This window comes from Triticum urartu, chromosome 3A (genome assembly GCF_056163025.1).
Source record: "Triticum urartu cultivar PI428250 chromosome 3A, HENAU_Tu73, whole genome shotgun sequence".
In the NCBI taxonomy this organism is placed as follows: Eukaryota; Viridiplantae; Streptophyta; class Magnoliopsida; order Poales; family Poaceae; genus Triticum; species Triticum urartu.
Genome location: NC_141875.1, coordinates 395,791,213 through 395,935,391, shown reverse-complemented (window position 1 = coordinate 395,935,391; position 144,179 = coordinate 395,791,213). Strand labels below are relative to the sequence as shown.

At 44.7% G+C, this 144,179-nt stretch overlaps 2 protein-coding genes, 1 long non-coding RNA gene and 1 pseudogene across 7 annotated transcripts; 1 reads left to right on the top strand and 3 right to left on the bottom strand.

Annotated features, from left to right (window-relative positions):
* The first annotated feature begins 50,259 nt into the window (after positions 1–50,259).
* On the top strand, positions 50,260–52,985 carry LOC147979829 (uncharacterized). Its single transcript, XR_015619023.1, has 2 exons — positions 50,260–51,034; positions 52,672–52,985. It is a non-coding gene; the product is annotated as an uncharacterized LOC147979829 (long non-coding RNA).
* An 899-nt stretch (positions 52,986–53,884) lies between these two features.
* LOC125544114 (amino-acid permease BAT1 homolog) lies at positions 53,885–62,711 on the bottom strand. Of its 2 annotated transcripts, none has more exons than XM_087547193.1 (8): positions 62,385–62,711; positions 60,594–60,857; positions 55,768–55,786; positions 55,467–55,686; positions 55,116–55,297; positions 54,730–55,019; positions 54,507–54,636; positions 53,885–54,393 (listed from the first exon to the last, which is right to left on the bottom strand). In XM_087547193.1, the coding sequence occupies exons 1-8, from the start codon at positions 62,522–62,524 to the stop codon at positions 54,046–54,048; spliced, it is 1,593 nt and encodes a 530-aa protein (XP_087403319.1). In that variant the 5' UTR covers positions 62,525–62,711; the 3' UTR covers positions 53,885–54,045. The 2 variants fall into 2 exon arrangements, with proteins under 2 accessions (XP_087403319.1, XP_048563646.1); XM_048707689.2 differs by lacking the exons at positions 60,594–60,857; positions 62,385–62,711 and adding exons at positions 56,546–56,806; positions 56,892–57,277.
* Positions 62,712–99,494: 36,783 nt separating this feature from the next.
* Positions 99,495–109,521, bottom strand: LOC125544113 (replication protein A 70 kDa DNA-binding subunit D). Of its 3 annotated transcripts, none has more exons than XM_048707679.2 (18): positions 108,769–109,520; positions 108,430–108,530; positions 108,261–108,349; positions 108,054–108,133; positions 102,664–102,827; positions 102,290–102,566; positions 102,119–102,212; positions 101,895–102,031; positions 101,734–101,815; positions 101,521–101,647; positions 101,283–101,434; positions 100,913–101,201; positions 100,794–100,852; positions 100,611–100,700; positions 100,339–100,395; positions 100,094–100,143; positions 99,933–99,992; positions 99,495–99,834 (listed from the first exon to the last, which is right to left on the bottom strand). In XM_048707679.2, the coding sequence occupies exons 5-17, from the start codon at positions 102,814–102,816 to the stop codon at positions 99,952–99,954; spliced, it is 1,608 nt and encodes a 535-aa protein (XP_048563636.2). In that variant the 5' UTR covers positions 102,817–102,827; positions 108,054–108,133; positions 108,261–108,349; positions 108,430–108,530; positions 108,769–109,520; the 3' UTR covers positions 99,495–99,834; positions 99,933–99,951. The 3 variants fall into 3 exon arrangements, with proteins under 3 accessions (XP_048563636.2, XP_048563640.2, XP_087403317.1); XM_048707683.2 differs by having other exon boundaries at positions 100,794–100,843; positions 108,769–109,519; XM_087547191.1 differs by lacking the exons at positions 99,495–99,834; positions 99,933–99,992; positions 100,339–100,395 and having other exon boundaries at positions 100,094–100,338; positions 108,769–109,521.
* LOC147979828 (uncharacterized) lies at positions 104,601–107,602 on the bottom strand (annotated as a pseudogene). The gene is made up of 3 exons (XR_015619022.1): positions 107,418–107,602; positions 105,927–107,330; positions 104,601–105,844 (listed from the first exon to the last, which is right to left on the bottom strand). The product of XR_015619022.1 is annotated as an uncharacterized LOC147979828 (transcript).
* Positions 109,522–144,179: the final 34,658 nt, after the last annotated feature.

The window sequence follows — 144,179 nt, the reverse complement described above, 5'->3', positions numbered from 1 at the left end:
AGGCGCGCAGCCCTATGTGGGCAGCCCTTTCACCTTTCCACCAAGGCCCATGTTGGCCCATTTGGCTCCCGGGGGGTTCCGGCAACCCTCCCGGTATTCCGGTAAAATCCCGATTTCACCCGGAACACTTCCGATGTCCAAACATAGGCTTCCAATATATCAATCTTTATGTCTCAACCATTTCGAGACTCCTCGTCATGTCCGTGATCACATCCGGGACTCCGAACAACCTTCGGTACATCAAAATGCATAAACTCATAATAACTGTCATCGTAACGTTAAGCGTGCGGACCCTACGGTTCGAGAACAATGTAGACATGACCGAGACACGTCTCCGGTCAATAACCAATAGCGGGACCTGGATGCCCATATTGGCTCCTACATATTCTACGAAGATCTTTATCGGTCAGACCGCATAACAACATACGTTGTTCCCTTTGTCATCGGTATGTTACTTGCCCGAGATTCGATCGTCGGTATCCAATACCTAGTTCAATCTCGTTACCGGGAAGTCTCTTTACTCGTTCCGTAATACATCATCTCACAACTAACATATTAGTTGTAATGCTTGCAAGGCTTATGTGATGTGTATTACCGAGAGGGCCCAGAGATACCTCTCCGACGATCGGAGTGACAAATCCTAATCTCGAAATACGCCAACCCAACATCTACCTTTGGAGACACCTGTAATGCTCCTTTATAATCACCCAGTTACGTTGTGACGTTTGGTAGCACCCAAAGTGTTCCTCCGGCAAACGGGAGTTGCATAATCTCATAGTCATAGGAACATGTATAAGTCATGAAGAAAAGCAATAGCAACATACTAAACGATCAGGTGCTAAGCTAATGGAATGGGTCATGTCAATCAGATCATTCAACTAATGATGTGACCTTGTTAATCAAATAACAACTCATTGTTCATGGTTAGGAAACATAACCATCTTTGATTAACGAGCTAGTCAAGTAGAGGCATACTAGTGACACTTTGTTTGTCTATGTATTCACACATGTATTATGTTTCCGGTTAATACAATTCTAGCATGAATAATAAACATTTATCATGAAATAAGGAAATAAATAATATCTTTATTATTGCCTCTAGGGCATATTTCCTTCAAAAACACCATATGATTCGACTATATTAACAAAGACCACGATACATCAAGATCGTGACATCTCAAGAACACAAGAGAGAGAGAGAGGGATTAAACACATAGTTACTGGTACAAAACCTCAGCCCCGAGGGTGGACTACTCCCTCCTTATTGTGGTGGCCGCCAAGATGATGAAGATGGCCACCGGTGATGATTACCCCCTCCGGCATGGTGCCGGAACGGGGTCTAGATTGGTTTTCGGTGGCTACAGAGCCTTGCGGCGGCGGAACTTCTGATCTAGGTTAACCCCGAGGGTGTTCGGAATATTTGGGAATTTATAGGGTAAAGAGGGGGTGCGGGAGGCCACCGAGGTGGGCACAACCCACCTGGCCGTGCCTGGGCCCCCAGGCGCGCCCTGGTGGGTTGTGCCCCCTCGGGGCACCCCCCAGGTGCTTCTCTAGCCCATTGGTGGTCTTCTGGTCCATAAAAAATCCACAAAAAGTTTCGCAGTGTTTGGACTCCGTTTGATATTGATTTCCTGCGATGTAAAAAACATGCAAAAAACAGCAACTGGCACTTGGCACCGGGTCAATAGGTTAGTCCCAAAAAATGATATAAAGTTGCTATAAAATGATTGTAAAACATCCAAGAATGATAATAAAACAGCATGAATACTTCATAAATTATAGATACGTTGGAGACGTATCAGCATCCCCAAGCTTAATTCCTACTCGTCCTCGAGTAGGTAAATGATAAAAGAAATAATTTCTGAAGTGTGAATACCAGCAAAGTGCACAAGTTTGATCAAAGACAATTTCAATCACTTTCCCTAGCATCATAACAACAATTCTTTCTCATAAAATTTCTCATGTTAAAGTAGCAACCAATTCACATGTTAAGGTTCAAACAATGAACTCTCTTGAAACTCAACAACATATGTTCTTAGTCACCAAGCAATTGCAATTCAACTTATTCAATGGAGATTAAGTAAGAGCTCCACATACTCAACCATCTTATAGTCTTCTATGATTGCTAACACTCGCCGCATACACATGAGCAAAACGTTTCAACCAGATACATAGAAAGATAGGGGCTTATTTTTTTGCCTCCCAACGTATTCACCTCAAGGGTGATATCAACAATAATAACTCGTGCTACCCATATCCAACAAGATCTATGTGCCTAGATCTTTCCTCACCACATGATGCTTGCCAAAAGAGAAGAATAAAAAGGAATAGAGAGAAAAACTTTGACTCTTTGCATAAAAGTAAATGTTGAAACGTAAAAGATAGACCCTTCGCAGAGGGAAGCAGAGGTTGCCATGCGCTTATTTGTTTGTATGCTCAACCCCTTAGTGCAAAATAACATCATGTTATATTGCCCCTTATGATAACTACCTTTATTATGCAGTTTGCTGCTTTTATTCTTTGCCATCAGAAGTTCGTACAACGCTCAATTTTCTCTTGCACTAAACGATCTAACACTTTTAGAAGCAATTTTTATTGCCTTATTGTACCGATGAAAACTTACTTGAATGATCTTATTCAATCCTTAGGTAGGTATGGTGGACTCCTGAAAATAAGATTTGGGTTTAAAGGTTTTCGGATGCACAAGTAGTATCTCTACTTGGTGTGGAATTTTTGGCTAGCAAAGATGGGGGGCAAGAACCACATGTTGAAGGATCTATGACAATATAACTTCTATGTGAATATGAACAAACATAAACCATTACGTTGTCTTCCTTGTCCAACGTCAACAATTTTGGCATATAATATTTTGATGGGGGCTCACAATCACAAAAGATTCCAAGATAGTGTATTTGCATGTGAAAGTTCTCTTCCTTATACTAATTATTCGTGAATTGCTTGTATGACCAATATTGTGATTGTGAAGCCTTAAAAGATTTCACTTTTGAAACCCAATGTGAAGCTACCACCAGGCATGATATGATTTCAACTTCATGACATTCAATTTATTCAATAGTTTACTCATAGGATATAAGTGAAGCACAAGAGTAAATGACAAGCTACTCCGAAAAGATATAAATGATGATCATGAGCATAATATTTCTTTCTCTCGAATTAATTTAAGTGAAGCAAGAGATAATTTCTTCAAAAATATTAAACCACACCATGCTCAAAAAGATTTAAGTGAAGCACTAGAGCAATTCCATAGAAAAGAGCTTCGTTGACGGGATGTGAATGCCGCTTACCTGGCCTCCCTGGCAACTATTTGAGGACTCTATTTTATTTAAAAACTTTCAGATATAAGTATTTTATTAAAACAGCAAGCAAAAACAAAATAAAATTACATTCTAAGAATAGCACACATCATGTGAAGAAGCAAAAACTTAGGCTCAACCGATACTAACCGATAATTGTTGAAGAAGAAAGGTGAGATGCCTACCAGGCCATCCCCAAGCTTAGATGCTTGAGACTTCATGAAATATTATCTTGGGGTGCCTTGGGCATCCGCAAGCTTGAGCTTTTGTGTCTCCTTAATTCCTCTCATATCACGGTTTTCCTAAATCTCAAAAGCTTCATCCACACAAAACTCAATAAGAACTCATGAGATAAGTTAGTATAAATCAATGCAAAAACTTTATCATTCTCTACTTTAGTAAATCACTAAAATTATTATTCAACATTGCATACTAAATTCCTCTGCATATTTAATACTCCAATCCTCAAATAGAATCATTAAACATGCAGACATATGCAAACAATGCAAACATAGCAGCAATCTGCCAAAATAGTATAGTCTGTAAAGAATGCAATATTCATCATACTTCCCTAACCCAAAAAATTCTGAACAAATTACCACACTTTATAAATTTTATCAGATATTATTTTTCAAAAAGTTTCAGCATTTTATCACATTCTTACTTTTCTAGGGAATTTTTGCAACATCGATAAGCTTTCTGTTTTGAAACAGCAACTCATATACTTGCAAGATAAGCATGGCAAAGGCTATACTTGACATTTTTATTTTAAAGAAAGATTCCAAACATTATTATAAATAACAGCAAGAAAATCCAAAAAAATAAAATGATGCTCCAAGCAAAATACATATCATGTGATGAATGAAAACATAGCTCCAAGTGAGGTTACCAAAAATGTTGGAGACGAAAGAGGGGATGCCTTCCGAGGCATCCACAAGCTTAGTTTCTTGTATCTTACTTTAATATTACCTTGGGGTGCCTTGGGCATCCCCAAGCTTAAGGTCTTGTCATTTCTTATTCCCCTTATATCGACATCTCACCCAAAACTTGAAAACTTCAATCACACAAAACTTAACAGAACTTCGTGAGATAGGTTAGTATGATAAAGAGCAAACCATTTCACTTTGGTACTGTCAAAGACAACAATCATGATTTTTCTCACACAATTCCTACTGTGGCATATCATTTCCACAATTTATATTGAGCAATATAAGCCATAGAAACTAGAAAACAAGCAAACTATGCATTGAAAACACAATCTGTCAAAAACAGAATAGTCTGTAGTAATCTGTACTCCAACCATACTTCTGTTGCTCCACAAATTCTAAAAAATTAGGAAAACATGGGAAAATTTTCTATTAATCTTATGCAAAAAGAATCAGAATCTTATCACGCTTCTGTTAAAAACGAGAATTGTTTTCCTGAGCGCAAAAGTTTGTGTTTTTCAGCAAGATCAAATCAACTATCACCGTATGCCATCCCGAAGGTCTTACTTGGCACTTTATTGAAACAAAAGCAATAAAACATGATTACTACAGTATCCTAATCATGTGAACACACACAAATAGTACGTAAAAGTGTTGGGTTGTCTCCCAACAAGCACTTTTCTTTAATGGCTTTCAGCTAGGCATGATGATTTCAATGATGCTCACATAAAAAAAGAATTGAAACATAACAAGAGCATCATGAATCACGTGGAAAGCACATTTTAGTCTAACCCACTTCCTATGCATAGGGATTTTTTGAGCAATCAATTTATGGGAACAAGAATCAACTAGCATAGGAAGGCAAAACAAGTGCAACTTCAAAACTTTCAACATAAAGAGAGGAAACTTGATATTATTGAGATATGTAAAAGCATAAGTTCCTCTCCTCATAATAATTTTCAGTAGCATCATGAATGAATTCAACAAAATAACTATCACATAAAGCATTCTTTTCATGATCCACAAGCATAGAAATTTTATTACTCTCCACATAAGCAAATTTCTTCTCATCAATAGTAGTGGGAGCAAACTCAACAAAATAACTATCATGGGATTGAAAATTAAAATCATGATGACAAGTTTCATGGTTATCATTATTCAATATAGCATACATGTCATCACCATAATCATCATAGATAGCAACTTTGTTGTCATAATCAATTGCAGCCTCTTCAAAAATAGTGGATTCATCATTAAATAAAGTCATGACCTCTCCGAATCCACTTTCATCAATATAATCGTCATAAATAGGAGGTGTGAAATCATCATAATAAATTTTCTCATCAAAATTTGGGGGACTAAAAATATGATCTTCATCAAATATAGCATCCCCAAGCTTATGGCTTTGCATATCATTAGCATCATGGATATTCAAAGAATTCATACTAGTGATACGTCTCCAATGTATCTATAATTTATGAAGTATTAAAGTTGTTATTTTATCATTCTTGGATGTTTTACAATCATTTTATAGCAACTTTATATCATTTTTTGGGACTAACCTATTGACCCGGTGCTAGTTGCTGTTTTTGCTTGTTTTTTACATCGCAGAAAATCAATATCAAACGGAGTCCAAACACTGCGAAACTTTTTGGATATTTTTTATGGACCAGAATACCCAGGATGGGCCACAACAGCACCTGGAGGGTGCCCCGAGGGGGGCACAACCCACCAGGGCGCGCCTGGGGGCCCAGGTGCGCCCAGGTGGGTTGTGCCCACCTCAGTGGCCTCCTGCACCCCCTCTTTACTCTATAAATTCCCCAAAATTCCAGAAACCCTCGGGGTTAACCTAGATTAGTAGTTCCGCCGCTGCAAGGCTCTGTAGCCACCGTAAACCAATCTAGACCCCGTTCTGGCACTCTGACGGAGGGGGAAATCATCATCGGTGGCCATCTTCATCATCCCGACGGCCACCACGATGAGGGAGTAGTCCACCCTCGGGGCTGAGGGTTTGTACCAGTAGCTATATGTTTAATCTCTCTCTCTCTCTCATGTTCTTGAGATGTCACGATCTTGATGTATCACGGGCTTTGTTAATATAGTCGGATCATATGGTGTTTTCCCCTCTATCTTGTTGTGATGAATTGAGTTTTTCCCTTTGAGATTTCGTTGTTATCGGATTGAATACTTTTATGGATTTAAGAACACTTGATATATGTCTTGCAATTGAATACTCATGGTGAAAATGGGGTATCGTATTGATCCACTTGATACATGTTTTGGCACTCAACTCATGGATTCCCGAGGTGACATTGGGGTAATCTATGCATAGGGGTTGATGCACGTTCTTGTCTTTGTTTCTCCGATAGAAATCTTGGGGCACTCTTTGAAGTTCTTTGTGTTGGATTGAATATTATGAATCTGAATTTTCTTTGGTGTTATTTTAGTACGAACTCTTGGTTAGATCGATCGGAAAGAATAGCTTCATGTTATTTTAGTACAAACTCTAGGATAGATTGATCGGGAAGAATAGCTTTGAGGTGGTTTCGTTCCCTACAAACAATCCTGTCTTATGTTCTCCGCTAGGTAGGAACTTTGGAGTGATTCTTCATTGCACGTTGAGGGGTGGTTATATGATCCGATTATATTAGTATTGTTGAGAGGTTGCACTAGTGAAAGTGCAGACCCTAGGCCTCATTTTCAAGCATTGGAATATCAGTTTTGTGCCCGTTTACTATTTGCTACCTTGCTGTTTTTATTTATTCAGATTATAAAAATATACTTCTACCATCCATATTACACTTTTATCACCATCTCTTTGCCGAACTAGTGCACCTATACAATTTGCCATTGTATTGGGTGTGTTGGGGACACAAGAGATTTCTTGTATTTGGTTGCAGGGTCATTTGAGAGAGACCATCTTCATCCTACACCTCCCATGGATTGATAAACGTTAGGTCATCCACTTGAGGGAAAATTGCTACTGTCCTACAAAACTATGCGCTTGGAGGCCCAACACAATTCTACAAGAATAAAGTTGCGTAGTAGACATCAAGCTCTTTTTTGGCGCCGTTGACGGGGAGGTGAGTGCATGAAGGTATATCTTTAGATCTTGCAATTGAATCTTTTAGTTTCTTGTTTTATCACTAGTTTGGTTTATAAAAAGAAAACTACATAAAAAATGGAATTGAGGTTGCATCATATATATTATTGATCATCTTTCTAATATCTTTCTTGAAAATGTTGGTTCGGAAAATTGTGCTCAATTGTTAGAAGAAGAAGTCAATAAAATGTTTGTCACAAAATATTTGAATGATGAGCATGATTGCAATGTTGTTAGTATGAATTCTTTGTATCCAAAATGCTAATGATCATTGCACTAGTCATGAGAAAAATGTTTCTTATAAGCATGTCAATTTTTGTGGAGTGAATTGGGAGTGCATTTGCACACCAAAAAGGGAAGATAGATTTTGTAAGAAGCATAAATATTTAGAAACGAAAAAGTTGCAAGAGAGGCTAGATGATTGTGCTGAAAGACTTAATTTTTTCGCCATCCCTGTGAACTTTGCAATGAACGTGGTCATTTAAATCTCCAATGCAAATTGTTTCTTGATCAAATCGTGTCAAAAAATTGTGATAACTTGATTACCCTTGAGCGTCATAAAGATCTTAGTCTTCTTTTGGGGTATGAAGAACTGAAACGTATAACTAAGGGTATTCCAAAATTTAATCTTGAGAGATTTCTTGATTTTAATCTAGAGGAAATTTGTATGTTTTATGCGGTAAATTGCATTGAGAATCCTTATATTGCCAACTATCTAAAGTCAAGAAAACAAATAGAATATGAACAGAGTACTAATGAAAGGAAAAATATTTCCCAATACCCTCCTAGTGTTTATTATGATGAATCAGGTAACAAGGAGGAGGTTCCTATCCAACCAATATCATCAATAAGAAGCTTGAAAAGATTAATTAAACACATACATGATGTGGTGAAGAAGAAGAAAAGAAGAAAGAATAGAGGGGAAAAGGCATCTCTCCCATATAATGTTGCTCCTATTATTGTTGTGCCTCATGAAAATGAATCAAAAATAATTGTGGAAGATGATGCACTTGATAATGATTTTGTTATGCCTATTGCTTGTTGTGATGATTATGATTGGGAAGATAATGATACTTCTTATAATCTTGGAAATCTTTCTGGCACCAACTTGGGAAATTATGATGATAGCAATTGTTATACCGTTGGTGCTATTCAAAAGATTAATGATGAGAGTGATTATGCTTATGATATGCCAAGCCACAAGCTTGGGGATGATATGTTTGATGAGAATGACATGTTTGAGAATTTATTTGCTGCCATTAATGTTCATCCCAATCTTAGGGATGTTATGCTTAATGAAGATGATCTTTTTAGTCCCCTTACCTTGAATGATCAAATTTGCTATGATGATTGCATGCCTCCTACTTATGATGATTATTGTGATGATACTTATGTTATAAAAAGTAGTGATAATTATTGTCATAATTTTGAATATCCTTTTACTGAGCATTACTCTCTTAGTGTGGGAACAATTTTTAGTATTCAAGTTTCATATGATACTCCCACTATTGTGAATGAGAATAAAGTTGCTTATATGGAGAGTAATAAATTTTCTATGCTTTTGGATCATGAAAAGAATGCTTTATGTGATGGTTATATTGATGAATCCATTCATGATGCTACTGAAAATTATTATGAGAGAGGAACTTATGCTTCATGATGCTCTCTTTGTGTTTCAATTCTTGTCTTTTATGTGAGCATCATTGAAATCATCATGCCTAGCTAAAAGGCATTAAAGAAAAGCGCTTGTTGGGAGACAACCCAATACTTATACCTATTGTTTTTGTGTGTTCACATAATTAGGCAACTATAGTAATCATGTTTTATTGGTTTTGTTTCAATAATGTGCCAAGCAAAGCCTTTGGAATGGTCTATGGTGATAGTTGATTTGATCTTGCTGAAAAACAAAAACTTCTGCGCTCAGGAAAACAATTCTCATTTTTAACAAAAGTGTGATAAAATGCTCATTATTTTTGTAGAAGATTAATAGAAAAATTTCCAGGCTTTCTTAATTTTTCAGAATGTTTGGCATAGCAGAAGTATGGTTGTATAGATTACTATAGACTGTTCTGTTTTTGACAGATTATGTTTACATAGTTTGCTTGTTTTCTAGTTTCCATGGCTTATATTGCTCAATATAAATTGTGGAAATGATATGATATAGTAGGCATTGTGTGAGAACAATTATGAATCTTGTCTTTGGCAGTACCAAAGTGAAATGGTTTGCTCTTTATCATACTAACCTATCTCACAAAGTTCCGTTAAGTTTTGTGTGATTGAAGTTTTCAAGTTTTGGGTGAGATGTCGATATGAGGAGAATAAGGAGTGAAAAGACCCTAATCTTGGAGATTCCCAAGGCACCCCAAGGTAATATTCAAGGAAGATCCAACCAACTAAGCTTGGGGATGCCTTGGAAGGCATCCCCTCTTTCGTCTCCAACATTATCGGTAACCTCACTTGGTGCTATGTTTTCATTCATGACATGATATGTGTTTTGCTTGGAGCATCATTTTTTTTGGAATTTGATTTATGTTATTTATAATAATATTTTGCATCTTTATTTTCAATAAAAATATGAAGTATAGCCTTTGTCATGCTTATTTTGCAAGTCTACATGTTCCTGTTTGAAAATAGAAAGTTTACCGCTGTTGCAAAAATTCCCTAGAAAAGTCAGAATGTGATAAAATGTTGAAACTTCTTGCAAAATGGGATCTGATAAATTTTATATAGTGTGGCAAATTTCATAAATTTTGTAGTTAGGGAAGTATTGATACTCTTGCATTCTTTACCCACTGTACTGTTTTGGCAGATTGCTGTTATGTTTACATTGTTTGCATATGTTTGCTTGTTTAATGATTCTATTTGAGGATAGGAGTATTAAATATGCAGAGGAATTTAGTATGCAATGTTGAATAATAACTTTAGTGATTTTCTACAGTAGAGAATGATAAGGTTTTTGCATTGGTTTATACTAACTTATCTCACGAGTTCTTGTTGAGTTTTGTGTGAATGAAGCTTTTGAGATTCAGGAAAACCGTGATATGAGAAGAATTAAGGAGACACAAAAGCTCAAGCTTGGGGATGCCCAAGCATCGCAAAATAATATTTCAAATAAGTCTCAAGCATCTAAGCATGGGGATGCCCCCGTAGGCATCCCACCTTTCTTCTTCAACAATTATTAGTTAGTATCGGTTGAGCCAAAGTTTTTGCTTCTTCACATGATGTGTGATATTCTTGGAATGTAATTTTGTTTGTTTTGCTTGCTGTTTTAATAAAATACTTAGATCTTAAAGTTTTTTAAATAAAATAGAGTCCTCAAATAGTTTCCAGGGAGGCTAGGTAAGGGGCATTCACATCCCGTCAACGAAGCTCTTTTCTATGGAATTGCTCTAGTGCTTCACTTATATCTTTTTGAGCATGGTGTTCTTTAGTATTTTTTAAGAAATTCTCTCTTGCTTCACTTAGATTAATTTGAGAGAAATAAATATCATTCTCATGATCTTCACTTATATCTTTTTGGAGTAGCTTGTCATTTACTCTTGTGCTTCACTAATATCCTATGAGTAAATTGTTGAATGAATTGAATATCATGAAGTTGAAATTATATCATGCCTAGTGGTAGCTTCACATTGGGTTTAGAAAGTGAAATCTTTTGAAGCTTGACAATCACAATATTGGTCATACAAGCAATTTCATGAATAATCAGTATAAGGAAGAGAACTTTCACATGCAAATACAATATCATGGAAATCTTTTGTGATTGCGAGCCCCCATCAAAATGTTATATGACAAAATTGTTGAAGTTGGACAAGGAAGACAATGTAATGGTTTATGTTTGTTCATATTCGCATAGAAGTTATATTATCATAGATCCTTCAACATGTGGTGCTTGCCCCCCATCTTTGCTAGCCAAAAATTCCGCACCAAGTAGAGATACTACTTGTGCATCCTAAAAACCCTTAAACCCAAATCTTATCTTCAAGAGTCCACCATACCTACCTAAGGATTGAGAAATATCCTTCAAGTAAGTTGTCATCGGTGCAATAAGGCAATAAAAATTGCTTCTAAAAGTGTTAGATCATTTAGTGTAAGAGAAAAGTGAACGTTGTACGAACTTGTGATGGCAAAGAATAAAAGTGACAGACTGCATAATAAAGGTTGCTATCATAAGGGGCAATATAATGTGACGTTATTTTGCACTAAGGGGTCGAGCATACAAACAAATAAGCGCATGGCAACCTCTGCTTCCCTCTGCGAAGGGCCTATCTTTTAGTTTGATGTATTTACTTTTATGCAAAGAGTCAAAGTTCTTTTCTCTATTCCTTTTTATTTTTCTCTTTTGGCAAGCATCATGTGGTGAGGAAAGATCTAGGAACATATATCCAGTTGGATATGGGTAGCATGAGTTATCATTGTTGACATCACCCCTGAGGTGAATACGTTGGGAGGCGAAACAATAAGCCCCTATCTTTCTATGTGTCCGGTTGAAATGTTTTGCTCAGGTGTATGCGGTGAGTGTTACCAGTCATAGAAGACTATATGATGGTTGAGTATGTGGAGCTCTTACTTTAACTCTCTTGAATAAGTTGAATTACAATTTCTTGGTGACTAAGAACATAGGTTGTTGAGTTTCAAGAGAATTCATTATTTGAACCTTAACATGTGAATTGGTTGCTACTTTAACATGAGAAATTTTATGAGAAACAATTGCTGTTATGATGCTAGGAAAAGTGATTGAAATTGTCATTGGTCAAACTTGTGCACTTTGCTAGCATTCACACTTCATAAATCATTTCTTTTATCATTTACATACTCGAGGACGAGTAGGAATTAAGCTTGGGGATGCTGATACGTCTCCAACATATCTATAATTTATGAACTATTCATGCTGTTATTTTATCATTCTTGGATGTTTTACAATCATTTTATAGAAACTTTATATCATTTTTGGGACTAACATATTGACGCAGTACCCAGTGCGAGTTGTTGTTTTTTGCTTGTTTTTTACATCATAGAAAATCAATATCAAACGGAGTCCGTGAGACTTTTTGGAGATTTTTTATGGACCAGAACACCCAGAATGGGCCAGAGCAGCACCTGGGGGTTCCCCGAGGGGGGAACAACCCACCAGGGCGTGCCTGGGCGCCCAGGCACGCCCAGGTGGGTTGTGACCACCTCGGTGGCCTCCCGCACCCCCTCTTTACCCTATAAATTCCCGAAAATTCCAGAAACCCTCGGGGTTAACCTAGATCAGAAGTTTCGCCGCCGCAAGGCTCTGTAGCCACCGAAAACCAATCCAGACCCCGTTCCGGCACTCTGCCGGAGGGGGAAATCATCACCTATGGCCATCTTCATCATCCCGGTGGCCCTTCATCATCCCGGTGGCCACCCCGATGAGGAGGGAGTAGTCCACCCTCGGGGCTGAGGGTTTGTACCAGTAGCTATGTGTTTAATCTCTCTCTCTCTCGTGTTCTTGAGATGTCACGATCTTGATGTCCAACGGGCTTTGTTAATATAGTCAGATCATATGGTGTTTTCCCCTCTTTATCTTGTTGTGATGAATTGAATTTTCCCTTTGAGATTTCATTTTTATCGGATTGAATACTTTTATGGATTTAAGAACGCTTGATACATGTCTTGAAATTGAATACTCGTGGTGACAATGGGGTATCATATTGGTTCACTTGATATATGTTTTGGCACTCAACTCGCGGATTCCCGAGGTGACATTGGGGTAATCTATGCATAGGTGTTGATGCATGTTTCTATCTTTGTTTCTTCGGTAGAAACCTTGTGGAACTATTTGAAGTTCTTTGTGTTCGATTGAATATTATGAATCTAAATTTCCTTTGGTGTTATTTTAGTACGAACTCTTGGTTAGATCAATCGGAAAGAATAGCTTCGTGTTATTTTAGTACGAACTCTAGGATAGATTGATCAGAAAGAATAGCTTTGAGGTGGTTTCGTACCCTACGAACAATTCCTCTTATGTTCTCCGCTAGATAGGAACTTTGGAGTGATTCTTTGTTGCACGTTGAGGGGTGGTTATATGATCCGATTATATTAGCATTGTTGAGAGGTTGCACTAGTGAAAGTACGGACCCTAGGCCTCATTTTCAAGCATTGCCATACTGTTTTTGTGCCCGTTAACTATTTGCTACCTTGCTGTTTTTATTAATTCAGATTATAAAAATATATTTCCACCATCCATATTACACTTTTATCACCATCTCTTTGCTGAACTAGTGCACCTATACAATTTGCCATTGTATTGGGTGTGTTGGGAACACAAGAGATTTCTTGTATTTGGTTGTAGGGTCGTTTGAGAGAGACCATCTTCATCCTACACCTCCCACGGATTGAAAAACCTTAGGTCATCCACTTGAGGGAAAATTGCTACTGTCCTACAAAACTCTACGCTTGGAGGCCCAACACGAGTCTACGAGAATAAAGTTGCGTAGTAGACATCAACTAGCAATATTACAATCATGCCCATCATTCAAATATTCTGTGCCAAACATTTTATTGACCTCTTCTTCTAACAATTGAGCACAATTTGCTGAACCATCATTTTCAAGAAAGATATTATGAAGATGATAAATAATATGATGCAACCTCAATTCCATTTTTATGTAGTTTTCTTTTATAAACCAAACTAGTGATAAAACAAGAAACTAAAAGATTCAATTGCAAGATCTAAAGATATACCTTCATGCACTCACCTCCCCGACAACGGCGCCAGAAAAGAGCTTGATGTCTACTATGCAACTTTTATTCTTGTAGACACGTGTTGGGCCTCCAAGCACAGAGTTTTGTAGGACAGTAGCAATTTTCCATCAAGTGGATGACCTAAGATTTATCAATCCGTGAGAGGTGTAGGATGAAGATGGTCTCTCTCAAACGACCCTGCAACCAAATACAACAAATCTCTTGTGTCCCCAACACACCCAATACAATGGCAAATTGTATAGGTGCACTAGTTCGGGGAAGAGATGGTGATAAAAGTGTAATATGGATGGTAGAAATATATTTTTATAATCTGAATAAATAAAAACAACAGGGTAGCAAATAGTAAACGGGCACAAAAACAGTATTGCAATGCTTAAAATGAGGCCTAGGGTCTATAATTTCACTAGTGCAATCTCTCAACAGTGCTAATATAATTGGATCATTAACCGTCCCTCAACGTGCAACGAAGAATCACTCCGAAGTTCCTATCTAGCGGAGAACATATAAGACGGATTTGTTTGTAGGGTACGAAACCACCTCAAAGCTATTCTTTTCGATCAATCTATCCTAGAGTTCGTACTAAAATAACACGAAGCTATTCTTTCTGATTGATCTAACCAAGAGTTCATACTAAATTAACACCAAAGCAAATTCAGATTCATAATATTCAATCCAACACAAAGAACTTCAAAGAGTGCCCCAAGATTTCTACCGGAGAAACAAAGACAAGAACGTGCATCAACCCCTATGCATAGATTACCCCAATGTCACCTCAGGAATCCGCGAGTTGAGTGCCAAAACATATATCAAGTGAATCAATACGATACCCCATTGTCACCACGAGTATTCAATTGCAAGACATATATCAAGTGTTCTCAAATCCATAAAAGTATTCAATCCGATAACAACGAAATGTCAAAGGGAAAATCCAATTCATCACAACAAGATAGAGAGGGGAAAACACCATATGATCCGACTATATTAACAAAGCCCGTGATACATCAAGATCATGACATCTCAAGAACACGAGAGAGAGAGATTAAACACATAGCAACTGGTACAAACCCTTAGCCTCGAGGGTGGACTACTCCCTCCTCATCATGGTGGCCGCCGGGATGTTGAAGATGCCACCGGTGATGATTACCCTCTCCGGTAGGGTGCCGGAACGGGGTCTAGATTGGTTTTCGGTGACTACAGAGCCTTGCAGCGGCGGAACTTCTGATCTAGGTTAACCCCAAGGGTTTTCGGAATATTTGGGAATTTATAGGGTAAAGAGGGGGTGCGGGAGGCCACCGAGGTGGGCACAACCCACCTGGGCGCGCCTAGGCCCCCAGGCGCGCCCTGGTGGGTTGTGCCCCCCTCGAGGCACCCCCCAGGTGCTGCTTTGGCCCATTGGTGGTCTTCTAGTCCATAAAAATCCACAAAAAGTTTCGCGGTGTTTGGACTCCGTTTGATATTGACTTCCTGCGATGCAAAAACATGCAGAAAAACAGCAACTGACACTTGGCACTGGGTCAATAGGTTAGTCCCAAAAAATGAAATAAAAGTGATATAAAATAATTGTAAAACATCCAAGAATGATAATAAAACAGCATGAATACTTCATAAATTATAGATACATTGGAGACGTATCAGGCGGCCTTGCTGCTCGCACGTGTCCCGTCGAGCCTGCGAGGTGGACAGGATGCACGCGTCCTATCGAGCCTACGCAGCGGACTGCTCGCACACATCCTGTCGAGCCTGCACGACGGACTTCTCGCGCTCATCTCGTCTAATCAAACAGCTACACGCACGCCGTCGAGTATAGTTAAATTTTGGCGCAAAATACCAAGATGACCAATGAACGAGGACGGAGGTAGTATTATCCAATAAGAAAAGAGGGACGCATGGCCACACTTAAATGGTTCCAGGAACACACGGTTCATATAATACAACCGTTTGCGATATTAAGGTGTTAGATATTTGTTTCAAAAGGACTTCGTTGGCTATTAATGTGTGCGCCTTGTCTCAAACTGGATGATTTTTTTACCATGGCATATATGTGCCATGTCATGAAACCATGCCAAGTTCCATGTTTTTTGGGTGAGTTTTCGATTTACTGGGATTTAAAAACCTTGATTCTCAATGTTTCAGGACGACGAGAAGTTTGTAATTCATTCACATTCCTTCAATGAGACCTAAACATGCACCCAATGACACATGTACGATTTCCACCCTTTTTGCTTCACTGGAGCATGTGCTTGTAGTTCAAATTTGAATTATGGACTACATTAAATACCTATAAAACTCAATTAATATATAAAATGGCCAAACAAACCTTAAACAGTTTCAAATTTCAGCACGACACTCATGTTATTCTATGTCGCATGTAGAAAACAAAGTTCAAGGTGAGAAGAGGTAGCGATTATTGTTTCACCCACAAGAGGGGCATGTTTCCCTACCGGAACAATGAGGGTTGCGAGAAGCTTCGATTTGTAAGAGGCTTGTAATATAGCTTGGCCCAAATTGGACAATTATTTTACCACGGCATATATGTGCCATGTAGTGACACCATGCCAAGCTTCATGATTTCCTTGTGAGTTTTGGATTTACAGAGATTTAAAAAATGTTTGTGGCCAAGCCAGGACGTTGAGACGGTTGAATTCATTCACATTCCTTCCATGGGACCTAAACATGCACCCCAAGCACACATGTACATTTTTTCTAGCCATTTCGGTGCATTGGGGCATGTATTTGTAGTTCGGGTTTGAATTATGGACATTAAATGCCTAGAAAACTCAATTAATGAATAAAAAAGGTCAAACGAACCCTGAATAATTTCAAAGTTCAGCGCGAATCTCCCATTATTCCATGTTGCGTGTAGAAGAAAATACAAGGCTAGAAGAGGGAGTGATTACCATTTTGCACGTTTCCCCATGAGGGTTCTTGCGACAGGCTTCGATTTGTAAGGGGTTTGTAATAAAGCTTGGCCCAAATTGGACAATGTTTTTACCACGACATATATGTGCCATACCATGACACCGTGCCAACTTTCATGACTTTCTGGTGAGTTTTGGATTTATGGGGATTTAAAAACCGAGATTCCAAATGTTTGAGGACGAGCAAGGACGCCGGTACGGTTGTAATTCATTCCCATTCCTGGCATGGGATGTAAACATGCACCCAAGGACACATGTATAATTTTTTCTAGCCATTTTGGTGAACTGGAGCATGTATTTGTAGTTCAGATTTGAATTATGGACATTAAATGCCTAGGAAACTCAATTAGTGTATAAAAAGGCCAAACGAACCCTGAATGAGTTTAAATTTCAGCACAGATATCCTGTCATTCCATGTTACCCTTAGAAGAAAATACAAGGCAAAAAGAGGCAGTGATTATCATTTCGTCCACAAGGGGGACATGTTTCCCTATCGGAACCATGAGGCTTCTTTGAGAGAAGCTTCGGTTTGTAAGAGGCTTGTAATAAAACTTGCGCCAAAATGGACAAAAAAAATCTCGACATATATGTGCCATGTCGTGACATCATGCCAAGTTTCACAATTTTCGGGTGAGTTTTGGATTTATGGGGATTTAAAAACCGAGGTTATTCTCATGAAATGTTTTCAAATAGCACACTGTTCACTCACGAAAGCCGTGTGCCTACCAAACCGCGCCCGATGCCCCCCTGCTGTGCACGCGATCTGAGTCATGCGTTCTGATTGGCCAGAACCCAAATCCCACGGATCGTTTGTTCGCATCATTGGATGCTCCTAGATCGAACGAAAATCCTCATCCCTTTCGACAACACATGCAGTATATGGGTAGGCACTGTGCGCACGCATCGTGCTAGCTCATGCTTCCTTCTCTACTAAGTTTTCTATATTAATGTTGTTATATATATCCAAACACGCTACCATTTCCCACCACCCCTCTCATCGGTTTCCCGCCTCTTCTCCCATGGTTTTCCCGCTACCAGTGTCAGTGCTCATTGAAGGCTAGGCGGCGACACACCGGCCATGTAAATATCACACACAGTTTCTAAAAGCACAAATGTGTGTGATAGGAGGGAGTAGGTCCCATAGGGTGACCAACGTGAAACGCCTTAAAGGTAAGGAGGCAATTCCTATCGGCAAGGGGCGGCTTCCCATCCACTAGCCTAGTCGAATAGAGCGCAGAAGTTAAGCATGCTCGGGCTGGAGTAGTCTAAGGATGGGTGACCCGGTGGGAGGTTGCATATCTCAAGCTTCATTTAAACGCTATGACACGGTCATTATAGAGATAAATGTCTCTATAGTGACCTGTCATGGCGATTATATAAACCTTAGGATCCTTGTTTTGCTAATTTGTAGACTATGTTTTTTTGGTTATTTTTTGCTCTAAAAATCAAAAAATGATTGACTCTATAGTGACTTGTCATGGCGATTATATAAACCTTGGGATCCTTGTTTTGCTAATTTGTAGACTATGTTTTTATTGTTATTTTTGTTCTCAAAAATCAAAGAATGATCGACATCTGTAGGCCCACACAAATTATCCCTTTGACTCAACGCACGAGAAGGGTTTACTCTTTGCTCCATGTGCTATGTTAGAGCAAATCAAGTTTGCATGCGTTGGACGGCACCTGGCCCCTACCCCCCCCCCCCCATCTGCCTCGAAGTTGCATTACTGACAGCTTACGTCTTTAACTTGGCCGCGGGGGGTATGATGTTCAGTTTGTAATGTTACTGATGTAGTTGGCGCCCCATCGAACTTGTGCTTTCGGGATTTGAAGAAATCACACACTAGACCCATACAATTTTTCAGGTCGCATGCAGGTTATAGGGGGCCGGGTGTTCTGATCGAGCATGTCTCCCTTGTGCAGTTTATAGACGCCGCACATATCTGTGGGCTCCCCGAGGTATATATATTATCCTTGACCGATAATGAGGGGGGCCCACACAATCTATCCCTTTGACCCAACAACGAGAAGGATTTGACCATGATGGTTTCCTATTGTATGTGTGCCATGTTAGACCAAATAAAGTTTGAGCACATACGTTGGACGACCCCCCCCCCCCGGCCGCCGGCTCGAAGTTGGGAAACCAACATCGTACGTATTGAACCAGACTTGGGGTCGGGTACGGTGTTCGGTTTGTAATATAGTTGGCGGCCCATCGAAGTTGTGCATTCAGGATTTAAACACATCACACACCACCATACCCATACATATTTTCGGGCCGCATGCAGTGTATAATGGGTCTTCTAATCGACCACGTCTCCCTTATGCGGTTTTTTGTGATGACACACATATATGTGGGCTCCCCGAGTGTATATATATCATCCCTTTGACCGATAACGAGGGGTGTGTGTTGGCCATGAATGGATTCCTCCTAGTTCGTGTTAGGTCCGGTCACTGTCACATGTCGTTCAACCAAAGCTCGAGCTCATGTGTTGTCAGGATTCCCTCCCACATGCTTGGATTACTAGGTTCGACCTACACCATACCCTGCGTATCTCGTCCTTAGCTACCTGGCCTTCATGGTTGTTGTCTGTATCAAGAGGTAGGCACCACATCTAAATTGTACATTATTCTATATTGAAAACACACATCACCCCTTCCAAAGTACATCATTTTGGGCCACATCCCCTGCTCCAAAATGTTGCAGCCTAAGCTCGACCATGTTTCCCGGGGAGCCCGACGAGTGTTCGCCCAACAAGACGTTTATCATGGCCTCTCCGGCGGACGTTGGCGAGGTGGACGCCGTTCGCCCCAACCTGTTGATCCCGGAGCAACACGTCGTCGCGGAAGCCGGCGAAGACGTTGACTACGTTGCCATGCTGAAGGCTTCATGTCAGCGGGCTAGCGTATTACTGTATCTCGGGAAAGCTGGCTACGACATCAAGCTCGTCGACAGCAACAGCTTCACATGGGCCATGTCACAGGTTAAGTGGTCCATCCCCAACCCCTCTGGTTCAACCACCGTCGATCTCTTTGACGGCCCTATCGCTGATCTCCTCCGCCACACGGTCAAGGATTTGCGATCCTTCTATGCCATCGAGCCCATTTTGTCATTTCTGAAGGACACGTTCTACGGCGGTGGCTTGGGATCCTCAATTGCCAAGTCAGATCTCATTGGCCACGACCACGAGGAGGGCACCCACAAAGGTTCTTCCAAGGTGAAACAACCCATATGTGACATCAGAGAGCGCACCATGGGTCTGTTCTCTTCCAACTGGAAGGATCCCGTCCATGACATGTGAGGCAACATCCTATCAACAAATCTTACCTTTTCTAGCTTGCCAACCCATACCCTTTGTTGTAGTAGCATTTCCCGTGCGCTGTTTTAACTATATCGTGTTTAATTATTTCAGTTGTGCAAAAATAGATTTGTCCACTTCAGTTTCATGAATGGCTATATTTGGTTGTTTATAGTGAGTAGATGGCTTGTTTATCTTTATTTGGTTGTTAGGTTGGTTGCAGTGAGCATTTTTCCAGTTATCGAGCAGATGCCTTGTTTATATGTATTTGGTTCTTCGGTTGGTTGCAGTGAGCATTTGTCTAGTTATCAAGAAGATGCCTTGTTTATCTGTATTTGGTTGTTAGGTTTGTTGTAGTGAGCATTTGTTCAGTTTTCAAGCAGATGCCTTGTTTATCTGTATTTGCTTGTTAGGTTGGTTGCAGTGAGCATTTGTCCAGTTTTAAGAATATGCATTGTTTATCTGTATTTGCTTATTAGGTTGGTTGCAGTGAGACTCTGTCCAGTTTTCACTGGCTATATTTGGTTGTTATACTGATCATTTATGCCTTGTTTATTTCTGTCATTCACAAATTGATGTTCATTATGTGCAAGTCGGAACTGTGCCACTCAATTGCATCAATACCAGTTTGAACGGCTATATTTGGTTCCAGTTATGCCTAGTGTAGTTAACACATGCCCTTTATTTCAGTTTTACACATTTATCCAGTGTGATGTTTAAGCATAACCTACGTTCTATTCATTTTCAACAATACCAGTTTGAATTGAAATATTTGATGGTTGTTAAGCCTGTTGTGGGTAACATTGCCTTCCATTTTATATATGCTTTAACAGCATGCTGAAACTAACACATTCAAGCTATCATTTGGAGATGATGTTGTTTACCTTTGCTATATTTATTTGATGTTATGGTTGTTTTACTTATCATGCCTTTCCACTACTTATGTAGGACAACAACGAGAGTGGCCACCATTTTCCGCCGAGGTTAGTTTCATCACTCAGCTTGTACTCCCCCCGTAATTCCATAATGTAGTGCGTATAGATCCAGGCATGGACACTTGTTAGCTTCTAATATTGACTTGTTGCTTGTAGGTCCATATGCCCTTGGCAAGGATCCATCCATCGAGCCTTTTTGCGTCTGGGGCAATGAGATATTCATGAACAAGCATCAAGTGAGGAAACTGATACGGATTATTAGCAAAAAGATACAAACGGTGGCAAGCAAATTATTTGTTTACGCTCTATCCAACACAATAGTGAGCTATAGGATGGTAACTACAAACTCTGCAACCTTCTCTTTTTACTTTCCATAATGAGTTGTTAGACAACAATGTCTGCATCTTTTTCGTTCGCAGTGGTTTCCTAAGTAGTTTACTCAAGATTATCTCGCAAAATACATGATTAGTGGACAAGCAATGAAGGTTAAAGTATTTCATCCAGACTACAATGACCATCGAGAAGTCCTAATGAAGAAAGTGAAGGATGGACGGGCAGCCATCACAAGGGGTCGGCCTAGAGTCATGCGCGCATTACGCATGGAGGAGGGCACAATATGGGCATTCCGCTTCACCTTCTCCAGCAACCAGAATGTCTTTCGCCTCTCTCTTTACAGTCTTTAGTACAACTGTGGTTCATCATTATTTACTTGGTGCTTCTGTAGTTCTTCAGTATATGTACTTATGCATCGAATTATGCATTCGTGGTTGAACCTATATTTGTAAACATGGTTGGATATGAAATAAGTGATTGCCTACTTTTAAATTCAAAACATGTGATTTTTAAATTAGGGATTAATTAGTGATTACACTGCACACGGTTTGCAAAAGCGAAACGTCTGCGATAGACGTGGAGATCAGACACGTTTCTAGGATCCACTATGTGTGTGATCAATCTCTGCTGCACACACGATCAGCCAAGAAAAAACGTGTGCGATTATCAACTTGATACGTCTCCGTCGTATCTACTTTTCCAAACACTTTTGCCCTTGTTTTGGACTCTAACTTGCATGATTTGAATGGAACTAACCCGGACTGACGTTGTTTTCAGCAGAATTACTATGGTGTTATTTATGTGCGGAAACAAAAGTTCTCGGAATGACCTGAAACTTCACGGAACAACTTTTCCGAAAATATAAAAAATCCTTGCAAAAGATGAAGGCCAAGGGGCCCATCACCTGTCCACGAGGGTGGGGGGCGCGCCTGCCCCCCTAGGGCGCGCCCCTACCTCGTGGGCCCCCTGGAGCTCCTCCGACCTCAACTCCAACTCTATGTATTTGGTTTTGGGGAGAAAAAATCAGAGAGAAGAATTCATCGCGTTTTATGATACGGAGCCGCCGCCAAGCCCTAAAACCTCTCGGGAGGGCTGATCTGGAGTCCGTTCGGGGCTCCGGAGAGGGGAATCCGTCGCCATCGTCATCATCAACCATCCTCCATCACCAATTGCATGATGCTCACCGCCGTGCGTGAGTAATTCCATCGTAGACTTGCTGGACGGTGATGGGTTGGATGGGATCTATCATGTAATCGAGTTAGTTTTGTTAGGGTTTGATCCCTAGTATCCACTATGTTCTGAGATTGATGTTGCTATGACTTTGTTATGCTTAATGCTTGTCACTAGGGCCTGAGTGCCATGATTTCATATCTGAACCTATTATGTTTTCATCAATATATGAGAGTTCTTGATCCTATCTTGCAAGTCTATAGTCACCTATTATGTGTTATGATCCGTTATCCCCGAAGTGAAAATAATCGGGATACTTACCGGTGATGACCGTAGTTTGAGGAGTTCATGTATTCACTATGTGTTAATGCTTTGTTCCGGTACTCTATTAAAAGGAGGCCTTAATATCCCTTAGTTTCCATAAGGACCCCGCTGCCACGGGAGGGTAGGACAAAAGATGTCATGCAAGTTCTTTTCCATAAGCACGTATGACTATATTCGGAATACATGCCTACATTACATTGATGAACTGGAGCTAGTTCTATGTCACCCTAGGTTATGATTGTTACATGATGAACCGCATCCGGCATAATTCTCCATCACCGATCCATTGCCTACGAGCTTTCCATATATTGTTCTTCGCTTATTTACTTTTCCGTTGTTATTGCTGTCATCACTACAAAATACCAAAAACATTACTTTTGCTATCGTTACCTTTTGTTACCGTTGCCACCACTATCATATTACTTTGCTACTAAATACTTTGCTGCAGATACTAAGTTTCCATGTGTGGTTGAATTGACAACTCAGCTGCTAATACTTGAGAATATTCTTTGGCTCCCCTTGCGTCGAATCAATAAATTTGGGTTGAATACTCTACCCTTGAAAACTGTTGCGATCCCCTATATTTGTGGGTTATCAAGACTATTTTCTAGCGCCGTTGCCGGGAAGCATAGCTCTATTCTTTGAGTCACTTGGGATTTATATCTGCTTATCATTATGAAGAACTTGAAAGATCCAAGAACCAAGATTTATCCATCAACTACGAGGGGAGGTAAGGAACTGCCATCTAGCTTTGCACTTGATTCACCTTCTGTTTTGAGTAAGCTTGCGACACCTAAACCTGCTTCTGCTATTCGTTCTGATATGTCGCATGTTATTGATGATGCCACTTCTGCTATACATGATACTTATGATGAAACTACTTCTATGCTTGATACTACTGTGCCACTTGGTGAATTTTTGATGAACAACTTGCTAGGGCTAGAGAGAATGAAAATATTTAATCTGATAATACTGATGAAAGTGATGATGAAGACTTGCCTGTTATTTCTAAGGGTTATGTTTTCAATAAAGAAGCTTCTTTAGCTATTTTAGCTTGCAAAGATAGATACGAACTTAATAGGTTATTAGCTAAATGGAATCAGCAATCTCTAAATGCTAGAATGAAACCTGACCCTGCTTTTGCTACTTCACCTATCTGTGTTACTGATAAGGATTATGAAGTCTCTGTTGACCCTGATATAATAACTTTGGTTGAATCTAATCCTTTTCGTGGCTATGAATCTGAAACTGTTGTGGCACATCTTACTAAATTAAATGATATTGCCACCCTGTTCACTAAAGATGAGAGAACTCGTTACTTTTATATCCTTAAAATATTTCCGTTCTCATTAAAGGGTGATGCTAAGATATGGTTTAATTCTCTTGATCCTAGTTGTGTGCGTAGTCCCCAGGATATGATTTATTACTTCTCTGCTAAATATTTCCCAACTCATAAGAAACAAGCTGCCTTAAGGGATATATATAATTTTGTGCAAATTCAAGAAGAGAGTCTCCCACAAGCTTGGGGGAGGCTTCTCAAGTTACTCAATGCTTTGCCTGATCATCCTCTTAAGAAAAATGAAATACTTGATATCTTTTATAATGGACTAACCGATGCCTCCAGAGATTACCTAGATAGTTGTGCTGGTTCTGTTTTCAGGGAAAGAACACCGGATGAAGCTGAAATTCTATTGAATAATATGTTGACAAATGAAAATAATTGGACACCTCCGGAGCCAATTCCTGAGCCTATTCCTAAACCAACTCCGAAGAAGAGGGGTATTCTATTTCTCAGTCCTGAAGATATGCAAGAGGCAAAGAAATCTATGAAATAAAAAGGTATTAAAGCTGAAAATGTTAAGAATTTACCTCCTATTGAAGAAATACATGGTCTTAATCTACCGCCTATTGAAGAAACATATGATCTTAATCCTTCACCTATTGAAGAAACTCGTGGTCTTGATAACCGACACAGGTAGTAAAGGTAAATTCTCTCTATAGATATGATAAAGCTGAAATCCCATTTACTAGGTTTTCTAGCCCATGCTTAGATGACTTTGATAAATTTATGGCTAAGCAAGAAGATTTTAATGCTTATTTTGGTTTACAATTGAAATACAATTCAAATATGCTTGAACACTTGGGTGATTATACGGCTAATGTTAAAGGTGAACTTAAACTTATTAGTAAACATGCTTCTATGGTTACCACTCAAGTAGAACAAGTACTTAAAGCTCAAAATGATTTGCTCAATGAATTGAATAGTAAGAATAATGATAATGTTGTTAGAGTTATGACTAGAGGTGGTAGAATGACTGAGGAACCTCTGTATCCTGAAGGCTACCCTAAGAGAATTGAGCAAGATTCTCAGAGAAATAATATAGATGCACCTAGTCCTTCTAAAAGGAAGAAAAAGAAAAATGATAGGACTTTGCATGCTTCTAGTGAACCTATTACTGAAACACCTGAGAATCCAAATGATATTTCTATTTCTGATGCTGAAACACAATCTGGTAATGAACCTGAAACTAGTGATAATGTGAATGATAATGTTCATGATGATGCTCAACCTAGTAATGATAATGATATAGAAATTGAACCTGCTGTTGATCTTGATAACCCACAATCAAAGAATCAACATTATGATAAGAAAGACTCTGTTGCTAGGAAACATGGTAAAGAAAGAGAACCATGGGTTCAGAAACCCATGCCTTTCCCTCCCAAACCATCCAAGAAAAAGGATGATGAGGATTTTGAGCGCTTTGCTGAAATGATTAGACCTATCTTTTTGCGTATGCGTTTAACTGATATGCTTAAAATGAATCATTGTGCCAAGTACATGAAAGATATTGTTACTAATAAAAGAAAGATACTGGAAGCTGAAATTTCCACCATGCTTGCTAATTATACTTTTAAGGGTGGAATACCTAAGAAGTTAGGAGATCCAGGAGTACCCACTATACCATGCTCCATTAAAAGGAATTATGTTAAAACTACTTTATGTGATCTTGGAGCCGGTGTTAGTGTTATGCCTCTCTCTTTATATCATAGACTTGATTTGAATAAGTTGACACCTACTGAAATATCTTTGCAAATGGCTTATAAATCAACTGCTATACCTATCGGTATTTGTGAGGATGTGCCTGTTGTAGTTGCAAACGTTACTATTTTAACGGACATTGTTATTCTTGATATTCCCGAGGACGATAGTATGTCTATTATTCTTGGAAGACCCTTTTTGAATACTGCAGGGGCTGTTATTGATTGCACTAAAGGCAATGTCACTTTTCATGTTAATGGTAATGAGCATACGGTACACTTTCCGAGGAAACAACCTCAAGTTCATAGTATCAACTCTATTGGAAAAATTCCATCAATCATATTTGGAGGTTTTGAATTTCCTCTTCCTACTGTCAAGAAGAAATATGATGTTCTTATTATTGGGGATGTGCATATCCCCGTTGAGGTAACATAGTGTTATTCGAAATTTCTCCGGTTCCATGTTATTTGGACTAAGTTTGTTAACAAGACCTGATCAACCTTGTTAGTGGATTCCTTTTGATGATCATGAGATGGATGAAACTAGAAGGCACAACCTTCTGTACCCTCCTTTTACTTTCTATTATTTATATTAAATAAAATAAAAATAGTATTTTTCGGTCTGTTATCTGATTATCCGTGCAATATAAAAATACCCCGAAAATAAAAGTTCTCCAAATGCCCTAAAATTTAAATATGTTTTTTCTGGAATATTTGAGAATATTTGGCACTGAGAACACAGCAGGGGGGTCATCCACCTGGCCACGAGGGTGGAGGGCGCGCCCCCTGCCTCGTGGGCCCACGGTGGCCCTCCTCCACTTATCCTTTCACCCACACACTCCTTCTTCCTCCCCCAAACATGAATATCCAGCTCAAGAACGAGTTCTAGCTCATTTTGCTGCCATTTTCGATCTCCTTGCTCAAAGCACCTCTCACAAAACTGCTTGGGGAGATTGTTCCTTGGTATGTGACTCCTCCATTGGTCCAATTAGTTTTTGTTCTAGTGCTTTATTCATTGCAAATTTTTGCTGCTTAGGTGACCCTGTTCTTGAACTTGCATGTCAAATTTATATGGTCAAAAGTAGTTTTGATGCATGATATAGGCCATAGGCACTTGTAGGAGTAGTTGCTATCAACATTATTGAGTTCGGTTTACTTTTATTTTGAAGTTACTAAATTTTTTTAGAATTTTTCAGAGGAATAAATATGCTTAGGAAAATGTTCCAAGGTGGTTCTTCAAGGAAGCAAGGACCCAGGCTTGCAATGCGTGATGCTGATGATGAGCCACCAAGAAACGCTCTAGTGCGTCCTTGTGAATGGGCTTTGGAAAACTTTATGGATCGAGCGGGAATTAAGGAAGAATTTAACGCGTATTTGCGTAACGCTGATCTTGTGAGCTTCGAGGAAGACAAGTGCAACCAGTATCACCATCTCACTAGTTCCTTTGTGAGGAGGTTTGAATTTTCATCTTCACGTAATTCTCCAACTGTCCTGTTTGATCTTTATGAAAATTCTTACACTATGGACTTAGAGGATTTTACCACTGCTTGCAAACTTCCACAATGGGGTAGCATCAGGGATCCTCGCAAATCTGAATTTAGAGATTTTCTTGCTAGTATAACTGTGGGGGAATCTAGAGATATAACACAAGCTACCATAGGGAGCATTCACTTTCCTGCTATACATTATTTTTCTCTCTTCATAGGTAGATGCATTAATGGTAAAGATGAGGCATGTCACATGTGTGTCCCTGACCTTAGTATTCTTAGGAGTGCTGTGTTAGGAGATAAATCTTATAATTTGGGAGCCATTGCTGCACGTAGGTTGCATCTTAATAGATTTAATGGAGATTTCTTCAGTGGAATTTATGCAACCCGCATAGCTAATTTTCTTGGTATAGCCATACGCGAAGATGATATTGAATTACCCCTGCTTACGTAGACTTTAATGCTATGGTTCACCACCAGTTTGTCGAGAGGAATGAATCACCTCTCCAGTATCGACTAATCTTTGACAGACACCGTGTTGTCCATATTACTCTCCCTGCTCCTGCCTTCTTTGATTATCAGGCAAAAGGAAGATATGTTATTACCAGAGAGGAGGCAGATGAGTACGAGAGGAGGGCAGAGGCCGCTCGTCGCCACGCTGCAGCTCAGGAGGCGATAGTCGTTGCATCTCTGTACGACCCCAACTTTTACTATGGATATCCGCCAGGCCAGCCGTGGCCATAGACCAACTTAGGCCAAAAGCCTAATCTTGGGGGAGTACGTATTTCTCACCGACATTACATTTATGTTCACACACTCATTGCTAGATGCCGCTGCTCATACTTTTTCATTGTATCATCCATGCTATTTTATTTTCCTTTTTATGCTTTCTTCTTGTGTGTTTAATAAACCTTAAGAAAAATAAAAAAATAATTGTAACTTTTAATTAATTTACTTTCCATGCTTGTAGTAGTAATTAAAAAGAAAACCCAAAAAGATTTCATGTTCTTCTTTTGCTTGTTGGGAGCTCTCCCGTGTAAATAGTTTTATTTCTTTTATTTTCTTTGGGGGTCGATACGAGAAGACCATGATTAAATCGTTGAAGTGGCTCTTATATGCATTATTGTTGATCTGACAAAAGAGCCCATATTGCCTTGTCTTCTCCTGTTTATTGAATGCTTGCAGATTCCAGTTTAGTCCAATGCACGTGCACTATTATTATTATCCACATCGTTCGGTCGTGCAAGTGAAAGGCAATAATGATGATTATATGATGAACTTATTGAGATGAGAAAAGCTGGTATGAACTCGACCTCTCTTGTTTTTGTAAATATGATTAGTTCGTCATTCCTGATTCAGCCTATTATGAATAAACATGTTTGCAATGACAACTAGAGATCATAGTTCTTGTGCCATGCTTGATTAGCTAGGAGCTTATAATGGTTTACCTTGCGTGCCAACATGCTATTAAAATGGTTGTGATGTGGTATGATAGGGTGGTATCCTCCTCTGAATGATTTAAGTGACTTGACTTGGCGCATGTTCACGCATGTAGTTGAAACAAAATCAACATAGCCTTCACGATATTTATGTTCATGGTGGATTATATCCTACTCATGCTTGCATTCGGTGTTGATTAATTTTAATGCATGTTCATGACTGTTGTCGCTCTCTAGCTGGTCGCTTCCCAGTCTTTTGCTAGCCTTCACCTGTACTAAGCGGGAATACTACTTGTGCATCCAACTCCATAAACCCCAAAGTTATTCCATATGAGTCCACCATACCTACCTATATATGGTATCTACCTGCCGTTCCAAGTAAATTTGTATGTGCCAAACTCTAAACCTTCAAATAAATATCCTGTTTCGTATGCTTTAATAGCTCATGTATCAACTAGGGCTGTCCGTATCTTCCAAGTTAGGCAGGTTATTCTCAAGAGGAGTGGACTCCGCTCCTCACTCACGAGAAAATGGCTGGTCACCGGGATGCCCAGTCCCATGCTTTATGCAAATCAAATCAAAATAATTGCAAACAAAACTCCCCCTGGGACTCTTGTTAGTTGGAGGCACTCGTTGTTTCGAGCAAGCCATGGATTGATGCTTGTTGGTGGAAGTGGGAGTATAAACTTTACCATTCTGTTTGGGAACTGCCTATAATGTGTGTAGCATGGAAGATATCGCCATCTCTTGGTTGTTATGTTGACAATGAAAGTATACCGCTCAAAATATTATTCACCTCTATTTCAAAACCGAGCTCTGGCATGTGACGCCCGGGTAGTTAAGCTATAGTAAACCTCTGTTAATGATGCCACGTCACGATGGTTACTATTGCTAATCTCGTGTTAGTTCGAAACCGATTCAAATTCAAATTCAAAATCAAGTCAAACGGTAAATTTTTCAAACGTTAAAACTAAAATGTTCAAAATGGGACAAATAAATCCTAAGTCATAATGGTGAAGGAACCACATTTTTGTAAAAGGATTAAAAGCACTAAAATGATTTAAACAGTAGCAAAACAACTATTTGAACGACTTTGGTATTTTATAAAATACTAAACTATTTTATATCAGGTAAAACTTTTTATAGTAGTGGATTGTTCTCAAACATTATTTTAGGGGCTATAGATATATTTTGCTAAATTAAAATTAATGTGTAACTAAAATAAAACAGAAAAGAAAACATGAAAAAAAGAGGAATAAAACAACCCCCCCCACTGGGCCACTCGGCCCAGTTGGCCACCGCCGCCCGCATGGGCCGGCCCACCCGCACCCCTTATCCCCTCACCCCCCCCCCCCCCCCCCCCCGCAAACCCTAACCACCCACACCCCCACTCGCTCCCTCCCCTCCCCCCGATCCAGTTCTGGATCGGGATCGGGCCGACGCCCCACGCCCCCCCCCACGACGCTGGCGCCCCGTTCCCATCGCCAATCCCGCCGCTCGTCGCCCCACCTCGCCAGCATAGAAGGCCACCCCACGCCACGGCCACCTTCTCGCGGCTCCCTGCCATGCTCCGACCCTCCCGCATCGCCAACCTCCTCCCTCGCACCCTGCGTCGGACGCCCTTGCCGGAGACCGGCCGTCTCCTCGCAGCACGCCATCGCCTCGAGCACCCAGGCCTCCCCCTTGCCCGCACGCCTGCCGCGCCGGGGCTAGGCCCGCCGCCTTGGCGCTCGTCGACCGTCGCCCATCCTGGCCGCCTCATCATCGCCGCACCTCGCCGTCATCACGCCACCACGCCTTGGAGTCGCCCCGGTGCCGTTGCTCGTCCCCGTCCTCCTCCCCAAAGGCTCCATCGAGCCTCGCCGCCCGTTCCCCTGCAACATGGGGTGAGGACCTCCTCCGTCTCCCCCTCTGCTCCCGTCGCCGGATCCAACCGTGCCCGTCGTTCGCGCCATGGTCCTGCTGCCGTCCCTGATGGCCACCGGCCCCGTGCTGCTTCACCACGGCAGCGCCCCGCTATCCGCACACGGCCGCGGCCTCCTCCCTGCGCCGCGACTGGACCGGCACCCCGCTCGCGCCCCCTGCCGTCACGGCCAACCACTGCGCTCGCCGACGTCGTGCCTAACCCCGCGCAGCCTCGCCGGCCCTGCCTGCTGCGACCTTCTGTTGCTTGCTCCGTCGCGGCCTTGCACGGCCCCGTTGCTCGCCGTCCATAGCTGGCTCGTCGTGGTTGCGCTCCGGCGAGCCACCCGACCGCAGCCCCGCGCCCCAGCCTCAAGCTTCGGCTCAGCCGCGCCGGCGCCGCCCCTCGCCTTCTACCGCGGCTCCCACTAGACGCACGCATCACCCATTCGGGTGTGCCCAACGCCCGACCCACTATGGCCCCTAGGGCCAATGACATGTGGGGCCGCCCCCTCTGAAACGTTAAAAAAAGAGAAAAAATAATAATTAATAATTAAAATAATTAATTAATTAATCCTAATTAACTAATCTAATTAACTAGTTAGTTTAATTAAACAGTAATTAGATTAGTTAAACCCTAATTAGACTAAACAGTCAATGACGAACGGGACCCACATGTGAGGTTGACCAGGTCAACTGCTGACGTCATGATGACGTCAGCAAACACTATTCTGGATAATGTTGCATTAAAATAATTAAATAAATCATAAAAATGATTTAATCCTTTTAAAATTAATATAAAATAAACCGTAGCTCAGATGAAAAAACTTTGTACATGAAAGTTGCTCAGAACGATGAGGCGAATCCGGATACGCGACCCGTTCGTCCGCCACGCATCCCTAGCATAGCAAACACGCAACTTTCCCCCTCCAGTTCATCTGTCCAAAAACGCGAAACACCGGGGATAATTTCCCGGATGTTTCCCCCCTTCACCGGTACCACCTCTTACCGCGTTAGGGCACCCCTAGCACCGCTACTTGTCATGTCATGCATTGTCACGCATTTGTTTGCATTATATTTATTGTTTCTTCGCCCTCTTCTCTCGCTAGACACAGAGACCGACGCCGCTGCTACCCAGTTCGACTATGATGTTGACGACCCCTCCTTCTTGTCTGAGCAACCTGCAAGCCCCCCCCCCTTGATCACCAGATATCGCCTACTCTCCTCTATACTGCTTGCATTAGAGTAGTGTAGCATGTTACTGCTTTCCGTTAATCCTATCCTGACGCATAGCCTGTCATTGTTGCTACAACTGTTGATACCTTACCTGCAATCCTAAATGCTTAGTATAGGATGCTAGTTTATCATCAGTGGCCATACATTCTTGTCTGTCTGCCATGCTATACCATCGGTCGTGATCACTCGGGAGTTGATCGCGGGTATATACCTATACATAATATATGATACTTGTGGTGACCAAAGACGGGTCGGCCCATAGGAGTACCCGCGAGTGATTCACGGATTGGGTCCGAAAGGACGTTTGTCCTGACGACCCTCTGAGTGGATCTTTGTGGCGAAGCGACAGGGTAGGTTGAGACCACCTAGGAGAGAGGTGGGCCTGGCCCTGGTCGGCGTTCGTGGTTATTTCAAGATAACACGTTTAACGAGATCTTGGTATTTGATCTGAGTCTGGCTACTGGCCTATACGCACTAACCAGCTACGCGGGGACAGTTATGGGCACTCGACGTCGTGGTATCAGCCGAAGCCTTCGTGACGTTAGCGACTAAGTGGCGCGCGCCAGATTGGACTGGAACGCCTGCTAGGCTAGGTCTGCTTCCGGCCGCGTTCGCAACGTGCAGGTGTGCAAAGGGCGATGGGCCCAGACCCCTGCGCCATAGGATTTAGACCGGCGTGCTGACCTCTCTATTGTGCCTAGGTCGGGCTGCGACGTGTTGATCTTCCGAGGCCGGGCATGACCCAGGAAAGTATGTCCGGCCAAATGGGATCGAGCGTGTTGGGTTATGTGGTGCACCCCTGTAGGGAAGTAATCTATTCGAATAGCCGTGATCTTCGGTAACAGGACGACTTGGAGTTGTACCTTGACCTTATGACAACTAGAACCAGATACTTAATAAAACTCACCCTTCCAAGTGCCAGATACAACCGATGATCGCTCTCTCACAGGGCGACGAGGGGAGGATCATCGATTAGGATTATGCTACACGATGCTACTTGGTGAACTTACCTTCTGTTCTCTTCTACATGCTGCAAGATGGAGGTGGCCAGAAGCGTAGTCTTCGATAAGACTAGCTATCCCCCTCTTATTCCGACATTCTATAGTTCAGTCCACATATGATTGCCTTATTCCATTTGATACCAATGCATACATATGTAGTGTAGCTCCTTGCTTGCGAGTACTTTGGATGAGTACTCACGGTTGCTTTTCTTCCCCTTTTTCCCCTTTCCTATATCCGATTGCTGCGACCAGACGTTGGAGTCCAGGAGACAGCCGCCACCGTCGACGACGACTACTACTACTCGGGAGGTGCCTACTACTACGTGTAGCCCGCTGACGACGACCAGGAGTAGTTTAGGAGGATCCCAGGCAGGAGGCCTGCGCCTCTTTCAATCTGTATCCCAGTTTGTGCTAGCCTTCTTAAGGCAAACTTGTTTAACTTATGTCTGTACTCAGATATTGTTGCTTCCGCTGACTCTTGTGTTTTCGAGCTTATGTGTTCGAGCCCTCGAGGCCCCTGGCTTGTAATATAAAGCTTGTATTATTTTAATTTGTGTCTAGAGTTGTGATGTGATATCTTCCCGTGAGTCCTTGATCTTGATCGTACACATTTGCGTGTATGATTAGTGTATAATTGAATTGAGGGCGTCACAAGTTGGTATCAGAGCCGACTGCCTGTAGGAATCCCCCTTTCCAACTCCTTGGCCGAAGTCGAGTCTAGTCATTGAAAAACTTTTACTAATATGGCTGTGTGCCTTACGGGCCCACGTTGCCATCTGGGTGGTATTAGGATCTTTTACTCCTCAATCCTTACTCTGGGACTCTGAACTCTCTTCTATTTGGGTTAAATGATTTTACTAATTCTAACTCTAGGATCTCGTAACTACTCCCTCCCGGAGAGCTCCTTATCACAGATGATCGTCGGCTACACCAGAAGATTTCGAAGTTATTCTCCGATATTCTTTTGAGACTTGTACCCGTTGCTTTTGCAATTCCCTACCACCAGATATCCTTTTGGATAAATACATACACTTGTCATTTATACAATCATTCCCCGCTGGTCTTATTATTACAAAATACCCCGAAATTCTCTCCTTTGTCCTGAGAATACTTTGTGCCTACTGCCTTGAGTCCCTTGCTACATAAATACCCCTACGGATAATTGCTCGCACTTGCCGAGTATCCGCCCATCCCTAGCTGTTCATGTGTTTCACAATGGTCTTTGAAATACTATTCGATCCTCAAAAAAATCCTTAGTAGCTTATTGCTCTGCAATACTTGTCTGCTTGCATTATGGATGCTTTCCATATGTCTGGCGATATTCGTTAGTATCCTTAGACACCGTCATTTGATCCTATTGATTCAACATGAGTGCGAATGCACGCAATCATCATTTGATCCTTTTAAATTATCTTTCTGGCTCAGACGTCATTTTTGAACATGAGCTTGTTCTCGACCAATCTGTTTACCGTCAATTGTACCCTTAGGTCTACTGAACTTATCCCCCCATGATCAGAGCGTCTGCTTCTGATCCTTCTATTTGGAAAACATAATTCCTTTGATATCTAAGCATCGAATCATTCAGGTGTTCTATGATCTGATGCCTTGCATCCTTTCTTCAATTGATTGTGTGTCGATGCTCACATCAGCTCCGCTATGGACCGTCGGATCCTTTATTGGATTATTATTCGACAGTGTCCTCCTTATTCAATAACCTTGTGAGCCTTTCCTCGGATACATAATGCTTTTGGTAAATTGTATCCTCTGTTTTCTCAACCATGCTCTGTTTTCGAGCTGGTGGTATTTAAGATTGAAGCTTGTGGTATATGTTTCCACGATACCCTGACGGGTTGAACCTATGCCTTCCCCAAACTGTATGAACCAAAAGGTTTTCTCGGGTCATACTTATCTGGTATTGCACCAGGTAAAAACTTTCAACAACTAATGTCATTTTCAAAATACGAGAGGTGAATGAAAGGTTATACGTTGAACAAGTGGGAGTCGACCTTGAACACTGTGTTCATGCCCATGGGCCCGATGTATACCTTATCATGGAAGCTTCTCTTAAAATAATTATCCCCTTGTTATAAGTTCATCTTGTATCTGTGGACGTGGTTCCGACCATGTTTCTCCTTGATTCCATTTCTCGTGCAAGTTTGAGCACTTGTCTTCTACAGAGCATTACCCTAGTCCAACCTCTACTTTGATCTGTCGTCGAGTGTTACCCCCTGGTATCTCAAGATTATAATGGAACCGCATAACTTCTTATGAGTTCTTCAACAAGTGCTACATTCTCACTGACTCCAAAATTTTCACGGGCTCTGAGTTATTAAACACTCAAAGACACCGATAACTGACTGAAGTCTGCACCGCGGTTAAACAAATCGTGATAACCTTCATGACTTACGAATTTGAACTCGATCACGTCATTCCTAGCCTGCTTGGCTATATCCTTGTCATGCCGATTTTAACTGTGCTACCCGGTCCTTCTTCCTAGAGCAAAAATTTCGAGGTGAGCTAATCTTACGTCGATCTTCCTCGTCATAACAATTGTCCTTGAATGACAAGCTTGATTTCAAGTGTGTGTCGTACCTATGGTTTCAATATCTTCTCGCTTCATCATTCCGTGGACTTGATGTCATCGCCGAGCGGTTACATCTTCTTGAAACCTCTCGACAAATGTGTCGTGATCATCATCAACATTTTGACCCCTTCCAGGATATCAATTGAATTCATGATGAGAAGTACCATCCTCGCCCCTCAATGGTTTGTGTTATCACCGACCACTTTATTGCCTTCCATTCAACACAAACTTATTCGTGTTTTGTGTTATACCTTGAGATCCTTGCTATCCAGCATTTGTTCTTCTTTACCTTGGAATGTTACCACCTTCTATGTCAAGAATGTCGTGGTAATTTTACCACCTCTTGAGAATTCTTGATATAGTAATATCTCTCGCCTTTTGCGTTCATTTCTTGGTCTCCGTGTTGTTTCTAACCGTAATACTGACAAATGGTCTGTGATGTGTAAATTCTAAACTTCTAGCAACCCTATTGCTTTGAAGTTATTGGTCTACAGTTTCATTCTAAGTCTATTGCTTATTGAATCATCATTCGAACATTGATCGTGCTACCTAGTCAAGATTCCTGGGTGCACCCTTCTATCATTGTTCAGTTGTGTATGTTTCCCTCGAGCATACATCATTATATAATTTGACCTGACAAATGATATTTCCTTGTTCACATAATTGTGGAAATCAATCCTTTGGAAATGTCGATGATTTCTTGCTGAGCCTATCAGCCACCTCCTCATCCTCTCCTTGGTTTACTGATGAACTCTTGTTTCAGATCTCACTTCCATAGATCATTTCTGAGAATCTCGCAATGTCATCTCGTCAAATTGTGTTGCACCTTTTCTTCTCAGGCATCCTGAGTCTGAGGTAATTTGACACCAATCGGATCTGAATCTCGGACAGATATGATGGTTGGAATATATTTCCAAGGGTAATAACAATGTTCTTTCATGACCCGGTAAGGTGATGTCATGCCCAGCACACCTGGCCGGAAGACCTACTGTTATAGTTTCCTTTTTAGCAAGGTTAGCGATTCTTCCATGAGGAAATCGTAAGACTTATTCTATAAGTTGTTCCGGATTAATCCTTTGTGCGTCCAAATTCTAACCCTTACTTGATGGCCATGTCAATGCTATCTCGAAGCATGTCTGTGGCACTCCGATTTTTAACAAAATCATTTGAAGCCCAATGCTAAATAATTCTTGCTCACTTACCCCAAACACCGTTGTATGGGTAATGTCATGTTATTTCTCTCCCCTTTACTAAAGGGTTTTCTACATTATATCCTATCATGGATATCATGCTCTGCTTGTCCTTGGGAAGGATATACCCCTGAAATATGTGTTTAAACACATTTTCCTTTCCATTGTTCTGTTTAATCTGATAATCATATTTTCCTTTCCATTTGTTGGGTTAACGTTTCTTGTGATCTATATGAGCTAAGCAGTAATAATTCACTGCTTATGGAAACACCTCGGTGTACAACTCTGTCAGTGAGACACTGTTTCTACTGTTGATGACTTCCGGTAACCGCCGATGGATGAGAACTTTGCCTATTGGTTTGCCTCGTTCAACGAGCAGGAAAATGGTTCTCTTCGTCCCTCGCCCTTGGTACCGACGTTGTTGCCGACATAACTGACATGCTACTCTCTGACATGCCTTGCTATCATGATCGTGCAAGATGTCACCGCTCCTATTTTTAACCCACATGGTGGGTCCATAACCCATAGTTCCACAGGATCGAAACCTGACTCTCATGTACACCCTGTTGTCAAAGTTATTCCTCGCGCTTGACTTTGTATGTAATTCACGGGCCACCTGCCTGTTGATCAATTCTGGTATCGGACACAATACTTATTCCCGTTGCTTTGAGCCTCTTTCACGCCCTATTTCAGGCATCGAACGATTGCCTGCCCGCTCGAAACTTCCCATGATATCTCCTTATTTTGCTCTCGATATTTTCTTAAGTTTCAATTCGAGAGTTACTTTCCGCCACCGTCCCCGATGTTAACTACCAGGTAGTCAACCTTGCAGAGGTCCGTTCTTACAGAATAACCACCCTTTATTCTTTCGTAAGTATGATGGAGATCCTTAAGAAAGGATGTCGGCTTCATCATGATGACCTGAAGCAGAGAAGTGAAGACATCAACATAGTGGATAGACCTCTTCGAGAAGCTCAACCAAGACGAGAAGATCCGTTAGAATATCGTAACCAGACCTTTCCCCCTTACTCCCCTCTTAAATCTCAGGACGAGATTTCTTGTAGTGGAGGAGAATTGTGACGCCCGGGTAGTTAAGCTATAGTAAACCTCTGTTAATGATGCCACGTCACGATGATTACTGTTGCTAATCTCGTGTTATTTCGAAACCGATTCAAATTCAAATTCAAAATCAAGTCAAACGCTAAATTTTTCAAATGTTAAAACTAAAATGTTCAAAATGGGACAAATAAATCCTAAGTCATAAAACCACATTTTTGTAAAAGGATTAAAAGCACTAAAATGATTTAAACAGTAGCAAAACAACTATTTGAACGACTTTGGTATTTTATAAAATACTAAACTATTTTATATCAGGGTAAAACTTTTTATAGTAGTGGATTGTTCTGAAACATTATTTTAGGGGCTATAGATATATTTTACTAAATTAAAATTAATGTGTAACTAAAATAAAATAGAAAAGAAAAACATGAAAAAAAGAGGAATAAAACAACCCCCCACTGGGCCACTCGGCCCAGTTGGCCACCGCCGCCCGCATGGGCCGGCCCACCCGCACCCCTTATCCCCTCACCCCCTGCAAACCCTAACCACCCACACCCCCACTCGCTCCCTCCCCCTCCCCCCGATCCAGTTCTGGATCGGGATCGGGCCGACGCCCCGCGCCCCCACCCCCCCACGACGCTGGCGCCCCGTCCCCATCGCCAATCCCGCAGCCCGTCGCCCCACCTCGCCGGCGTAGAAGGCCACCCCACGCCACGGCCACCTTCTCGCGGCTCCCTGCCATGCTTCGACCCTCCCGCATCGCCAACCTCCTCCCTCGCACCCCGCATCGGACGCCCTTGCCGGAGACCGGCCGTCTCCTCGCACCACGCCATCGCCTCGAGCACCCAGGCCTCCCCCTTGCCCGCGCGCCTGCCGCGCCGGGGCTAGGCCCGCCGCCTTGGCACTCGTCGGCCGTCGCCCATCCGGCCGCCTCATCATCACCGCACCTCGCCGTCATCGCGCCACCACGCCTTGGAGTCACCCCGGCGCCGTTGCTCGTCCCCGTCCTCCTCCCCAAAGGCTCCATCGAGCCTCGCCACCCGTTCCCCTGCAACGTGGGGTGAGGACCTCCTCCGTCTCCCCCTCTGCTCCCGTCGCCGGATCCAACCGCGCCCGTCGTTCGTGCCATGGTCCTGCTGCCGTCCCTGATGGCCACCGGCCCCGTGCTACTTTGCCACGACAGCGTCCCGCTATCCGCACACGGCCGCGGCCTCCTCCCTGCGCCGCGACTGGACCGGCACCCCGCCCGCGCCCCCTGCCGTCACGGCCAACCACTGCGCTTGCCGACGCCGTGCCTAACCCGCGTGCAGCCTCGCTGGCCCTGCCTGCTGCGACCTTCTGCTGCTTGCTTCGTCGCGGCCTTGCGCGGCCCCGCTGCTCGCCATCCACAGCTGGCTCGTCGTGGTTGCGCTCCGGCGAGCCACCCGACTGCAGCCCCGCGCCCCAGCCTCAAGCTTCGGCTCAACCACGCCGGCGCCGCCCCTCGCCTTCTGCCGCGGCTCCCACCAGACGCACGCAGCGCCCATTCGGGTGTGCCCGACGCCCGACCCACTATGGCCCCTAGGGCCAATGACATGTGGGACCGCCCCCTCTGAAACGTTAAAAAAGAGATAAAAAATAAATATAAATAATTAATAATTAATAACTAAATTAATTAATTAATTAATCCTAATTAACTAATCTAATTAACTAGTTAGTTTAATTAAACAGTAATTAGATTAGTTAAACCCTAATTAGACTAAACAGTCAATGACGAACGGGACCCACATGTGAGGTTGACCAGGTCAACTGCTGACGTCATGATGACGTTAGCAAACACTATTCTGGATAATGTTGCATTAAAATAATTAAATAAATCATAAAAATGATTTAATCCTTTTAAAATTAATATAAAATAAACCGTAACTCGGATGAAAAAACTTTGTACATGAAAGTTGCTCAGAACGATGAGACAAATCCGGATACGCAGCCCGTTCGTCCGCCACGCATCCCTAGCATAGCAAACACGCAACTTTCCCCCTCCGGTTCATCTGTCCGAAAACGCGAAACACCGGGGATAATTTCCCGGATGTTTTCCCCCCTTCACCGGTACCACCTCTTACCACGTTAGGGTACCCCTAGCACCGCTACTTGTCATGTCATGCATCGTCACGCATTTGTTTGCATTATATTTATTGTTTCTTCCCCCTCTTCTCTCGCTAGACACCGAGACCGAAGCCGCTGCTACCCAGTTCGACTACGGTGTTGACGACCCCTCCTTCTTGTCTGAGCAACCAGGCAAGCCCCCCCTTGATCACCAGATATCGCCTACTCTCCTCTATACTGCTTGCATTAGAGTAGTGTAGCATGTTACTGCTTTTCGTTAATCCTATCCTGATGCATAGCCTGTCATTGTTGCTACAACTGTTGATACCTTACCTGCAATCCTAAATGCTTAGTATAGGATGCTAGTTTATCATCAGTGGCCATACATTCTTGTCCGTCTGCCATGCTATACTATCGGGTCGTGATCACTCGGGAGTTGATCACGGGTATATACCTATACATAATATATGATACTTGTGGTGACCAAAGATGGGTCGGCTCGTAGGAGTACCCACGAGTGATTCACGGATTGGGTCTGAAAGGATGTTTGTCCCGACGACCCTCTGAGTGGATCTTTGTGGCGAAGCGATAGGGTAGGTTGAGACCACCTAGGAGAGAGGTGGGCCTGGCCCTGGTCGGCGTTCGCGGTTATTTCAAGATAACACGTTTAACGAGATCTTGGTATTTGATCTGAGTCTGGCTACTGGCCTATACGCACCAACCATCTACGCGGGGACAGTTATGGGCACTCGACGTCGTGGTATTAGTCGAAGCCTTCGTGACGTCAGCGACTGAGTGGCGCGCGCCGGATTGGACTGGAACGCCTGCTAGGCTAGGTCTGCTTCCGGTTGCGTTCGCAACGTGCAGGTGTGCAAAGGGCGATGGGCCCAGACCCCTGCGCCATAGGATTTAGACCGACGTGCTGACCTCTCTGTTGTGCCTAGGTAGGGCTGCGACGTGTTGATCTTCCGAGGCCGGGCATGACCCAGGAAAGTATGTCCGGCCAAATGGGATCGAGCGTGTTGGGTTATGTGGTGCACCCCTGCAGGAAAGTTAATCTATTCGAATAGCCGTGATGTTCGGTAACAGGACGATTTGGATTTGTACCTTGACCTTATGAGTTATGACAACTAGAACCGGATACTTAATAAAACTCACCCTTCCAAGTGCCAGATACAACCGGTGATCGCTCTCTCACAGGGCGATGAAGGGAGGATCATCGGTTAGAATTATGCTACACGATGCTACTTGGTGAACTTACCTTCTGTTCTCTTCTACATGCTGCAAGATGGAGGTGGCCAGAAGCGTAGTCTTAGATAAGACTAGCTATCCCCCTCTTATTCCGGCATTCTGCAGTTCAGTCCACATATGATAGCCTTATTCCATTTGATACCAATGCATACATATGTAGTGTAGCTCCTTGCTTGCGAGTACTTTGGATGAGTACTCACTATTGCTTTTCTTCCCCTTTTCCCCCTTTCCTATATTCAATTGCTGCGACCAGACGTTGGAGTCCAGGAGCCAGCCGCCACCGTCGACGACGACTACTACTACTCGGGAGGTGCCTACTACTACGTGTAGCCCGCTGACGATGACCAGGAGTAGTTTAGGAGGATCCCAGGCAGGAGGCCTGCGCCTCTTTCGATCAGTATCCCAGTTTGTGCTAGCCTTCTTAAGGCAAACTTGTTTAACTTATGTCTGTACTCAGATATTGTTGCTTCCGCTGACTCTTGTGTTTTCGAGCTTATGTATTCGAGCCCTCGAGGCCCTTGGCTTGTAATATAAAGCTTGTATTATTTTAATTTGTGTTTTAGAGTTGTGTTGTAATATCTTCCCGTGAGTCCTTGATCTTGATCGTACACATTTGCGTGTATGATTAGTGTACGATTGAATCGAGGGCGTCACATGGCACCTCTACAAATCCCTGCTTCCCTCTGCGAAGGACCTATCTATTTACTTTTATGCTGAGTCATCATCCTCTTATTAAAAAGCACCAGTTGGAGAGCACCACTGTCATTTGCATTCATTAGTGTTAGTTTACATTGAGTATGACTTGACTGGATCTCTTTTACCATGAATTACAATGTCTAGTCAGTCCTTGGTCTTTAAAGGTGCTCTGCATTTATGTTTTGCGGTCTCAGAAAGGGCTAGCGAGATACCATCTTGTTATATCATATTATGATTGTTTTGAGAAAGTGTTGTCATCCGAGATTTATTATTATTGCTCGCTAGTTGATTATGCCATTGATATGAGTAAACTTGAGACCTAAGTGTTATTGTGAATGTGGTTAGTTATAATCTTTGCTGAAAACATGAATGCTGGCTTTACATATTTACAACAACAAGAGCAAATAGAGTTTGTAAAAGTTTTTCTTTATCACTTTCAGTTTATCAACTGAATTGCTTGAGGACAAGCAAAGGTTTAAGCTTGGGGGAGTTGATACGTCTCCGTCGTATCTACTTTTCCAAACACTTTTGCCCTTGTTTTGGACTCTAACTTGCATGATTTGAATGGAACTAACCCGGACTGACGCTGTTTTCAGCAGAATTACCATGGTATTATTTATGTGCAGAAACAAAAGTTCTCGGAATGACCTAAAACTTCACGGAACAACTTTTCGGAAAATATAAAAAATCCTTGCAAAAGATGAAGGCCAGGGGGCCCACCACCTGTCCACGAGGGTGGGGGGCGCGCCTGCCCCCCTAGAGTGCGCCCCCTACCTCGTGGGCCCCCTAGAGCTCCTCCGACCTCAACTCCAACTCTATATATTTGGTTTCGGGGAGAAAAAAATCAGAGAGAAGAATTCATCGCATTTTACGATACGGAGCCGCCGCCAAGCCCTAAAACCTCTCGGGAGGGCTGATCTGGAGTCCGTTCGGGGCTCCGGAGAGGGGAATCCGTCGCCATCGTCATCATCAACCATCCTCCATCACCAATTTCATGATGCTCACCGCCGTGCGTGAGTAATTCCATCATAGGCTTGCTGGACGGTGATGGGTTGGATGGGATCTATCATGTAATCGAGTTAGTTTTGTTAGGGTTTGATCCCTAGTATCCACTATGTTCTGAGATTGATGTTGCTATGACTTTGCTATGCTTAATGCTTGTCACCAGGGCCCGAGTGCCATGATTTCAGATCTGAACCTATTATGTTTTCATCAATATATGAGAGTTCTTGATCCTATCTTGCAAGTCTATAGTCACCTATTATGTGTTATGATCCGTTAACACCGAAGTGACAATAATCGGGATACTTACCGGTGATGACCGTAGTTTGAGGAGTTCATGTATTCACTATGTGTTAATGCTTTGTTCCGGTACTCTATTAAAAGGAGGCCTTAATATCCCTTAGTTTCCGTAAGGACCCCGCTACCACGGGAGGGTAGGACAAAAGATGCCATGCAAGTTCTTTTCCATAAGCACGTATGACTATATTTGGAATACATGCCTACATTACATTGATGAACTAGAGCTAGTTCTGTGTCACCCTAGGTTATGATTGTTACATGATGAACCGCATCCGGCATAATTCTCCATCATCGATCCATTGCCTACGAGCTTCCCATATATTGTTCTTTGCTTATTTACTTTCCCGTTGCTATTGCTATCATCACTACAAAATACCAAAAACATTACTTTTGCTATCGTTACCTTTTGCTACCGTTACCACCACTATCATATTACTTTGCTACTAAACACTTTGCTGCAGATACTAAGTTTCCAGGTGTGGTTGAATTGACAACTCAGCTGCTAATACTTGAGAATATTCTTTGGCTCCCATTGTGTCAAATCAATAAATTTGGGTTGAATACTCTACCCTCAAAAACTGTTTTGATCCCCTATACTTGTGGGTTATCACAACTCATCGCACATAGTTCTTTCTTACTAAATGTTTGCGATAGTCACCTTATCACACACGCTTCGCAATTATGGACTGTTTGTGATGTTGTGTGCATCCCAAACGTTTGGTCATAGAAAAACGCGTGTGATAGGTCAATCATCCGACGCGGGTACGACGGATGAATCATGTGGGATGTATTCAAGCTTCACATACAGTTTTATAGCGACAACTATGTGCGCTTTTACACCAAATCACATACAGTCGAGGAAAAGTAAATGTGTGTGATTGTCTGCTTCTATAGTCGTGAACCGTTTGTGATGGGTCACGCATCATAAATGTAGCACCACAGAATACCGACTGCGATGCCAATCCGAGCACAAACGAGTTGCAAGGATGGAGCGTTTCGGATATTCGAGATATTAGAAACAGTTTAGTAGGGACAACTGTATGCATCATGGCCCCCTATCCCCGATGGTTTCTGGGTCGTGTGGGAAGGACCCCCCCTATCGCAGCCAGTCACATGGCGACGGTTCGAAACGCCATCGCGGAAAGGGGTTAAAATCCATTTGTATAGCACGTTGTTGTACCAGTGATAAGCCCTAATATTAATATCTATCTATGTAATGTGTGTCTTCCCTATATATATATGGGAATATATCAATGGATGTTCTGTTCATGCAATTTGTTTAATATTAATATATCTATCTATGTAATGTGTGTGTTCTATTGCTTGCAAGCAGTCATTCGTGTGATTGAGATTAGCGCTGACCATTGCAAACATTAGGATAGTGGCTGCTCGAGCATCTCCAGTTTTGTCTTGGACAAAAAGGGTTTGAGACCGATTTGTTTTGGTCAAACCAAACCAATGCAGTCAATTAAAACATCCCACACCAAAACACGACCTTAGTCCATTTAAAAAATAAAACTAAAAAAATTAAGATTTGCATTCATTTGAACCATAAAATTTAAATTTTGCAACAAATATTGGAAAACAAAAAAAGGAAAAGGAAAAGAACAATGTACACACCTGGCAGCCCAATAGACGGCCAAATTTGATCTTGTGCCATTCACTATTTTTAGAGATTTACATAAAGTAATTCAAATTTTAATTGCAAGTGTGGTGTATTTATTTGCAATTATTTCATTATTTCTAGGGTTTTCTACGAAGCAAGTAACAGAAATATGATAAAAATTACACAAGTACATTTTTTTGCATCTTATAAGTTCACAAAAAATACCCTCCTTTGGGCAGTTGAGAAATGTTTTTTATTGTAAAAAATTGGGAAACTGTCTCTTTTGGAAGCTATCTTTTCAGTGCCATTTTTTAAATACAATTATCTGAAAATAGTTATGCAAATTAATGTGGTCAAATAAGGATTTATATACATTTTTGTACTGGAGTTAGACCAACAGGGAATTGATTAGGAATTTCTAATGAACTCCTATATATATATATATATATCAAATATGAATTTAAATCAAAATACATAGAAAAGCTTCATGTATAATTATGAAAATTAGCTATTACATAGGCCTGCAGATATGATGAATTTAGGAACTTGAATCAACTCAACTGGATCTGAAATGGATGTTCTATGAATTTGTAAATTTGACTAGAAATGTAAAATGTTATTTGACACCGTTCACGCAGGTTGAACAAGCCGGCCCAGGCACTTAAGCAGATACGCACACGTGTCGCACTGGCTCAGCCCATGGGCTGGGATGCAACGTCGATTGCGCACTCTTGAGGTCCCACTTCTGAGGATGTCATCCAAGTAATGGTCAATGATGGGCTTTGACCCAACGGAATGCTTCATCTGGGCATTTGAGAGGTCGTGGCCAAGGGACGAGGGGAAAAGTGAGGAGCGCTAAGGTGGCATGGCAAAACTGAGCACAACTAAGGAACCAGGGGCACAAAAATAGAATCCCATTTAAATAAGGATTGAGAAAAATAGTGACTTGTAACTAAATAACATAAAAGTAAATTAAGAACAAGGATGGTAAACAACGGTGAAACAACAGAATTAAAAAGGCGTCCTCTAGGAGCCGGAATCCCCATTGGTATGTTTCTAGTACTACTATGCATAAGCATATCATGGAACAAATACTTGAGCCACTATTGACGATCATGCTGGGCAGAGTCGGGTACAGGACACGTTCTACTCGTAGTAGACTTCGTGCCATGCCATATCATCGGGTCATGATCCATTCAGGTAGTTGTCACATATATACTCTATAATACTATAATACTTATGTTATTGTTCGGATTGGGGGCTGAAGGGACAGGTGGTTCCATCTCGGTTGTGGTGGGCCTGGGTTCCCAACGGCCCCCAAGTGATTCTTTGTGGCATAATGACTGGGCAAGTAGAGACCACCTAGGAGAGAGGTGGGTCTGGGCCTTGGTCGGTGTCCGCGATTATTTTATAATAACACGCTTAATGTGTTTTGGGTATTTGATCCAAGACCTCCACTGGCATATACACACTAACTACCACGCGGATAATGGTATATGGTGCCCTTGGCGTTGTATGTTTCTCCCAAAAGCTCTGTCAGAGGTCACATTTCACAGAGGCAGGCTGATTGTTAGGGTGAGCAGCATGCCTGTTGTGTATACGAAGATGGGCTTGGTCCCGACCAGTCTCGTGATGTGTACGAGTGCTTAGGGGTGAGTGGCCAAACAACCCCATCGCGTTTAGGATGTAGACTTGTGGGTGACCTCTCTGGAGAGCCTAGGTAGGACTATGGCGTGTCGATTATCCGAGGCTGGGCATTACCCAAAAAGTGTGTCCGACTAGAGGTAATCGAGCGTATCGGGTTATGTGGTACACCCTTGCAGGGAAGTAAACTATTCGAATAGTCGTTTCCATAGTAACAGGATGACTTGGAGTTGTATCCTGACCTCTTACAACTAAAACCGGATACTTGATAAAACACAACCAGATAACAGTCATATACCCGCGGAGATCGCTTTCTTACAGGGAGAGAAGGACATGATCTCTTGGCAGGTTATTGCTATATGTATGTGCAAGATGATACCATATACTCTTCTCTCTTATACTGCTGAAAGATGTAGTCGTTGATAGGATGAGCTTCTCCCCCTTATTCTGGCATTTCTGCATTTTACTCCATATATATTACCCCATTCCTTTGATACCAATGCATATCTAGTATAATTCTGACGCAAGTCTTGCGAGTACTTTGGATGAGTACTCACAGTTTCTTTGCTACTCTTTTCTTTTGACCCGGTTACTGCAATAGCTGGTAGCACCGTGGATGTAGGTTACCCTGATGGTAGTTACTACATGGAGACTGATGATCAGGAGTAGTCCGAAGGTCCCAGGCAGGAGGCCTTGCCTTTCTATCTAGTGTCGTTGTTTCGCTCAGCCTTGTTAAGGCAAAACTTGTCTAACTATGTCTGTACTTAGATAATATTTGCTTTCATGACTAATTTATTAGGGGTCCTCGTGACATGGGCTTGTAATATAAAGATTTATATTTAAATTTGTGTCGTAGAGTTGTGTTATGATATTAATCGCGAGTCACCGTGTGTGATCCTGCATGATGCGTGTATGATTAGTGCATGATTATAAACGGTGGTGTCACAACGGTGCTCCAAACCAGCGGCCTCCATCACCATCAGGTGATGATCATTCTTCTCATATGGAACCGAAAGATTATCCTGAAGAAGTTGGGAAGACACACATCAATGTTATCAAGCGAGAGAAGATGGAGAAGGCTGCTTTGAAAAAAAGCAAAATATCAAGCTCACCAAGATTGACATTAGGGAGGCAGGAACTCCGGCATTGTTTATAGGAGTAATAGCTAATACTGCCCAAGCACATTATCCAACATGCATCCCAAAGCATCAAGTAAAACAAAACATTGCATTAAGAAACATGATGTAATGTGGATAGTGTATTGTCTTACCTTCAGATATTTCACCGAGAAAATTATGCAACTATATATTTATCCATAGTGGAAAAAACACAATACAAGCCTTCTCCACTTTCTGTCACCGCGGTAGTTTACTTGCAAGGTAAAACCTAACCAACATACAGAGCTCCCTCTTGGACATCATTCATCTAACACATGCTAGTGCAAGACTAATAGATCAGAGATCATATATGTATATAAAATCATGCAACAAAAATCAAATCAAAGTAATATGATCATAAAGTTATAATTCAACACACTACAACAAACATGCAGAGAATTGCATCATATTGATCTCAATCATGTAGGGCGGCTCATGAGATCTTTGCATTGAAGAACAAGGGAGAGAAGATGTTATATAGCTACTACTATGGACCATATTCAAAGGAGGAGGACTCAGTTATGGTCATGGTGTCAGTAAGGTTGATGAGATAGCTCCAACAGTGAATTTCTCCTCCGGTATAGTACCAAAACAGTCCTCCAGATTGGATCTTCGTGGTGGCGGAAAATTCCTTAAATAAATCTGACAGTTAGTTTCAGGGGATTATAAAAGCAGGGGGCGAGAGGTGGTGGAGGCAACCTCCATGGGCCCTATGCACCCTTGTCTGTGGCCCAAGGCGTGGCCGTGAGCTAGGGCCGCGTGGGATAGAAAAAAAAATCCTCGGGATAAATCATAAAGCATATAAATTCCTTTTGAAAATCTTTTTTATTTTATTTTGAACACCATATAATCATAGATAATTGACAATCAATTTTGTTTTTTTCAAAGGAGGATTGCCCCCGCCTTTGCATCGAGCAATGCACACAACTATTTTATTATATTATTCAAAAAAACCAGCAAAACAAATATATGGATCAACCCAAAACCGCCTTTCTAGAAACTACTGTCGCAACACCTACAAGCTCGATGATGTGCCATGTCCTCGCATCAACACACACTATCTATTCTGGTGGCCTCAGGAAGCCGCACAAGCCTGGAGCGCCAACCGGTCTAGCTAGACCCTCTATGCACATTGCATGCGCTCGCTCTAGAATCAGCCGCCGCCATCTTCTGTTGTGCCACATTCAGGAGTGATCAATGCATTCACCTCGCCAGGGCATTCTGTTGTCGACGTCAGCACGACGCCAGACAATGCCAGCATCCTACGCGTGTCCATGGAGACGCGACCGTCGCCGAGACTCCATCGCTCCATACCACTGAGACTCACCACCGTCCTTGTGGTAGATGCAACGCCGCTCCTCTTATCCCCTCCAGCCAACACCTGCTCCAAAACGATGCCCTGGAAGGGAGAACGACGCCGAAGGCGTCATCATCGTCTGATCCTGGAGACCCGGATCTCGAGTTTCCCCCGAAACATCCTGAGCTTGGTGACGCAACCTGCAGCGATGATGCCTTGACAAGGAAACGGCATTAGAGACGCCTCCATCGTTTGCCATGACCAAAGTCGACACAATTTTCATGACAGTCGCGCCACCCCGATGTCGCAGCTAATTGGATTCGCGCGGAGCCTCGCCATGAGGACGTGCGTCGCCGCCACAACGCCGGCACAGCCTTTAGCCGCTGCTCACTGATCCCTCCATGCGTCTCCCCCGACCAAAGGCCACACCACGACGGATCTGAGCGAGGATTAGATCCCGACAGCTGCCACCTTCCAAAGAACGACCGCAGCCGCCTACCCGAGTGTAACGTCCCCAGCATCACACTACAATAATCCCTTATGTTCAATGCCAAGTCATCTTGATTTACAAAGCTTAATCATATTGGATTAATATCTCATTTCAAATTCCTTCTCTGAATCCAATTCGAATTCAAAGTGAAAATTTCTAATTGCACAAAGTTGCTGGAAAAATATTCATCATTTAGCAAATATTCCAAAACAATTTATTGTTAAGGGAAAACAACTTCACTACAATGCTAAGGTGGACAGAAGCAACTATTACAGAGCAAATCAGCATTTTAAAATGCCTTCCCAGTTAGGAAAATTCCAAATGGATTCAAATAAATCCCAAGCTTATGGTGGCAGTGCACCACTTCCCTTGGTATTTGTTTTCACCAGTGGCACATTTTTGCAAAAGGTAATTATTGCAAAAGAAAATGTAAAAGGCTATTGTTAAATGAAAACAGAAAAGTTTTCATAAAAAAAGAAGGGGTGAGAGAGAGGGAGAGCCCTTGCCCCACTTGGGCTTCGGCCCACCCGGACCAACCGGCCCAACCCACCAGGCCGGCCCACCTCTCCCTCCTAACCCCCCACTCCCCCTTTAACCCCGAAACCCCCACCCACCTCACCCACGACTCCCCCTGCCCCCCATGATCCTCCCTTGTCTGCCCCACCCCTCGATCCCGATCTGGATCGGGGGCGGCATCCACCCCGCCGACGGCCGCCCCTTCCTGCCGGCGGCCCCTTGCCGTTTCCTGCCGCTGTCGCGAGCATGGCCACGACCGTGACTGTGAATGTGTGCGTGCGTGTGTGGTCCGACTGGGCCACTGCCACACGGCGCAAGCCCCCCGGTTAAAAAAACGAAAATGTAAAAATAATAATGATTTTAAAAACATTAATGTATTAGTTAATTAATTAACTTAATTAATCATGTTAGTTAACCTAATCAACTGAACTTAGTTAACTAAATCTGTTAACTAGTTAGGTCTATGACAGAATGACCCCACGCATCAGTTTGACCAAGTCAACTGAGTGTTGATTGCTGACATCACCATGGTGTCATGCTAACGTCATCTTTTACTATTCTGAATAATGTTGAAATAAATAATTAAATTCCAGAAATTAATAAAAACTTTAGAAAATCATATTAAATAAACCGTAGCTTGGATGGAAAAAACTTTGTACATGAAAGTTGCTCAGAACGACGAGACGAACCAGGATACGCAGCCCGTTCGTCCGCCACGCATCCCTAGCATAGCGAACACGCAACTTTCCCCCTCTGGTTTATCTGTCCAAAAACGCGAAACATCGGGGATACTTTCCCGGATGTTTCCCCCCTTCGCCGGTATCACCTCCTACCGCGTTAGGTCACACCCGGCACATCTTTTTGCCATGTTATGCCTTGTGATGCATTGTTTGCTCTGTATTTAGTGCTTCTTCCCCCTCTTCTCTCCGGTAGACCCCGAGACCGATGCAGCCCTTGTGATCGCCTACGTCGACGACGACCCCTCCTTGCCAGAACAACCAGGCAAGCAAACCCCCCTTGAGCATTCCGATATCGCCTATTTCTTTTCCTCTCATGCTTGCATTAGAACTGCTACTGCTTTCTGTATGATCCTACTCCGATGCATAGCCTGTTGTTGTTACCTGCTTTTATACCTTACCTGCTTATCCTAAACTGCTTAGTATAGGTTGGTTAGTGATCCATCAGTGACCCCCACCTTGTCCTTGTTGCCCCTGCTTCATCATTGAAGACCCGATCAACGGGATCGAAGACCAGGCCCCGACACCGTACATCACTTTCCCCCTTAGTTGCTCACACTACCCGGTTATTATCGAGTGCCGAGGGTGAGACCTCTTGAGCACTTCTGATGTTAACCCTGTAGTGTAGCTATTCGGTCGTGGTCATCAAGGGTGATTTCCTCCTTAACCACTTCTGATACGAATCTGTCATGCAACCCCTCAAGTGTGAACCTCGAGGGTGGTCCCTCTTACGTTCACCTTGATGATTACATCGAGTGGAATTCACCGGGGGTGATTCCTCGAGTTTTCCCCTTGATGTTTGGACACACAGTTACTATGGTTACTATGACTTTACACTGAACCATGTTACTAAAGACGGGTCGGTCCTGAGGGGTGCCTACGCGAGCTTAATTGCGAGTGATGTGGAGTCGGGTTGACCTGGAGGGTGCCCGCGAGATAATTATGATGCGTGGCCGGGCATTCCTAGCCCTTGCCGCAAGTCCTCGAGACGGGGCAACGGGGTCACATCTTTCGTGAGTCTCTGCTTGTTACCGCGTGCTCCTAATCCACTACGATTTGGATATTTGATCCGAGGGGCCTCTGGCCTGATAGCACTAACCATCACGTGGGCATAGTATGGGCGTTCTGCGTCGTATGCATCAGCCGAAGCTTAATAGACGTCAGCGACTGAGCGGCGCGCGCCAGGTTGGACTGCGTAAGCACCTGCCTTGTTGAAGGAGGTAGCTAGGTCTGCTCACCGGCCGCGTACGCAGCGTGCAGGAGTTCCCGGGGAGATGGCCCATGACCCCTGGGGGCATAGGTTTAGTCCGGCGTGCTGGCCTCTCCATTAAGCCTAGGTCGGGTTGCGGCGTATTGTTTGGCCGAGGCAGGGTATGACCCAGGAAAGTGTGTCCGGCCAGAGTTAATCGAGAGTGGTGGGTAAGTTGGTGCACCCCTGCAGGGAAGAAAACATCTATTGATAGCATGTCCTACGGTAATGGACACTTGGAGTTGTATCCCGATCGATACAACTAGAACTGGATACTTGTGATGAGAACTGGATGGTGATGAGAATTGGAATGTGTTGACACTTGGATAGTATGGCTCTGGGATTGCCTTCTCGCAGGGAGTCGAGAAAGGATCTCTGGCCGAGGTTGATAACATTACTGCTACTTTACTTTATGCTACTCTACTCCCTCCTGTTGCTGCAAGATGTTGGTTTCCAGAAGATGCTAGTCTTCGATAGGCTAGGCTTTCCCCTTCCCTTCTGGCATTCTGCAGTTTTGTCCATAGATACTACCCATTCCTTTGATACAGATGCATACTTAGTTTAAATCTGATGTAAGTCTTGCGAGTACTTTGGATGAGTACTCACGGTTGCTTTGCTACTTCTTTTCCCCCATACCCGATTGTTGCGACCAGATGACGGACCCTCGGAGCCAGACGACGCCACTGATGACTACTACTACCCGGAGGATGCCTACTACCACGTGCCGACCGCTGACGACTTGGAGTAGTTAGGAGGCTCCCAAGCAGGAGGCCTTGCCTTTTCGATCGTTGTTGCTTTTGTGCTAGCCTTCTTAAGGCAAACTTGTCTAACTTATGTCTGTACTCAGATATTGTTGCTTCCGCTGACTCTTGTGTTTTCGAACTTATGTATTCAAGCCCTCGAGGCCCCTGGCTTGTAATATAAAGCTTGTATTATTTTAATTTGTGTCTAGAGTTGTGTTGTGATATCTTCCCGTGAGTCCTTGATCTTGATCGTACACATTTGCGTGTGTGATTAGTGTACGATTGAATCGAGGGCGTCACACCGAGCCACTCGCAACCCGCATCCCCCGCCCCCACCAGTAGCCCGATCTGGCGACACAGAGGCCCGCCGACACGCCCCACCAAGTAAGCATCACACATCCGCCGCGGATCTGACACGCCGTTATGCCCCATGCAAGCCTGACGCCCCTACCTGTTGGCCGCGTCCCGCGCTGCCCCACCATGCAAGGAGTGCGAAGGAGCCCCGCCGCCGCCCACACAAGCCAAGCTTCGCCCTGGCGGCGGCGGGGGGTGAGGGGGGGAGGGAGGCTGGGGAGCGGACGGGGTCAGATGCTGTCTGATGGCTCTTGTGTCCATGAGTATCCAAGGCTAGTCAACTTTAGGTATATAATCCAAGGCTAGTCAACTTGGTAGTAAATATTGAGAAACGATACAAGTGCGGTAAGTTCCGAAAGTGTCTTTCTGCCTCCGAGCTCAAATGAGCTGGGTAAACAATAAAATCTAAAAATAAATAAAGAAGATCCAAAAAAATTCGAGAAACATTGGCAAAAGTTCTCAGTACTTGCAAAATTTCGTCATGGAATCACATTCCTGAAAGGCGCGACAAAAAAAAACAAATTCAGTGTTTCAAAATGCTTTTGAAAGTAGCATTTTTAGAGTAACGATTTTTTTGCTACACCTTCTAGGAATGTGATTCCATGACGAATTTTTGCAAGCATTTAAAACTTTTGTCAATGTTTCTCTAAAAAAATAGATTTTTTTTACGATTTTACTATTCACCCGAGCTCATTTGAGTTCAGGAGCAGAAACTCTGCATCCGGTAAGTTCAAAGAACTTTCTTAGCCAAACATTTTGCCGGTTCCGCTGGCAGTATGAATTAGTCCATGTTCCTGTATTGTCGAAGAAAGTAATTACAACGTCTCATCGCCTCCAACTCATGTCTTGTCAGATACAACCAGCCTCCCCCCCCCCCCCCCCCCCCCCCCCCAGGTGAAATCACGTCACAATAATTCCACGCGTGCGAAACTAGCCGCTCAAATTCGTGACGGGTCCCTTGAACCAGTGCCTGGCGCTCACGACCCACGACGTCAAGACGAGGATGAAAAGCCCACCGACGGCGACCGGCGTGTAGTTGAGCGTGTCCTTGGTCACCGGGTACGTCACCGGCAGCGAGAAGAGCACGGTGATGGTCACCACCCAGAGCACGGCCACCCACCCCACCAGTACACCGTACCGTCCGAGGTTGAAGGGTCCCGGCACGAAGTGCTTGCGCGCCAGCGTCACCCGGAAGAAGATGGGCAGCGCGTACGCGATGTAGAGCCCGATCGTCGCGATCGACACCATGGCCTGGAACGCCACCAGGCTACCCAGCGACTGCAATCAGTTTTCAATCAGAGACCAGGATTAATCGGAGGTGCTCTGCCGGAATTGAAATACTACTATATATGTAGTTGCAGTGAAATGTAGTGGTGTGGACAATGGTTTACCGGCAGCGCCATGCAGAGGGAGACGAAAGCCGAGAGCCAGACGGCGTTGATGGGCACCTCGTGCTTGTTCACTTTGTGCCACACGGGTGACAGCGGCATCGCCCCGTCTCTCGAGAAAGCATACACCATCCTAGTCAGTCAATACAAGGAGCGAGTGATCTCATCAGAACTACGTTCCGAGAAGAGAAATGCAGCGTGAAGCAAGCCAGCAGAAGACGATCACCTCGAGTTACTCGTCACGGAGCTCATGCCGCAGAAGTATATGGCGACGGCGACGACCCCCAGGCAGACGATCCCGCCGACGCCGCTGCCGTAGCGGCTTTTGAAGGCGAGGTAGAAGACTTCGGCGATGGCGTACCCCCCAGCTTCATTGTCAGGGCTGAGCAGGTAGGGTATGTCCTTGACGGCGAACGTGATGCCGAGTATGTATCCCCAGCCGACCACTATGGATATGCCGATGGCGCTGATTATCCCGATGGGGCCATTCCTGTCTGCGTTCTTGGTCTCCTCCGTCTGCATGCATGCATGATCAAAAGCGTCAGGGTTTCTTTTGCGTGTCATAATTAACGAGATGATATTCCTTTTTCTTTGGCTTAATCAATTAATTACCATGTGCGCCGATGCGTCGTATCCTGTGAGCGTGTACTGGCTCATGAGGAGCCCCAGGACAAAGATGTAGAGGTTGCTGTGTATTCCAGCACTGTTGTCAGTGTTGAAATGGGTGAAGACGAACTTGGCACTGGCTCTCTCGGTTGCAACAGCCGGCACGGCAATCATCAAGACAAAGACACCTACAGAGACAGAGAAGCGTGGAGACCTTGTTACTTGTTAGCCATCCGTTAATAAAGTGGATGCCAACTGCTCTCTGATTATTTATTCTCTAGCTAGCTAGCTTGAGTGAGAATCAGTGCTCGCCAAGTAGAGTAATCGTGTAGGGCAAGTGCGAATGAAGGACAGAACCTAGCATGTTCCAAGCAGCCGCAAACTGGCCGAAGAAGGAGAGCCATGAGATGGGGAGGCTGTTGATGAGGGCGTGGCTGAGCAGGATGGCGGCGTGGAAGGCGATGACCACGTACTTGGACGCCAGGTAGCCTCCGCCGTTGTTGCCGCCGGTGCTGAGCAGGATGATCACCTGGATCAGCTGCGCCAGCGAGAAGTCCACGCTAGTTGTCACCGCCCACTGCAGAGCGTGCAAACTGAATCAGCACAGCAGTCACTCACAAAGTGAGAAAGCACATTCAGAGTTAAGCCAAAGTTGTACCTGTCCAACGATGTTAAACCTGCATGCAGCACAACAAACGCCATTAGAGGCTGGGAACAATTGGAATGGGATGCAGTGCACGAGCAATCAATAGCGCATCTATCTACAGTAAGAAAGATGGGCCATGCGTATATGTGCGTTTATTGCAAGGACGTCTTTGTCTCAACTACAAGAAGCATGCTGACAGCTGCATATTTTCAACCCCAGGTCGCTGTCATAATCAGACTTTATGTGCAGTTGGCACTGGTTCTGCTAGTACCAAAATGTGGCCACGGGGGCTGCACATGGTCAAAGCACGCAAGCACATGACCTTATGAACACAAATATTCTGTTCTGCATTGCCAGGAGCACGTCGTTAAACAACGACAAGCGCAGAGTACATTTGATTGGAAAAGAAACGATTATTCTATTTTGCATCCCCGATGATAACGGTGTACTATTTGAATGAACTATTTGTACTACTAAATCAAGGATGATTAATATGGATCAAAGGGGGTAAATGAGTAATAAACTACTCATTCTGCAAAAAGAGAAAGACGAGCGGAAAAAAAGACAGAAATATGCAGAAATTTCGCACGCACGCACCAATTTGATGTCACACCAGACAAAAAAAAAACAGAAAGCGGTTCGTTCACACATGACATGATCCTCTCCTTCCTTTCTTCCCTTCCACATGATCCCATCCCAACCAGAGAAGAAATCGATACATTCGAGAACGTGGACAGGTAGCAAAAGACAAGAAAGATTTCAGTGGAGTGCGTGTGATTGAGTGGCCTACCATCCGGTGATCCAGGAGGCGAAGGGCGACCATCGGTTGCCCGAGAGGCGCGCGCTCCAGTAGTAGAGGCCGCCGGAGGTGGGGAAGGAGGAGCAGATCTCGGCCATGGAGAGGCCGACGGTCATGGTGAAGGCGCCGGCGACGAACCAGCCGAAGGTCATGGTGGCCGGGCCGCCGAAGTTGAGGCCGGTGTTGTACAGCGTGGTCACCCCCGTCAGCACCGAGATGATGGTGAAGGAGAAGGCGAAGTTGGACAGCAATCTACACACGCCCTCAATCAATCAGTTAAGAGAAGCGACGAAACCAAGGGAGGGGAGAGGAGAGGAGAAGGGCGGGCATGACGTACGAGAGGTCCCGCTTGAGCTCCTGCTTGTAGCCGAGCTCTCGGAGGCGGGCCTGGCCGGTGTCGCCGGAGGCATCGACGTCGACGTCGACGGCGGTGGTGCCGCTCCCCGCCGGGGACTTGCTCCAGGTCATGGCGCCGTCGCGTTGTGGGAGGAGGAAGAGATGGGGTCAGGGGAGACCTACCAGTGGTGATATATGTACTGCCTGCAGAGTGCAGAGGAGAGGAGAGAATCGCGGGGTGCAGTGAGTCAACTGGAAAAGTGCGGTGGGCGCCAGATGTGGGGTTCGTTACTCTACTCTGGATGGAGATTCTGCCAGCAAGGATGGTCGTGGATCTACTGTGGGAACCAGGATTCTTTCCCAAAAAGAATGCGATCCTATATTTGAGACCCCTCTGATTATTATTATTATTTTGAAAAGAAGGATATACCCCAGCCTTTGCATATCTGGATGATGCATGCAGCCATATTATTAATTATTTATAAAAACCTTATAAAATAATACTTTTTTCGTTTTTAGATATTTGTCTTTTTAGAGATTTCAAATGAACTATCACATATGGATGTATATAAACATATTTTGGAATGTAAATTCATTCATTTTGCTCTGTATGTAGTCACTTGTTGAAATATCTAGAAAGACAAATATTTAGTAACGAAGGGAGTACGTCAGTATGCCTGAAGCCACCATCTTAACAACACATCTGTCGCTACTCCTATCCTTTTGATGAAGGGGTGCCAAATGTCCGAGCTAGTCTGAAATATGAGTGGGTTCATGTTCTTCTACGTGAAGACTGCAATATGAGCTTTTTGTCATGTGGGTGGCGCACGTGCAGCATGGGCTCTTGGTTCCTGTTGAGTTCAACAGGCCCCCATCGATCAAGCTCGTTGTAAAGAAATGAATCAAAGCGATTTGCACGTCTCTTTCCAGCAATCCAGTTTGGGTCAAGATCACTGTGCACCCATTCAACCGATCGAGATTCGCTGCCATGTGATCGAGATTTGCACGCTTGACACGCGCCTGCTGACTAATTTTGCACGGCATCCAGGCTTACGCCGCCTCCCCTCCCAGAGAAAGGAAAGAAAAATACTTCCATCGAGCACGTATGTTTTGTGAATCCAAATATCGGCTTACAATTGCCGATCGAGCACGTGATAATGATTATCTTATCCCTATTCGTACGTGCTACGACAGCAAACGAGACATATATGCTGCACTTCGGTACAGTACAAGAGACGAGAAGAGACAAGTTTCGCCGACTGAACCAATCATCAGAGGCTGGTGGATTCGAGGCGACAAGGAGCACAAGCGTATATGTATATGTAATGTATGCATACGCCATTTTGCCATTTGCGCCACATGCAAGAGAGAGATGAAGAGATCAGGGCTGAGGGCATGGGCATCTTGTCACCGTTTGCAGTGCTGAGGTACCAGCTTTCATACCTTGATGTACGTTGACGATGTGGTCGTCCTCATCAGGCTGGTCACAATGAGCAAGAAAATAAGCTAGTAACTTACAATTTTTCTAGACTATGTTACTACCTTCATAGTGGGTAGGAATATCTATGTAATGTCATGCAACGATGTATTTATTAGGTTATAGACTCATTGTTTCTTGGAGTGTGTGATGTTCCGGTAACTTAGCTAGTTACCACAAGCACCTCTCTCTTCATTAAATATGTGCCACATAAGTAAAGTTGTATTGAAGTGTGTGATGTTACTCCTAAATTCCTCCCCATTATGACCAGCCTCAAGCCATCCTCATCGGACCTGTTGCTCGTGTAGGTCACGCTCGACTGTTTTGATGGCGCATAGAGCTGCACACCAATCTACGTAAATGCTCGTTGTCGCCGATTAGATGCTCAGAGGAGCACCTCGTAGTTGCTGCCCAACACTTTCCATGCCCGATACTGAGGTTCCCCTACATCTATCTTTCTTCCTTTTTCATACAAGCTGAGGTCGCCTAAGGCGTGCCTGCAACCAATATTGGACAAGGTTTGCAATCGGCTATAGCCAGTGGCGATTCTACTGGGTATGCTTCAACAGGCTCAAGCCTGCCCTTCAAAATTGAAAAACAAAAATTCACTACTAGTTCCCAGCCCATTTCAACCCACTGTCTAAGTGTCTAGCCTGTTGTTTTCCCGTTCCAACCCCTTGTACTCAAGTTCAGCCTGCCCTTCATTCTTATTCAAGATTCGCCACTGGCTGTAGCCATGGATTGCTCGTTGGATCACTGCGGCTGGTCGCCTCGAGCTGGTGAAGTCGGTCCTCACATCCATCCCCGTGTATCACTCCATCGCGATTCAGCTGCCCGTGTGGCTGATCGATGGGTTTGAGAAGAGGATTTGTGTCTTCTTTTGGAAGGGGACTGGCGCCGTCAACGGTGGCCATTGTCTGGTAGCTTGGGAGCAAGCGTGCAAGCCATTCGAGTATGGCAGATTGGGAGTCCCGAACCTCAAGCTATTGGGCTATACATTCCAGGTGCGCTGGCCATGGATGCAGCGCACATCTGATTGCTGCTTGGCGGGTCTACAACCGGCCATCGAGCCTGAGGTGCGGGCTATTTTTGACTCGTCCATCAAGGTGATGCTAGGGGATGGTAAGAAGGCTCTTTTCTGGACGAACTTTTGGCTCCACGAGCGTTCCTTTCAGTTCGAGGCCCCGAAGCTATTCCTGGCGGTGAACGACGGTGCGCGGCGCTCGCGAACGGTTCATGAGGCCTTGGAGGACCGCACTTGGATGAGGGACATCACCGGGTGTTGATGGTTAGAGTGCTAACGCAATTCCTGATGCTCATGGACTTGCTTCTCGAAGTGCGCCTACTCCCTGAGATTCCGGATCGCATAATCTGGAAGTGGACGCCAACTAAGGTATATTTTGCGAGCTCGACTTACCAGGTGTTCTTTGCTAGCCTTGAGAGGTGGGCCCATTGGAAGTCTTGGGCTCCGGCCAAGTGCAAGCTTCACTTCTAGCTAGCGATGAGGCTTCGGATTTGGACGGCAGACAAACACCTTTGGCACGGCCTGCAGTCCCACGTCATGTGCCCCGTTATGCGAGCAGGAGGCCGAGACTGCAGACCATCTGGCACTGGGCTGTGTGTTTGCCAGGGAGGTGCGGCACTATGCCCTCTCGTGTTGCGGCCTCGGTCAGTTGGTGTCCATCATGGATGCAACTATCACGGAGTGGTGGGTAGCTAGACGTGCAATGATCCCGAAGGAGCGGAGGAAGCGTTTCGATTCGCTTGCCCTCCTCATCGTCTGGATGCTATGGAAGGAGCGTAATGGTCGCGTCTTTCAGCGGTCATCAGTCGTTGTTCGATACCTTTGTCATCACATCAGTAATGAGGTTGAGCTATGGAAGCTTTCTGGTGCGAGGGGATTGTCGGACATCTGGAGATAGGACCTTCTCACACACAGGGTGTTGTTGAGTGTCCCCGGTGTTATTGGCTGCCCACCATATGCTGCCGTGAGGATGGTTTGTAACCGCGGTGAGCCGCCAGACTCTATACTTTTAGTTCTATTCTTCTAATACATCGACGTGCAAAGCTTTTGCGCGTTCGCAAAAAAAAGACATGAAGAGATCACCGCAACCATATAAACTTAAATAAAGAAAAAGTGGAGGCTAGATAAATTTGACACCACGTGTCGACAATAATTTGTGTCTAGAATAAAACATGTTACAAAAAGCAAACAAGTAAACTTACCAGCCGGTGAGCCAGGAGGCGAAGGGGCCCCAACATCGCTCGCTGCAGAGCCTGGCACTCCAGAAGTAGAGTTCTCCGGATGTAGGGTAGGCAGAACAAATCTCGGCCATCGCTAGGCCGACGATGATGGTGAAGGTGCCGGCAATCGGCCAACCATACACCATGGCCACCGGTCCACCAAACTCGAGACCTGTCCCGTACAACGTAGTGATGCCCGTAAGGACTGATATGATCGAGAAGGTAACCGAGAAGTTGGAGAACAACCTGCATGTGTAACATGGTCACCCAACAACACAACACATCATAGAAAATTGCTTTCGTACTGTGAAATTTATTTCTTTTGCATCAAAGAAAACACAAAAACAAATGAAGCATGTGGAGCCTTGCAGGTGGCTTCTATGGGAAACACAACAGTTAAAATGAAGCCACATCGGTTCAAAGCTAAATAATGAAGCTGCATCTAAATTATTTTTTTATGGAAAGCTACATCTGTATAAACTGATTTGGGTCGAATTTGTTATGCGGATATTTCAGCTTAGTTTTGGGGCTTGCATATGAAAATGGGGACCTCCTATTTAGCATGCTACATGCTAGCAAACAACCAACACGCACTCCTCTCCTCTTCCCCACAGGGCGCCCGTTTGGGCCGGTCCATACATGAGGCGGGACGACCCTATTTTTCCATTTCATTTTTTCTTGTTTTTCCTTCTTTAAAATAATTTGGGATTTGAAAATGTTTCAGAATTCAAAACATTGTGAATTTAAAAAAAACGTTCAAGATTCCATAGAATATTAGTGGATCCAAAAATAGATATTCATGATTTTGAAAAATGGTTCAAGATTTTTAAAAAATATTTATGGCTTCATACAATATTAAAAAAAATGTTCGTGAATTATAGAAAAAAAATCATCGATAAAAAAGATCAGGAATTCAAAAAATGTTCATGCATTTTAAAAAAAGCATTTGTCGAACAAAAAAAATTTAAAAATTGTTCCCAAATTTTCAAAAACGTTCGCCAATTAAAAAATATTTTATGATTCATAAAATTGAAAATATTTTGTGAATTCGAAAAGAGTTCATGAATTTTTAAAAATATTCAAAAAAATTAAAAACATTTTGGATTTCATTAAAAAATGTGAATTCAAAAAATACTCACGAATTTGACAAGTTGGTCGCAAAATATATGAAGGAAAAATTAAATGAGAAAACGAACATGAAAGAAAGAAAATAACGAAAATGAAAAAAGCTGAAAAAATCCAAAAGAAAAAACACAAAAAAGAGGAAAAACGGTCTGGGAAGGCTTTAGAACCTTCCCAAAATTGGAACGGAGGTCGGGAACCGCCCCTCGGTGTATACTTATCCTACGCGCCAAATTGGATTGGCCATGAAAATGCCATTGGCTCAGCCAACCCTATGATCCAAATTGTATTCCAGTGCCCATCGATCAATAAAACCTAGTGAATTACGCTCAAAATAAAAAAATTATGAAAATGCCTAGAGAAAAATAAATCCTTTTTCTTTAAGCTAGAAAAATGAATCCTACTATGGTATTAAAACCTTAATGAGTCAAAGCAAGTGCACAGCGTCCGCAAGCAACCCATCCGTCGTTGACACTTGACAGAACGAAACACGCAACTTGCAGTGGCTAGCTAACACGTAACCGCATCAAACAAAGCTGGATTGAAGTAAACTAAACTTCATAGATCGACAGAATCGATGTGCCAGCTAAACAGTCAAACAGAGCAAACAAGAACGACAGGTTCGATTTTCTGAATCAGTAGAGTACGTACGAGAGATTGCGCTTGAGCTGCGGCTCGTAGCCAAGCAGCCTCAGCTTCTTTGCGTCGTAGTAGTCGTCGTCGCCGCCGGCGGTGGATATCACGGCGGCCTCGTCGCCGGCGAGCCGGCTGTAGCTGCTCTGCCATGCCATGCTCACCCTTCTTCTGCGATCTTGAGACTAACAACAGTGGCTGGGAGGGACGGGTGATAGCCTACCTCAGCTAACTACCACTCCGAGATCCAGGTTTTATGCTAATGACCCGTGACAGTATGGCCGGAGCTTATAGTGGGGAAGACGCCGGGTGCGGCGAGCGGGTGACCCAGATTCGGTAGGACGTGTTTGGTAGCCCGTGTACATCTCAACCAAGTCCAGTTGGGTCAATAAAAACATGTTTGATTACATACGAGGTGGGCTGGCTCGCATCGACACGAACCTTAAAAGGAACCTAAAGACTAGCTCGCTGGAAACCCTCAAATCGGTAGTTTCCAGCAAGCCAGGATGAGTGCGGCGCAAGGCGTTGCAGCTCGCACGCAAGGAGGCGAGGCGAAGTCGAAGGGAAATGGCGGGAGATGGAAATCGGGCACGGCGGGATGACACCAAGCTCTATGACAAGCTGCTCCTCTGTTCATACCACCGGCGACGGCGACGGACGCTGATACGTCCATTTTGCATCATGTTTTTTCTACTGTCATTTATAGTATTTTTCAATCAATGTAACACTTTGTGGAGCAATTCTAATGTCTTTTCTTTTATAATATGCAAGGTTTACATAAAGAGGAAGATTGCCGATAGCTGGAATTTTGGACCTGAAAAGGCTATGTCGGAGATACCTATTCTGCACATCTTCAAATAAGCTGAAATTTTACATAGATTTATTTTGGAATATATAAAAATTATTGTAGAAAATAAGTACCAGAGGGGGTCACCCAGATGCCCACTAGGCACCAGGGCGCGCCTACCCCCCTGGCACGCCCTGGGGGGTAGTGGAGCCCTGGCCAAGGTCTGGTGCTCCTCTTCTGATATATAAACCCATTTGTTCTAGAAAAAAAAGAGGACTTTCAGGATAAAGCACCGTGTCTCGAGGCGGAACTTGTGCAGAGCACTTTTGCTCTCTGGCGGAGAGATTTCGCCAAGGATACTTCCCCCCTGGAGGGGGGAAAATCGAACTCATCGTCATCACCAACAATTCTCTCACCGTGGAAGGGCTAATCTTCATCAACATCTTCAACAGCACTATCTCATTTCAAACCCTAGTTCATCTCTTGTATTCAATTTTTGTATCAAAATCTCATATTGGTACATGTGGGTTGTTAGTAGTGTTGATTACATCTTGTAGTTGATGCTAGTTGGTTTATTTGATGGAAGATCATATGTTCAGATCTATTATGCTATTCAATACCTCTTTGATCTTGAGCATGAATATATTTTGTAAATAGTTACTTTTGTTTTTGAGGACATGAGAGAAGTCTTGTCATAAGTATTCATGTGAATTTGATGTTTGCTCGATATTTTGATGATATGTATGTTGTGATTGCCTTAGTGGTGTTATTTGAACGTAGACTACATGACACTTCATCATCTTTAGGCCTAAGTGAATGCAGGAGTAGTTATTAGATGATGGGTTGCTAGAGTGACAGAAGCTTAAACCCTAGTTTATGCGCTATTTCATAAGGAGCTGATTTGGATCCACATGTTTAATGCTATGATTAGATTTTATCTTAATTATTCTTTCGTAGTTGCCGATGCTTGTGAGAGGGGTTAATGTCACAGCCCTAGCTTTACCCCGGCCTTGGACTAGTTTGGTTGCTGCATCATGTTTAAATTCAATTGAAATTTGAATTGAGGAATTTTCCAAGTCTCGGAAAACCTCTAAAAATAACCAACATTTAAATCTCATCAAATGAGTCCAAGAAAATGTTCCTGTTATTCTGTGAAAATATTGGCATGAGGTGAAATTCAAACCAATATTTTGGGAGTCACAGAAATAATTTATTTGGGCATTTGATTTAAATCAATAATATATTTGGGTTGGAATTATTTCTGTTATATAAGAAATAATGTCCAAATAATCCCAAACTGAAATGTTTCATGTTGGGTTTATTCCATACAATGAGCATGAACAGTTTGGTGATTTTTGGAAGCATCTAAGTATTTTTAATAAAGCCACAAAGTTGCAGAATAATAGAAAACAGGAAATATATAAAAAAAAGAGGAACCTTACCGTGCAGCCCACCACTGTAGTGGCCTACTGGCCAAAGCCAGCCCGGCCCACCAGGGGCAGCACTGTCTTCTTCCTCCTGCCAGGAGGAGAAGCAGCTGCGTGCCCGATGGCCGGCGAGCCGCGCTGGCTCCTCCTTGCCTGCGTGCCCCCCCTCGACTGCCTAGTCGCCGCCACGCACACCCCCCGACCCCCTCGTTCTCTCATTCTCTGCTCGTGCCCTCCCCTTTCCTCTGTCTCTCTCCGTCGCTCTTCCCCTCACGCGCCTGAGCACGCCGCCGTGAGCCGCCGCACCCACCGTCGTCGCCTTGCCTCCCCGAGCTATCCAGAGCCTTCGCCACATCTCGCTTCACCTCTGCACCGAAGGAAGGAAGCACGGAGGCCCCGAGCAGCCGCCATCATCATCGTCTTCAAGCTTCGGCTCCTGCGCCCTTATCCGTTGATCCGGCCACTCCGGCGCGCCCCCGAGCCCGCTAACCATCCCTGCAGCTCCGCGGTGAGCCGTTGACCCGATTCCCCCTTGCCCCGTCGTCCCCCGAGTGATCTAGCCCCGATCCCCAACCATGACCGAAGCCTCTCGCCGCCGGCCATGGCTTAGCCGTGGCTACGGCCGCGCAAGCCCGCATCCGAGCTCACGGCTGCACTCATCGCACTCCAACGAGTCTACTACGACCACCCATGGTTCCTTCCGTGCCCCGCATTGCCGAACCCGAGCTCGCCCGAGCTCCGGCCGCCGCTAAAGCTCGTTGCTGGCCACTCTCCGGCCACTCCAGCACCATCCGTCACCATCACTAGAAGCGCCGCAACGCCAGGAACCCGTAGATCCCTCCCGCGCATCAAACCGTCGCCGGAGTAGCGATTCCGGCGTGCCTCCGCCGTCTGTCGAGGTCGCCGGCGGCTAATCCCCGGCCGTGCTGACGTGGCGACATCATTAGTTGCTAATGAGCCCACTAATGACCCCTCTAGAGCCACTGACGTGTGGGAGCCTGTGACTAATTAGGTTAGTCTAATTTTCTGTTAGGATTAGTACTAATACGTGTGGACCCCACGTGTTAGCTTTGACTTTGGTCAAGTCAACGTTGACCGGGCCCACCTGTCAGTGACCTTGGCCAGCACCGTGTCACTGACCAGTGGGACCCACTGGTCAATTTTGACCCAGAACAGCTCAGTTGACCTGCTGATGTCACACAGACGTCATGCTGACGCAATAAGTCATTTCTAGATTAAAAATAATTCAGAAAATTCCAGAAAATAGTATAAACTTCTAAAATTCATAGAAATTCAACCATAACTCCAAATGAAATAAATTATATATGAAAAATGATCCGAAAAATTCAAGGAATCCATCTGTACCATTTTCATGCATGTTTGAACAATGTTTGTCCTCTGTTTTGGACAAAACAAATAAAGGGCATTTAAATAATCATATATGGAGTTGGAATTTGAATCTTGTATTCAAACCAACTTCATTTAAATCATAACTAGATGCATTAGCTCAAATCACAGCATATTGCCATGTCATGGTCATGCATCATATTGTTGCATTGCATTGATTGTGTTCCCTCTTGTTTGCCGGTAGTTGTTCCCCCTCGGTAGGTGTATGTTTCGGCGATGAGTTCGATGACACCGATGAAGAGCTTTACTATCTTCAGAAGTGCCAGGCAAGCAAAACCCCCTTGTTCATTCTAATACAATCCCACTCTCTCGCTCCTGCTCTCTTTTACTGCATTAGGACAACAACGATTCAACTGTACATGCTGCGGTAGTTGAACCCCTTCCTTTGCATGACATGTCATTGCCATAGTAAATAGATGAAACCCACTAGCATGAGTAGGAGTTGTTTGAGCCCTGATGTGCCTACTCATTCATGCTTGTTTGTCATGCCTGCTATTGCATAGAGTTGTGTCAGGTCTAATTCATCGGGAATGAATCGGAGGTGTGTGAACATGTCCTACTGTGTGTGAGCTAAGTGTGTGAACACGTTTTGGTAAAGGTAGCGGTGAGAGGCCATGTAGGAGTACATGGTGGGTTGTCTCATTGAAACCGTCCTCAGGAACTGAGTTCTGTGTCTGTGATCCATGAACAGCTACTACCACTCATTGGGATCCTTAATTGACCCTCTCGGCTTCTTAATCACCCTAGTACTCTGTCCAGGAGTTGCAACTAGTTTCTGGTGTTTGTAGGTTATGTGTTGGCGGCCGTGCGTAGCGCTGACCCTAGGGCTGGGCTATGTTGCGGTAGATACACCGTGGCACGGTGTACCGGGCGCCCGTTTGGTGTCTCGGGAACCCTGTTCACATCGTTCGGGGCCGTATGTGGAAACCTCGGCCGGACTCCCTGCGGATGGAACCTGGATAGGCGATAAACCTGGACTAGAGACTTAAGTGTTTAGGTAGGCCGTGGCCGACACCCTCGCCAGGCTTCCGCTTGAAGGTTGCAGAGATACATGACGTGTATATGGTGGTAAGTGGTGGGAGTGTGTGTGAAGAAGTACACCCCTGCAGGGTTATCATTATCTATTCGAATAGCCGGATTCCTCGGATATGGAAACTTGGACCCCTTGCATAGTTCATAGACAAGTGAAAGTGGATACTCTAAAACTCGCAAGATAAGTGTGAGTGCTATGGATGGCCTTCTCGTAGGGAGACGGGAGAGGATCCATAGTGGTGTATTGAATGGTGAATATGTGGACTCGTGTGCGCCACCTCAAAAGAGTTACTTGCAGTCGTAGTTTAATATAGCCACCGAGTCAAAGCTGGCTTGCTGCAGTTGAACTCCACCACCCCCTTTGTTGATACCGATGCATATGTAGATAGTTCTGACGTAAGTCTTGTTGGGTACATTTGTACTCACGTTTGCTTATTTTATGTTTTGCAGAGAGACTTCAGTCTCTCTAGTAGTTCCGCATGGACTTCGACGTTTAGCTTGATACCTCAGCTACGATCTTGTGCCCTCGGCAGGATCTGGTAGATAGTTAGGCTTCTTAGCCTTTTTCATTTGTAGATGTCTGTACTCAGACATGTTAAGCTTCCGCATGTGCTTTGCATTGTATGCTATGATTGTTGTGTCATGAGCCCCATGTTTGTAATATCTCACTCCTCGGAGCCTAATGAATAAATACTTGAGTTGTAGAGTTATGTTGTGATGCCATGTTGTATTTACACATATCGAGCATATTGTGTGTATGATTGAAATGCTTGGTATGTGTGGGATCCGATAATCTAGTTGATTATCCTTGGCAGCCTCTCTTATGGGGCCCGGTTCACCGGAGTCCTGCTAGCCCAGCACTACTGCTCAGGACACTTGACTGGCCGGCATGTGTTTCACTTCGTTCCTGTGTCTGTCCCTTCGGGGAAATGTCACGCGGTGACATCCGGAGTCCTGCCTAGCCTGCTACAGCCCGGGTTCCCGGAGTCCTGTTAGCCCAGTGCTACAGCCCGGATTCACACGCTGCTGACCGACATGCTCGATGTGAATCATGTATGCCTGTCCCCATAGGTTAGTGCCGCTTTGGGTTAACGACTGGCCATGTCGGCCCGGGTTCTCTGTCATATGGATGCTAGCAACACTATCATATACGTGAGCCAAAAGGTGCAAACGGTCCCGGGCCATGGTAAGGCGACACCGTGGGAATACCGTGCGTGAGGCCACAAAGTGATATGAGGTGTTACCGGCTAGATCGATGTGACTTGGAATTGGGGTCCTAACAGTTAATCATAAGTGTGAGGTTTGTTCTAAGAACAACACCCAAGCAGCAGTCCATACACATATCAAATTATCAAAGCAGCGAACGTGAATCAAACAAACATGATGAAAGTGACTAGATGAAATTCCCATGTGTCCTCAAGAACACTTTGCTTATTATAATAGACTGTCCCGGCCCGTCCTTTGCTACAAAAGGATTGGGCTACTTTCCTGTACCTTTGTTACCATTACTATTACTTGCTCGTTACAATTTTTCTTACTATCAAACTATCTATTACCGATAATTTCAGTGCCTACAGAAAATACCTTACTGAAAACCACTTGTCATTTCCTTCTGCTCCTCGTTGGGTTCGACACTCTTACTTATCGAAAGGACTACGATAAATCCCCTATACTTGTGGGTCATCAGATGCGGCGTAGTCTCTGGCAGCAGGAGCTGCTTCACTCCTTCCTCGTGGACACCGTCTGGTCGCCCTCGACTATGCAACCCCCCCCTTCGTCCTCGTCGTCTCTAGTAAGCAACATGGCCCCTGTCGGTGTCAAAACCGGCAGATCTTGGATAGGGGGGGCCCAAGAAGTGAGTCTAAGGATCAATGGTAACATGGGACAGTGGGAACACGATGTTTACCCAGGTTCGGTCCCTCTTAATGGAGGTAAAACCCTACGTCCTACTTGATTGTATTCGATGAGTATAGGGGTTGCAAGAGTTGATCTACCTCGTGATCGTAATGGCTAAACCCTAACACTACTGCAGGATGCTGCTAACGCGACACTACGATCAAAGACCCTTCGAGAAACTGTGTGCGATGCAATAATCACAAGCGGTGCTGTATGAAAACCGTCAGAAATGTGTTAAACGTTTGCGATGACGGATGCAACAAACACGGTTCAGGTTTAGTTGCGTGTGCGATGAAGGGCATACGGTTCAGTTCATTTAACTGTTTGCGATGAGGAGGAACAAAAGAAACGGGTAGCCAGATGAAGGCGTGTGCGATACACAACATACGGTTCACTTGGAAAAACTGTTTGTGATTAGGCAACACAAAAGAAACGGGCAGCCACATGAAGGTGTGTGCGATATACGGCATGCGGTTCACTCGGATGAACTGTTTGCGTTGAGACATGAGAACAAAAACGGTCCAGCTTAACAAGATGTGTGTGATACGCGGCAAGCAGGTCTGTAATCAGAAATGTGTGTGAAAACTGATAATAACACAGATGGTTGCTGCTAATAAGACATGTGTATTATGCGATGGGATTGCATACAGAACAACAACATACACACACACACACACTTATAAGGACATGCTTGCATAACCAAATTAAACATCCACTTACATAGGTGGCTACTACAACCATGGCATTTGCACACACCAAAGTAAAATATTACATGCATAATTACATAGGTGGCTACTACACACATGACATTTCCACACACATCAATAAAGTAAACTATATATTACATGCATGATTAACTAGCATAAACGATCATCTGATCATCATCTACTTCTTGTGATGCTTGCTCTGCTTGTGGCTCGATCCGGACTCGTCGATTTGGGTAACGAGGCACTTCCTCATGTCAACGATCCGCTTGTGCATCTCGTAGCATGTGTACACGCTCTTGGCCGCGAACCTAAGGTGAGGTTCATCCAATTGCCGCATCCAGGCCTTGTGCTAGGATACGGGACTTATTCTCTGGGCGTCCTGCTTCATCTTTTCGTAGTAGGGGTCGATGATGTCCGAGGCGAGTTCAATCAGTGAGTCCTGCTTCGTGCTGCCCCAGACCCTGTAGTGGTCACGGATTTCAACAAGGTTCTTGCAGGCCAAGCCCGTAACACTGAGCGCTTTTACATCGTCTTTGGTATCCACCATGGCGAACTTGTAGTCGGTGCTGTTGACAAACCTGTTGAAACGGTCGCAAGGCTCTGTGGCCATGCAGTAGTGGTAGATGAGGACATGATGGCGCACACACAACTGGGCGACGACAACCTTCTGATCTATGCCGGGACGACCGGCGGTGTACTGGAGGTCGATGTTGACCACCTTGTAGTTGTCTCCAGCAAGAAACTGCTCAATGTTGTTGATGTAGTCGTCCATCACGGCCGGGTGGATGGTGTACACCATCGAGAGATCCGTCCCCCTCGCGTGGGTCTCCACTCTATGCTCGCCGAACTCCATTGGAGCGCCGCCGGACATCCCCTCTCTATGTGTCGTCGTGGGTGTGCTTGTTGTGTTGTGGGACACGATCGAAAGGTTGAAGAGACTAAGGTTATAATGATTGCGTGAATTAAAGGGGAAGCCGGACGACCAGGAATATGGGCAGGCCCTGATGGCAGTTCTAATTTACAGTGCGTAACTCCATCGTGTCGCACGTAACTGCATCACGTGGCAACACGCGCAACACAACCGCATGCATATGGGCCCCCGGACGTGATCGTGCGCACGCCCAACCGCTGGCAGAGCATGCGCGGAGGGACGCGAGCAGAGCGCTCTGCGGTCGCCTTAAGGAAAAGTTGTCCACAAGCCGAGCGTGCCAACGGATGCGAGCAGAGCGCGTCAACGGACGCGACAGAGCACGCTGCGGCGCCTAATGGCGAGCACGACGCGTTGCGGCGCCTAACGGCAAGCAGAGCTTGCCGAGGGAGGCGAGCGGAGGACGGCACAGTGATATGTGGCAAATAAGACGAAATGTGTGAGCGATGTCGGAGACATCAAGCAAGAATCAGATTAGAGTTGCGTGTGCGATATGTGGCAGACAGTTGATCCACCAGAGCTGTTTGTGATGGAATAAGCCGTGCGTGTTGCGGGCAACCGCTTGCTGATGTATAACCTTAAATTTAACCAAAAAAGTGTTAATGCATGTTACAAAAATTGTATAGCTGGAAACAATGTTCAAATACGACTCCAAGGATATAATCTATGGTGACATGCATTCGTATTTTATTAGTTAAATCTACGTATAAACCAGGACGGGGGTATAGTAGGTAATTAAATCGCAAACGTTTTTATTAACTGTATGTGTACATGTCCTCTCGTCCTCCTCTCGCACGTCATGTCACCCCGCTGCCACAAACGGCTTACAACACAAGCTTGCGCAGCGCGAGGAGGCGTTCTTTTGGCCAAACGGTGGCGCCAATGAATCGTCGGTGAGCCCGTTCCCACGCAACCTCGCAGATTCCCGCGCAAGCTTCTCGCCTGACTCGGTGAAATCCCCCAAAATCCCAATGCTTGCCGGCCTGCTATAAAAACCCTCATGGCCGGCGAGTCCTGCGTCGCATTTTCCCTCCCTCCCTGTAGCTTATCTCGTCTGCTTCTCCTACAATCGCCAATGGCACCGGTCCGTCGTCGTCGCTCAGCCACTCCGCCGTCATCAGAGGACAGCTCCAGCTGGGAGGCTACACTGTGGCGGCGGCGCAGTCCCCGACGTAGTGTAGTGCGCGTGGCGTCCCTGTTGGGTGTGCGTGGAACACCCACCACACGCTGCCGGCCGCCATTGCCGCCACACCACCGTCGAAAGCCAGGGCCATCTCTCGCTCCGCCGGCGCGGCCCGAAGGCAGGAGGTGGCCGTCGTGGCCGCCACCCCACTATCGGCCACCGTGGCCATCACTCGCTCCGCCACCGCGGCCCGAAGGCGGGAGGTGGTGGTTGTGGCCGCCACCCCATCATCGCCCACCGTGGCCGCTAGCCCACCATCGACCGCCGGGATCATCACCCGCTCCGCCACCACTGCCCGAAGGAGGAAGGCGGAGGTGGAGGCCCGCACGTGCGCCAGCGACCTTGCGCGCTACATCGAGTTCCTACGGGAGGAGGAGGAGCGCCTCGTCGAGCACACAAAGAGCCTTATCGCAGCCATGGCCGCAGCACACACTGACGCAGAGACGAGGAATCAGGAGATCTACGAGCAGTCCGGCGCTCCGAGAGGGATCGTCTGGAGCGTTAGTGGGCGTTTGAGCTGGCAAGCGTCGCTGAACGTGCAACAGCGGCATGCACCGTATTGCATTTGTCCAGCTCGTCGGTAGGCTCCTCCTCCTCCTCCTCCTCCTCTGCCTCTTACTGAGCACGCTCGGCAGAGGAGAGGCTGCCTGAAGTAGCACAAAGCCCCTCCGTGGTAGTAGTAGTATTTAGGGGCTATTTTGTTCAGTTCATCTGACTATAGATGCGTGGTCGAACTGTACAACGTACTTAAAATTAGCCAGTATATATAGTTGAACTAGCTATTTCAGTACGTGGTTGGCAACAATAGAGGAGAAGTTTGGTCGGTTCAGCTATCGAGTTGAACTGTTTGTATAAATTAAGAACAACTGCTTAATCTATGAATGAAATCTATGCTTAATTACTGAATTTTAGTTGCAAAAATTACATAGTGCTAATGATTTCTAGATGCACATTTTGACAAATCGCAGTGTTACAAGGATTGACAAATGGCAACGTTACTATATCAACAAATGTAAATCTTTCCAGTTTGACAAATGGCAACATACCCAATATGACAGATGCAAATCTTACCAAATTGTTTGTACATGGTTGCACACGGGTCATCCAAAACAACCGTTTGCGTTCAAGGGATGAACAAATCATGCACTGCTCTCACTTTGCATACGGGTGTTCTATCTAAATCGTTTGCGATCAAGAGCTGCAGAAATCCTGCTTGGCACATTTTCTCTTGGCTTCATGGCGAAACTGTCAGTTTGCATACGGGTGTTCTAACTAAAACGTTCACGATGAGTGTTTTATATTTAAAAAGCGAATTAAACTGTGGCTTGGGTGTCATTAATGGAGAGGATGTGAGCAAGGCGGGCGGCCATGGAAGTCGAAGGGCTCGCTTCTCAGTGAGCCTGCGCAGCGTACAACTCGCATGCTTCCTGATGAGCCTGCGCACTCGAGGATAGCTTGCACGCCTCTCGGTCAGCCTGCGCACCGGACGGTGCTCGCACGCCTCCCGTTTAGTCAAGGTCAAGCAGCTGTCTGCACAACACCTCCTACAGCCATTAAAACCAAGACATGTGGCGTCACGTGAATGGTTAACAGAATTTTGGATTTACTAGAATTTAACAACCAGACGTCTCAATGTTTTGCCGACAATCAACGGTGCCCTGGTGTTTAAAATTCATTCCCATTCCTTGCATGGGACCTAAGCATGCACCCAAGGACACATATTTGATTTTTCAACCAATTTATATGCGCTGGAGCATGTGCACGCAGTTCAAATGTGAATTATGTGCATAAATGCATTGAAAACTCAGTTAATGCATAAAAATGTCCAAAGGAACACCAAAAAATCACAAAAGTTCATACAACACTCCTGTTGTTCTGTGTTGACACGAGGAAAAAATTGAAAGTAATAAGAGGCAGTGGATATCATTTCGTCCCCAAAGGTGGGACATTCCCTACTGAAAACCGTCATGCTTGTTATGAGAAGCTCCGGTTTGTGAGAAGCATATACCCAAACCTGCCCCAAATGGGACAAAAAGTTTACCACAACATGTTGATGCCGCTCCATGATAACATGCCAAGTTTCATGAATTTCAGACGAGTTCTGGATTTACTAGAATTTAAAAACCAGGCATCTCAATGTTTTGCCGGCAATCAACGGTGCCCTGGTGTTTGAAATTCATTCCCATTTCTTGTATGGGACCTAAGAATGCACCCAAGGACACATATTTGATTTTTCAACCAATTTATATGCTCTGGAGCATTTGCATATAGTTCAAATTTGAATTATGCACATAAATGCATTGAAAACTCAGTTAATGCATAAAAATGCCCAAACAAACCCTGAAAAATCACAAAAATTCACACAAAACTCCTATTGTTCTATGTTGACACGAGAAAAAAAATTGAAAGCAATAAGAGGCAATGGATATCGTTTCGTCCCCAAAGGTGGGATGTTTCCTACCGAAAACCATCATGCTTGCTGTGAGAAGCTCCGGTTTGTGAGAAGCATATACCCAAACCTGCCCCAAATGGGACAAAATTTGTACCACGACATGTTGATGCCGCTCTAGATGGCATGCCAAGTTTCATGAATTTCAGACGAGTTTTGGATTTACTAGAATTTAAAAACCAGGCATCTCAATGTTTTGCCGGCAATCAACGGTGCCCTGGTGTTTGAAATTCATTCCCATTTCTTACATGGGACCTAAGCATGCACCCAAGGACACAGATTTGATTTTTCAACCAATTTATATGCACTGGAGCATGTGCATTTAGTTCAAATTTGAATTATGCATATAAATACATTGAAAGCTCACTTAATGCATAAAAATGTCCAAACGAACCCCGAAAAACCACAAAAGCTCACACAACACTCCTGTTGTTCTATGTTGACACGAGAATTTTTTTGAAAGCAATAAGAGGTAATGGATATCATTTCGTCCCCAAAGGTGGGACATTCCCTACTGAAAACCGTCATGCTTGTTATGAGAAGCTCCGGTTTGTGAGAAGCATATACCCAAACCTGCCCCAAATGGGACAAAAAGTTTACCACAACATGTTGATGCCGCTCCATGATAACATGCCAAGTTTCATGAATTTCAGACGAGTTTTGGATTTACTAGAATTTAAAAACCAGGCATCTCAATGTTTTGCCGGCAATCAACGGTGCCCTGGTGTTTGAAATTCATTCCCATTTCTTGTATGGGACCTAAGAATGCACCCAAGGACACATATTTGATTTTTCAACCAATTTATATGCTCTGGAGCATTTGCATATAGTTCAAATTTGAATTATGCACATAAATGCATTGAAAGTTCACTTAATGCATAAAAATGTCCAAATGAACCCCGAAAAATCACAAAAATTCACACAACACTCCTGTTGTTCTATGTTGACATGAGAAAAAAAATTGAAAGCAGTAAGAGGCAATGTATATCATTTCGTCCCCAAAGGTGGGACGTTCCCTACCAAAAACCATCATGCTTGTTGTGAGAAGCTCCGGTTTGTGAGAAGCATATACCCAAACCTTCCCCAAATGGGACAATTTTTTTACCATGGCATGTTGATGCCGCTACATGATAGCATGCCAATTTTCATGAATTTCAGATGAGTTTTGGATTTACTAGAATTTAAAAACCCGGCATCTCAATGTTTTGCCGGCAATCAACAGTGCCGTGGTGTTTGAAATTCATTCCCATTTCTTGCATGGGACCTAAGCATGCAACCATGGAAAAAGATTTGATTTTTCAAAGAATTTATATGCACTGGAGCATGTGCATGTAGTTCAAATTTGAATTATGCACATAAATGCATTGAAAACTCACTTAATGGATAAAAATGTCCAAACGAACCCTGAATAATTCCAATTCTTTTATGATCACTACAGATAAAAGGTCTAGCTATTCAAACACCATCCATGGCCACTGTGACCCCATTATGTAATTCAAATCAAGATGAAAAATTAAGTAGATCCCACATAGTTTATTATAATCGACCGCGTGAGATGCAACACAAAATATCTTCAGACCGTGTCTGAATAAGGGACCGTGTCTAATGACACTTTGCGCCAGTTTTTTGGCTGAAGTGATTCCAAATTTTTGGCTTCCGCGGAAATATCTACCTCCCCGCCCCCTCCCCCTTACCAAAAGCCACATCTCCCCTCTTTCCACCTTCCTTTCCAAGTTGAAACCTTCACTCATTGCTTGAAGCGCCGCCGCCTCCTCGCCGGCGACCCTCCTTCATGCTCCTCGGCCTCGCCTATCCAGGCAGGTAATCCACACTCCACCCCATCCTCCTCCTCCTTCCACATCCCACATGCCCCTACCGCCGGCGTGAGCGCGACACCTTCCACCCAAATCACCGACCCCTCCACCAAATAAGCGCCGACCTAAGACATGGTGCACGCAGTATAGCCAGGACCTCAAGGAGCATTTGGCAGCAGAGAAGCAAATCACGGCCGCACGCGCGGATGAGGTCGCGATGGCTGCCATTCGTGCCGACCCCCAGATCTTGAAGGAGCACCTTGCCATTTGCTAGCTACGCCGGTTAAGTATGCTCGGTTTACCCGTTGAGTGTGCTGCTCCTGCCTTTCCTTCACAAATTCTAGTGAATTGTGCTATCTAATTTTACCATGCAATCTATTTCTCTAGTGTATATGTTCTATATGTCATGCAGTGTGGTGCGCACTTATTAACTATTTTGTTAATTAGTTGTCGTCTTCAGTTAACTATTTGGTTCAATTCTGCAAATGTGATGTTCAATACTTCAGGCTACAATTTTGTATCGTCTTCCATGTGATAAATAAATTGAATTTATCTTTACAAAATTGTGGGTGCATTCTGTTATTGTATACCATGTGAGAAATAAATTGAATTTGGCTGTGGTAAATACATGAGAAACAAATACAATTGCTACAATTGGCTGTAGTTAACTGTTTGGTTAATTATCTAATCTTCTATTAGGAGTATGTTATATTGTGTAATGTGGTGCTCAGTTAATGTTTGGTTCATTTGTTGTGGTGTTTAGTTAACTGCTTGGTTCAATTCTGTAATGCGATGTCCAATTGTCATGGGTAGAATTTTGTATTGCTGTGCATGTGAGGAATAAATCGAATTTGGCTGCACTTAATACATGAGATACATATACAAGTGCTCTATTTCCTAGTTCTTAATGATGCTTGGTTTGGATAAATGGATTTTCCATGTGGCTTCAGTTAATCTGATGAATCTGCAATGTGATTATTTTTCATCAACATATTTTATTGATAGCATGTGAACCCTTACTTAACCTGATGACGAACTACCTTATATGTGTTGCAGGGAAACAATGGGAAGCACTGAGGTTTACAATCGAGGTTAGCACGTGCATGGTCCATTGTCTAATAGCACATTGTTGTGCAATTGCAGGAACCATTCTAATATTTAGGTTTTTAACAATTTGGTCTTGCACATGTAGGGCCTGCTATCAGAGGTTTTGACCCACTATTCGACCCTTTTTGCATATGGGGAAATGAGTTGTCCATGAATATTAGTCAAGTCAAGGAACTCAGAAAGATTGTTAGGATAAAGAAATTAGCGACAAAAAACAACAAGATATTTGTCTGCACAATGCAGAAGACATTAGTTCACAACAGGATGGTACTAACTATTATACCTTGCTTTTTTATTCCTTTGCCCCATTTTCAATATAGAAAAGATATTTATGCACATCCTTGTTTTCAGGCCTTTCCAAAGTAGTTCACTAATGATTACCTCTCAAACCACCTGTATGGTCAAGAGGCGATGAAGGTATTCCTACAACACACAAGGTTCAATATTGAAGTGTTCCTGAAGAGGACGAAGGATAGACGGTCAATCATCCATAGGCACTAGCCTAAAGTTACAAAGACCTTCAACATCAATGAAGGCCCAATATTCTCCTTCTGCTTCAGCAGTTTTCCAGATGAGATACATCTGTCTATGTACCGTCTATGATGCTAATTTCGAAAGGTTATAGATGTTGCATGTGAAACTTGGTCCTAGTGTAGTTGTGTAATGGGGTAGCTGAGTGTTGAAGCTATATGATGTTGTACTCTGATGTATTTCAATTATGAAAATGATATGTATTGTGTGCTTAATATGAACTATCAATTAGATTAATAAATACATTATGAATAATTGGATAATTAGCCTGCTAATTGGGTTTTGCTATTGCAAACGGTTGTTGAAAAAATACCGTGGGCGATGACCTCAGGCAACGCACATAGTTTCTAGGAATAAACAGTGTTGGATCAATGAACAATCACACACGACTTTCTCTTGAAAACTGTTTGCGTTAGGCCACCTTGCGCAAACGTTTACCACATGAAAACTGTGTGTGATGGACAACCTTTGCCACATAGTTTCTTCCACGGACGATATATTCAATAACGCAAGCGATTTAACGGGAAAAATTGTGTGTGATGTATCTGTGAACGGAAACGTTTTCCTTGGAGCGACTATGTGGAATGTACATACGAACGGAAACGTTTAGCGGGGACTGACTGTGTGGGATGTACTTGCGACGGGAAACAATTTTTTCGTATAATTGTATTTTTTAGCTCTACTGTACGTATTTCCGTATTTGAGCGCTCGCCGGTCGCACACGACCTCATTTTGCCGAACGTGCATGCCAGGAGGGCATATCCCCGACGGTTTCTGGGTCGTGTGGGAAGGACCCCCTTATCGCCCACACTCACTTGGCGACGGTTCCAAATGCCGTCGCGGAAAGGGGTTAAAAATGTTTGTTTAGGAGCTCGCTGTACTAGTGTAAGTGTCTAGCCTATAATTGTTTTGATTCTCTATACCGACTAAACCCTCCGGTTTATATACACACCGGGGCGCCTAGGGTTTATACGGAGTGGGTTCGCAGAAGAAGGAAATAATACATCCGGACACGGGGGATAGTCTTCTGCTTTATCTCCACAGCCCATCAGTCCAACCCATATCGAATAGGCCGGACACCTGAGGGCCCCCAAATCTAGGACTCCCTTAGTAGCCCCCAAACTTCCCTTCAATGATGATGTAGTATCTGGCTTATGTATTTGTCTTTTCATGGCGGGTTCTTCACCATACTCCGGATTGATGACAGTCCGGCTTTGACCTCCATGTTCTATATTTATGATTCCTTCCTGTTGTCGCCTTGATTTCCACGCACCGGGTGAACGCGAATGGTCCATAAGTTTTACAAATAACCCCCTACCATGCACGGGCGGCATCTATATAAGGAGGTTAGATCGCCCAAATGCCATTCCACATTGCGCAAAGAGCACCAGAGCAAACCACGAAAAACTTCAAAACATGGCGAGCGCTCCTAGCTCTTCCTCGTGCCCGCATGGCCCTCAAGAGGGTGATTGGCGAAGCTGCTCAGTGTCTCACCTTTAGCTGAATCGACTTCAGACGCAGGGTTATCTCCCCCTCGCAGATCTAATCTCTGTGCGGGAGGGATTGGCCTTGATTGGCAATGATGTGCTAGCAGAGAATTTCCCCAACCCCGACAAGGAGGAGAAGGTGTGCTTCGTGTCGTTTCTTCTGTGGGGCTTAGGATTTCCGATCCACCCCTTTCTCAGAGGTCTATTGGAATTCTACGAGATCCAGCTGCACAACCTCACAACAGGTTCTATCCTGCACATCTCGGCTTTTGTCGCTCTATGCAAACTATTTTCAGGCCGTGAGGCTCATTTTGAACTATGGAGAAAGTTCTTTTGCCTCGTCCCTCATCATCGAGGGGGCTCCGTATTTGAAGTGGGCAGCGTCGAAGTATGGCACATAGCCAGATCAGGTTACCCTGTCAGAACTCCCAAGGAGGTATACCAAGAATGGTCTTTGGAATGGTTTTATATTGATGACGTCCCCCTTCCGGACACAGTTCGGCATGGACTCCCCGAATTTTCTAGTGCTCCTTTAAAGAAATGCCTCAATTGGCGCCCCCGGAGTCCCAAAGAAGAAGACAGTGTGGAAGTGAAGAGGTTTGTCAGTAAGATCAGATTACTCGCTCATTCCGAACTTTCGATAATCGAAGTCATGGCCATTGCGATAAAGCGATGTATCCAGCCCCTCCAGTCCAGAGTGACCCCTTTATGGTGTTACAACAAAGAGGACGATGCATCCCGTTATAGGCTCAAGGGCCCGAATACCCCAACCGAACTGGCCATCATCCTGGCCGATCTTTATAAGGGGGGGGGAAGACTTCATCCGTTTAAATTGCCGGGAAGGTTTTTCCATGTATAACCCCATCGAATGGGTAAGTTTCTGATTATCAGCATAGTTCTACCTCGTTATCGAGGTATGCTAATCAAATTGTTCTGGTTGTCTTAAAGCAGACATTGAGGAAGGTGGTCGAGAATATTCATTGCCCCTCCCCATAACCAGAGTATTATGCTTGCAATGAAGACCCCGACTTCCATGAGGATCCGGATATATTCATAGAGTTTGATGATGGAGTCTTTTATCAAGCAAGCCTTGACGGCTCGGAAGTGGCTATTATGGCAGACTACCACCGCATTTTCCCTTTCTCCATTGTAAGTATTCAGAAATCATCTTCGAAAAAAGGGGCCCCCACCTGCGTCTCACCCCTTACACTGAATTGTGCTTTATAGGATCGGCACTCAACGCGCCGCACTCCATCATGGGCGGCTTCTAGGAAGGCAACATCCACCGCTATCTGATGGGTAACTGGCGGATAGTTAATCTCCCTTTGGTTGGGTTTAAGCCCGATCTGATCATAGTCCATAGCGACTCCCAAGGCGGCGATGCGATCCAAGAGCTCATTCAAAGAAGATAGCTCCATTGGATCCATCTGCTCGGTGAATCCTGAGCCGACGTGGAGGCTATTTTTGATGACCCAAGAAGTCATCATCGGCGCGACGGCCGACAGGGCTGTCATGACGAAGCCGCCTAATCGGTTGTCCCAGAGGTAACGTTGTCCCTGACAATGAGACGAGCCATCAGGCCTTATCGTGATGGCACAGTGGAACTCTCAATGAAAGCACCAATGTCCTGAACCAGGCTTCAATGACGATAATGCGGAGGAATCACGAAGATTCCGCTGAGTCCTCGAGTGGTTGACCAGTCTCGCGCTTTATCATGACAGTCATTTTTCATCTTTCTCTACTGAGGTGCTCATCCAGATGAACCAGGGCACAATCGCAATAGTTCTCCCGGTGCCACCTTAGCCGATAGAGCAGAACGTAAGGTATCAAAACACGGGAGCCGGGCAAACCCAACATTTGACCAAAGACATGATTCGGAGCTGATGCATATAAGGTCAAACTCGCGACGCCGAACACTCCCTAAGGTATTCAGACTTTACAACATATACCGGGCTGAGCAAAGCCCTTGATAATGAACCCTGAATTTCCAGGTACGTGCATCAATCTGACGTGGCGAAAATGCCAATAATGTCAGCATTCCTCTCAGTTGTGCTAAGTATCCGGAGGGCGTGAAGCAACAAGAGACAGTGAGAAAGGTTTACACAGGGTCTTAATCTAAAAAGAAACCTTTGAGCGGGGCCTTGCTGCATGTCTGCGCCCGTGTCTCCTTTGTGCCGTGTCCTGGAAGGGTGTAGCACGATTGTCATCTGCAAGAGAGAAAAAAACCCAGGTGAAAGTCTACGTGCGGAAAATTGGTTATTCTTAATAGACCATTGAAATTCAATCTAAGTAAGGTCAAACCGAACTATAGTCCTTTTTTACATGCGGGAAGCCCCTAGCGCCACCTATGGCGGTATATCCATCGACCCAATCTCGGGTTTATCTGAACTGTTACAGCGAGGGGTGCGCCGGACTCGTCTAGCCATGTCCGCGGTCTTGACGACCGATCATTTATTCTAGTTGGAGGGGTCATTCAGTGCTCAGCTGCGAAAGCCGCCGTACATTCCTCCGCATGTAAGGAACGCTTTGAGTTTCCGCTAACTATGATGATGCCATGTGGACCGGGCATCTTAAGCTTAAGATAAGCGTAATGCGGTATTGCGTTAAAACGAGCGAAGGTTGTTCTTCCGAGTAGTGCTTGATAGCCGCCTCGGAATGGAGCGATGTCGAAGGTTAATTCTTCGCTTCGGAAGTTGTCGGGAGAACCGAATACAACCTCTAGTACTATAGAGCCCGTGCAGCGGGCCTCTGGGCTTGGTACTACTCCTTTAAAGGTAGTATTGCTTTGGCTGATTCTTGTTGGGTCTATCCCCATTTTGCGGACTGTGTCTTGATATATCAGATTAAGACTACTGCCGCCGTCCATAAGGACTCGGGTGAAATGGTATCTGTTAATTATTGGGTCTAGTACCAAGGCAGCCGATCCCCCATGCCGGATACTAGTCGGGTGATCCCTGCGATCAAAAGTGATTGTGCAGGCCAACCAAGGGTTGAACTTGGGGGTAACGAGCTCTATGGTGTGTACGTCTCGGAGTGCGCGTGTCTCCTCCTCTTCGTTACGTGAATCATGTTCACTGTTTTGACTTCTGGTGGGAAATTTTTCTGTCCGCCAGTGTTTTGTTGGTGAGGCTCATCCTCGTCTTCACTTGGTGTCTCCCTCCCCTTATGTTCGGTGTTTAGCTTGCCGGCCTGCTTAAAGACCCAACATTCTCTGATGGTATGATTTGCAGGTTTATCGGAGGTGCCGTGAATCTGACATAATCTGTCCAGAATCTTGTTTAGACTGGACAGTCCATCTCTACTGCCTTTGAATGCCTTTTTCCGTTGACCGGGTCGAGAGCCCCTGAATCCGGCGTTTACCGCCGTGTTGTCTGGGCTGTCTTCGTTGCTTCGACGCTTGCTTTTATTGCGTCGTGGTTTTCCATTGCCATCCCTGACTTCGGATGTGCTTGGGTCGCTGGTGCCGCTGCGGGCCAGCCAACTATCCCCGCCCGCGCAAAAGCGGGTCATAAGGCTTGTTAGGGCTGCCATTTTCCTTGGTTTTTCCTGGCCGAGGTGTCTGGCAAGCCATTCGTCCCGGACACTATGTTTGAAAGCCACTAAGGCTTCGGCGTCTGGGCAATCGACAATTTGATTCTTCTTAGTGAGGAATCTGTTCCAAAGCTTTCGGGCCGACTCTCCGGGTTGTAGGATTATGTGACTTAAATCGTCTGCATCCGGAGGTCGGACATAGGTCCCTTGAAAATTAGCCCTGAAAGCGTCCTCGAGCTCTTCTCAACTTCCAATTGAGTTTTCGGGGAGGCTTTTCAACCAGTGCCTAGATGGTCCTTTCAACTTTAAGGGCAAGTATTTGATGGCATGGAGATCATCTCCATGAGCCATGTGGATGTGAAGGATAAAGTCCTTAATCCAGACCCCAGGGTCTGTTGTTCCGTCGTATTACTCTATGTTCACGGGTTTGAATCCTTCTGGGAATTCATGATCCAGTACCTCATCGGTGAAGCATAGGGGGTGCGCGGCACCCCTGTATTTGGGTGTGTCTGACAGTTGTAGTGTTCGGTTTTGATTCCGAACTATTATTCTGTCAGTATAGTCATTTGGGCGGCGATGATTCTGTGCCGGAACGCGCTTCCTAGGTCCATAAATGGACCTGGTCAAACCGGCTTTTTTGTGTAGGTCCTCACATAGGTCGTGTGCTGACTTGTGTACATCATCGTTAGCCGCCCTTTCGCGACCACGGGGTGGCCGGTCCGGTTGATCGGCCGTTTTATTTTCCGGCTGAGTGGGCTCTAAGGCCTCGTCGTCGAATTCAGGCAATAGCTTGCGCTTTGGATAGCGTTTTGTGTGGCGATTACCGCCATACTTTTCTTCCGTGTCAAGCACTTTATTCCATCTGTTGTTGAGCGTATTCTGCGCAGTCTTAAGCCTTTGCTTCTGCTTCTTCAGGCTCCGCACTGTTTCAATGAGCCTTTTATGAAGGTTCTCTTGTTCCAAGTGTCTTTCAGGGATGATGTGTGCATCGTCATCCGGACTATTCATGTCTCCGGAGACAGGTTGATGAGTTTTACCCTCGGGGTCATCGTGACCAGACAGCGGCTCCGTACTATGTTCGCCATCCGCTGGTTCACCCTGCTCCACCGCTGGGTTCATGTGGTCGTTGTCTCCTTTGGGGTCGACCAGGGTGTTACTCTTTCTTGCATTGTTATCGCTGTTTTTGCCGGGGCGAGATTTGGAGCAGCGCTTACGCCGTTGCTTTGGTTGCTTCTCGAGGGAGTTGTCCTTCGCTGCTTCCTCCCGTTCCTCGTCATCATTTTCTTTGTGTATCCACCATGTATATATCATGTGATGAAGTGGCAGTCCAGCGCTCTGCGGGCGGTGGTTCCTATTCGTCTCCTGCATCGTCGTCCATACCATCGATGTCTTCGGAGCCGAAATCAAGCATGTCGGTTAAGTCATCGACAGTGGCTATTAAGTGGGTGGTGGGTGGGGAACAAATTTCTTCATCGTCCGCTTCCCACTCGGGACGAACATAGTTTGGCCAAGGGCCTCCTGACAAGGAGAGAGACCTTAATGCATTTAGCACATCGCCCAAGGGCGAGTGCTAAAAGATATCCGCAGAGGAAAACTCCGTGATCGGCGCCCAATCAGATTTGATAGGTACGGACGCAGGCGGTTCGGAGACCGTGGCCGGGCATGAATCCAAAGGTCTGGCAACACAGGTCTCGTAGGAGGTGAAGTCAGTATTCGGCTCTATCGCCGCTGAGTGTGCGGTCTCTGGGGCGGGGTCCATCCACCCGTCCTCGGACGGCGCGATCTGCTCCGGATCAAGGGTCGGAGTCTCCACAGGTGTGATCTCCTGAACACTGTCTGGCGGTAGAGCTAAGTCATGCCCGTCGTGAGTGTGCGGCGCACCTGACGCGGGCTCGAATTCGTCGAAGATCAAGTCTCCACGGATGTCAGCAGTATAGTTCAAACTTCCAAACCTGACCTGATGGCCAGGGGCGTAGCTCTCGATCTGCTCTAGATGGCCAAGCGAGTTGGCCTGCAGTGCGAAGCCGCTGGATACGAAGATCTGTCCGGGGAGAAAAACCTCACCCTCGATCGCATTGTTTCCGATGATCGAAGGAGCCATCAAGCCTTATGGTGACGAGACAGTGGAACTTGCTACCTCTTGAGCTTGCGTTGGATTTCCCCGAAGAGGAAGGGATGATGCAGCAGAGTAGCTGTAACATCCCAAATTTTCAATTTGGAATGTTATACACTAGATCATCATGCATAGCATATTTTCTTGCATTTTGGTCGATCCTAGAAATTTCACGCAACTCAAGGACCTTCGGAGAGAGTTGCAGATTTCGTTATTTTCATATTTGAGTTCTCTCAAATTTTGGAAAAGAGGATCATTTTTATTTGTTTCATCTTCAATTATTTTTCCAATATCAAATTTTGGTTTTGCCGGAGTTTTGTTTGCTTTTTATTTGGATAGGGAAAAATGCGTGTTTTCAAAAATTGCATTCTAGGTCCGGAGTAAAGTTCATTTTGTTCGACTCATTTTTAGGAGTCGGGGAAAATTTACTTTAGTAATTTTGGAGTTCGTTTAGTTTAGTTTTTTTTTGTTTTTCTGTGCGCGAATCCAGTTAAAAAAAGGACCAAGGCCAGCCGGGCCAAAGGCCCAGCCAGCCGGCCGCCTCCCCAGCCAGCGCGCGCGCCAGGCGCAGCGCCAGGCCGCCGCCTCCCTCGCTCTAGGCCGGTTAGCCCCCCCTTTCCTTGTTTTGTTTTCCCTCTTTTGCTTGCCCCCTACCCCAAGTAATCCCCCCCACCTATATAAATACACCCCAACCCCCCCCCCTCTCCTCACATCAATCCCAAGCCCCTCTCCTCCTTAGCCGTGCCCCACCCCGCGCCCCTTACCCGCCGCCGCCGCTCTATAGCTGCCGCCGCCGCCCTATAGCCGCCGTCGCCGCCGTTCGCCGGAGCCTCGCCGAGGTTGTCCCGCGCCGCGTCTCTTTTTCTCCCCTCGGTTCATTTTTTTCTTCTAAACCGTTCCGGTTCTTTCTTAACCGTTCCGGTTTTCTTTCGTTCTTTGTTTCGGTTTTCTTTTCCGAAAACCCTAGATCGGTTTTCGTTCTTCTTTCGGACCGTTCGTCTCAACGAACGTGATCACCGATTATTCCCCGGTTAATGATGCCCGTTCGTTTAATCGTTCTTCTTTTTCTTTTCGTCGGATTTATTCCGCGATCGTGATCTCAGATCCGATCTTCGTTCTAGTCTTTCTTCTCGCTCGTTTATCGGAATCAGGTGATTCAAGCGCCTGGAGTTTTGTTTCGAAACCGCCGTTCCGTCTAATCAACTTACACAAGTTTTTGCCCCGGTAAAATTTGACCTAGTTTCAACTTGCTAGAACCGAGTTGTTTTCTTCCGCCGTTTGTTTTTCCGTCGTCTGTTCAGTTCTTTCTTTCTTTGCAACCGGAGTTCTTAAGTTGAACTTTCTGGTTCGTTCTCTTGTTCGAGTTTTACCTGTGCATTAGATGAGTACTTATTGTATGCTTGTTGTTTGTCTGCGATAGATCACCCGGATTGCGCCGCTTGTTACTTCGAAACCCTAGGTCTCGCGGATCATCAGCAAGGAAAGTAACACTTTGATCATACCTTTTCTACAACCCATGTTTTATTGCATTAGATCAATCCTCTCACATTGCATGATTAGGATCTAATTAAATTGTGGGATGGGAAGTAGATGAGGTAGTACCTATTACCCGTATTATTATGAAACCTTTGGGAGTTACTTCTACGTTTGCTTATCATGCCATGCTATGCTAGTAGACGTGGATTGGGTGAGTGATATCCATGACATATGTGAGTTGATAATTTTAATGGTTTATCTAAGGTGGCAACTTAAACACACATCTAGGTGGATTGAGGCACCTGATGTCTATCAGGACTTGCCTGTTTTATTTTGGACCGCCACCCAGGCTCAAAGGGATCATAAGATCATTCATGCTAGAAACTTCCGTGTGCAGCCACATGCTACTATGGGCTCTGGCATAGTTGACTAAGTTGTGCGAACTCTTACGGGGTGGACTAGCAGATGTAGGGGTTGTAGGTGGTATGGTCTACCCCACATGTAAGGTGCTAGCGCTTCTGAAAGAGTATGTCTCGGTCATCCGTTTCTCAAACACCATGTAGTGCGAGAAAACAAACGGAGGCGATCGAGTCATGTGGGGAAAAGTGCGCAAACCTCTGCAGAGTGTACAAACTAATCATGGTTAGCCGTGTCCCCTGTTATGGACAACTTGAGTATCTAGTACTTGAATATCATGTGAATCTCATCACGTTACTTCTAATTAATGTTGTTGGGTTTTAATTGTTCACTTAATTGGGATCGGAATGCTGTCAACCATTCTCGATGTTTCACAACTACCTTGATAGTCAAATAAATTTATTCCTTTGCAGTAGGGAAAAACTGGCTTTACGCAAAACTATAACCATAGAGCTTTCCACCAGCCCTATATGCATATAGTATAGCTGTTTCATTCCATTACTCTCTATGTGTTACATTGCCAGCATATTCCATGTGCTGACCCGTTTTCGGGCTGCAACTTCTCATGTTGCAGACTTTTCAGATGACGAGTAAGGTGCTTTTAGGTCATGGTTCTATACTCAGTGATGCCGTTGGAGTTGATGGACCCATTTATCTTCCGAGTCTTCCGCTGTTATCGATATTAGATGGCCTTAAGCCATATTTATTGTAATAAGTTCTCTTTGAGACAACGATGTAATAAGTGTGTGATTGCCACTCTGCTATAAATCCTTCGATGTACTATGTGGTGTCAGCATTACTGATCCAGGGATGACACCGGAGCACAGTAGACTTGATCCATTCGGGTCGGGTCGCCACAGAGATGGTATCAGAGCACACGCTGACTGTAGGACACGACCACTAAGTTAAAGCCATAGATCACCATTCTCTTCTCATTTTCTAACTCCTCATCTTTTCTACTCTTTTAGGATGACGAACGCGAAGATTAAGTACGCTCAACCGGATGAAGGCACACCATTTGGATTTCACTTGAAGGAAGTCACCAAGTACCTGAACATTGGATTACCAAGCTTCACGAGAACCTTCAATGCCACTCTGCCTGAAGAGGAGCGCTGGAAGATTCAAGCTCACGTTCCGGGAAGGACATTCGCGCCAATCACGAAGCCCATAGATAGTGTTTTCAATGCACCAACCTGGAGTCTGGGAAGGAGCATGGCAGCTCATATCACCATAGGACGCATTGGAGAAGTTTATCAAGAAGACCTCAAGGACACTATCTACCAGATTTGCGGACGCCGAGATGAACAATGGGAGTTAGTCAGCACCAAGAAGGATAGATCCATTGCATCTTTCATCCAGGAGTTAAACCAGCACATTCGACGCCACGAGAACCAGATGCGCAATGATATGATAGAGTTGAAGAATGCAAAGGCAAGGATCATCGAGCTAGAAGGAGAACTGAAGTCTACATGCAAGGACTGCATGGACGAGATCGTAGCTCTAGCAAGACACAATGGCGATCTTAAGCAGGAGATTGAAGAACTCAAGAGGAAGTTAGCATCCAAGGAGGAAGACGAGTATGTCGCATGTCCGGACAACTACATCATCATTGACGACACCGATTCGGATCCAAGTGAACCCGACTTGAAGACGAAGCTGGAGCAGATATCATGGAGTCTTCCACCGGTTCAAATTTCTAGATGACCACCAGATAGTAGTAGTATTCCCCCATGTAAAAACAATAGTTCGAACACTTTTGAGATAGTTAGACCGACTGTAAGCCCTTGTTTGATTGAATGAAGTGATTTTGTGTGCATTTGCTCATGTGCATTGGGGTAGTGTTTTCCCTTTAGACCTCACTCTATTCTTAATTCTCGTCTTTTCTAAACCCGCAGATGCCTCCGAGACGTGACAATGGATTCCCACCGGAACTCACTCAGTTGATCCAGCAGCAGAATCAATTGATGCAGATGTTAGTCCAGAACCAACAGAACAACAACAACAACCCACCACCACCACCACCTGTTGACCACTTAGCCCGTTTCCTTAGGCTGAATCCACCGGTGTTTTCCAGTAGCACTGAGCCAATAGTAGCAGACGATTGGCTCCGCAAGATAGGAAGGGAGTTGACCACTGCAGGATGCACAGATGATGAGAAAGTGAAGTTTGTCGCACATCAGCTTGACGGACCCGCGGCAGCATGGTGGGAGAATTTCACAGCTACTTACCCAGTTGACACTGTCACATGGGATCAGTTTCAGCAAGCTTTCCGCACTGCCCATGTTTCAGCAGGAGCTATGGCCATGAAGAAGCGTGAGTTTCGCAACTTACGCCAAGGAGGAAGGACAGTTGGCCAGTACGTTGACGATTTCAGCAAGTTAGCACGTTATGCCCCAGATGACGTTGCTACGGATGCAGCTAAGCAGGAGAAGTTTCTGGAAGGACTGAATGATGAATTAAGCATGAGATTGATGGTAGCGAGTTTCAACAACTACCAGGAGTTGGTAGATCGTGCCATCATGATTGAAGGAAAGCAACAGCAGATTGAGAACCGTAAGAGGAAGTATGGATAGGGGAAGTATAACTCTGGAGCCCAGTAGAAGCCCCGTTTTACCCCTAAACCGGGATTTCAGTTTCAGCACACCCATGGAGGAGGTAGCTCGCACAACCATAATGGCCACAAGAATGGTAATGGGAATGGAGGAAGCAACGGCCAGAACCGGACCACCCCATCGACCCCAACCAAGAGAGACCTGAGTCAAGTCACCTGTTTCAAGTGTTCCAAGACCGGACATTATGCCAACGAATGTCCTGAAGGCCAGAATGGAAATGGCAATGGAAGCTCTGGGAAGAAGCCGAACCCTTTCAACAGGGGACAGGTGAACCACATTAATGTGGAGGAGGTTGAAGATCAGTCTGATGCAGTAATCGGTAAGTTTCTGGTTAAGTCATTTACTGCACTCGTTCTTTTTGATACTGGTGCATCACATTCATACATATCAAGGGGATTTGTGGATAAATATAACCTGCCAACCCAAGCCCTTAGGTCACCCATGTTAGTAAGCTCACCAGGAGCGGAGTTTATGGCTAGACGATGGTGTGATCGGTTACCATTAAGGATTGGAAACTATGTTTTTCCCTCAGACCTAATAGTATTGGAATCTAAAGGATTGGATGTGATATTAGGCATGGATTGGTTATCAAAGTATGAAGGGAATATTGAGTGTGCTAGTAAGTCAATTTTGCTTACCACACCAGAAGGACGAAGGATCAAGTATGTATCCCGGCATGTGCCAAAAAGGACACAAGTAAATTGCCTAACAGGAGTCGTGCAGGAGGAAGTACCAGTGGTAAAGGATTTTCCTGATGTATTTCCCGAAGAGTTGCCAGGCATGCCACCGGATAGAGACATTGAGTTTTTGATTGAGCTTTCGCCAGGCACCGGGCCAATATCAAAGAGACCACATAGGATGCCAGCAAAGGATTTGGTGGAAATTAAGAATCAGATTAAGGAGTTACTGGATAAAGGTTACATTCTCCCAAGTTCTTCGCCTTGGGGATCACCTGTACTTCTAGTGGAAAAGAAGGATGGATCATTAAGGATGGTTGTTGATTATCGAGGATTGAATGAAGTAACCATCAAGAATAAGTACCCACTGCCAATGATTAATGATCTGTTTGATCGTTTGCAAGGAGCTAAAGTGTTTTCCAAGATCGATTTGCGATCAGGGTACCATCAATTGAAGATTCGGGACCAGGACATACCTAAGACAACATTCACCACGAGATATGGACTGTATGAGTATACCGTTATGTCATTTGGATTGACTAACGCACCTGCCTATTTTATGAACCTGATGAACAAAGTGTTTATGGAGTTTTTGGATAAGTTCGTCGTAGTGTTCATTGATGACATCCTGGTTTATTCAAAGAATGAAGAGGAGCATAAGGAACATTTGCGTTTGGTTTTGGAGAAACTAAGGGAACATCACTTATACGCCAAATTCAGCAAATGTGAGTTTTGGTTGAAGGAAGTTGGATTCCTAGGACACGTTATATCCGGAGAAGGTATAGCAGTTGACCCCACAAAGGTTGAGACCGTAACCGAATGGGAAGAACCAACAACAGTTGGAGAAATTCGGAGTTTTCTTGGACTCGCAGGATACTACCGGAGATTCATTGAGAACTTTTCAAAGATTGCAAAGCCTATGACTGAATTGTTGAAGAAGGACACTAAGTTCAATTGGACTGAGGAATGTGAGGCTAGTTTCCAGGAGTTGAAGAAATGTTTGTTCACCTCACCAGTATTGATTTTGCCAGATCAAACCAAGGATTATGAGGTGTATTGCGACGCTTCACGTCGAGGACTTGGAGCAGTGCTTATGCAGGAAGGGAGAGTTGTTTCGTATGCTTCACGACAACTGAAGCCTCGTGAGTTGAATTATGCCACGCATGATTTGGAGTTAGCAGCTGTAGTGCATGCATTGAAAACGTGGAGACATTTCCTCATTGGAAATCATTGTGAGGTGTACACGGATCACAAGAGTTTGAAGTACATTTTCACTCAGAAGGAGTTGAACCTCCGACAAAGGAGATGGTTGGAGCTCATCAAGGATTATGACATGAGATTGCATTACCATCCCGGAAAAGCTAATGTAGTAGCTGATGCATTGAGCCGTAAGAGCCATGTCAACACCCTAGTGACGGGAGAAGTACCAAAGGAGTTAGCAGAAAACCTTTGTGAGCTATGTTTGGAAATAGTTCCGAGAGGCTATGTAGCAGCATTGGAGATTCAGTCAACATTGATGGATAAAATCAGAGAAGCTCAGAAATATGACAAGGAGATTGCTGCTATAAAAGAGAAATTGAGCGAAGGAAAAGTAAAGGGATTTCGTGAGGATGAGCACGATACCTTATGGTTTGAGGACCGTGTTTATGTGCCCAATGACCCGGAGATCAGGAAGTTGATTTTGCAAGAGGCACATGATTCACCGTATTCGATTCACCCAGGGAATACCAAGATGTATTTGGATTCGAAGGAAACATTCTGGTGGACCGGAATGAAGAAGGATATTGCAGCATATGTAGCAGTTTGTGATGTATGTCAGAGAGTAAAGGCAGAGCATCAGAAGCCAGCAGGATTGTTACAACCATTGCCGATACCCGAATGGAAGTGGGATAAGATAGGCATGGATTTTATCACAGGACTACCCAGGACGAAAGCAGGCTATGACTCGATATGGGTAGTAGTTGATCATTTGACAAAGGTAGCACATTTCATTCCAGTTAAGACCACTTACACCAGTGCTAAGTTGGCAAAGGTATACATGACTAGGATCATTTGTTTGCATGGAGTTCCGAGGAGTATCGTATCAGATAGAGGAACCCAATTTACCTCAAAGTTTTGGAATCAGTTGCATGAAACTTTAGGAACCAGACTAGAGTTTAGCACAGCTTTTCACCCGCAGACAGATGGACAGACCGAGAGAGTCAATCAGATTTTGGAAGATATGCTAAGAGCCTGTGCACTAGATTATGGATCTAGTTGGGACGATAACTTGCCGTATGCGGAGTTTTCTTATAACAACAGTTACCAAACCAGTTTAAAGATGGCACCTTTCGAAGCTTTATACGGAAGGAGGTGCAGGACACCGTTGTCATGGGACGAAGTTGGAGACCGTCAATTCTTTGGACCAAATTTGATTAAGGAGTCTGAACGGAAAGTTAAGTTGATTCGCGATAGGCTCAAGGTAGCCCAGTCCAGGCAGAAGAGCTACGCAGATTCTAAACGCAAGGAGACAGTTTACGAAACCGGAGACAGAGTTTATCTCCGAGTATCCCCACTTCGAGGAGTTAAGCGCTTTGGAGTTAAGGGAAAGTTAGCATCGTGTTTCGTTGGACCGTACAAGATCTTGCAACGTATGGGAGAAGTCGCTTATAAGTTGGAATTACCAGAGGAGCTGTCAGGAGTTCATGATGTATTCCATGTTTCTCAGCTGAAGAAATGTCATGCCGAGATGGCGGAGGTACCGCTAAGAGATACCGTGCCACTCGAAGCGATTCAGTTGAAGAACGACTTAACGTATGAGGAGAAGCCAGTCAAGATTCTCGATTATGCCAGCAGAGTTACCCGCAGCAAGGTTATCAAGTTTTGCAAAGTTCAGTGGAACCACCACTCAGAGGATGAAGCCACCTGGGAAAGAGAAGAAGATTTGCTCAAGGACCACCCTCACCTATTTTCTAGCCAACCCGAATCTCGAGGGCGAGATTCATCTTAAGGGGGGTAGGTTTGTAACATCCCAAAATTTCAATTTGGAATGTTATACACTAGATCATCATGCATAGCATATTTTCTTGCATTTTGGTCGATCCTAGAAATTTCACGCAACTCAAGGACCTTCGGAGAGAGTTGGAGATTTCGTTATTTTCATATTTGAGTTCTCTCAAATTTGGAAAAGAGGATCATTTGATTTATTTGTTTCATCTTCAATTATTTTTCCAATATCAAATTTTGGTTTTGCCGGAGTTTTGTTTGCTTTTTATTTGGATAGGGAAAAATGCGTGTTTTCAAAAATTGCATTCTAGGTCCGGAGTAAAGTTCATTTTGTTCGACTCATTTTTAGGAGTCGGGGAAAATTTACTTTAGTAATTTTGGAGTTCGTTTAGTTTAGTTTTCTTTTGTTTTTCTGCGCGCGAATCCAGTTAAAAAAAAGGACCAAGGCCAGCCGGGCCAAAGGCCCAGCCAGCCGGCCGCCTGCCCAGCCAGCGCGCGCGCCAGGCGCAGCGCCAGGCCGCCGCCTCCCTCGCTCTAGGCCGAGTCCCAGAGGGACTCTAGGCCGGTTAGCCCCCCTTTCCTTGTTTTGTTTTCCCTCTTTTGCTTGCCCCCTACCCCAAGTAATCCCCCCCACCTATATAAATACACCCCAAACCCCCCCTCTCCTCCTTAGCCGCGCCCCACCCCGCGCCCCTCACCCGCCGCCGCCGCTCTATAGCCGCTGCCGCCCTATAGCCGCCGTCGCCGCCGTTCGCCGGAGCCTCGCCGAGGTTGTCCCGCGCCGCGTCTCTTTTTCTCCCCTCGGTTCAGTTTTTTCTTCTAAACCGTTCCGGTTCTTTCTTAACCGTTCCGGTTTTCTTTCGTTCTTTGTTTCGGTTTTCTTTTCCGAAAACCCTAGATCGGTTTTCATTCTTCTTTCGGACCGTTCGTCTCAACGAACGTGATCACCGATTATTCCCGGGTTAACGACGCCCGTTCGTTTAATCGTTCTTCTTTTTCTTTTCGTCGGATTTATTCCACGATCGTGATCTCAGATCCGATCTTCGTTCTAGTCTTTCTTCTCGCTCGTTTATCGGAATCAGGTGATTCAAGCGCCTGGAGTTTCGTTTCGAAACCGCCATTCCGTCTAATCAACTTAAACAAGTTTTTGCCCCGGTAAAATTTGACCTAGTTTCAACTTGCTAGAACCGAGTTGTTTTCTTCCGCCGTTTGTTTTTCCGTCGTCTGTACGGTTCTTTCTTTCTTTGCAACCGGAGTTCTTAAGTTGAACTTTCTGGTTCGTTCTCTTGTTCGAGTTTTACCTGTGCATTAGATGAGTACTTATTGTATGCTTGTTGTTTGTCTGCGATAGATCACCCGGATTGCGCCGCTTGTTACTTCGAAACCCTAGGTCTCGCGGATCATCAGCAAGGCAAGTAACACTTTGATCATACCTTTTCTACAACCCATGTTTTATTGCATTAGATCAATCCTCTCACATTGCATGATTAGGATCTAATTAAATTGTGGGATGGGAAGTAGATGAGGTAGTACCTATTACCTGTATTATTATGAAACCTTTGGGAGTTACTTCTACGTTTGCTTATCATGCCATGCTATGCTAGTAGACGTGGATTGGGTGAGTGATATCCATGACAGATGTGAGTTGATAATTTTAATGGTTTATCTAAGGTGGCAACTTAAACACACATCTGGGTGGATTGAGGCACCTGATGTCTATCAGGACTTGCCTATTTTATTTTGGACCGCCACCCAGGCTCAAAGGGATCATAAGATCATTCATGCTAGAAACTTCTGTGTGCAGCCACATGCTACTATGGGCTCTGGCATAGTTGACTAAGTTGTGCGAACTCTTACGGGGTGGACTAGCATATGTAGGGGTTGTAGGTGGTACGGTCTACCCCACATGTAAGGTGCTAGCGCTTCTGAAAGACTATGTCTCGGTCATCCGTTTCTCAAACACCATGTAGTGCGAGAAAACAAATGGAGGCGATCGAGTCATGTGGGGAAAAGTGCACAAACCTCTGCAGAGTGTACAAACTAATCATGGTTAGCCGTGTCCCCGGTTATGGACAACTTGAGTATCTAGTACTTGAATATCATGTGAATCTCATCATGTTACTTCTAATTAATGTTGTTGGGTTTTAATTGTTCACTTAATTGGGATCGGAATGCTGTCAACCATTCTCGATGTTTCACAACTACCTTGATAGTTAAATAAATTTATTCCTTTGCAGTAGGGAAAAACTGGCTTTACGCAAAACTGTAACCATAGAGCTTTCCACCAGCCATATATGCATATAGTATAGATGTTTCATTCCATTACTCTCTATGTGTTACATTGCCAGCATATTCCATGTGCTGACCCGTTTTCGGGCTGCAACTTCTCATGTTGCAGACTTTTCAGATGACGAGTAAGGTGCTTTTAGGTCGTGGTTCTATACTCAGTGATGCCGTTGGAGTTGATGGACCCATTTATCTTCCGAGTCTTCCGCTGTTATCGATATTAGATGGCCTTAAGCCATATTTATTGTAATAAGTTCTCTTTGAGACAACGATGTAATAAGTGTGTGATTGCCACTCTGCTATAAATCCTTCGATGTACTATGTGGTGTCAGCATTACTGATCCAGGGATGACACCGGAGCACAGTAGACTTGATCCATTCGGGTCGGGTCGCCACAGTAGCGTAAGTATTTCCCTTAGTTTTTGAACCAAGGTATCAATCCAGTAGGAGGCCACGCTCAAGTCCCTCGTACCTGCACAAAATGATAGCTTCTCGCAACCAACGCGATTAGGGGTTGTCAATCCCTTCACGGTCACTTACGAGAGTGAGATCTGATAGATATAATATTTTTGGTATTTTTGGTATAAAGATGCAAAGTGAAAAGTAAAAGGCAAAGTGCCATAGGTTTCACTAGTGGCTTCTCTCAAGAGCATAAGTATTCTACGGTGGGTGAACAAATTACTGTTGAGCAATTGACAGAATTGAGCATAGTTATGAGAATATCTAGGCATGATCATGTATATAGGCATCACGTCCGTGACAAGTAGACCGAAACGATTCTGCATCTACTACTATTACTCCACTCATCGACCGCTATCCAGCATGCATCTAGAGTATTAAGTTAAAAACAGAGTAACGCCATAAGCAAGATGACATGACGTAGAGAGATAAATTCATGCAATATGAAATAAACCCCATCTTGTTATCCTCGATGGCAACGATGCAATACGTGCCTTGCTGCCCCTTCTGTCACTGGGAAAGGACACCGCAAGATCAAACCCAAAGCTAAGCACTTCTCCCATGGCAAGAACTACCAATCTAGTTGGCCAAACCAAACGGATAATTCGAAGAGACTTGCAAAGATAACCAATCATACATAAAAGAATTCAGAGAAGATTCAAATATTATTCATAGATAGACTTGATCATAAACCCACAATTCATCGGTCTCAACAAACACACCGCAAAAATAAGAAGATTACATCGAATAGATCTCCACAAGAGAGGGGGAGAACTTTGTATTGAGATCCAAAAAGAGAGAAGAAGCCATCTAGCTACTAACTGTGGACCCAAAGGTCTGAGGTAAACTACTCACACTTCATCGGAGAGGCTATGATGATGTAGAAGCCCTCCGTGATGAAGGCCCTCTCCGGCGGAGCTCCGGAACAGGCCCTAAGATGGGATCTCGTGGATACATAAAGTTGCAGCGGTGGAATTAGGTTTTTGGCTCCTGTTCTGTTCGTTTGGGGGTACGTTGGTATATATAGGAGGAAGAAGTACGTCGGTGGAGCACCGAGGGGCCCACGAGGCAGGGGGGCGCCCTAGGGGGGGAGGCGCCCCCACCCTCGTGACCGCCTCTCTGATGCCTTGGCATAGGGTCCAAGTCTCCTGGATCACGTTGGGTGAGAAAATCACGTTCCCGAAGGTTTCATTCCGTTTGGACTCCGTTTGATATTCCGTTTCTTCGAAACACCGAAATAGGCAAAAACATCAATTCTGGGCTGGGCCTCCGGTTAATAGGTTAGTCCCAAAATTAATATAAAAGTGGAAAATAAAGCCCAATATAGTCCAAAACAGTAGATAGTATAGCATGGAGCAATCAAAAATTATAGATACGTTGGAGACGTATCAGGCATCCCCAAGCTTAATTCCTGCTCGTCCTCGAGTAGGTAAATGATAAAAAGAGAATTTTTGATGCGGAGTGCTACTTGGCATAATTTCAATGCAAGTCTTCTTAATTGTGATATGAATATTCAGATTCGAAAGATTCAAGACAAAAGTTTATATTGACATAAAAATAATAATACTTCAAGCATATTAACAAAGCAATTATGTCTTCTCAAAATAACATGGCCAAAGAAAGTTATCCCTACAAAATCATATAGTCTGGCTATGCTCTATCTTCACCACACAAAGTATTTAAATCATGCACAACCCCGATGACAAGCCAAGCAATTGTTTCATACTCTAACTTTTTCAAAACTTTTTCAATCTTCACGCAATACATGAGCGTGATCCATGGATATAGCACTATAGGTGGAATAGAATGGTGGTTGTGGAGAAGACAAAAAGGATAAGATAGTCTCACATCAACTAGGCGTATCAATGGGCTATGTAGATGCCCATCAATAGATATCAATGTGAGTGAGTAGGGATTGCCATGCAACGGATGCACTAGAGCTATAAGTATATGAAAGCTCATCAAAAGAAACTAAGTGGGTGTGCATCCAACTTGCTTGCTCATGAAGACCTAGGGCAATTTGAGGAAGCCCGTCATTGGAATATACAAGCCAAGTTCTATAATGAAAAATTCCCACTAGTATATGAAAGTGATAACATGAGAGACTCTCTACTATGAAGATCATGGTGCTACTTTGAAGCACCAGTGTGGTAAAAGGATAGTAACATTGTCCCTTCTCTCTTTTTCTCTCATTTTTTTGTTTGGGCCTTTTCTCTTTTTTTATGACCTCTTTTTATTTGGGCTTCTTTGGCCTCTTTTATTTATTTTTCGTTCGGAGTCTCATCCCGATTTGTGGGGGAATCATAGTCTCCATCATCCTTTACTCACTGGGACAATGCTCTAATAATGATGATCATCACACTTTTATTTTTCTTACAACTCAACAATTACAACTCGATACTTAGAACAAGATATGACTCTATATGAATGCCTCCGGCGGTGTACCGGGATATGCAATATGACAATGATGGACTGTGTCATAATAAACGGAACGGTGGAAAGTTGCATGGCAATATATCTCGGAATGGCTATGGAAATGCCATGATAGATAGGTATGGTGGCTGTTTTGAGGAAGGTATATGGTAGGTGTATGATACCGGCGAAAAGTGCGCGGTATTAGAGGCTAGCAAAGGTGGAAGGGTGAGAGTGCGTATAATCCATGGACTCAACATTAGTCATAAAGAACCCATATACTTATTGCAAAAATCTAGAAGTTATCAAAGCAAAGTATTACGCGCATGCTCCTACGGGGATAGATTGGTAGAAAAAGACCATCGCTCGTCCCCGACCGCCACTCATAAGGAAGACAATCAATAAATAAATCATGCTCCGACTTCATCACATAACGGTTCACCATACGTGCATGCTACGGGAATCACAAACTTTAACACAAGTATTCCTTAAACTAGACAATTCCCCGCGCGTTGCTGCGGGAATTGATGGCAATATGTTTAGATGATACTTGGTTTAATGCGACATGGATATTTCAATTAACAATATGAGCATGAAAATACAAATATAAGATATTTATTGTACTTTATTCGTTTATTGTTGCAAAGTCTTGTAATTAAGTAGCATAATGTTGGTTTATAGTTTGTTAGAGTCGTCCACGCGGTTGTCTTCTTCATCGAGGAGAATTTGGACATGTTTAAATCCGTTCTTCATGTACTCAAAGATGTACTTGGTGGACCTGAAAGGATGTTCCTGGAGTAGCTTTGTGATATTGTCTTCACGTGCGTCCTCTTTCAAAGTGATCCATGTTGCGGATTTGGTGGTGGCATTTTTCATGTCTGCAATAGCCTCCATGTACTTCTTGTGAGTTTTTCTTGATGCATGCGTTGATGAAGAGGGTAGAACATTCTTTGTTGTGTAACGTTGCATCCTGTAGAAAAGTATGCGGGCAAATTGTGAAATATCATACATGAAACCGGCGAAATAACTTTGCATGTAATAGACATACCTTTTGCCTTGTTGCTGCTTGTCCATGTATTTGACAATAGTGAAGTTTTCAGTGTGAGAAAATATTTGCTTGTAGATATAGGTTGTATGGGGGGGGGGGGGGGGGGGGGGTATTATATAGTTGGACTGCAACCATAAGAGTTTTTAACCAAAGATGTTTTAGAAATGCTTTATACACTATTAACTGAGCAATGAATGTATTTATAGTGTCTAACCGAAATATTTTTTAGTAACCTTTAGTACAGAATTAACTGATCAATGAATTTTTAGAAACTGGCAATTGTGACTTACACTGTGATTGTAAGAACGGCCATTTGAGGTGTTAATGTAGGAATAAATATTTTACATGCATGCACGATTGTACAGTTTACAAAAAAAATATTATGGCCCATTTATAGGAGTGTATCCATTGTTGGTAAGCACAAAATTGCAAATATTGCCAGAAAACTTTGAAGTCGCTTGCATGAAACCAAAAGTACGCACGAGTAGACATCTCGGTTACAATATAAAGGTAATGGGTATGAGAACATTCTCGGTCACAATAGAAGTTGAGCAATAAAAAAAATTATTGTTGTCAGCTGGCAGTGTCAAAGCGCTGTGGAAGTTGAACATTCTTGATTATTTGTCTTTTGGAGCACTGTGGAAGTTGGCTGTATGAGCATTGTGGAAGCTGCTTGTATGAGTATTGTGGAAGTTGCCTACATGAAGTGTGATACATAGTATTTTTAGAAATGCAACAATTATTAGAAGTTCCAAATGTTTGAATATAAAAACAGAGGTACATAATATACAATACCTTTGTATGCACTTTCATTTTAGTCTGTCTTTTCATAGTTGTTTGCTGCATTTTTATTGTCTGCATTGGTGGGTACAGAAAATATTTAGAACTGTAAATATATGAACAGAAAAATTCATTGGCGAGATATTCAACTATAGGTAATGGGAAGTAATACATACTCTCGCTCTGCTTTTGCCTTTTCGAAAGAGGACTATCTGTGCTTTTTGAGCTGCATTGAGAAATTTGATTGCATTTATTAGGAAACTAAATAAGAAAGTAATATTATAGGTACAGGATTGTTAGGATTGCATTGGCAGGAAACTAAACATAAATAAATCCTTTGTAGTGGATGTGAGTGTTGTGAAGCATTAGACAGGAAACTAAACAGAGTTGTTTGGCATCATCCTTGTGAGTGTTGTGATACCTGTTAGAGTTGTTGGCATCATCCTTGTCAAAATCAATCCTTCTTTTTACTTCGGAACTGATTTGAATGTACATTATAAATAAGAAAGTACGTTTATCAGAGGAATTGAATAAGCATGGAGGTTAGTGAAGCATTAGACAGATGAACATACAAAACAGAGCAATTATTAGATTTACCAAAGAAAAATCCTAAAGGTTGAAATGTTTAATCTCAACTTCGCTTGGAGGTTTGTGAAGCATTACACACATGAAATTCTATGTGGCCAAATTTACCTGGATCCACTTTCCTTTGTAATGATAGGTGTGCGGTTATCACTTGCAGGTGTATTGTTCAAGGGGGCCTCTGGCTGCTGTGCACTTGGACTGAAAATAATATATATAATGCTCATCAGAGAATATGGATTTAATGTTTTGTTAATATATTTTCAAAATTTAAATTGATAAATGGCCAGGAACCTCTCAGCATTTATGACAGATGAAGTTGGTGCAAGGTTATCTTGTGCTGACTGAAAAAGCTTCACATGTCAAGTTAATAGGATGATATATGAAGGTAATGAGTATCAAAAAGTTCTTACCTTTGAAGCAGTTAATAGAGGAACTGATTTGGTATTGTCCACGGGGAAACTTTTTTTCAAGACATATTTTATAGGGTACTTGGCAGTTGAATCAATATTCATTCCTATATAGAATAACCTTTCTTTACCAATGGCTTTATCCAGGGAAAGCACCTGATCCGCAGCATCTATTGTCATGTTCATAGAAACTTGCTCAGCATGACGCTCAACCAAGTCTTCAGCTACTTTATTAAATGCAACTGCATTTAAACTTGCTGAGCTATCTGTTAGTGTAAGGGGGAGCTTATACCTGAAGGATTGTAGAATTGTTAGTGACATGAATAAGAGAAAAGCAATTTATAAGGATTAGATTTAGGAAGATGTATGGTACATTGGGCATGGAACAGGAAATTGGCAGGTGCATGTTGGGGTATCTGACATGTTGTTGTAACCTTTTCCACACCGCTTGCATGCTTTGTAGTACCATTTGATTGATGGTATAATGGATGTCACCTTTGCAATAGTACTGAATGTTGCTCCTCCCTTGTGGAAGAAAAGGTTGGAGCATCAATTATATATTTTTTGGATAGAGATGTTTTAGAAAACGAACTATCTCGAAAAGTACTGACCTGAAAAGATGTGGTTGGCAAGGTAGATATTTGTTCAATGGTATACAGCTTGCCTGCTGCTTCAAGTGGAGATAGATGTGCGACTTTAGGGAGATTCTTTTGTAGAGTTGGAAATTTCCATTGGTAGCTTCAAATTATTTTGATATAATCTATTAGTATATTGTAGCGGCGAACAAAAAAATTAGGCAAATGGCAATGAGGGAGGTGGAGAACCTGCTGCGATAGTGTTGAACTTCAGGTATATTGAGGTCAAGATACACCTGTGTTGCCGAACTTGAAGATCCTTGTATTGTACCTATAAGATTATGTGGTTAATAGTATATTTAAATAAATCCTTTCATTTTTCCTTGAAGCAAGCTCGTTTGATAATTCACCTGTAAACTTCTGTGAAGTTGCAGTTATACCAAGAAAAATAGCTATCACAATTCCTTCTAGAGATTTTTTAAGTACTGCTTCTTCATCAAATGATTCTCCATGTTTGCCCCATAGAACTACTTCTTGCGTTTGTTCACTAGAAAAGCAAGGTATACTTATAGAATTGCAGGAAAAAGGGTCTTTGCGGAAGAAATTAAGTGGCATCGTTGCGAGAAAGACATACTCTAGGTTTCGGATTTTTATCTTCCGAAGTTTGTTCTGAGATGTTGGGCTAGCATAATCGTATGGACCAACATCACTTATTACTCCAATAATATCTGAACGGAAAAATTATGTATAGGAAGTTAAAAAGCATTATAACTGTTAGGAGAGAAAATAAGGAACCACAGATTACCTAGGAGTTGTTTTGAATCAATTGCTTTTCTTGGCAGCTGATCAAATGGACAAAAGTTGAAGGAAACAGTAGGTATATTTGCTCCTCTTAAGTGCAATGCATGGACCTTTGTGTCATGTTTGAATTGCAGCATGTAGTTCTGATGGTGGTAGACATATGATTTGCTTCTGTTATCAATAGCCACAATATCTGAAATAATGTAGACAGATCCTTCTGATAGCAATCCACGAAACTGTTTTCCATATTTTTTGGGCACACTCATCTGTGCCATGTTGCCCTGCAAACAAACGAAATAATTAAATGTGATATGTAAATTTAATATCATTGTGAGTACAAATGTGAATGTGCAATTTGGAGCACACAATTACACTTACATCTTCATCTAAGAGAATGCCATCAATGCTTAGCAAGCCATCTCCATATATGGGATTAATTATTTTAGCATCCCAAAGCCTTATCAGGCGTGCAAAGACCCTACAGTTTTGCTGTCCTGAAGTGATGCTTTTAAGTGCTGTACTTGACTCCATATCTCAGATATCTATGAATGAATAATAAGACTGTTAGGAAAAAATTATGGTATGCTAAAAATGTTTAGAACATATCTCGGAAATTTGAGGCATATCATAAAATACCTATCAGTTCTAGGTTCTATGCCTATTTATTTGACTGAATACCTCAGCATATACTACATTATGTGTGCAATGTTCATAAGAAACTGGACTATTTTCAATCAGAACTCGCAATCCCTCTGGTGATGTAACTCTTGAAAATGCTACATATAATTGACCGTGGGAGAAAATAGGAGATGGCAAGTAGACACCAACTCGGTTCAGTGTTTGGCCTTGACTTTTGTTTATTGTCATAGCATATGGAAGGCGAACAGGAAACTGGTGATGCCTCAGTTTGAAAGGCCACTTAGACTGAGCTGATGTAGTGACAATTCTAGGAATATATACTCTTGAACCTATAGCTTTTCCTGTTATGATTTGTCCTTCTATTACACGGCCTGTTAGTTGTGTAACAATGAGTCTAGTGCCATTACAAAGCCCTCTTGATGGATCAAGATTACGAAGTAGCATGATAGGAACACCGATTTTCAAATGCAGCACATGGTCTGGAAGACCAGGTATCTCAAGCTTGTTTAGAAACTCAGTCGGATATAATGCCTCTAGAGTAGAATGATTAGGGCAGCTGTCGTCAATTGAATCTGCACTATAATATGACATTTCACTTGTTGGTAGCTGAGAAATCATTCTGGCATTTATTTTAGAAACAACATCATTGGTGGGTGCAAGAATTGCACGATCACACAAATATGATGTATTGTTAGCAGATTCACAGCCTGAGTCATAGACAAATGAAATCAATCCATCTATATTTCTAGACTCTACGGACAAAAGGAGATACTGGGGTATCTCTATAAATATGTTGTTGGGGGTCATTTGGAATAGGAATAAAAGGCTCAGTGCCATTTCCAACTCGTAATAGCCACTCAGCAAAATTCCGTAATGCTTCTCTCTTTGAGATGGACAGAGATGCTGAGGAGAGCCTCATATTTTCATTCAATTGAAGAAGTGTGCACTGGTTCCACAAATAAGAGTTAACAATGCAAGATTTTAAAATCTGTTGTCTTGTTGCATTTTTATTACCGGAAGTGTTTGAAGAAAATCCCCACCAAGAACTACAGTGATGCCTCCAAACTGCATGTCTTCAGCATTAGGTCTAGTATCTGACATTATATCCCTGAGAGTGCGGTCTAGTGCTTCAAAACAATATTTATGGTTTACCGGTGCTTCATCCCAAACAATAAGAGATGTATTTTGAATAAGTTCTGTCAGGTGTGTATCTTTCTTTATACTACACATTGAATTCTGAGAAATTTCCAAAGGGATTTTAAAACGGGAATGTGGTGTTCGACCTCCTGGGAGCAATAGAGAAGCAATTCCTGATGATGCAACTGCCAATGCAATTTTCCCTTGGCTTCGTAACGAATACAGTAAAGTAGTCCATAGGAAAGTTTTTCCAGTCCCTCCGTATCCATAAACAAAGAACGTTCGGCCTTCATTATTTATTGCAGAATTATAGATAGCATGAAATACATCCTTCTGGTTGCTGTTTAGCTTTGGAATATTATCATTCAAAGTGGATGTCATGTCTGGAATATCATAGCTAAGCTCATCAAGCAAAATTCGGTTTTGTGAAGAAGCATTTCCCATATCATCTGGTAGTGGCAAATTAAAATGGGATAAGCAATATCCAGAATCCCTTAGCAATTTATCAAGCTCAATGAGAAGACAGGATGTCACGTACAAATGTAGTGATGAATTGCTTGTCAGAGAAGGACCAGGATTCAACCGATGTGCTATATCTTCAGACATTGGTGATGCATGTTCTTCAAAAAGTTTGATAGGATTTGTTACATCACAAAAAAGCAGCAGGGTAAAAAAAAGCTGACGTAATTGAAATGGTAATGCCCACTGAGCTGCACCTTTTAAAGCGTTCGACCACTCTCGGTCATCACCTAGGAGACCTAAAGCTTCACATGCAGCACGAAATGTGGGATACACTTGGCCTGATATAGTTCGGATATGAGTGAAGGATGTTGGGCCTTTACGAACGTGGAGCAACATCCGCAAGTAGAATAATTCCCCTTGTGAAGGGTTGACATGTGCAATTCGGGCAATTTTATTATGAGCACCTCGACGAAAACTCCAATATTTCTCTTGTTGGTGCCATGTCCAATATTCAGGAAATTCTATGTAGGTGTATCATCGAGCCTCGGTGTGTTGCACATTAGCCTCTAACCATGCAGTCAATTTAGTTGCCATATTTTTTGGGTCTTCAATTACTTGTTCTAGATTATCATCTTCAGAGAAAATTACATTATTCTCAAGAGGAAGATGAACAGGGAGCCTTTCTACGGAAGGTTCTGTATGGTGAATATCATACTCGAACAGACGCCAAGCAGCATCATTTGGTGTGACACAACGACACTCTAAATAGTTATCAATTTCATTAATTGTCTCAGTCGACGAATCTGATGACGTAGACTTGGAGTAGAGGCCAATTCTAGCACAATCAAATCCTTTTGTAACATATTTGAAAAGATATTTGTGCATACCATCATGATTAACCTTTTCTACATTTATGTGGGCTTGATACTTAACCAGCAGATCAACATTATGAGGAACAATGTATCTATTGTCAATGTCAACTTTATTTTTTCTAGCAGTTATTCCATTGTTTGGTCGGGCATATTCAGTAAAACCATTCTCCCGGATAGTGGTTTGCTCACAGAAATCCTTCGGGTAAAATTTTGTGCACTTTCCTTCTGACATGCATGGGGAAAACTGGTTGAGAGGGCCACAAGGGCCATGGACCATGAAAGAAGATATAGCTTCATATCATATCCAATTGGGTCTTTCACAGGATCTGGCAATTGAGCAGAAATAATTGAATTTATCTTCTGTGCATCTAAGGGGGCTTCTTTGGCTAACCATATAATTATATGAGCATGTGGGAGGCCACGTTTCTGAAATTCAACTGTGTAGATAACTACAAGAAAGTACAATATTTTTAATAACTGACACAAAAGTTTGTTGTGCAAAGGAAATAAGGTTGGGGAAAGTGCTATTACCCGCATTTATGGGACCGAAGAATTTTTTCTTTTTAATATCATCCATCAACATATCAAGCTTCATTTTGAATACCCGGTTGACAATATCTGGACGGTCAGATGGCTCTTGTCCTGGAATGGAGGATAAAGCCTCCATAACTTCAGGCCAGGCAGCATTTGATGTGAACGTCACAAATAGATCTGGGCAACCATATTTTCTACAAATAGCGATGGAGTCTTGATAGTTTTGGTATAAATAGCGAGGGCCTCCAGTAAAGTAGGATGGTAATATAATCCTCTACCCAACAGAAGAACCGGATGCAATACCTCTTGATACAGAATTTGCCAAAGAACTAAATGATGATGATCTGTATTTACTCTGAAAGCTAGGCTTGCGGTAGAATCCAATACGGAATGTTTCAACACAACAATAGCCATCCACAAAGTAAGCCTGTGTTAATCTTTTGCATCGTAATGGAGTATTGAAGTCATTTGGCCTATCATGCAACCTATATGTGTAGTAATGTAGCATTGTGACTTTTTGGTGTTGATTGGCTGAAGTGCTTGATCTTTGCCGGTACATAAGCTCATCATGGTAGCCATCTTCTCCATATGGAAATAACAGAGGATACTGCATGGACATAAACTTGGGGTGTTTCTCACTAATTCGCTGTAACTGTGATGAATGGTCTTGTATTATAATGTCTCGTCCTACATTAGATGACCCAATATCACCAACCACTAATCCAACAACCTCAAACGCAACTGGAGCACTATAGATGTCTCCATGGGCATCAGGTTTGCCATATATCCTGATTGTTAAATGGTCACAATCACTCCCAGCTAATCTTTGACTTGCTGTCCTAAACAGCTTGATAATGGGGTTATGTGTGTTCAACATTTGTATGAACGACTGAACAATGTCTTCGTTAGCTTGGAATGAAGAGCTTGAAGACGAAGCAGAGCGTGAAGACGAAGCAACATTTATTCGGTTTGAAACCTCACGCTCAGTATCAAACATGTATAACTGTGCATATTCTGGTCGTTCCCCAGTTGGTCTCAAAGAACCAATGCGGTGACAAATCTGCCCACTAACCATGAAAACATATGGGCCTCATCCATCATTTATGGTTTCATTAATTTTAGCTCCCATTGAAGTCATTGCAAACATTGTATTGTACTGCCTAATATGTTTAAAGAAGTGTCTGGAGAGTGTTCTGTCCTGGAATGTCAGTAAATCCAAGAGGGGTTGAGGAGGAGGATCATATGGCCGCAGGTAAACTTTTCCTCCCTTGCAACACAAATTATATGTTGGATCTGGAGTATGTCTTTCTCTGCGTAGACGCTCATCATACCAAAACAGAGCACCACAGTGTTTGCAAGAATGATGGGGACCTCCAAGGTTTAAGCGTTGAAATATAGTTCCTGAAAGATAAGCCGCGAAGAGTTTTTTTGTAAATGTAGTCATCCCAAAACTCTAAGGCGTGAACTGGAATGTGGGTAGAATCTTACGGTTATGTGCAAAGACCAGATTTTGTGTGTGTGATGTCGATGTGGATGATTCTTCGTTTGTAGGTTGGTGTGATGTTTGTTTACCTCTAGAGGCTGTTGATTTATACATATGAAGAAGTAGATGGTGAAATAAATAAGACAGGTCATACGGAAGATAAAATATTTGGAGAAATATAATGTGCCTAACAAACCTCTTTTTTCTTTTTTAGCCATGAGTTCCATACGCATACGACGGTTCTGAGCAGCAACATACGGGTTTAGTCGAGGAGGAGGATTAGGTAATGATGGATGATGTTTTCATCCAACTCGATTATGCGAAGAGTTTTCTGCATTATCCATGTCGGAAACTCTAGCAAAAGTGGGGGGGGGGGGGGGGGGGGGGGTGAAGAGACTAAATAACACTCTCACCAAACCTTTGTAAAATTCTTAAGAATGTTAGATGCAGGGGTTGAATGCAAGGCATATGGATTCCCGTACCATAAACAAACAACAATTCAGAACAGGGTAAATAAATAGAATGCATAACTATAAAAAAACAAAACTTCAGAACAGAGAAAGTTAATAAAATGCAGTGCTAAGTATTCAATCTAGCCAAACTGAATTGAAATAATTAGTGATGTATGGAATAGTATGTACCCTGTAGGATTGGATGTCTGGCTATGTAGCGACCGTAGAACAACCAAGATCACTACCCCGGTGTCCAAATCGCCTAACACCTGAGGATTAATAGTTTTTTTATTGAACCACTATATGTCATGAGGCAAAATTAACGAAGCATACCAAAATTCAGAAATCGCAGTTAACTTCAGATAGTAATCAAGAATACATGGCAACATCATTTACCTATAGGTGCCGTAAATTCCAGGCTCTTCCGTATGCAGCTGGGGAAGAACAACCAAGATGGGGGCCCTGGCGTCCAATTCGTCCAGTACCTGAGGAAGTCCAACATTGTGATTCAACTTGCAATATGGCACAAGGAAGGTCGAGAAGGATAGGGAAGGGAGTTTCTCACCAGTGGTACGGGTATGAGCGGTATGGCAGAAGCCCACCACGATTGTTACAAAGTGAGTTCAGGTGGAGCACCGAATTTAAAGAGGAAACCATCAGTTTCTCCTGCAGAGATCGTGGGGAGAGGAAGTGAAGCATCAATCACTAATGACCAGCAGCTAAAGGGTTTAAGTGATGGCATCGGAGAAGATAAACAGCATGGGCCATTTGGAGCATTGGGCTGCAAAGGCGTTGATGAAGTGGGCTGGGAAAATTGAGGACCTCCAGCTTTAGAAGCCTAGCGAGCAGATACTCAAAAAAGAAGCCTAGCAAGCAGCAGTGAAGTAAATGCGGCGATGCTCACCTCACCTTTGAATCGGGCTCCTCATCATCGACTCGCCGCGGAGCAGAGTGTACAGAGTGGACGGTGACCATGGCGGACAACCCGCGTCCCAACTGCGCCTACACGCTCGGAGCTGAGGAAAGTGTGCCGTGAGGCGGGGCGATACGCGAGCGAGGAGAGCGGCGCGTGGTGTGCAGCGGCGTCGGCTTCAAGGTGGGGCCGGGAGTCAGCCTGGCGGCGGCAGAGGAGGCGTACAGGGGTGGCGACGGGCATGTTCGCCACACTGGATGCGTGGGCGTCGTGGGCGCAGCGGAAGGAGGGAGAGGAGGTAGCGCGGCGCCGGCGCTCTGGCTATGGCGCGGCGGAGGCATGGCTGGTGGGCAGGGTGGATGGCACACGTATGTCCGTGGGCGCCCTGGGCGAAGCGGGAGGAGGTGCCCGGAGGAGGGAGCGGGAGGATGTGCCCGGAGGAGCGAGAGGAGGCCGGACGGGTGCCGCTCCGGTGGAGGAGCACTTCAGATTTGGTGGGGCGGCCGACGCGGCGGACAGCCGGCGCTCTGCGTGCGCCCGCGGCGGAGGCATGGGTGGGCGCAGCTCCAGAAGAGGAGTGGATGGGAGGGAGGAGAGGAGAGGAGGAAGCGCGCCGGACGGGCGGTGGTCCGGTGGTGAGGCGAGGCGGCCGTGGGCTCAGTGAGGAGACCAGAGGGAGGAGGAGGGGCGCTGCAGATTTGGGGCGGTGGGCCAGCCGCCCGTGCGGGATGGGGAAAGGTTGGACAGCGGCTGCTGTGAAGCTGGAAAAAGAAACAGTTTTTCTTTTCTAGGCGGGGTGAAAAAGAGTGATTGGTTGATTTTGCAAACTGATGATGTGGCATATAGATGATGTGGATAGTGTGCATGTTGAGAGAATAGGTAGAAGTGGGGAGCAACTTCTTGAGAATGTTAGATTCACAACTACTCAACTAGCATGACTCTAATATTATCACCTCCATATCTCAAAACAATTATCATGCTTCAATCTTTTCTTAGTATTCAACACACTTAAAAGAAAGTTTCACAAATCTTGAATACCAAGCATATTATTATTAAGTAAATTACCATGCTATTAAGAGACTCTCAAAATAATTTAAGTGAAGCATGAGAGATCAATAGTTTCTTTAAAAAAAATCCACCACCGTGCTCTAAAAGATCTAAGTGGAGCACATAGAGCAAAATTATAACGCTCAAAAGATATAAGTGAAGCACATAGAGCAAAACTACATAGCTCAAAAAGATATAAGTGAAGCACATAGAGCAAAACTACATAGCTCAAAAAGATATAAGTGAAGCACATAGAGCAAAACTACTTAGCTCAAAAAGATATAAGTTGTGATGCCCGGATAGTTAAGCTACAGTAAACCCCGTTAATGGTGTCATGTCACCACATTACTGTTGCTAATCCTCACTTGATCCAAATCATTGTTCAGAATTCGAATTCAAATTTAAAGTTAAAAATTCAAATTTGTCAAACATGAAAACTAAAATGTTCAAAGTGTGGAAAATGATCCCTGGATATTTGTCATGTTAAAACCACATTTTTATAAAGTTTTTAAATGCCCCTTGATGAATAAAACAGGGGCTAAAACAATTATTAAATACTTTTAAAATGATAAACAAATGTAAGACTATTTTATTGCAAAATTAGTTGTCACAGTAATCGTATTACTAACACTAATTTAGGGGCTAGTTGTATATTTTACAAAAAAATAAAATGAAAAGAACTAATAGGAGACAAATAAATTAAATAAAAAGTAAAACAAAAACAAAACAAAACAAAAAAAAGAACGAAGAGAGAGAACCCCCTCCCCTGGGCCTTTCGGCCCAACAGGGCTACCAGGCCACCCACAGGCCGGCCACCCCCACTCCCCATATCCCGCACCCCCGTGACCTAACCACCCCCACGCACCCACGCCCCCACTCTCTCCCGTTCCCCACCCCCTTCTCTCACTGGATTGGATCAGGGATGGGCCTGATCTCGCACCCGAGCCGCCGCTCCCCTGGAGGCCGCCGCCGGCACCGAGCACCGCCACCCCCGGCCTCCTCCGCGCCTCTCCTCTCCCTTGCGCGACGCTCGCCTGAAGCCGTGGCCTCGACTCGTCGCGGACTCGACCCCGTCGCCCTCGGATCCTGGCGCCGTCGCTCGGAACGCCGCTCGCCGACCAGGACCACCTCGCCGGACTACCTCCATCGTCGACCTCGTCCCCGTCATCCTCCTTGCGCCCGCTGCCATTCTCCCTACGACCACCGTGAGCGCTCCCCTCTGCCTCCCCTCTCCCCCTGTCGGACGCCGTTCGCCGCGGCCATCCGCGCCGTTGCAGGGGCCATGCCTCACTCGCTGCTCCTCCCGCTCATGCGCCGTCGCCCCTCGCCCGTGCGCTCGTCCGCGCGCCTGATGCCGTGCCCGCCCACTCGTGCTCACGCACCCGCACCGCAGCTCGCGCGGCCCGCCTGCGGTGGCCTCGTCCGTCGTAGCCCCGCGGTCCCTGCTCGCCGCTCCGGCCACGGCCTGGACTAGCGCAGCCGCTCGCCGCCGCCGTTGTACCCTGCCTCCGCCCATGCCGCCTGACCAGCGCCGCCTCCGCCCCGTCACGCCGCGCCCCCCTGTCGCCCCACCTCCTGCCTCGGCTTCATCGCGCCATCCACACATCCGCCGCACGTGCAACCCGCTTGGGGCTGCCGCTTGCCTCTGCTGGTGGCTGCCGGCGCCCCGCCACGCCCGACAGTCTCGCCTCCACGCCCAGGCGGGCTACGCTGCCCTCGGGTTCGCCCCGTCAGGCACCCGCACCCACATTCCCGATAGCCCGAACCGCTAAGGCCCCCCTGGCCCAATGATAGTGGGCCTAGCCCTGAGAATGATTAAAAAAGAATTTAAAAAATAGTAATAAATAGTAATAAAAAATAATTAATTAATTAATTAAAGAATTAATTAAATTAATTAATTTTGATTAATTAAACTAAATAGTAATTAATTAACCTAAACCCTAATTAAACTAAACAGAGAATGATAGGTGGGTCCCACGGGGCCCACACGTCAGGTTGACCAGGTCAACTGTCAACTGTTGACGTCATGCTGACGTCAGCGTGCACTACTCTGGATAATGTTGGATTAAATTAATTAAATAAATTATAAAAATGATTTAAAACTTTAGAAAATCATATAAAATAAACCGTAGCTCAGATGAAAATACTTTCTACATGAAAGTTGCTCAGAACGACGAGACGAATCCGGATACGTAGCCCGTTTGTCAGCCATGCATCCCTAGCATAGCGAACACGCAACTTTCCCCCTCCGGTTCATCTGTCTGAAAACGCGAAACACCGGGGATATTTTCCCGGATGTCCCCCCCCCCTTCGCCGGTATCACCTCCTACGACGTTAGGGCATACCTAGCACCGCGTTTTGTCTCGTTACATTTTGTGATGCTTTGTTTGCTCCGTATTTACTGTTTCTTTCCCCCTCTTCTTCCCCGGTAGACCCCGAGACCGGCGCTGATGCCACCGAGTACGACTACGTCACCGACGACCCTTCTTATGCAACAGAGCTTCCAGGCAAGCCCCCTCCTTGATCACCAGATATCGCCTACTCTTCTCTATGCTGCTTGCATTAGAGTAGTGTAGCATATTACTACTTTCCGTTAATCCTGTCCTGATGCATAGCCTATCATTGTTGCTACCACTGTTGATACCTTACCTGCAATCCTACATGCCTAGTATAGGTTGCTAGTACTTCATTAGTGGCCCTTCACTCTTGTCTGTCTGCCATGCTATACTACTGGGCCGTGATCACTTCGGGAGGTGATCACGGGCATATGGTATATACTTTATACTGTTACTTTACTTATGATACTGTTCGGAGATGGGGGCTGAAGGGGCAGGTGGCTCCATCCCGGTAGAGGTGGGCCTGGATTCCCGACGGCCCCCGACTGTTAGTTTGAGGCGGAGTGACAGGGCAGGTTGAGACCACCTAGGAGAGAGGTGGGCCTGGCCCTGGTCGGCGTTCGCGGTTATTTCAAGATAACACGTTTAACGAGATCTTGGTATTTGATGTGAGTCTGGCCACTGGCCTATACGCACTAACCATCTACGCGGGGACAATTATGGGCACTCGACGTCGTGGTATCAGCCGAAGCCTTCGTGACGTCAGCGACTGAGCGGCACGCGCCGGATTGGACCATAAGCCTGCTCTCGTATTAAGGAGGCTAGTTCTACTTCCGGCCGCGTTCGCAACATGCAGGTGTGCAAAGGGTGATGGGCCCAGACCCCTGCGCCATAGGATTTAGACCGGCGTGCTGACCTCTCTGTTGTGCCTAGGTAGGGCTGCGAAGTGTCGATCTTCCGAGGCCGGGCATGACCCAGGAAAGTGTGTCCGGACAAAGGGGATTGAGTGTGTTGGGAAATGTGGTGCACCCTTGCAGGGAAAGTAATCTATTCGAATAGCCGCGATCTTCGGTAACAGGACGACTTGGATTTGTACCTTGACCTTATGACAACTAGATCCGGATACTTAATAAAACACACCCTTCCAAGTACCAGATACAACCGGTGATCGCTCTCTCACAGGGCGACGAGGGGAGGATCATCGGTTAGGTTTATGCTACACGATGCTACTTGGTGAATTTACCATCTAATCTCTTCTAGCTGCTGCAAGATGGAGGTGGCTAGAAGTGTAGTCTTCGATAAGGACTAGCTATCCCCTCCTTATTCCGGCATTCTGCAGTTCAGTCCACGTATGATACCCTTATTCCATTTGATACCAATGCATACATATGTAGTGTAGCTCCTTGCTTGCGAGTACTTTGGATGAGTACTCACGGTTGCTTTACTCCCCCTTTTCCCCCTTCCTATACCCGATTGCTGCGACCAGACGATGGAGCCCAGGAGCCAGACGCCACCGTCGACGACGACTACTACTACTCGGGAGGTGCCTACTACGTGTAGCCCGCTGACGAAGACCAGGATTAGTTTAGGAGGATCCGAGGCAGCAGGCATGCGCCTCTTTCGATCTGTATCCCAGTTTGTGCTAGCCTTTTAAGGCAAACTTGTTTAACTTATGTTTGTACTCAGATATTGTTGCTTCCGCTAACTCTTCTATGATCGAGCTCTTGTATTCGAGCCTTCGAGGCCCCTGGCTTGTAATATGATGCTTGTATGACTTATTTTATTCGTAGAGTTGTGTTGTGATATCTTCCCGTGAGTCCCTGATCTTGATCGTACACGTTTGAGTGTATGATTAGTGTACGGTCAAATTGGGGGCGTCACATAAGTGAAGCACATAGAGCAAAACTACTTAGCTCAAAAAGATATAAGTGAAGCACATAGAGCAAAACTACTTAGCTCAAAAAGATATAAGTGAAGCACATAGAGCAAAATTATAATGCTCAAAAGATATAAGTGAAGCACATAGAGTATTCTATCAAATTTAGTTTCATGTATGGCTCTCTCAAAAGGTGTGTACAGCAAGGATGATTGTGGCATACTAAAACACAAAGACAAAAATAATACAAGATGCTCCAAGCAAAACACATATCATGTTGGTGAATAAAAATATAGCTCCAAGTAAATTACCGATGGAAGTGGACGAAAGAGGGGATGCCTTCCGGGGCATCCCCAAACTTTGACTTTTTGGTGTCCTTGGATTATCTTGGGGGTGCCATGGGAATCCCCAAGATTAGGCTCTTGCCACTCCTTGTTCCATAATCCATCAAAAGAATTCACCCAAAACTTGAAAACTTCACAACACAAAACTTAAAGTAGAAAACTCATGAGCTCCGTTAGCGAAAGAAAACAAAAGACCACTTAAAGGTACTGTAATGAACTCATTCTTTATTTATATTGGTGTTAAACCTACTTTATTCCAACTTCTCTATGGATTATAAACTATTTTACTAACCATAGATTCATCAAAATAAGCAAACAACACACGAAAAACAGAATCTGTCAAAAACAGAACAGTCTGTAGTAATCTGTAGCTAGCGCAAGATCTGGAACCCCAAAAATTCTAAAATAAATTGCTGGACGTGAGTAATTTATCTATTAATCATCTTCAAAAAGAATTAACTAAATAGCACTCTTCAAATAAAAATTACAGCAGTTCTCGTGAGCGCTAAAGTTTCTGTTTTTCACAGCAAGTTCAACAAGACTTTCCCCAAGTCTTCCCAACGGTTCTACTTGGTACAAACACTAATTAAACACAAAAAACACAACCAAAAAAGAGGCTAGATAATTTATGTATTACTAAACAGGAGCAAAAAGCAAGGAATAAAAATAAAATTGGGTTGCCTCCCAACAAGCGCTATCGTTTAACGCCCCTAGCTAGGCATAAAAGCGAGGATAGAGCTAGGTATTGCCATCTTTGGTAGGCAATCCATAAGTGGCTCTCATGATAGTTTCATATGGCAATTTTATTTTCTTTCTTGGAAAGTGTTCCATGCCCTTTTTTAATGGAAATTGAAATCTAATATTCCCTTCCTTCATATCAATAATCGCACCAACCGTTCTAAGGAAAGGTCTACCAAGAATAATAGGGCAAGAAGGATTGCAATCTATATCAAGAACAATGAAATCTACGGGCACATAATTCCTATTTGCAACAATAAGAACATCATTAATCCTTCCCATAGGTTTCTTAATAGTAGAATCCGCAAGATGCAAGTTTAGAGAGCAATCATCAAAATTACGGAAATCTAGCAAATCACACAAAGTCTTGGGAATAGTAGAGACACTAGCACCCAAATCACACAAAGCATAAAACTCATGATCTTTAATTTTAATTTTAGTAGTTGGTTCCCACTCATCATAGAGTTTTCTAGGGATAGAAACTTTCAACTCAAGTTTTTCTTCATAATATTGCATCAACGCATCAACAATATGTTCGGTGAAGGCTTTCTTTTGACTATAAGCATGTGGAGAATTTAGCACAGATTGCAACAAGGAAATACAATCAATTAAAGAGCAACTTTCATAATTAAATTCCTTGAAATCCAATATAGTGGGTTTAGCAACATCTAGATTTTTATTTCTTTCAATCCCACTTTCATCAATTTCATCATAAAGATCTAAATATTCCGAATTTTTAGAACGCCTTCTAGGTAAAGGAAGATCATATTCAGTTTCATCAAGATTCATATTGCAAAACAAAGATTTAATAGGAGACACATCAATAACTTTTAGATCTTCATCTTGATTTTCATTGGAATTCAGTTTAGCGGCCATCTTATTGACTAAGGTGGCTTGCATATCCGAAATTTTAGCAGTCGTCTTTTCTAGACGAGCAATTTGGGATCTTATACCATCAAATTCTTTAGACATATCATCAAGCTCTTTATTCATATAGCTCATAAAACCTTTTTGTTCCTTAAGCTCGTTTCTAAAGAAATTATTATGCTTGAATTGCAAAACCATAAACTTCCTAACGTTGTTTTCAATCTCCTCTAACCCTTTAAGGTGAAGATCACCAAATCTCGGTTGAGCCATCGCGACAAACAAGCAATCCAACACACGAGCAAACAAAAGGCAAGCGGGCAAAAAGAGGCAAATAGAGAGGGAGGATAGAGAGAGAGAGGGCGAATAAAACGGCAAGGGTGAAGTGGGCGAGAGGAAAACAATAGGCAAATGGCAAATAATGTAATGCGAGAGATAGGGATTGTGATGGGTACTTGGTATGTTGACTTTAGCGTAGACTCCCCGGCAACGGCACCAGAAATCCTTCTTGCTACCTCTTGAGCTTGCATTGGATTTCCCCGAAGAGGAAGGGATGATGCAGTAGAGTAGCGTAAGTATTTCCCTCAGTTTTTGAGAACCAAGGTATCAATCCAGTAGGAGGCCACGCTCAAGTCCCTCGTACCTGCACAAAACGATAGCTGCTCGCAAGCAACGCGATTAGGGGTTGTCAATCCCTTCACAGTCACTTACGAGAGTGAGATCTGATAGATATAATATTTTTGGTATTTTTGGTATAAAGATGCAAAGTGAAAAGTAAAAGGCAAAGTAAAAAGCAAAACAAGATTAAAGTGATGGAGATTAATATGATGAGAATAGACCCGGGGGCCATAGGTTTCACTTGGCTTCTCTTAAGAGCATAAGTATTCTACGGTGGGTGAACAAATTACTGTTGAGCAATTGATAGAATTGAGCATAGTTATGAGAATATCTAGGCATGATCATGTATATAGGCATCACGTCCGTGACAAGTAGACCGAAACGATTATGCATCTACTACTATTACTCCACTCATCGACCGCTATCCAGCATGCATCTAGAGTATTAAGTTAAAAACAGAGTAACGCCTTAAGCAAGATGACATGATGTAGAGAGATAAATTCATGCAATATGAAATAAACCCCATCTTGTTATCCTCGATGGCAATGATGCAATACGTGCCTTGCTTCCCCTTCTGTCACTGGGAAAGGACACCGCAAGATCGAACCCAAAGCTAAGCACTTCTCCCATGGCAAGAACTACCAATCTAGTTGGCCAAACCAAACGGATAATTCGAAGAGACTTGCAAAGATAACCAATCATACATAAAATAATTCAGAGAAGATTCAAATATTATTCATAGATAGACTTGATCATAAACCCACAATTCATCGGTCTCAACAAACACACCGCAAAAAGAAGAAGATTACATCGAATAGATCTCCACAAGAGAGGGGGGGAACTTTGTATTGAGATCCAAAAAGAGAGAAGAAGCCATCTAGCTACTAACTATGGACCCGAAGGTCTGAGGTAAACTACTCACACTTCATCGGAGAGGCTATGATGATGTAGAAGCCCTCCGTGATGACGGCTGAGGGAGTCCTGGATTAGGGGGTGTTCGGATAGCCGAACTATACCTTCAGCCGGATTCCTGGACTATGAAGATGCAAGATTTAAGACTCCGTCCCGTGTCCGGAGGGGACTTTCCTTGGCGTGGAAGGCAAGATTGGCGATATGGATGTTCAGATCTCCTACCATTGTAATCGACTCTATGTAACCCTAACCCTCTCCGGTGTTTATATAAACCGGGGGGTTTTAGTCCGTAGGACGATATACACATCAACAATCATACCATAGGCTAGCTTCTAGGGTTTAGCCTCTCTGATCTCGTGGTAGATCTACTCTTGTACTACCCATATCATCAATATTAATCAAGCAGGACGTAGGGTTTTACCTCCATCGAGAGGGCCCGAACCTGGGTAAAACTTCGTGTCCCTTGCCTCCTGTTACCATCCGGCCTAGACGAACAGTTCGGGACCCCCTACCCGAGATCCACCGGTTTTTACATCGACATTGGTGCTTTCATTGAGAGTTCCTCTGTGTCGTTGCCGTCAGGCCCGATGGCTCCTACGATCATCAATGGCGATGCAGTCCAGGGTGAGACCTTCCTCCCCGGACAGATCTTTGTCTTTGGCGGCTTCGCACTGCGGGCCAATTCACTTGGCCATCTAGAGCAGATCGAAAGCTACGCCCCTGACCGTCAGGTCAGATTCGGAAATTTAAACTACACGGCTGACATCTGTGGGGACTTGATCTTCGACAGACTCGAACCACCGCCGAGCGCGCCGCACTGTCACGACGAGCATGATCTAGCTCTGCCGTCGAATAGTGCCCTGGAGGCCGCACCCGCATCGGCTCCGACCCTTAGTTCGGAGCCAACCACGCCGATCGAGGATGGGTGGTTGGACGCCACCTCGGGGGCTGTGATCCCAACGGCGGTTGAGCCGAACACCAGCCCCGTACTCTGCGAGACTCGTGACTCCATGGAGCCGGATCCTTCTCCGGACTCCGAACCCTCTGCGCCCCCGCCGATCGAATCCGATTGGGCGCCGATCATGGAGTTCACAGTCGCGGACGTCTTTCAGCACTCGCCTTTCGGCGATATCCTGAAGTCACTGAAGTCTCTCTCTTTATCAGGAGAGCCCTGGCCGGACTACGGTCAGCAAGGTTGGGGTACGGACGATGAAGAAATTCAAAACCCACCCACCACCCACTTTGTAGCCACTGTCGACGATTTAACCGACATGCTCGACTACGACTACGAAGACATCGACGGTATGGACGCCGATGAAGGAGATGATGAAGAACCAGCGCCTACTAGGCCCTGGAAAGCCACCTCGTCATATGACATATACATGGTGGACACCCCAAAAGAGGGAGATGGTGATGGAACAATGGAGGATGACCCCTCCAAGAAACAGCAAAAGCGTCGGCGTCAGCGGCGCCGCTCAAAATCCCGCCAACACAAAAACGGTGATTCCAGAACGGGAGATAATAATACTCCGGAGAGTGCCGAAGAAAACCCCCTCCAGCAAGGTTTAGCACAGGAGAATGGAGAAACCAACCCTCATGAGAGAGCGGCAGACAGAGAGGTTGAGGACGATAATTATATGCCTCCCTCCGAAGACGAGGCAAGCCTCGACGACGACGAATTCATCGTGCCAGAGGATCCCGTTGAGCAAAAGCGTTTCCAACGCAGGCTTATCGCCACGGCAAGAAGCCTCAAGAAAAAACAGCAACAACTCAGAGCTGATCAAGATTTGCTAGTTGACAGATGGACCGAAGTCCTTGCGGCCGAAGAGCATAAACTCGAATGCCCCTCCAAGAGTTACCCAAAGCGCAGGTTGCTACCCCGATTAGAGGAGGAAGCACTTGATGCGGCCGAACGGCCACCTCGTGGCCGTGACAGAGAGGCCTCCCGGCCCTCCACTCAAGCCGCACCCCGTACCAAGGCATGGGAATATGCGTCGGACTTACGAGACATGTTGGAGGACAAGACAAGGCAAACATGATCGATCTACGGATCGCATGGGCACCCCATGGCTTGAGACAGTAACCGTCACGCTGGCCACACATTCGGCAGGGCCGAACACAGTAGACAAAGCTCATTGGAGCTACGTCATGATATCGCCCAGTATAGAGGCGCCGCACACCCACTGTGCTTTACAGACGAAATAATGGATCATCAAATCCCCGAGGGTTTCAAACCCGTAAACATTGAATCATATGATGGCACAACAGACCCTGCGGTATGGATCGAGGATTATCTCCTTCATATCCACATGGCCCGCGGCGACGATTTTCACGCCATCAAATACCTCCCACTCAAGCTTAAAGGACCAGCCCGGCATTGGCTCAACAGCTTGCCAACAGGGTCAATCAGTTGTTGGGAGGACCTGGAAGCCGCATTCCTCGACAATTTCCAGGGCACTTATGTGCGACCCCCAAACGCCAATGACCTAAGTCACGTAATCCAGTAGCCAGAGGAATCGGCCAGACAATTCTGGACACGGTTCCTAACAAAGAAAAATCAAATAGTCGACTGTCCGGACGCTGAGGCCCTAGCAGCCTTCAAGCACAATATCCGTGACGAGTGGCTGGCCCGGCACCTCGGACAGGAAAAGCCGAAATCTATGGCAGCACTCACGACACTCATGACCCGCTTTTGCGCGGGAGAAGACAGCTGGCTCGCTCGTAGCAACAATATGACCAAGAACCCTGGTAGTTCGGACACCAGGGACATTAGTGGCAGGTCGCATCGCAACAAGCAGAAGCGCCACATTAACGGCGACAATGCTGAGGATACGACAGTTAATGCCGGATTCAGAGGCTCTAAATCCGGTCAGCGAAAGAAGCCATTCAAAAGGAATCCTAGGGGCCCGTCCAGCTTGGACCGAATACTCGACCGCTTGTGCCAAATACATGGCACCCCCGAAAAGCCGTCCAATCACACCAACAGGGATTGTTGGGTGTTCAAGCAGGCAGGCAAGTTAAGCGCCGATAATGAAGATAAGGGGCTGCATAGCGATGACGACAAGGAGCCCCGGCCGCCGAATAACAATGGACAGAAGGGTTTTCCCCCACAAGTGCGGACGGTGAACATGATATACGCCACCCACGTCCCCAAAAGGGAGCGGAAGTGCGCGTTAAGGGACGTATACGCGGTAGAGCCAGTCGCCCCAAAATTCAACCCATGGTCTTCCTGCCCGATCATCTTTGATCGAAGAGACCATCCCACTAGCATCCATCATGGCAGATTTGCCGCATTGGTTCTAGACCCAATTATTGACGGATTTCATCTCACTAGAGTCCTCATGGATGGCGGCAGTAGCCTGAACCTGCTTTACCAGGATACAGTGCGAAAAATGGGCATCGATCCCTCGAGGATTAAGCCCACCAAAACGACCTTTAAAGGCGTAATACCAGGTGTAGAGGCCAACTGTATAGGCTCAGTCACACTTGAAGTGGTCTTCGGATCCCCGGATAATTTCTGAAGCGAGGAATTGATCTTCGACATAGTCCCATTCCGCAGTGGCTATCATGCACTGCTCGGACGAACCGCATTCGCCAAATTCAATGCGGTACCGCACTACGCATACCTTAAGCTCAAGATGCCAGGCCCTCGTGGAGTAATTACGGTCAATGGAAACACCGAACGCTCCCTCCGAATGGAGGAGCACATGGCGGCCCTTGTAGTGGAAGTACAAAGCAGCCTCTCCAGGAAGTTCTCCAGTCTGGTCGTTAAACGTCCGGACACCGTCAAGCGCGCCCGGAGTAACCTACAACAAGACCGCCTGGCACGTTCCGAGCAGGCGTAGCAATGCGGCCCCAACCCCAACCCTCGCAAAAAGGTGACGCCAGTACTTCGCGTCCATAACTACGCTCTGGAAATACCATGGGCATAGGGGGAGGGGCACCATCACGGCACGCCCAAAACACGGCTTAAACCGCACCAGGGGCTGCCGAATTTTTTTACTTTTCTCTTACTTCCAGGACTCTACTCTCCGGAAGGCCTGTTCGGCAGTTCAATTGCCACACAAACGACACAAGAACCAGGGAAGCAGACAAGCCATGCCGCATTACAGAAATCCCAGGTGGTCTCTATCACAAGCAGTATACCTGTTTCGCATACTATTCCGCAGCTTGCCCCTGGAGCAGACATGTTAAATAGTCCAACTTTTCGTTTATCGCATTACTTGTATCGTTCTGCTTTGATCGCAGCTACCTTTAATAAACAATGCATAGATTTCGTTTATTTTTGCATTACCTTTTTTTATATGTTCCTTAATGACATGTTGCACCCGTACACATTGGTACGGCCAAAATACGCCAGGGGCTTTCGTACCCCTCAATGGTGTGAGAAGTCCGAACACTTTAACAAGTGCGGCACCCTGAACTTATAGCATTATATGCATCGGCTCCGAATCATGTCTTGGGTCAATAGTTGGGTTTGCCCGGCTCCTATGTTTTGGTGCCTTACGTTCCGCTATATCGGCTAAGGTAGCACTAGGAGAACCACTGCGATTGTGCCCCTGTTGAGCTGGGTCGAGCACCTCAGTGGAGAAAGCTAAAACTGACTGTCATGATGAAGCAAGAGCTGGTCGCTATTCGAGAGGTTTTTTCAAGTCCCTAAAGACTTATGCCGCTTAGGGCGAGGAGCCGGCTCTGTCCGGCCAAGGTGTGGATAGCGCCCCGAACTCGGTCTTCCGAATACTAGGGGCTTCGCCGAAATTTAAAATTATAGAATTCTATGGCTAAGTGAGAGTATTCACACATTATAGTCCGATTGCCTTGTTCGTTGGGCTGAGCGCCTCCCTCAACGGACCCAAACATGGGAAAAAGAGCGCTCAGGTTTATCCCCGAACACCCCAGCACTAGCGGCAAGGGGGCAGCAGCCGATGACTCGCCATCTCTCAGTATTGATAAACAGCCGCACAGAAGGTAATATTTTAAATTCTAGCAGCATTGCTCAGCGCATATGAACAAGTTTTCAGCGCACAGGACAAACACAAGCGAGTTTTACTCAAAAATTACATCCCTAGTACATTCATCCGCCACAAGGCGGGCACCCTTCAGAACATCCTTATAGTATTTTTCGGGCTTGCGATGCTCTTTCCCCGCTGGTGGCCCGTTCTTCACAAGCTTCTCCGCATCCAGCCTGCCCCAGTGCACCTTAGCACGGGTAAAGGCCCTACGGGCACCTTCAATACAGACGGAGCGCTTGATGACTTCGAGCCTTGGACATGCCTCCACCAGCCGCCGCACCAGCCCGAAATAGCTCCCAGGCAGAGCCTCTCCAGGCCACAGCCGAACTAGGAGGCCCTTCATGGCCTGTTCGGCCGCCTTGTGGAGCTCAACCAGTTGCTTCAGCTGGTCGCTCAGGGGCACGGGGTGTCCGGCCTCAGCATACTGAGACCAGAACACCTTCTCCGTCGAGCTGCCCTCCTCGGCTCGATAGAATGCGGCGGCATCGGATACACTCCGGGGAAGATCTGCAAATGCCCCTGGAGAGCTCTGGATTTGGGTAAGTATCAAGTAACTCACGTTGATGTGTTTACTTTGCATAAAGAATGCCTTACCCGCCGCTATCTTCTTCACCTCATCCAACTCCTGGAGGGTCTTCTAGGATTCGGCCTTGGCAGATTTGGCATTTTCAATAGCCACCGCAAGCTCGGATGCTTGCGTCTTCGAGTCACGCTCCAAACTCTCATGTTTTTCCATGAGAGCCTGGAGCTCTTACCGCACCTTGCCAACCTCGGCCTCATACTTCTCCCGCTCGGTGCGCTCCGAGGCCGAATTCTTCTTGGCCTCGTCCAGCGCTTGCTTAAGGGTCGCCGCCTCAGACATGGCCCCTACAATAGCCACAATAATCCTGTCATTTTTTGCAATTTCACCTTATATATATATATTTTTAACAAGGTATTTCTTACCTTCATTGTCCTCGAGCTGCTTCTTGGCACGCTCGAGCTCTTGCTCGGACCTTTCAAGGTCCTGCTTTAGCGTGTCCACTTCCACAGTCAGTGCGGCGGACGCAAGCAGGGTAGCCTGCACATGCATATTGACTCATTTTTGTTAGACTCTTGCGAATTTTTTGATCCTCTATTCGGCTTTTCTTCCCGAACACCCAACAGAGCATCAGGGGCTACTGTCTATGTGGTAATATTATTTACACATTATTTACTTACCTCAAAGCCTGTCAAAAGGCTAGTACAAGCTTCAGTCAGTCCGCTCTTGGCAGACTGAACCTTCTGGACCACCGCACTCATAATAGCGTGGTGCTCCTCGTCGATGGAGGCGCCTTGGAGCGCCTCCAACATATTGTCCGGCGCCTCCGGGTGGACGGGGGTCGCCGGCACGGTGGACTTGCTCATCTTGGAAGGTGGTCCCCCGCCGGACTCCGGAACCCTTGAAGGTTCCGGAGCGGTGTCCGGCCTAGAGCCGGACTTGGAGCCCTGGGGGGTTTCATCCCCTTTATTCCTGGAGTCCGGGAGGTCGCCTTGCGGCGCCTCCGGGACCACCTCCTCCCTACTTGGCACCTGTTGGGACAACACCGCGGTGTCGTCCATAGGGCGGGGGGAGGAAGCTGTCGGAAGCGAGTTCACATCCGACGAGTCCAGTGAGCCGCTCGACGACGTGTCGAGCCGGTCTTTGGGTGGGCTGCATAAGCATATTCGACATAAGGGAAAGTTGTGGAATAAACGAATACTATGAACTACTCCGGTATCCCGATACTTACGATTTTGCCAGGTGCTTGGCCCTGGGCTGCCACTCATCTCCGCCGTCGTCGGCGTCGGCGGAGTAGTCCGGAGGAAGGGTTTTCCCCTTCTTGGACCCTCCGGCCTCCTCAGAGAGGGCGGCCTTCCTTTTCTTCTCTCCTCCCGCTGGAGGGGGAGAGGTCTCTTCTTCTTCCTTCTCGTCTTCGCGAGAGGAAGGCGCTTCTGGACTGTCGGATGATGAATCCGACACCTCCTGGCGCCGGGCGCTCTTTCGAGTCCCCGTGGCCCTTTTCGTGGCCTTCTTCTCCGGCACCACATAGGGCGCCGGAACGAGCAGCCTCGCCAAGCGAGCGTCTGCTGGGCCTTCGGGCAAAGGGGCCGGACAGTTGATCTGTCCAGACATCACCTGCCAATCCTGTCAGAGGAAAGGGAGCTTAGATCCCGCATAGAGTCAAACTATGGAAAACTGACACCCTGTAAAAGGAAAAAAACAGCTTACCGCGAGCGCATGATGCTGCGCACTGAATCCGCGATCCTCAGTAGCGGATGCGGGAGCCTCGGCGCCCTTGAAAAGCACCTTCTAGGCATCTTCGTATGTCATGTCGAAGAGCCTGCTCAGAGTTTGGTGCCGTGCTGGGTCGAACTCCCACAGGTTGAAAGCCCGTCGTTGGCACGGGAGGATCAAGCGGATGAGCATAACCTGGACTACGTTGACAAGTTTGAGCTTCTTGTCCACCAGGGTTTGGATGCATGTTTGGAGTCCGGTCAGCTCTCCTTTTTTACCCCAAGACAGGCCTGTCTCCTTCCAGGAGGTGAGCCGCGTAGGGGGGCCAGATCGAAACTCAGGGGGTGCGACCCATCCGGCGTCGCGCGGCTCGGTGACGTAAAACCACCATGATTGCCACCCCTTCAGGGTCTCCACAAAGGAGCCCTCGAGCCACAGGACGTTGGCCATCTTGCCCACCATAGCGCCTCCGCACTCCGCCTGGCTGCCGCGCACCACCTTCGGCTTGACGTTGAAAGTCTTTAGCCAGAGCCCGAAATGGGGGCGGATGCGGAGGAAGGCCTCGCACACGACGATAAACGCCGAGATGTTGAGGACGAAGTTCGGGGCCAGATCGTGGAAATCCAGGCCATAGTAGAACATGAGCCCCCGGACAAATGGATGTAGAGGGAAGCCCAGTCCGCGGAGGAAATGGGGGAGGAATACCACCCTCTCATGGGGCCTGGGAGTGGGGATGAGCTGCCCCGTTTCGGGAAGCCGGTGCGTGATGTCGCTAGCCAGATATCCGGCCTTCCTCAGCTTTTTGATGTGTCCCTCCGTGACAGAGGAGACCATCCACTTGCCTCCCGCTCCGGACATGACTGGAGAGGGTTGAGGTGGTAGTGCGGACTTGGGCGCTGGAGCTCGAGTACGCAAGAATGGATAGGAAAAGGAGGAAGAAGGCGTGGGTGAAAAGGTGGATCCTTATCCCCTTATATGGGTGGACGCAACTACATGTCCCCACCAGCCTGGTAAAACTCGTTTATCTACAAGCGCTGTAATCAAAGGCGCGGTTGGGTTACCCACGCCCGTATTGATGAGAATCCCGGAATAAGGGGACACGATCTCTGCTTTGACAAGACGTGCCAAGGAAGCTGCCTCGCATAACGCGCTGAGGTGGGATACTGAAACGACTCGGATAAAGGCTTGTCCGTGGTGTGTCACGCTACGGAATACGTCAGCAGATTAGATTTGTGTAAATATTATTCTCTCTATGGCAATATGTGGAAACTTATTTTGCAGAGCCGGAAACTATCTTTGTGTTCAAAATCTTCTATGAAGTACTTGGAGGAGGAACCCTCCTTGCAATGCTGAAGACAAACTGCGCGCCGAACTCGTCGTCATTGAAGCCTGGTTCAGGGGCTACTGAGGGAGTCCTGGATTAGGGGGTGTTCGGATAGCCGAACTATACCTTCAGCCGGACTCCTGGACTATGAATATGCAAGATTGAAGACTCCGTCCCGTGTCCGGAGGGGACTTTCCTTGGCGTGGAAGGCAAGCTTGGCGATACGGATGTTCAGATCTCCTACCATTGTAACCGACTCTATGTAACCCTAACCCTCTCCGGTGTCTATATAAACCGGGGGGTTTTAGTCCGTAGGACGATATACACATCAACAATCATACCATAGGCTAGCTTCTAGGGTTTAGCCTCTTTGATCTCGTGGTAGATCTACTCTTGTACTACCCATATCATCAATATTAATCAAGCAAGACGTAGGGTTTTACCTCCATCGAGAGGTCCTGAACTTGGGTAAAACTTCATGTCCCTTGCCTCCTATTACCATCCGGCCTAGACGCATAGTTCGGGACCCCCTACTCGAGATCCGCCAGTTTTGACACCGACAACGGCCCTCTCCGGCGGAGCTCCGGAACAGGCCCCAAGATGGGTTCTCGTGGATACAGAAAGTTGCGGTGGTGGAATTAGGTTTTTGGCTCTTGTTCTGTTCGTTTGGGGTACGTAGGTATATATAGGAGGAAGAAGTACGTCGGTGGAGCACCGAGGGGCCCACAAGGCAGGGGGCGCGCCCTAGGGGGGGCGCCCCCCACCCTCGTGATCGCCTCTCTGATGCCTTGGCGCAGGGTCCAAGTCTCCTGGATCACGTTCGGTGAGAAAATCACGTTCCCGAAGGTTTCATTCCGTTTGGACTCCGTTTGATATTCCGTTTCTTCAAAACACTGAAATAGGAAAAAAAACAACAATTCTGGGCTGGGCCTCCGGTTAATAGGTTAGTCCCAAAATTAATATAAAAGTGGAAAATAAAGCCCAATATAGTCCAAAACAGTAGATAATATAGCATGGAGCAATCAAAAATTATAGATACGTTGGAGACGTATCAGGCATCCCCAAGCTTAATTCCTCAAATAACAGACTCGAGGAGGAAAAGCATAAACAAGCCGAAGAGATAAAGAGTTTAAACGCGCAGTTATCGGAAGCGCAAAAAGAAAATAAGAAGTTGAAATGCGGCATATTCAGTATGACCTTTTGAACCATCCAAGGGACTCATAGCATCCCCTAATTCAGATTGTCATAATGCTTTTTTTGCAGGTTTGTTAACCGGGCGAGATGAGGAAGAAGTATCTGGATTTCGAGGCGACGTGCTAAAAGAGTTGTCCGTGGTGCATGAGCGGGCCCGAAAAGCCATGAGAAGTATGGCTAAAGCTTTATGGCCATCCGGTGCCCCTCCAGAAAGTATGGAGGGGTTGGCGAACCTATTCAAAGGTGCCTGACGCTGTTTTGAGCTATGGAAGGTGTCTGCATGCTGGGAAGGTGCACGAGAGGCATGCGCAATGGTGAAAACGCGCTACACCGGGCTCGATCCGAATCATATGGCCCGAGTTGGACCTCAGAGACCGGACGTAAAAGAGATTCCCATGAGTTTGGTGTGTGACCAAGTGAATATAGCTGTGAAATATTCGCAAGAAGACTGTAGCTCAGACAGTCTTATAGATCACATAGATAAAGAGTAGTCGTTCGATTCAATGTATTAGTGTACTTTACCATCGAACTTATCTCCAACCGAACATGTCAAAATTCTCACCGCGGGCCTTCGGCTTCAACCTCTGAACCAGGAAGTTGGAGTGTTTCCGGATACCATGTTGGAATGTAATAAACATTCAGTATGTCCGAAAACCAGATAATCCAGTCATATTGCTCAAACAGAAAAATTTGTTCGGGGAGTTATGTTATATTACTATTTAACGTAAGAAACATCTTCCATGGAAAATAATTCCGTTAAGGGTTCCTTCCCTTGGGCCGGCATGCTTAATTATGCATGCCTAGGCTTTGATCTGAATTATGCGGAGCCTATCCCGTATCTATTATAAGAATTACATAAAGGTAGACAATCCGTCGTTGCTTGCCGACCAATTAGTCTCTTAAGAGTGCTAGCTTTCGGCTTCACCCATATGAGGTACAGACCCGGATTACCCGGTTGTAACAATCGTAGAGGTACTCCCTTTACACCCTAGCCGAACAATCAGGAACCTAGGGTATAAACACAGGAGCAAGGCAACCCAGCTTGGCAAAAACTTATTTCATAGAGGTGCATATAATGGCGAAAGATGTATATAGCAAACAACGTAAACAATAGAAGTGACAAGCTTTTGGTAAGAAGCTTCGTCAAAGAAGCCCCCAGTTATATTGGGGTGTATACATTTAAAGATGTTTACCCCTAATAGTTTGGTAGATCCGAACATACCCTGGGATAAAAAGGAAAAAATAAAAAAAGAGAGGAGAAAAAGGAACCTAGTCAAAAAAATAAAAAATAAAAAGGAGTTGCACCGAACTATCTGTAGAATCGTCGGAGCCGAGCAACATTCCATGGATTCGGCTCAAGGTGATTATCCGATGCATTACGAAGGCGATAGGCTCCTCCTGTGAGAACTTCATCTATGATGAAGGGGCCTTCCGATTTTGGTTTAAGCTTATCATTCTTCTTCTGTGGGAGATGCAAGACGAGCTCGCCAACATTATATATCTTTTTTTGACTGGAAACTATGGAGCAACAGCCCCACAGTACTTTATTATAACTCAACCAACCAAATACAAAAGGTTATGGAACAAAAGTTAGGCTACTCACCTATAAGGTTAGACTACTCACCTATGGTACGCACATAATTACAAGATGGTTTACATAATTACAAGGAGCCATCTAGGGCAAATAATTAATCCAATGTAGCAGCAAAGGCTTTAAACTAGGCTTGAATCTGTGAGAAAGCAGGGTAATATCATGGGTGAAATTTCTCCTCCATGCTGCAAATGTATGCTTCTCATTTCTGAAGATTCTTCCATTCCTCAATAACCAGACATTCCAAGCAGCAAGATAAACAACCTCTTTGAAGAAAGGCTGGGCAAAGCTCTTCCTGGAAGCAATTAGGCACTCTGAAGGAGACAGACCAACAAGCCATTGAATTTGCAAAAAACTCCAGACTCTTGAACTGAATTGACAGGTAAAGAAAAGATGACCTCTGTCTTCAAGGGCTTGAGCATGACAAAGGGAGCAAGTGTTGTCCTCCTGAGATGATCTCCAGTGCCTCCTAACCAGCATATCTCGGGTGTTGAGCCTATCATTAAGCATTAACCATGCAAAAACGTTGATCTTCATTGTTGATCTACTCTCCCAAATCCACTTGGTCGGCATATCAGTAGGAAGATGGGCATGCATCGTTGCATAGTAGCTTTTGGTAGAGAATTTTTCTTTTCCTGGGATCCATGACCAAGAATCATTGATACTATCATCAATATTCATATCAAGCAGGCCATTCTGCACTGTGATCATTTCCTCCATTGCTTCTTGCGATAAAGGCAACATTATATGTCTTGGCCCGCACTTCTCTGCTTTGGTATCGCCTGGCCTGTTGTTGGTAAAATGCAGATTGGGCTTGTGCAATATCACGCTCCTCTTCAAGGCCATCTAGGTCGTCCTGCCGATGGAGCTCGGCTTCTCGCTCTTTGTACATGCACACTCGAGGTGAGTCATGAATAATGTCGTAGGGCAAGATAGCCTTTGCGCCGTATACCAAGAAGAAAGGTCTGTATCCGGTCATTCAATTAGGCGTAGTTCGCAGTCCCCAGAGAACAAAATCGAGTTCCTCAACCCAGTGCTTATATGACTCCTGTAGGGAGCGCACCAGTCTGGGTTTAATGCCGCTCATTATCAGGAAATTGGCCCATTCAACCAGACCCTTAGTTTGAGGGTGGTAGATGGATGCATAGTCGAGTTTAATGCCCAAGTTAGCGCACCAGTTTTTCACCTCATCGGCTGTAAAGTTGGAGCCATTATCAGTGATGATGTTGTGCGGGATACCATAGCGGTGTACCATGCAGGATATAAAGTCAATCACTGGCCCTGCTTCAGACGTTTTTACTGGTTTGACACTATCCACTTAGTGAATTTATCCACCATAACCAGTAAATATTTCTTTTTGTGGCTTCCCCTTTAAGGGGTCTGACCATATCGAGCCTCCGGACCGCGAAGGACCATGTAATGGGGATTGTTCTTAAGGCAGTGGGAGGCATATGACTTTGATTGGCGAAAAGCTGACATCCCACATAGCGTTGGACGAGGGCTGGTGCTTCTGCTCGGGCCGTTGGCCAGAAAAACCTGTCCGGAAGGCTTTGCTTACGAGGGCCTGAACTACGGCGTGATGGCCACCCAGACCAGCATGTATTTCAGCCAAGAGTTGCCGTCCCTGCTCTTCAGAGATACACCTTTGGAGGACTCTGATACGTCCCCAACCTATCTATAATTTTTGATTGTTCCATGCTATTATATTATCTATCTTGGATGTTTTATACACATTTATATGCTATTTTATATGATTTCTAGGACTAACCTATTAACCTAGAGCCCAGTGCCAGTTTTTGTTTTTTCCTTGTTTTTGAGTTTCCCAGAAAAGGAATATCAAATGGAGTCTAATTAACCTGAAAATTTACGGAGATTATTTTTGGAAAATATAAAAAAATACTGGAACAAAAAGATATCGGAGAAGAGCCATGAGGCGTCCACAAGGGTGGAGGGTGCCCCACCCCCCTAGGGCGCGCCCTCCGTCCTTGTGGGCTCCTCATGCCCCCCCTTGACTTGTTCCCAATGCCAACGCCTCTTATAAATCCCAGAAACCCCAGAACATAACCTAGATCGCGAGTTCCGCTGCCGCAAGCCTCTGCAGCCACCAAAAACCAATCGAGACCCTGTTCTGGCACTCTGCCGGAGGGGGGAAATCATCACCGGTGTCCATCTTCATCATCCCGACGCTCTCCATGACGAGGAGGGAGTAGTTCACCCTCGGGACTGAGGGGATGTACCAGTAGCTATGTGTTTGATCTCTCTCTCTCTCTCATGTTCTTGATATGACACGATCATGATGTACTGCGAGCTTTGCTATTATAGTTGGATCTTATGATGTTTCTCCCCCTCTACCTTCTTGTAATGGATAGAGTTTTCCCTTTAAAGTCATCTTATCAGATTGAGTCTTTAAGGATTTGAGAACACTTGATGTATGTCTTGCAAGTGCTTATCTGTGGTGACAATGGGATATTCCCGTGATCTACTTGATGTATGTTTTGGTGATCAACTTGCGGGTTCTGTGACCTTGTGAACTTATGCATAGGGGTTGGCACACGTTTTCGTATTGACTCTCCGGTAGAAACTTTGGGGCACTCTTTGAAGTTCTTTGTGTTCGTTTGAATAGATGAATCTGAGATTGTGTGATGCATATCGTATAATCAAACCCACGGATTTTTGTGGTGACATTGGAGTATCTAGGTGACATTAGGGTTTTGGTTGATGTGTGTCTTAAGGTGTTATTTTAGTACGAACTCTAGGGCTGTTTGTGGCACTTATAGGAATAGCCCAATAGATCGATCAGAACGAATAACTTTGAGGTGGTTTCGTACCCTACAGTAATCTCTTCGTTTGTTCTCCGCTATTAGTAACTTTGGAGTGACTCTTTGTTGCATGTTGAGGGATTTTTATATGATCTAATTATGTTATCATTGTTGAGAGAACTTGCACTAGTGAAAGTATGAACCCTAGGCCTTGTTTCGAAGCATTGCAATACCGTTTTTGCTCACTTTTACCACTTGTTACCTTGCTGTTATTTGGTTGTAGGGTTGTTTGAGAGAGACCATCTTCATCCTATGCCTCCCACAGATTGATAAACCTTAGGTCATCCACTTGAGGGAAATTTGCTACTGTCCTACAAAACTCTACACTTGGAGGCCCAACAATGTCTACAAGCATAAAGTTGCATAGTAGACATCAAGTTCTTTCCTGGCGCCGTTGACGGGGAGGTTAGTGCTTGAAGGTATATCTTTAGATCTTGTAATTGAATCTTTTAGTTTCTTGTTTTATCACTAGTTTAGTCTATAAAAAAACTACAAAAAATGGAATTGAGGTTGCCTCATATGCTTCATATTTTTAATATCTTTCATGAAAATAAGGATTTCGATAATTGTGCCAAAGTGTTAGAAGAAGAATGCATTAAAATGTTTGGCACTAAATCTTTGAATGATGAGCATGATTGCAATGTTGTTAGTGTGGATATCCATGATGCTAATGATATGCAAAGATACAAGCTTGGGGATGCTATGTTTGATGAAGATGATATTTTTTGTCCCCCAAGTTTTGTTGAGAAAATTTATTATGATGATAGCATGACTCCTATTTATGACGATTATATTGGTGAAAGTGGGTTCAGAAGAGTGTCAACTTTAGATAATAATTATCCCACTATTTTGGAGGGTGTTGAATCTTATAATATTTATGAAAGTGGATTAGGAGAGGTCATGACTTTATTTAGTGATGAATCCACTATTTCGGAGGATGTTCCAATTGATTATGAGAACAAAGTTGCTATCTATGATGATTATTGTGATGACATGTATGCTATAAATAACAATGATAACCATGAAACTTGTCATCATGATTTTAATTTTCAATTGGATTATGCCTCACATGATAGTTATTTTGTTGAGTTTGCTCCCACTACTATTGATGAGAAGAATTTTGCTTATGTGGTGAGTAGTAAAATTTCTATGCTTGTGTATCATGTTAATAATGCTTTAGGTGATGGTTATATTGTTGAATCATTCATGATGCCACTGAAAATTATTATGAGAGAGGAAAAAATGCTTTTACATATTGTAATAATATCAAGTTTCCTCTCTATGTGTTGAAAATCTTGAAGTTATGCTTGTTTTACCTTCCTATGCAAGTTGATTCTTGTTCCCATAAGTTGTTTTCTCACAAAATACCTATGCATAGGAAGTGGGTTAGACTTAAATGTGCTTGTCATATGCTTCGTGGTGCTCCCATTATGTTTCAATCCTTATCTCTTATGTGAGCATCATTGAAATCATCATGCCTAGCTAGAAAGGCATTAAAGAAAAGCGCTTGTTGGGAGAAAACCCAACATTTATACCTACTGTTTTTTTGTGTTCACATGATTAAGCTAATGTAGTAATAATGTTTTATAGCTTTTGTTTCAATAACGTGCCAAGTAAGACCTTTGGGATGACTTACGGTGATAGTTGATTTGATCTTGCTGAAAAATAGAAACTTTTGCACTCACGAAAACAATTCTCGTTTTTAACATAAGCGTGATAAAATACTGATTCTTTTTGCAGAAGATCAATAAAAAAATTTCTCAGGTTGTCCTAATTGTTCAGAATTTTTGGAGTTACAGAAGTATTCGAGAGTTACAGATTACTACAGACTGTTCTGTTTTTGACAGATTCTGTTTTCTATGTGTTGTTTGCTTATTTTGATGAATCTATGAGTAGTATCGGAGGGTATGAACCATGGAGAAGTTGGAATACAATATATATTACACCAATATAAATAAATAATGAGTTCACAACAGTACCAAAAGTGGTCATTTATTTTCTTATACTAACGGAGCTTATGAGATTTTCTGTTGAGTTTTGTGTTGTGAAGTTTTCAAGTTTTGGGTGAAGTTTCGATGGACTACAAAATAAGGAGTCGAAAGAGCCTAAGCTTGGGGATGCCCAAGGCACCCCAAGGTAATATTCAAGGAATATCCAAGCAACTAAGCTTGGGGATGCCCCGGAGGGCATCTCCTCTTTCGTCTTCGTTCATCGGTAACTTTACTTGGAGCTATATTTTTATTCACCACATGATATGTGTTTTGCTTGGAGCGTCATTTTCTTTTAGTATTTGCTTGATGTTATTTATATTAATGTTTTGCATATTTAATTTCAATAAAAATGTCAAGTGTAGCCTTTACCATGCTTATTTTACAAGTCTATATGTTGCTGTTTTGAAAACAGAAAGTTTTCTATCATTGTCTGAATTCTTCTGGAAAGTCAAAATGTGATAAAATCTTGAAACTTTTACACAATGAGTAACAAAAAATTATTTACAGTGTGGTGACTTTTCAGAATTTTTGGAGTTAGGGAAGTATGATTCCTCTTGCATTCTTTATAGACTATCCTGTTTAGACAGATTGCTATTATGATTGCATTGTTTGCATATGTTTGCTTGTTTAATGATTATATTCGAAGATAGGAGTATTAAATATGCAAACGAATTTAGTATGCAATGTCAAATAATAATTTTAGTTATTTTCTACAGTAGGGAATGATAAGGTTTTGCATGGATTTATACTAGCTTATCTCATGAGTTATTGTTGAGTTTTGTGTGGATGAAGTTTTTAAGAATTAGGGAAACCGCGATATGAGAAGAAATAAGGAGACATAAGATCTCAAGATTGGGGATGACCAAGGCATCCCTAATTAATATTTCAAGAAGTCTCAAACATCTAAGCTTGGGGATGCCCCGGTTGGCATCCCACATTTCTTCTTCAACAATGATCGGTCAGTTTTGGTTGAACCTAAGTTTTTGCTTCTTCACATGATATGTGCTATCCTTGCAATGTCATTTTATTTTGTTTTTCTTTCTATTTGAATAAAGTATTTAAGATCTGAAATTTTATTTAGAGAAGAGTCTTCACAAAGTTACATAATTATTCGACTACTCATTGATCTTCACTTATATCTTTTGGAGTAGTTTGTCATTTGCTCTAGTGCTTCACTTATATCTTTTTAGAGCACAACGGTAGTTTTATTTTGTAGAAATTGATGAACTCTCATGCTTCACTATATTATTTTGAGAGTCTCTAAACAACATGGTAATTTTCTTAGGTTATGTATTTAGTCCTAATATGATGGGCATCCAAGAGGAATATAATAAAAACTTTCATATAAAGTGCATTGAATACTATGAGAAGTTTGATTCCTTATGATTGTTTTGAGATATAAAGATGGTGATATGAGAGTCATTCTAGTAAGTAATTGTGAATTTGAGAAATACTTGTGTTAAAGTTTGTGATTCCTGTAGCATGCACGTATGGTGAACCGTTATGTGATGAAGTCGGAGCATGATTTATTTATTGATTGTCTTCCTTATGAGTGGCGGTCGGGGACGAGCGATGGTCTTTTCCCACCAATCTATCCCCCTAGGAGCATGTGCATAGTACTTCGTTTCGATAACTAATAGATTTTTGCAATAAGAATGTGAGTTCTTTATGACTAATGTTGTTGGGGATATTACTACTAGGCGTAAACCGGCCTATCTGGGCCGGGTTAACTTCGTCAGTAGTTAAGTATGTTAAAGCCCAAGAAGACAGAGGAGGGCTCAAGGCCCATGGTCGGTTCAAGGCCTGTAGCCGTAAACCGGCGTTAGTAATTAACTTGTATTGTAAGTTAGGAATAAGTAGAGACCAAACCGGACACATCTATGAGCCTGTATTAGGACTCCGTAAGCCGACGGGAGTCACCCGTCTATATAAGGGGATGACCCGGCGGCGGTTCAAGGACAACAGACAACAACTCGAGACATAGGCGAAGCTTGTTTGCTCCCTAGTCATCGAAACCCCATCAATTCCATCACAACTAGACGTAGGCTTTTACCTTCATTGAAGGGGCCGAACTAGTATAAACTCTCTTGCATCCCTATGTCCGCTTTAACCCCTTCAAGCTAACCCGTCGCGATGGCTCCATGACTAAGTCCTTTCTCTAGGACATCTGCCGTGACAAAACCACGACAGTTGGTGCCCACCGTGGGGCAATCGCACGATGGTTTCCGGTTCTTGGAGGGCCGCTTTGAAGGACTTGAGGGCTACGTTGTAGGCCGGATGACTAAGAGTTGTCGCGGCAAGCTCTACATCGACGATGCAGGCTGGGGCCCCGAGGCCGGCTCAATTGAGTACGGGTACCGGGTCCCCTTTGGTAGCATTCACGTTTTCATTGGCAAGATCGGTGAACCGGGCCTTGAGCCGGACATCTGCACCGACCTCGTCGAGACGGCTCAGCGTGCGCAATCCGCCCGGGTTAAACCGACGATGAAGCGTGCCTTCGTGGGAGTCATCCATGAAGGAAGTTATGAGTATGGATCGGAATTTCGCGGCGCGATCGTTATTTGTTCCGGTGAAGAATCTTCGACCGGAGAAACCGAATCTCTTTATCAGCTACAAGATGGCCGGATTGGGAGCTGTTCCGATGGCGACAGTATTCCGGACCCCTCTGATCTGCCCAACCGGGTTGGAATATTCATGGCCGGAACACAAGCAGCGCTTCATTCTTCGGCAGCTGCGGCAACGATCTCTGGTTCAGCAGCGGCGACGGCTGCCGGGGCAGGAGGCCCTGTGCGCCCGCCGGCTCAGGTTCTGTCAGAACTATTTGATGCGTTGGTTGTGCTTATGGCGGAAGTTAATCCGCCGGATCAGGACGTTCACAACGCGGAGATTGCAAAGGTAAAGGAACAGATCACCCAGGCCAAGGCGGATCTGGCGGCTGAGGAGGATACCAGGATGGCCGCAGAGCGGGCCGCTTTAGACGCACAGGCATACAGGCTTATGTTGGACCAGAGTGCGTCGCATGAAGTCATGAGGAGGAAGCACCGATCCCTCTTACCTCCGGTGTTTGAGGCCAGAGACCTTTTCAACACTCCAGGGCCAAGAGCCGGCAATCTGCTGGGGGGAAACCGGGCAGAAGCCCCTGGGACCGGTGCACCGGTTCAGCCTCGTCAGATGGACCCGCCTCGTCAAAACACCGTTATACCTCAGGTTGATTTAACACCTCCGGGTCACTACTCCAACCCAATGGACAATCTTGTTGCCGCTGCTGCACGGCTGGAGGCCATTCCAATTGAAGGTGACTTGCCGCAGGCAGTAGAGACGCGACGGGTTAAGGAACTTCTGAGGACAGCTTTGGCCCAACAAGAAGCGTACTCGTACAGCCACGACCGGATCCACTCGACCCCCCGTCCAAGCCGGAGCTATAGCATACATATGGATGAACCAGCAGTGTCGAGTAATGAACGATGTGGGGCACCCCGTGACAACAACCCGGCGGGTGGTGCTGATAACGCTCAGGGAGTGGTGGACCGGGCCCGCGCGCGCAGGGAGGCCGAGTTAGCCACACAGCATCAGGCTCGGTAGCTCATGCCGGTTTGTCCAACCACCTTGACTGAACATGGTGTTACTTCTAGTTCTTTGGGGGTGCCTTGCCTTATCCCCGCTTTACGCAACGTGCGCCTGCCCAAGGATTTCAAAGGCCCGCGCAAGGTACCAAATTACACGGCGGATCAACCTCCAGAGACATGGGTGGAGAGCTATGAGATGGCCATGGAGATTCTTGATGTGGATGACGCGGCGTGTGCGAAATACTTCACCATGATGCTTGAAGGAACGGCCCGTACTTGGTTAAAAAGCTTGCCGGCTAATTCTATCAGTTCATGGGCCCAATTACGAGCCTGGTTTATCAACAATTTCAAGGATACCTGTAAACAGCCTATGTCGATAGTGGACTTAGCTGCATGCGTCCAGGAGGAAGGAGAATCAACGACTCATTGGGTGCGTCGGGTTTCACAAGTGTTGCACTCATCAGACCGCATCAACGCTGACACCGCAGTATTAACCCTAGAAGGCAACTGCCGGTTTGGGCCCCTGAAGCTGAAGTTGGGACGGATGAAGCGTCATTGCACTGACATGGGGACCCTCATGGCCGCTTTGGTGAAATATGCTGATTCTGATAGTACCAAGGATCCCGAATCTGAGGATGACAAGATAGGGAAGGGAAAGAGGAACAGCAACTCCAAGGGTCAGCAGCATCACTGGGCAGGCAACGGTGGTGGAGGCAAGCGTAAAGCGGATGGTAACATGGACTTTGTGGCTAATACCAACGCACAGGACAATGGCCAGCGATGCAAGGGTAGACCGAAAAATCGTAATGGAGCACCCAACCCTAACCCAAACCGCCTAAACTATCTGCTAAGCCAGCTCTGTCCAAGACATGGGACGAAGGAGGCGCCAGCAAACCACCTTTGGAAGGATTGCTTTATTATGCAGGAGTTCAAGAATTCTAATAATTTCCGGTATGATCACGAATCTGGCGGTGGCTCAGGATCCGGGCTGGGTTACGGTGGAGGAAGTTCCGGTTCATGATTCAATGGTAATCCGGGCAGACATAATGGTCAAAATAGTCAGAACAACCAGGGTGGTTACAACCAACAGCAGCAACAGTCAGGTTACCAGAGCAACCCAAAGCAGTTGAGTAGTGGGCAGTACCATGTCTTCACCACTAGCTTGGACAAGCAAGACCGGAAGGTTCAGAGGCGGGCGGTCAACTCTGTTGAACCGGCCATACCCCGTTATCTACGTTGGTCGGAACAACCAATCATATGGAGCAGAGAGGATCACCCTCCCTAGGTCGATAATCCGGGTCAGTTGGCTTTAGTGGTGGCGCCTTAGGTGGGAGGCTATAAGTTCACCAAGGTGCTCATGGACGGAGGGAGCAGCATTAACATCCTGTATTATGAGACCTTTCGTCGTATGGGACTAACAGATAAAAATCTCAAACCGTCTAATACAGTGTTCCACGGCGTAGTGCCAGGCAGATCAGCGTATCCCGTTGGTAAGATAGCTCTGGAAGTGGCCTTTGGGGATGACCATGATTCCAGGTCGGAGACATTGATGTTTGAAGTGGTGAAAATCCAGTGTCCATATCACGCCCTGTTTGGCGATCGGCTTACGCCAAGTTTATGGCACGACCCTGTTATGTGTATTTGCAGCTCAAAATGCTGGGTCACAGGGGGACAATAACGGTTCACGGAAGCCACAAAATCGCTTTGGAATGCGAGGAAGGAGATGCGGCTTATGCAGAGTCGGTTTGTGCCACCGAGGAGTTGAAGTACTATAAAGACAATGTTGATCCGGCGGACATGACTCCGTTGAAGAAGCCAACTACGGAGCATGATTTGGCCCTGAAGTTCAAATCGGCAGCAGAAACTAAGCTTGTTGACTTCGTACCTGGCGATTCATCCAAGCATTTCAGCATCATTGCTAACTTGGATCCGAAATAGGAAAGCGCGCTCATCGAGTTCATCCGTGAGAATCGGGACATTTTTGCATGGAAGCCCTCTGACATGCCAGGTGTACCGAGGCAACTCGCTGAGCACACACTTAATGTGGATCCTAAATATAAACCGGTGAAACAGTTCCTCCGCCGGTTTAACGAAGAAAGACACAAGGCGATTGGAGAAGAGGTAGCCAGGCTCTTAGCAGCTGGCTTTATTGTTGAAGTTTTTCACCCGGAGTGGCTTGCCAATCCGGTGCTGGTCCTCAAGAAAAACGGCACCTGGCGCATGTGTGTGGATTACACAGATCTTAATAAGGCTTGTCCAGCAGATCCTTTTGCCCTCCCCCGTATTGATCAAATTATTGATGCTACGGCGGGTTGTGAGCGTTTAAGTTTTTTGGATGCGTATTCTGGCTATCATCAGATCAAAATGGTAGTTAAGGACCAGGAGAAGACAGCATTTATAACTCCCTTTGGAGCCTTCTGCTATGTGTCGATGCCCTTCGGGCTCAAGAGTGCCCAGGCAACTTACCAACGGTGTGTACAAAATTGTCTTCACAAGCAGATTGGCCGTAATGTACATGCTTACGTGGATGATATCGTGGTTAAGTCCAGGAAGAAGGAGACTCTGATTGATGATTTGAAGGAAACCTTTGATAACCTGAGAACATACAAGATGATGCTTAATCCGGACCAGTGTGTCTTTGGTGTACCGGCGGGCAAGCTATTGGATTTTCTGGTGTCCAACAGGGGAATTGAGGCTAATCCGGAGAAGATCACGGCTATCACCTCCCTGGCTAAACCGAAGTGTATCAACGATGTTCAACGCCTGGCAGGACGGATTGCCGCACTAAGCCGGTTTATCAGTCGCCTTGGTGAGAAGGCAATCCCTTTGTATCAGATGTTGAAAAAGATGGATCAGTTTGTCTGGAGTTCTGCTGCTGATGAAGCATTTGAGGACTTAAAGCGGCAATTGGCCAATCCGCCTGTGCTTGCCACTCCCATTGACAAGGAGCCGTTACTACTATATGTTGCTGCTAATGCTCGGGCGGTCAGCGTGGCTATTGTGGTGGAGCGAAAGGAGGCAGGTAAGGAGCATCCAGTTCAACGTCCGGTCTATTATATCAGCGAGGTGCTCATTGAGTCCAAGCAAAGGTATCCGCATTGGCAGAAGCTGGTGTATGGAGTTTTTATGGCAAGCCGGAAGCTTAAACAATATTTCCAAGGGCACCCAATTACGGTGGTCTATTCTGCTCCTTTGGGAAATATCATCCAGAACTGGGAAGCAACTGGCCGGATTACAAAGTGGGCCATAGAGCTGGGGCCGTACGGTTTGAAGTATGTGCCTCGGACAGCGGTTAAGTCTCAAGCACTTGTTGATTTCATCAACGATTGGACGGAAATGCAAGCACCTTAAGAAAAGCCAGATCACACGTATTGGACCATCCATTTTGACGGATCCAGGCAGTTGGAAGGCTCGGGGGCTGGAGTCGTATTAACTTCCCCACGAGGTGATAAGTTTTGTTATGTTCTCCGCTTAATGTTCCCTTGTACTAACAATGCAGCTGAGTATGAAGCCTTGCTCCATGGTCTCCGGATGGCTAAGGAGATGAATCTAAGTCGAGTTAAGTGCTTCGGTAACTCAGACCTTGTGGCTCAGCAAGTGTCTGGCACTTGGGACTCCAAGGACCCACTCACGGCAGCGTATCGTCGGGAGGTGGATACTGTTGCAGGTTATTTCAAAGGCTATCAGGTGGACCACGTGGACCGGCGAAAAAATGAAGCGGCGGACGCTTTAAGCCGGCTGGGCTCTCAGTGCAAACCGGTCCCGGCCAATGTTTTTCTGGATGTGCTGCACAACCCGTCGGTCAAGATCCCTGGTGAAGAGGACTTGGCTATTCCTGATCCGGAGGCTCAATTGGTGGCGGCTCTTCATGTTATTCCAGATTGGACGCTTCCTTACCTGGCGTACAAGAACCGGGGCGAGTTGCCAGAGGATGAGATTCTGGCCCGGCAGATAATCCGGCGATCCAAGTCCATGGCTATCATCAACGGCGAGTTGCATCATTGTAGTGTATCAGGAGCTTTTCAATGCTGCGTGTCTCCTGAAGAAGGCCGTGAAATTTTGCGTGAGATACACGAAGGAGATTGTGGTCGCCATGCCAGTTCAAAGTCTCTGGTGGCTAAAGCGTTTCGCCATGGCTTCTATTGGTTAACTGCTCATGCTGATGCGGAGGATCTGGTCAGACGATGTGATGGTTGCCAAAGGTTTTCAGGACGTGCTCATGTACCGGCTCAAGAATTGAGAATGATTCCAATTACTTGGCCGTTTGCGACTTGGGGGCTGGATATGGTTGGGCCTTTCAAAAGGTCCAAAGATAAGAAGACCCACCTCCTGGTGGCGGTTGACAAGTTTACAAAGTGGGTGGAGGCAGAACCTGTTAGCAAGTGTGATGCGGCCACGGCGGTTCAGTTCATTAAAGAATTGATTTTCCGGTTTGGCTTTCCACACAGTATCATCACAGATAATGGTACCAATTTGTCCAAAGGTGCTATGAAGGAGTTCTGCGAACGGGAGCACATTCGGCTCGATGTTTCATTAGTGGCGCATCCACAGTCCAATGGTTAAGCAGAAAGAGCTAATCAAGAGATCTTGAGAGGCATCAAGCCCCGGCTCATGGTTCCTTTGCAGAGAACGCCGGGTTGTTGCGTAGAAGAATTACCATCTGTGTTATGGAGCATCAATACAATGCCCAACAGATCAACAGGATACACACCGTTCTTCATGGTTTATGGAGCGGAGGCAGTTCTCCCCAGTGATATCCGTCATGATTCACCTCGTGTAACGACTTATATTGAAGCGGACAACGAGACATCACGGCAAGATGCTTTGGACCGGTTGGATGAAGAGCGTGATATCGCAGCTGCCCGATCGGTGATTTACCAGCAGGATCTTCGTCGTTATCACAGTCGCCGAGTCAGAACCAGAACCTTTCAGGAAGGAGATTTGGTGCTTCGTCTTATCCAAGATCAGACTGATATGCATAAGTTATCCCCACCTTGGGAGGGGCCTTTCGTGGTCAGCAAGAATCTGCACAATGGGTCATACTATCTGATCGATATTCGAGAACATAAGGACTCACGTACATCAGAGGAGGAGACCAACAGGCCGTGGAACATAGCTCATCTTCGGCCTTATTATACCTGAGCCATTGGTTCTACTTATGTACATATTACAATGATGTATATATTAACTATAATAAACGGAACCTTAGCTAAAGCGGGGTATCTGTTCTTTTACATCATGTGTGGTTACACAGAGTTATTCTAAAGCGGCTTCCGGTTTACCCCTTGAGTTCGCTTTGCTAAAAGCATCGTGTTATATCACTTGGAGGATTGGTCGTGTCCGAACCAATACCATGCCTCTTGATAGGCGAGAGCCACCAGATCACTTGGGGACTTGGTCATGTCTGAACCAGTCATGCCTCTTGATCGGCTTAAGGCCACAGAATCACTTGGGGGCTTGGTCGAACCCGAACCATGACCATGCCACTTGATCGGCATAAATGCCACGGTTTCATTTAGGGACCTGGCTGACTAGAACCATAGTTACACCTAACGGGAGCTTGGTCGTGTTCGGCCATGGTAACACCATCTGATCAGCTCAAATAAACCTTTTTTTGCAACGTTTTGTCATTGCACTTGATTTACACTTTTCATTGAAGGTTTTTTTTGCTTTTTATTGTGTTTTTTAAACTGACAAAGTTTTTTAACAAATCAATTGACAGAACATAGTTCACGTCAATCCGGAGACTATTTGCCCGGTTTGATCCTTGTTGTTAACATCCTCTTATGGAGTAACACGGTGTTTATTATAACCCGGCACGGTTTACATGGTAAACCAGCGTCATATATATACAGGAGCTGTTATCTCCTCCAACAGTGTGGGTTTGCAAAACTCCGCTTCAAGATTGGCCAAGCCAACTTCACGCTCAACGATGGCAGGTATTATGTATCTCAAAAATTTGATCATATACTTAAAATTTTGTTTTGGATGTTTTGATTTCATATATGCAGACATCATATTCCGCCTGGCGGTACAACCGCGGTGGCACTTGACGAATTTTTCATTTCAGAAAGTGTTTTGGAAAGTTCATTACCACAGGAAGAACAAATTATGCACGAAGGCATATCAACATCAAAGGTATCAGCTAGCCTATTACAAGGCAACATGGTGCCCATAATAATATAATTGTTTTTCGCAAAGGAGAGGCAGTTTTAAAACCGGCTTCCGATTCAAGCTTGGTCACCAGCCTGACCTGATAGTTGTGGGTCATCCTGCGCTGCTTCAGCCTCCGTTTCTCTACCCAGTGGCTGGAAATCCACAGTTGTCCAGTCGATTCCCATTAATGCTTGAAAAACAGCTTCATCATGGATCAGCAATGACGGGTCAATATCGGGAGCGTAAGTATGCTTACAGATTGGAGGGATCAGATTTTCCGATTCATGGATTGGTGCAGCTATTCGCTTGTTCTGACTGTCATATTGGGCTTGATAATGAGACAAGTCTGCTTCCTCAGCCAATTGACAAGCTAGCGGACGTACCTCCCGGTTTATTGCTCGCAGATCCGCTTCACCAAATTCTGACCCGTCTTCCTTCAAGCTGGGATAGCCCTGAGCCGCTTCAATAGGATCAAAATCTGGCACCCAGGCTTTTGCCCGGATTAAGGCATTGATTGCACCGGTTCGAGCAGCAGATTTCTTCAGTTCTTCAACCCGGGCAAGAAGCACCGATAGTTTCATCAGAGTATCTTGAATCAAAGTGGGCGCCGGTTTGTTATGAGATGCGGTACAGATGATCTGCTGGGCACCAGTATACAATTGTTCAACCAATGTATAGGCGGCTTTCAGTTTCTTCCGCACATCTGACCTCAAGTGACCAATGCGTGTCCCTGAAATACCATAAAGGGTTAATAAACCGGTGACTCTGTAAGGAGGCA

Excerpts from the sequence above, each read along its gene's own strand:
- LOC125544114 (XM_087547193.1), bottom strand. The coding sequence starts at position 62,524 with ATGGCATGGCAGAGCAGCTACAGCCGGCTCGCCGGCGACGAGGCCGCC. Across the intron at positions 60,858-62,384 it reads CAGCTCAAGCGCAATCTCTC|GTTGTTCTCCAACTTCTCGG; the intron begins GTACGTACTCTA and ends TTACACATGCAG. Across the intron at positions 54,637-54,729 it reads TCCGTGACGAGTAACTCGAG|GATGGTGTATGCTTTCTCGA; the intron begins GTGATCGTCTTC and ends TTGACTGACTAG.
- LOC125544113 (XM_048707679.2), bottom strand. The coding sequence starts at position 102,816 with ATGGAGTCAAGTACAGCACTTAAAAGCATCACTTCAGGACAGCAAAAC. Across the intron at positions 102,567-102,663 it reads GCATTCTCTTAGATGAAGAT|GGCAACATGGCACAGATGAG; the intron begins GTAAGTGTAATT and ends GTTTGTTTGCAG. Across the intron at positions 99,993-100,093 it reads AAGGCAAAAGCAGAGCGAGA|ACAATAAAAATGCAGCAAAC; the intron begins GTATGTATTACT and ends CCACCAATGCAG.